At 46.0% G+C, this 144,179-nt stretch overlaps 1 protein-coding gene across 3 annotated transcripts; it reads right to left on the reverse strand.

Moving 5' to 3' along the window:
* Positions 1-8,767: 8,767 nt before the first annotated feature.
* Positions 8,768-90,795, reverse strand: FRMD4B (FERM domain containing 4B). Of its 3 annotated transcripts, none has more exons than XM_017835154.1 (23): positions 90,634-90,795; positions 69,628-69,693; positions 68,918-69,012; positions 66,785-66,877; positions 62,431-62,515; positions 50,762-50,818; positions 49,761-49,783; positions 35,945-36,028; positions 34,674-34,739; positions 33,572-33,629; positions 32,558-32,644; positions 22,768-22,844; positions 22,146-22,284; positions 21,525-21,666; positions 21,266-21,399; positions 21,058-21,177; positions 19,571-19,799; positions 16,331-16,387; positions 14,714-14,861; positions 14,137-14,262; positions 12,662-13,467; positions 11,957-12,089; positions 8,768-10,370 (listed from the first exon to the last, which is right to left on the reverse strand). In XM_017835154.1, the coding sequence occupies exons 1-23, from the start codon at positions 90,793-90,795 to the stop codon at positions 10,250-10,252; spliced, it is 3,108 nt and encodes a 1,035-aa protein (XP_017690643.1). In that variant the 3' UTR covers positions 8,768-10,249. The 3 variants fall into 3 exon arrangements, with proteins under 3 accessions (XP_017690643.1, XP_017690644.1, XP_017690645.1); XM_017835155.1 differs by lacking the exon at positions 90,634-90,795 and adding an exon at positions 80,709-80,763; XM_017835156.1 differs by lacking the exons at positions 49,761-49,783; positions 66,785-66,877; positions 68,918-69,012; positions 69,628-69,693; positions 90,634-90,795.
* Between the last annotated feature and the right edge of the window lie 53,384 nt (positions 90,796-144,179).

Here is a 144,179-nt window from a genome sequence, read left to right on the forward strand (position 1 = left end):
CATTATCCAAAGGTCCTCATTTGATTCATGCTGTTACACAGCAGGGAAGAGGGCAAAAATTTAAGAACTAAGTAAGTGGTAAAGGAAAAGATAATAAAACCCTGAGCCAAGAATGTAATGACTCCATCTGCCCCTTTGGTATTTTGGAGGGCATCCCTATCCTTGTTTTATATTATGCAGTAGCAAGCACAACAGCAGACCCACACATCAATCTATCAGCTCTAGCAGCTTTAACCCCCAGGTTTGCTGTCTATGATAGAGTCCATAAGCAGTTTTCTGATGTTATCAAATAAATCAGTGCTCCATGGTACCTGGTATGTTACTCTCCCAAACGATGCAGTTTGGGTCACAGAAGTTGTGTATTCAGTGCTTACTTACCGCTCGCTAATTTCTTGAGTGGAAATAAAGCCCCATGCCACCTTCTTGGATTTCCATGCTCTTCAGCCAGGCCATCCTGGGCCATGGTCTTGTCAGATCATCTAAGTTAAGCAGGGTCAAACCCATGAAGTCCTCTTGAGAAGGGAAACAGGGATACTGAGAACCCACTACTGGGTATTTGAAAAGCAAGTTTTCTTCTGAACAGAAATATATCACTTGTCAATACCACGATTAGGAAACATTATACTGGGAGTGATGCCTTCCCCATCAGATGCAGAGTGAGGAGCTGCCTGGTGACACCTCTCCTGGTGACACGGGTGCTAATCCCACAGATTTCCAAGGTGGGTATCACATTTTGCCTACTTTAGGTCTCTCCTCCATAAATTACATGTTCAGGACGTACTTCCTTTCCTAACACACTGCTTAGTGTTTTGGTGTTCTGGAAACAGCACATTAGAGCAACAAACAACACCCTCCAGGCTGAGGACACGCTCACAGCAGATCTAGAAGTCTTTTTCAAGACAAAAGTCCCATCTTCTTCCCAATAACAATTGTTTGTATCCCCCCTCGGAGCTTTCCAAAATAATCACACATTCCTCAACGTTCATTAAGACAGGAAAGGCACTTCCATCGGTGGCACTTGCTATTTTCACACCACTTTGACACTTGCTTAGGTATCCCCAGACTAATAAGCTGCTGCACGAGCTGCCCTGTTACCAGAGGGCAGAGCTGTGCTGTGCCAGCAGCTGCACTCAAAGCCCCAGCAGAAGACAAGAGGTACCTGCAGCAATCACAAGCAATTCCTACAGGTAGCAGCTCAAAATTCATGCTAAGTAGGTACCCAGCAAGTGTTAAACAGAAGCACTTTAGGAGCAAACTGGTAGAAGAAGAGGTCTGCCCTTGGTAATGAACAATTCCCGCTCACTACTCGCTGTTTCTAAGGCTCATATGGATGAGCTCTGGAATGAAACTCAGCAGGCTCTCCTGGCAGGATTGCTTCACTCCATTGATTTTTCTCATTTGCACATTTTCTTCAAAAATTCCAGCCTCTCTCTCTTGGAAGCAAGAAGGTTGACAAGTTCTTAACTCAAATACCAAGAGTGCCTGACCCCTGTGCCACCATTTGATATGAGGCAGCCCATCATCCCATGCTTTAAGTGCCTAAAAGGGTTCTATTTTTAAGGTAATTGATGAGGCAGATGCTGGTGCCAAATATTTGAGAGCAATTTCTGTAATGTTGTCTTTCACTTTTTTTGTTTATTAAACCCCCCACATTTATTCCCTTCTATTACCAACCCAAGTGCCACGGAAAGAGTCACAGTGTGCCCATGTAACATAACCTTGTGTTACTTTTAAGAAACTCACAGCCTGATGGGAGAATCTAAAATTGACAAACAGTAGCATACACCAAGCATGTCTAGCAATGCAGTGTAATGCAATACAGGGATTATAAAGGGTCAGATGATGGGATCTTAACAATAACAACCACTAAGTAACAGGAGCAATCATAGAGAGACACCCTGTGGGAAAAACACCAGGGGAAGAAAAACACCCACCATATCTCCAAACCCTTACAGATATAAATATATCGGATTAAGTTTGTTGTTTAAATAGGGTAAGGACATCTGACTTTTGAAGTACTTGCCCAAGTAGTTTGACAGGGAGCTGCAAAGGCAACCCCCCTCATGTGAAGCAGCAGGCACAGCAGTAGCTGGCACCAGGGCAAGATGGAGCAGCAGGGAGGGGGGTATAAGCCCCTCACACCTTCCCCAGGTCAAGGAATCACCACATCTCGCTGTGTTGAGGTCTGACGATTTCCTTCGGCTCTGGAAAAGCAAGTGGAGTTTCACCTCCTGTTTCAGTGGAACCTGGATGTCTCTAATTTGGCCCCTAAAAAGAAGTTAGTGATTTTTTTTCTTTTTTTTTTTTACTCTCCATTTTTAGAGAAGTCAGAGCAGCTACAATGGGTCCTTCCTATGCAGTAGAAAAGCACCTGTGTCATTATCCACTTTGCTTATTACAGGGAAGAGAAAATGTTAATAATATGTGTAGAGAGAGAAGAGGAGAATGGAGACATTGGTCATGTCAGAAACTAAGGAAATAACATTTCAGCCTGGGGCAGGGCACTGACCTCCCACACTGGTGTGTCCAAAACAATCCCACAGGGAAAACCACGGGCAGGTCAGATGTGTATGTCTTGCTTTGCATCAAAAAGGCTTAAATAGTTAGCAGATGGATTTCTACATAATTTCAACTGTTTCAAACCATTTAAGAACTATTATCAAAACACCCACGATTTTGTGGCAGGAATCAGCCCCACATATGAACATTGGCACTGACATTTTGCTGATGGGGGGCTGGGGGTGACACAACAGGCAGCTGAGCTGGTCCTGAGGATTTGGGCTGACCCAGGGCAAACCTTTGCCCCATTCAGAGCCAAAACATGTTCCCAATTTCACCCTCAAAGCCTGAGTTTCTGTGCTGATTTACCACTGAACAACACTGTGCCTTCTCCACCATCCCCCTGCCAATACAAATATGATCTTTTTTTTTACTGACCATGTTTTAAAATGACTGGAGCAGCATCCCCAGCACAGCCAGAGGTGACAGGCTGCTGTTCTCCACCATGCTCAGTTACAGAAGCAGGGCTGTGGCCACAGGAGAGGGTTTCTACTCCCAGATATCATTTATAGCACAACCATGGGCAAAACACTGAAATATTCAGCACTAGTTACTGCTAACTTGGTATTTTACTTTTCCAGCTTGTGTTATTTATGTGACATTGGTAAAGCACTTCCAAATACCTGAATGTTTTCATCCCTGGGTGGTGGTTCATTACCTCTTCTTCCCAAAGCATGGCACTAACAGCTGCCAGAAAAAGAGAAAACCAGCCTGTGGTGAATCAGAGTCTGTGACAGACCATAAGGAATTTTGTTATTTTATGGGGAGCAGGCGATTCATGAGGTTGGTTGTCTGACCACAACTTCAGGGACTGAGCTATGGCTCTGCCTGGGACTTTTCACCAATGAGCAAAACCAAAATGTGGCCTGAGCTGCCTCCATGTGTTTTCCCGTGGTGTGGGACAGAGATGATGCTTGTTATGGCCATCAAAGGGGGACACCAATCCCCTGTGCCAGGGATCACCTGGGGACAGAGTCCCTGGGGCAGCACTGGCTCCTGTCTGAGGCCAGAGCTCACAGAGCACAAGGCAAACATGGTGCTGAACTTCACACCACCCATGGGCATCACACAGGACATTTACCTACATATTTACTGTTAACTGAGGGCTTATTATTCCAAGTCTGTGTGCAAGATAGGCTCAGAGATTCAATACTTTCTATCAGAAATGCAAGCTCAGACCCTTAGAGAAGACATTCATCTCCCTGAAAACTGCATAAGAACCTGCCTGTGGCAGCATGTGCAATTCAGCAATTATTTACTGCTAACTCTACCTTTATTCCTATGATTTATCTATGCTCTGGGTTTGCATGGCAGAGCCTCAGAAGTGATAAAAGCCTCATACTAAAACCAGTAGCTAGAATTCAATTTTAAAATGTTCCCTCTGCTTTTAAGCCAAATCCATAGTTTCCCTTCCAACGTTGCATGGCAGGACTGTTAAATCAGAACTGCAATAACACAACACCAAGGACTCTTCGAGGAGCACTACCACCTTCATAACCTTTGGAAGGAGCAATCACCTCCACATTTATATGAAACCTGAATTCAGCCCAAGCCAGATCAGATAAGAAACAGAGTCGTTTGAGGGAACAGTGTCACCTTTCACATTAAACTAAGGCATATCTTTCTTCTATAGCATCCAAAGCCATCACAGCCCCATACCTCATGTCATCCCACCATCAAAAACATGCCCATGAGCAGTGATGCTGAAAAGGCCCCGTGGCCAGCTCGTTCTGCACACACGGCCACGTCCTTCCCTAACCTCAGCCCCAGAACAGGTGGAAGGATTTCTTCTAGAGTTACTCCAGCTGAGCCCAGGCTGGCTGCAAACTCTTCTCCATCTGCAGCTCTTCGATGACACTCTAATGATTAAATATAAATTGAGACTGATGCCTGCTGTGAGCTGGGCAGGAGATGTCCTGGGACATGGAGCACATCCCTTTGCAGTCAAGGACTTGCTGAAGGATTTATGGTGATTCCCTTTGTAAGGGACAGGCAGGGATAACGAAGTTGGATGGATGGCAAGAAGGTGTTTCTTGGTTAAAGGTCTTGCTACTGTCACTAAGGCCCTGACATCTGTGTCATGTGTCCTTCTGGGCTGCCAGCACTGATCACAACTCACACTATCTCTTCTTCTTCCAAGGAGGAAATGTCACCTCAGATTTGACTTGCTCAGTCAGAATGCACGGTAATTATTTTTGATAATAAATCCTGACCTGGGAAATGATCCACGTGGTCTAACACCTTGGAGGGGAAGGTCCTGACAGACAGTGCAAAGGGTTGAGCACCAGACAGGGGTCTTCTTTGGAAAGCTGAGGATACACTGTCCTGGTATGCAAGGGCACCTGGCCAGTCAGTGATGGGACAGGGCAGGTGGAGGACAGAGCTGAACAGGAGGGAAAAGAGGTGGATGCCAAGAAAGCAAACATTGCCTCTGCTTCCTCTGTCCAGGTCTGTGGGGGGATCAACTCTGTGGTCCCACCCAGTAGGTCACAATGTTGAGGTCAGGCTTAGAGAGCTACAAAAGTGTCCCGACCACACATCACTGTGGGCAATGACTGTCACCAGAACCACCAGCCACAACAAAATCCATTGTACAAAGTTTATACCTAAAATCAGGAACAGATGCCATGTGCAGCCCTTCCCCTGGCAACTCCATCTATGCCAGGATGAAGGTCCATTTTCCCACTGCTTGGGTGAAGAGCAAACACCCACACACGCAGTTACCCAAACTACAGAAATCCAAGTGCTAATTGATTCTGATGAAGGCTGCCTTAAGCAGGAATATGTGGCTGTCCCCGAATTAGAGCTGTAGGTTCCCTTCCCCGGCTCTACACAAATACCACGTTCATTGCCTCCCTTGATTATCAGTCAGATTGTCCCTGACTGATCCCAGGATGGATGCTGGGCTCTCCAAGCAGTCGGTGCCAACAGCCTGGTGCCTTTGGAACAAGAACAAGGGATAAGTCAGGGAGAGACACAATGCCCAGCATAGCACAGTTAGAAGCAGCAAACAAAGCTCTACCTCTTCACACATTTGCAAAATAAAATATATTTTCCCTCTCTGCTGTATTTCTCTCTAACAGTTTCAAAAAGTGACGGAAGCAATCTGAAAACCGCTGCAGGAAATTTCTGTTACCAACAAGACAGAATGTTCCTAAGGACATGGAATTTCTTCCTTAGCACAAGACCCCTAGGAAAAAAAGAAATGCAAGGAAAACAGATAACTAAACTTAAATTAATAACCAATAAATAAACACAATTAAAAGTTTGTGTGAGGCTTTGCTATAGCTGAAACTCTCACCTTTCTACCTCAGAAATTTATTAAATATGACAGAAAAGCACAAAGGAGAAGGAAGAATAGTGTAGAAAGCAGGAATCTTGCTAGTAGTGGTGTTAACTTATCCAGACAGTGCCAGCAAGCGCAGCGATGGGAGCTTCTCCCTAGGCTCCCTGCACTGATCCCAATGCCCAGGAGATGGAGCAAACCTTCAGTCTTTATAGGGTTTCCTACAAATGGTCTGGGATGGGATGGGCCATGGTGGAGGCTTCTCACCCACCCAGGAGCTGTAAACATTGCTGCTGCATTGCTCACACTTATGCTGAACAAGTTTTAAGATCACAAATGAAAAGCCAACAGAAACCTGCAAGAGTCACATCACATATAGAGCCACTTTGGCCAACAAGTTTTACCTAAATATACTGGGTTGAATTTTAAAGAGTTGTGATCTTTAAAGGTTTGCCTGAGCTCAGGGATGGGGATCCTGGCCTAAGCCTTGTCCCTTTCCTGGTCCCTGCACTGCAGGAATGTCCTCCCACATCTCAAGAGTATTTCTGTTCAAAACAGCAGAGAAAAACCAGACAGCAATTAAAAACATGAGGCATGGCTTATTTTAGCTTAGTGCCCTAATGCCTTTTTAAAGATTCCTGGCAAGAACTGGGTTTTATTCTTCTTCATCCATCAACTAAAAGCATTTGGAAATGCTCCATTACACACAGATTTAAATGGGGTTTTATTTCCCCTCCACACTCCCATCAGCAGCATCTGCCTTCTGAACAGAGAAATGTTTGTAAATTGAACCTTGTGGGTCTGGTGTTTCACCTTGTTCACCCTCTTGGCTTTGCTCTGATCATACCAAATAAGAATTTTTAGATATTTCTTCACACTGGAAGAGGCAGGAAGGATTCCAGAGGAGCACCAGAGGCAGGGAGCCTCTTCTCTTCAACGCTGCGGGTCAGGCACTAGATGTCCTCAGTTATCCTGCTGAGGAAGGCTGCGGTCACACGGCAAAACACACAGATGAAGTAGGAATTCAAACAAAGCACAGGCAATTTGTATTTCAGCTGTGAACAAATAAGATAATGATTACAAGTATGTCTTTATTACCTCTTTAGCTGCATTACACACATCTGGTCTCTGGGAACACCGGTACATGTACATCAAAACATCGCTCCAGAAATGCAACAAAGCAAACTGGAGGTCTGCAAAAGGCAAAGTTAAGGGTCCTGGGGAACAACTGGCACAAGTCAGGTATCACCAGCATCACCAGATCCCTTGTTGGCGATGGGCAGGAGGTGCCAGGGGGATGTCGTGCCTTCCCAGTGCCACTCAAGACTGACTCTATGCAACATCTGAGAAAGAAAAGTTGGAACTTATTTATTCCTCATCTGGACCTCCTTCACTCTGTACTTCCACCCTTCATAAAAGTTCCTAAGAACACAACTCTTGCAGGGCCAAGCATGCAGAGAATGACAAAAGGGGTTCAAGTGCTGCAGCTGCCACCACTCCACTTCCATTTCCAGCTCCTCTGCAGCTCAGCTCCTGCTTACTGGAAACTGCAATCAGGCTCTGAACTCTGGCCATAGAGGTTTTATATCCAATATCCCCAAATACAGCAAACCATCCTCAACACCCTAACCCACCTCAAACTCCCATCTTCTCAACAATATCATCCAAAATCATCCTGGTCCTGTCCCATCAAGCAGGGAGGCCAGGCCAGGTGCCAGAGTTGTGCCAACACGGATGTGTCGAGCTGAGCTAAATCCTGACCACTGATGGAAAAGCCAACACAAAACTCAATGGCTACACCACTAAAATAAAGGAATGGAAACAATACTTTAAACGGGGCACAGACTTCTTTACACACCTCATTTCCTTTTTAAATGAAAAGGTTTCAAAGCAGGCTGACAAATAATTGCCAGCCTGCACTGATGCCGTGAGCTCTGGGTAGAGAACTGGACTTTGAACCACTCAGCTTCTTGCTCAAAGCCCTGACAGTTTATAGCAGCCAGGAGTATGAGTCAACGAATGAAGAATTTGCAAACAGACAAACCATGAAAACTACTTGGAGAAACGGAAAAGTATGACGACATGGGGGTATTTTTATTGGGAACGCCTGCAAGTTCTTGTTAATACTTATTTTCACCAGCAACCTGGAAATAAGAATAAAGTTCAGTGGTGGTTGTGAAGTTTAAGGATGTTACAAAAAGTAAGGAATGACAATTAACTCTGGAGAGAGGAGAGCAAGACTGAATGATCTCAACTGCTGAGTGACCAGGGTGCAGAAGCAGTTGTACATCCAGAAGTCACTCTTACTGAAAGGTGGGTATCTCAGGGGGGACAAATTCAAAAGAGGACCAAGCAGATGAGCAACACAATCCCAAGAGCCATGTTCCAACTGGGAAAGGCTGTGGCAATTTTTAGGTGCAAGGATAGACAAGCAAGAAGTATTTTCAACAACATGAGGCGACCTCTGTCTCTTTGACCACTGCCAGGCTGGGGCTGGGCAGCATGTCCCAGGGATTGTGACCCTCCCATGGGGATGCTGAGTGAGTCCAGCTTGGTTTCCCTCAGGACAGCTGATGGAGAGGCAGAAATTCTGACTTACAGATGTGTTTTGGGAGTCTCTGAAGTGTCCTGGGAAAAGCTTCCCTCAGATGAAGCCACTGACCCTCTGGACCCAATCTAACACCACAGGCCAAAAGAAATCACACCATAGGGATTAACTTTAAAGCCCTGAAATTAACACACACTGCAGTTTTCCAAGCACTCGAGGAGAAACAGGAGGAATGCTGACGTGGTTTTGGTAGCACACTTTTTAGTTTATTGACCTATACAAAATAATAGGTCTAAAAAATTCAGAAGTAGTAAAAGAATAAGCAAAAAGAGCTTTCGCATTTCTAGAAGGCTATACAAATATGCAAAACCAAGGAAATAAGTTATTTTTTATTTTGTTTTTGTTCGTTTAATTCCAAATCGCGACTCTAATAATACAAACGACTAAGTACCAGCTTAACAAGTGTGTCCTCCTGTATATATTACATGCTCTGGAATATTGGTAAAAAAACGTCAAAAAAGTTTATCAGAAACTTTTCTATTCACAATATGAACAAGGAGTAACTAATCCTTTGTATAAAAGAACAAAAGAGCACCATTTCTGGAATCCTGAAGCACAGTACAGCTGAGAAACGGGAGAGATTTTACCGTATGCAGACGAGTCATTGGGAATCTCGCAGGATAACCCATGCCAATTTGTTCCTACAGGTGGATGATGTGAGGTAGGTTTATCCCTCTTCAATCAAGACTGCAGTCACGTTTTTTTTCCCCCCTACACAAATGGTTTTGTGAAAATGCTGTTCTGTCACTTAGTGACTTCGCAACGCACCTGGTAGTTCAGATGGCTGGCGGTACAATCCTAATGCCCCTCATTTTAAGGCACCCGCTTGGCTGTTTGTGTTTGCATCCACCTTCAAATACTGGCCACTACTACCAAATTGTTCCCTGTGTGATCACTGGAGCTCCCCACCGTGGATCCTCGATCCACTGTGACAGAGTAACACGGAATTGTCACCCGATGAACAGGGGTCACCATGCAGCCACTGTGAAAATTTGCCTAGTTCTCCACACAGTTGTACCATGGAAAGGTCATTAAATGTGTCGTTATTAATGATGCTTTATCATAGAAAAGAGAGTTCAAAGTTTACTGCTTCTGTTTCCAAAATCCACAATCGCCTACAGTTTTACACGACATATTGTGTCAGCAAGTTTTCTTTCCAGAACTTGCTTGTGGTGCTAACAAACACTCTTAACAACACCTCAAAAATTGGATAAACTCAATCAAACCTCCATAACAAAAAAACCCCCAGCCTTCCTTCAACTAATGTTCCAATACTGATTCAGTCACCCTTTGCCTCACTCACACACACAGTATCTATCCTTCATAAGCCTATGAAAGTCCTTCCAGGTCATCATAAGCCATGGCAGAATAAATTTTCATTTTCTTCTTCTTCTTTCAGACACCAGAATTGTGCTCCTAGAATTCCCGGTTTTTCCATTACAGTCTTCTTTTCACATTTTTTTTTTTCCTCTGAGGTTTGCCTTCGACATCTTTCAATCTTCCCAAAAAGTGCTTGCTAAATATAAATACTTCAACCAAGTGCTGCATCTAGTCACAGATGAACTGTGGCTTGCCCTGGCTCGTGTGGGCCGTCCGGATTCACAAAGAAACGCCATTCACGGTAAGACTTCTGTCAGTTTGCTACAGTCCCTCTTAATGCTGATTTTAATCTTTCCCAGCAAAAACAGCCTGCTTCCTCTTTTTGTTCAGTTTGGGAGTTCCACCCGAGATCCGCCTCGGAGTCACAGCGTTTTGTGCAAGGCACGCGGGGGCAGGAATGTGGGGCCGCGGGTGGGCTACACGAGCGTCCCGGGCTTGGAGTCCTCGTGCCAGAACAACCTCTGCTCACTGCTGGGCAAGTCTCCTTCCAACCGATCCTCGTCGTCAGCACCCAGCTGGCTCGGCTCCGTGTACGTTCTGTAAGACAGACAGCGGCACCAGGGATCAGTTGAGGGTCTTCCCTGGCCCCCCAGATTCATGCACCTCCCTTGGGCTCAAAGTTGGTTACTGTGAGTTCACCTCACTGTAATTTGGGTCCAAACACCAACCTGGTTTTTGTGCCGTAATTAGTAAAATTTGCATGCAACAGGCACCTCAGCTGATCAACAATGTCACAGAATCACGGAGTGGCTTGGGTTGGAAGGGACCTTAAAGATCATCTTGTTCCAACCGCCTGCCCTGGGCAGGGACACCTTCCACTAGAGCAGGTTCCAAGCTCCATCCAGCCTGGCCTTGAGCACTGTCAAGACCATTGAACATACTGATTGCTTGTTTGCCATGATCACATTAAAGCAGAAAATAAAACAGATGAACAATCAGACAAGTGGTTTAGAATATTGAAAATTAATAGCTAATAAACTTCATTCAGATCAAGCTGCCAGTATAAGCCAAATTTTCAAACCCTAATTATAGGAAATTAAGAAATTAGTAGGAACTGTATTTTTAAACACTGTTGCTGTAGATATTTTAAATCACTGCAATAAAACAGCCCATAGCATTTCACTCAGAAAAAAAAAAAAAGGATCTAGCAGCAGCTTTTACATATTCTCTTACACTTTCATTTATTTTAAAACAAACAAAATTAAAAATTCAGTATTTTCACACAAGTCTGTCTGGCAGCCAGCACAAACTGCAACCCACAAAGCAGGAGGCACACGTGGGGGTGGGGTACTTACTATGGCTGGCTCCACTTTGCATAAGTGTATTTAAATGTGATGGCATTTGTGGGGGCAGAGTCACTCCCCAGGGCAGGAGCTCTCTGTCCTCATTGCCAACAGACAGCCTACTACAGTGGGGAGGGAAATATGAAAATGCCAAGTAGAAACAGCGAGAGAGTTGCAGGAATTCCTGCAAGGCCCGAGCAGACCCTGGGCTCCCTGCAGCCCTTGGGAAAGCCCTCACGAGCAAGGGGGCTCTGCAAGCAGTAGCAGGTTCCCCCAGCTCCTGGGTCCAGCTCTGCCAAGGGAGATGCACTTGGCAGAGGTGGTATTGCCTTTGAATGCAAGCACTAAGATGTGAGGCTGCAGAGAGCTGCTTCCTCTCCTTGTTTTTCCAAAAGTTCATCAGCATAAGCACTACAGCTTCAGAAACCCAGTAGGACTGTGTGCTGCCAAACTGCTGATGGGGTGCAGGAGAGACCCCCCCAACACAAGGAGTGAGAGGGACTGGGCTCAGTGGGTGCTCTGCCCATAACATTGCTCAGAGCATCGCAGTCACCAGGGAGTGTGAGATCTGTGATGGTCCAGCACCAGCCAGATGAAAAGGCTGTGCAACCAATGAGTTCATCCTTCACTATGACTGCTCCCTCCTTCCTTGAGAGTCAGTGGTACAGTTAGTGATGGTTCAGCTGATCTACTCCACACAGAAAAAACCTGCTCTCAAGACGCCAGTTTTACAAGTACTCTTCATCCTGGCTCTTTGAAATAAAGCTGATTTTCTCACAAGTTTTAAGAGCATGTGAAATGCAGGAGGAAGGGCAGAAAACCCAGAAATACTCTACTCACCTGCTCTGCAAAGGAAGGTTGCCATAAACATTCCCATAACAGCTGGCATAAGAGGAATGAGACAACGTATCGTAGTCTGACAGTCCCAGTGCAACCGGGTTTCTCCAGTTCCCAGCAGTGTTTGCAGAAGATGCTGTAAGTTAAAAAAAAATAAATAATTACAACAAATTAGATGTTTCTCCAGCTAAATCAGTTGAGACAAACAAGACAATTCTCATCAGTGATCTCTATGGGTTTTTGCAGGACACTCATGCAGACAATGCAAACACAAAACAGGGAGGAAATTACAGATGGTGTCCTGAAGCCAGGGAATCTCTTTAGAAAGACTTTCTGACCCATTCTGTGGTGTCCATTGGACTGTGTTTTGGAAGCCATCACAGCCACTGCATTTAAATGGCATGAAGTTTTGCACATTGCTTCTAGTTGGTAAATACACCTCTTTGAAACACATTTGGCTCTTTGTACCTCTCTGGATTACTGAGCTTACAAAGAGCAAAAGGCAGTTTTTGCCCTTAGGAGAAGGCAACAATCAAGACTTTCTTCCCAAGAACGGAACAAGATCTTACTCGATTCCTCATCCACCTTTCAAGACAGAGCTCTAGCCTGGCTTTAACTCTGACCTCATTTAGGCAGCGAAGTGAGGCAGAACTGAATGCACAGCAGGGACTTACAAAAACACTCAGCACAGATGAATTCAGACATTACCTGAAGAGAAAGACGACACCCGACTGCTCGGAGAGCACGGTGTCTGCAGACCAGCAAAGCCCAAACTCCTCTGAGATCCTCTGTCAGACTCAAAGCCTGCCTGCAGGCTGTGACCCTGCTCCTTCTGGCTGGAGGCACGTTGGTACCAACCACGGAGATGCTCTGCTACTAAGGCCTTGTGAATGTTTTTGGTTATGTGCTCCGTTTTGGCAACCTGCTTCCTGGGAAGCCGTAGGGTTGCGTAGGGGTTGTGTGGTACTCTGTCCACTTCGTCCTCGTGGTAAGCCCTGAATTCCCTGTAACGGTCGTATCCGTAGTGTGCCGATGAGCGGTAGGAGGGATTGACGCTGTACTGTCCCTCCGTGTCACTCTCATAGACATACCCTCCGTTGTAATAAACGTCGGGCTCGGTGTACGGGGAATATCCAGAAATATAGTAATTAGAGGAAGGCTGCTCCTGATTTTTGTGGTAGACACCATTGCGGACATCCTTGTGGGCGAGGTTTGGCATACTCCCTGAATTTGCGGCGGAAATATTATGTTTCTTTGACCGTCTTCGACCCCTGGTCCTGTTGTCGAGTGTCTGAGTAGTGTAATACGGATTGGGAGTGGGTGTCACGCAGTAATACTCTGCACTTGACTGGCTAGTGTAGGATGATCCGTCGTCGAGGATCTCTGTGCTGCTGCTTCGCTGGGACTTGGAGAGGGTGAAGGCTGACTTTTCAGCGGGAGTCTCGGAGAGCAGGTGGGTTTGGGATTCCAGACTTCCGCTGCGCTGCCGGCAGTGGTGTGGGGAAACATCTGGCCTGAAACAACACAGATGTTTGTCGGCGAAAGGCAGCCACACGACCATACACACAGAGCTGGAGAGAGCATGCATGGACATGTCAGCTGCTTCCCGATCCAAGCACAGTATGAACCCAGCCTTATCTTTCCTCACAGAATATCTGCACCGCAAGAAACTCTGTTTGGCTGAGTTTTTTATTTGCTGCAACACTAGGAGATCTCTCACATAATAATCTGTCACAGTGAGCAAGGTTAATCTGTCACAGGGGTACACACAGCGAAGGTCACAAACACACATTTAGGAATGATTTACAGGAGGGCTCCCTCAGTTTTTAAACAGGTAAAGCCTACACAAGTAACGAGATGGGAGGAGAACATGGAGAGGTGGGATTCCTGTGGCTCCATCTCCCAAAGCTGCATTACCCCAAACAAACCAACCCTGGGCTCTTGATAACACTGGAAGATTCATAGCATGCCTCCTTCCCCAGCGTGGATTCTCAGCTGTCTAATAACACATGTGAGGTCACGTTGCAGCTCTCTTCCCACAGTAATGGCACTAACTTACACTTTGAGAGCCTGACCCTGTATGGCTGTATGGGAAAGCTGTATGGCAAAGGACCCTTCACCCTGTTAACACCATTTTTCTGCTGCCTAAGACGGACACAACACTGAAAGCAAAGGTCCCTTACTGTAAGTGGCTGCTGCTGTAGGCATTTCGTGTGAGCACAGGGGTTGTGGGCATGCTCCTCCCCCCGTGGGGCTGGGGTGGCCGGTCCAGTGTCCGGTAAGGGCTGCTGTGGGTCGAGAGCACGTCCCTGTAACAGGAGACAACCCCGTTTAGGTTAAACACAAGTTGTACCACGTCGAGTATAAGCTCCAAAGTCTTGGAGATAAAAAAAAAAACGAAAGGCAGAGCAAACAGGGAAGGGCATAACTGGATGTGCTTCCCTGCGTAAAGAACAAAGTTGTTAAAAAGGAAGAAAAAATTCAACCCCTTCTTGGTCCTCATGGGATGGCTGGAAGGGAAAGCTGCTGCGAAAGGGCAGAAGCATGAAGGAGAAGGGACAGAGCAGGCAACAGAGAAGCAAAGGAATCGAGTTTGAAAATGAAGCATATCACAGCTAAATGGTTACATATGGCTATAATTTGACTTTTGGACTTCCCAGGGAGGAGTGTTCTGCAGGGGCAGGGACTGGGCAGGGGCAGGACGGAGCTCATGCCAGCAGGTTCTCCACCTGTGCAGCAGCAGCAGCAAGATGTGCCTACCTGGAGTGTCTGGTTTCCAAGAGCTGCTCGTTTATGGATGACTTTCTGAGATGAATTCTCTCCACCCCGAGGGACTTTGGTGGAGGAAGTCTTGGAGAAAGCTGTGCAGAGCTGGGTCTCTGTGCTGCCACAGGAAGCGATTCACTGACTGTTGGAAAGGAATATGTATTTTGTTAGCAAAATCCTTGGTGGTTTTGCCCTGTATACAAATCTGTGGCCCCTAAGGAGAAGCACTTTGCACTCCAGAGACAAGGGCAGAAGCCGTGGGTCTAGAAAGGCTCTCCTGCCTGCACTGAGCTCTCTTGCACGTGGACAGGACATCGTGGAGGCTCCTACAGATCTCAGCACCACTGATTGCTACGGAGATTACACCCAGCTTGGGGCTGTGCCAGATCACAAAACAGAACTTCCTTGGAAAAACTCTGTTTGCAGAGCAATCCTTTCCAGGGCCAAGCAGGCAAGCTTAGCCTCTGCAAAGACCAGTTCCCGTCCCTCACCTTCCAACTCTTACTTGAAAATGACATTTTAAGAATTAGTTTTGAAATAAAACCTAAAAGGGACTGACTTCAAAAGCGACTGAATGAGCAAAGACAACTGACAGACAAATTTGGCTGAAGGCAACTGGGAAGATGCTGGTTTGATCCTTGTTCTCACTTTGCTTAGGGCACAACTCAGGTCCTGACAGAGCCAACAGGAAACTCCAACTAATACATATAAATGCAGGTTGAGCATCACAGAGAACATGTTCACAAGCCTGGCTCTACTTCTACTTGTACAAGCAGGAATCAGGTGTAACTCCATTTTAAAGCACCAGATGGGTTGTACCAGTGTAAAACTGGGACAAAGTGAGATCAGAATCAGGCCCCAACTGAAAAGTGAGTAATAATTTAGATAATGTTTGTCCCCAAATGATGATTAGCCAGTTTAAGGGAGAGGCAAGCCAAGACCTTTCCACCTGGTGGAACAGGGCGTGAGTATATGTCTGTGGGTGTGTGTGTGAAATGAGTAAGCTGAGCAAACACCAACCCAAGCAAGATGCAAGCTCACTAGGGAACGGATAAATGTAAACAGTGTTAATATCTGTGACTATTCTACTTTTCTGTAAGTTTTATAGTAGCTGTGAGGACAGAAGGGCTGGGCTAACCCTCCAAGCTTTCTAAAGTCCTTCACCTCTTATCCAGTTCTGGCCAGGCCCTAGGGATCTAGTATTTGACATCCACAGTGCCCTCAGCTTGCATGTTGGTCATGTTAAAACCAACTTCCTTCTCTAAAGATGACTCAGATCAGCTTACAGAGCAGAAACTTTCAAGAACTAACTCATTAAGAGAAAAGACATTCCTGATAAGCTGCTATTCCTCTGCTACAAAGTAATTTATCAATGAAAGCCACCAATATCACAGAATCATAGAATCATTCGTGTTGGAAGGGACCTTAAAGATCATCTAGTTCCAAACCCCTGACACAGGCAGGGACACTTCCACCTAGACCAGGTCACTCAAAACCCCATCTAACCCGGCCTTGAACACTTCCAGGGATGGGAAATGCTAAAGGACATTAAGTCAAAGGAATGACACTGAATGGACACACTCCACAGGAAGAAAAGGATAAACATCATACCATCATCATAGGTGGTTGTGTCAGACAGGGAGCTGCTCTCAGATGGAATTATATCATCTGTGAATGAAAACAAACACTTTAAGCACAGGAGGCCCAACACCAACTTCAAAATATCCTAATACAGTTTATTTTCTACAGTTTCAGAGCCAGCTACTATCTGTAATGCTGCAATCCATATGCTTTAGCCCCACAGCCTGAAGACAGTCCTGCTTCGTGTCATCCCCTTGTGTCTTTGCTGCAGCTCAGCAAGCGACCCAGGCAACTATCAAAGGAGATTTTTTTTTTTCACCTGCAGCAGGAATCAGGCCAAGATTTACAAGGGTGTTTTCCACCTAACTTCCAACAGATCTCACAGGGTGTTTTGGAGATCAGGAACCTACACAGACATGTAGATCTTGGCTGTTAGCATCTAATCTCCTCCAGGTACACCTGAAACCCCACCAGGTAGGTACAAAAAGCCTTTTGAGATTTGGCATTTGTTTTTGAATGTTTCATCAGCAGATTCTGTTTCAATTAAATTAATATCAATCCAGAATAATTCCACTGATTTCCATCAAGTTATTGCAAATTCCCAGCAACACAGAAAGCAGGAACTGTTGCATGGACATACAAATTTTTCCTTTCTTTTGCATTTTATTATTTATTCAAAGCACTTTACAAGGCACCTGCCTGTCCTCTCACCTTGATACTACACACTGCACCTCACTGAGAAACAGCCTGTCCTTGCTAAGGTTTGGAGCAGACCAGCAGCAGCAGAGAAATTCGGCTGCACTAGAGATAATTAACCCATAGAAGAATCTGTTGCTAGGCTGTTTCTGGCAAGATTCAGCACTGGTGGGATGAACTTCCATGCATGAGAGAAAGGAAGCAACAAAAGATGACAGTGGCATGCAGTCTATGACACCTGGCTCTCCCAACAGCCATCAGGAGCCCAGGCAATGTAAGCTGCTTCCCTGCTGTCACAATTTGCTGCGAGGAAAGGTCTGGTTACAAGAATTTGGTAAAGAGAGCAGCTGTTCAAGAACAGCAAAAATCAGGGCTGGCCCCTGCCCTGAAGGGACTTGTCAGACCACCGAGGATGGGCTGCAGCTCTCTCTGCAACCTGACACTGGGAAAAAGCTTCAGGGGAGCTGATTCATGTGGATTTGACCATGGGGTGGTAAAGATGGAACTGGGCCCAGTGCAGGGAGGGAAGAAAACCTGCCCAGGAAAAGAAAAAAGCTAAAACCTAAAGCTACACTGCTGGTTTCAGGTGGGGTCTGCAGTGCTGACATATTCACATACGCTGACATATCTGAGTTTAAGTCCCAAATCCATGCAATTCCCTGCAAAAGGGGAAGAAACTCTGGGCTACAGAGGAAGTGAAGGAAAGAGAAAGTGGAACATGGGGAGCAGTCCAGTATTTTCTTCACCTCCTATCCCTTGGGGCTGGGAGGAAAAGAGCTATTGTTTGATTCAATAAATCAATGGTACTATGCAACACATTATTTCCAACGAGTCATCCCCCAAACTCACAGACACAAGTGACTCATCACTGCTCAGCCTTCTGAAAGCTGTACCTTGAGCCTGAGAGTACCGCTGGTGATGGTGACAAGTTCACACATAAAATCAATTATTGAAGCAGACAGCTCTGCTTCAGGTAAACAAATACACACTGCAGTGCAAGAGCCTGGAACTGGAAGGGATGCAGCTGCTTATTGCTGGCTAAGTATTCACTGTCTTGCAGTCCCTAACTCCTGGGAGACCCTCCGAGACACAGAATCTGGTCCCTTCTGGCTGTACCCACCTTCTCAGGGAGCAAACAAGGATGTCATGTACTAAATGATGGCATAAATGCATAAGGACCAACTCCCAAGTTGCTTGTTTGCACAACAGGACAGAAAGCTGCCAGCAAAAACAGCAGCAATCTGGATGGATGCTGCCTCACTGGGCTCTCGCTGCTCACTGCCCTTCCTGCTCGTTACCACACACCACATGTCACAGGTAATACAGGACCTTTCACAATCAGCATCCACACTGGTGAGCAAGAGACTGGAAAAACAGATGTTTCCTTCCTCTCTGTCAATCAGGAACTAGCTGGGCCACATTAAATAGAGATCATCAGCCTTTCAGAGTAAGCACCTTGTGATGATGGACAGCCCAGTGCTGCCACGGTGTGTGATGGGTAAGGATCCAAACTAAGCCCTCAACAAGAATGGGACATGGCAAAGGGCTCCCCAGCAGACATCTGGCACAGGAAAAGGGTCTCTTCCAGGGAAAACACACACTGGGAACAGGTCATGTCTCAAGGGCCAGTAAGAGGGTACCAACATAAACAGCAGAAAAACCTTGCATTTTCTTTCCCACCCTGTAATTCCCAGAAAAAAATCTCACTGACCTCACAAAACAGCATTTCCTCTCAGACAAGGGGGGATGAAATAAATCAATTAAACATTAGCAACTATCCCTATATATTTTCCATGAATGGAACAAGTAATACATGACCTAAAATTGTTAATAACTATATAGACTAGAGGAGTCACAATATCCCTGAGTTTCTACTACTCCCAAAATCCTTCAATTGGCTTGGATACTAGCAGGTTTCCACACATTATCCTATGAAGCAGAAAGAACCTTACCTCCCTTAGGAAAATCACATTTTCAGAATGGAGGAGCCAAGGGTATCTGCTTTCACCACGTTTATCACTGGCAAACGGATTTAGTAAAAAATCTGTTTGCTACTATTTACATTCATCAACTCCTGAACTTCACTTATGTCTTCCAGGAAATCAGGAATCTTCAATCCAGAAACAATGTCTTTGATCCTTATTTCCTGGATCCTGCAGAAAAATCTGCCCGCTCTATTTTTGCTCAAACTGGAGTGTTGTGGGAGGAAAGGGGGAGAGATTTTGCACGTGGCAGCTCAGACGAGCAGCTGCACTCAATACACCAGGAATTCAGGCACTAGAAAAGCTTCATCCAAGCTGTTCCTGCCAGCCTTTTTGTGTACAGCACCTTCAGTCCATACCTGGTGCTTGAACTTGTCTGCACTTGTTCCTAAAACTGTGGCTTGCTCTGCCCCCAGCCTACAGCAGTGCACTGAGCGTATCAGATGCAGCAATTGCATCTTTTATTTTCTTATCTAACTGCCTTGGAGAAGATAAAAACCATATAGAGAAGATGTAAACAAAGCTTCTAAGTAAGCCAAATTATTCCCCCCCCTCCTGTTTTCATCAGAACACGGGGAATTCTCCTGCTTACCTGGTAGAGCAAGAGTTGATTTCTGGGTTGGTTTTTTGCCACACTTGATTCTATATTCATTTATGGAATTTTCTATCTCTTGCAGCTTTTTTACAGCATCAGCATACTCTTGCTTTCTTTTCTTCTTCACATTTTTGCAGAGGTCTGGCTCACTGGCAAGTTTCTTTGCAGCTTCCACCAGCTTCTGGTGTATGATAAAATTGCTCTCCAAGTCCTGCAAAGTAGGATCCTGCAAATTTGTGACATGAGTTACTTCCTCATACTCCAGGTAGAAATTATCAATGAAGGTTATTAAATAGAACATCTATTTTTGTGGTAATAAAGTGAAATCTTGAGCACAAAATACAGAAACACCAAAGTTTATACACAAGAAAAATCTCAGCATATGAAACTCTTAGATCTTATTTCTATGACTAGTGTAAGATTATGAGATCTCTTGGGCAAGATCCAAAGTTCTCAAGCCCGGGTGACATAACACGGACACTTAAATTCAAGTTTAGGCTGCTAAGCCTCCTGCTATGAGACCAACCCTGAAAACATCTGTTCAAAATCTCTCTCCACTTTGGAGAAAATAAAAATGGAAATTTGTATCACCATACCTACGTAACAGGGAGTTGGAGGCTTTAATTAATTGTTTGTAAACTGCTTTGAGAAGCTCAGATGAAAGGCACTGCAGAAGTGCTAAGCAACACGTTATTAAATCTGGTCAGCAGGATTTTGGTTTAATAGCATTTAAGCAGTCACATAAAATCACTTTGCTGCAGACATGGAACACACCAGCCCTGCCAGCCAGGGCAGCAAGTTTCTGGTGAAAGACAGATGCCAAGTGCCCCACACCTACTTACTGCTTGGATGATACAGCTTGTTAACAAATCTCACAAGGGATGAGGGGGAATGATGTGCATCCAGAAACTGTAAATATCTGAATTACCATATCGCCCGAGTCAGTCTCTGCCAGCAAAGTTCATTTTAGCTTCTTGAGCAACACACAGAGGTTTTACTTAGGTGGAACCTGCATTAAGCCAGAGATAAAACTCCTCCTCCTGTCACCTGTCACACAACTATGCTCACAAACAGATGATTTTGCAAGGGGGACAGCGCACACCCCTGCCACCTTCTGGGTTCAAACACAATCCCAACACAACGCAAGTCAATGTTCCAGAAAAGCTCAGAGCCATGGGCTGCCAAATTGCATTATGCACCTGCTCTCCTCTAATTAGCAGCAAAATGTCCATTAAAATTAATGCAGCATGGACAAATCAGAGGTTCAGGTTGGGAGAACTTAAGGGCTTTTCAAACAGCCAATTTCCTGGCCATTTCAAAGGCAAAAGAAGGGCAGTACCCATCTAAATTTCTCACTCTATGCAAGTGACTGTCCCAGCTGCCTCCTCTTAAACACCCAGGGAAGAGCTGGATTATTTACAAGTGGCTTTGGCCACTGGTCTGGCCACCCCACCCGTGCTGTGAAAACAAAGTGCCACGCTCACCTCTTCACTTGGCAGCAGGTTGTCATCCAGCTTGAAGGCTGTGCCAACACGTCTTCTGACCTGGGGAGGTTCCTCTCCAGCACTCAGAGGATACTCCTTGGGCATCTTGCCCGTCAGCTCCTGGGGAACAGAGAGGGTCCAGGTAAAGTCCAGCAGGAGAGAAGGGCTCCCACCCACCCGACCCCAGCGTAAGGTGCAGTTCTCTCACCGCCTCTCGCAGGCAGATTTTCTTCAGCTCCTCAACTTTCTGAAGCAGTTTTTCCTGCAGGAGTTTCTCTTTCCTCTTTAGTTCCATAATTTTCTCCTTCTTTTGTTCTTCACTGACCTCTGAATCTTGAGAGCCTAAAAAACACACTCTGTGTAAGAGGATTTCCAGGTAAAAGCCATTTTTATCATCTGCTAGTCTCCCTTTTAATACACACAAGCCCCACTGTACTTGGCTACCTCACATTTGCACACAGTATTACCTGATGAGATCAAACTGCCATTGCTGGCCATGATAAGCTGGTTCTTGGCCTCCAATGTCACCAGCTTTGAAACTTTTGGTGTTCCCATCTCTGTCAGGTCCATGGCGATATCATCCAAACTTCTGGCTGAAGGAATTTTTGCCTGAAGGAGTTAAAAAAAAAAAAAAATCCAGCCTCACTGAGTTACCTCTAATTAACTTCAGAACATGGGATCATACAAGATGACGTTTCACACCTCATCTACCGCAAAATTAAGGGCTAAAGAAACAGCATCAGTCCTGCCATCCCTCTCTCCTCTGCCCCAAAACCTGAACCAATCTCCCAGCTCAAAAATCTCTTTGCTATTTGCACCGTGTTCAAAACAAACACAGGAAGGAGACAAAAGAAAAAGCAGATTAAACACCCAGACATGGGAATTCCCTCTTCTGTAATTATACTTCCACAGTCCTTAATTGCAGGAGGCTAAAATGGATCGAATAGCAATAGACTGCTCAAAGAGCTGACAAAAACAATTTGTAGTTTTTCTCTGGAGAGTAGTTCATTTGTGGAAAAACATACACCAGAGTATATACAGGAAAAGTGTTGAAACTCATGTCCTCAGTAAAATGTCTTATAACTTACTTTGCTTTGCTTTCTGTCCAAGTAAAACTGGTGTTGACTGATTGCCATCACCCAGATGGACTTGATCAGGGAAGTGTTTGCATACCAGGTCTGCACTACCAGTCCACTCTGACCAAAGGTCCTTCTTGACACTGAAATTCTGAGGAGGTGAAAACAAATGCAATTTCAAGACAGGTCTTTAAAGTCCCAAATGCCTCTCTCTTAACCGGGCAAGGCTCAGCCTTTGGAGATGCAAAACCTCAGATTTCCTCCTCCCCATCACCCAGTGCTGCCGTGAATTTGGCCACGACAAACAGTCCTCCCTCTGCTCCACAAACTCCCCCAGTGGACACCACAGGCAGTCTGAGAGGACACCCAGAGCTGTAACACATCAACAGTCTCTCCAGCTTGCCCGTTACTGCCGTGACCTTCCCTCTGCAACATCCCAGCACTGCTCTTTACCCACAGCCCGGATCCAGTCCCTGCCAAATGCCGGATCAGGATCAGTCCTAAAGCCCAAAGTAAACTCCTATCTGTGTTGAACTCAGAGACACCTCCCAGCCCATTCACCAACACCAGATGATGAATTCCCACTCTGGGTAAAGATTCATCCTGGTGGCAGAACTGCCTCCTCCAGCCTTACCTGCGGGGATCGTGTACTTCCACAGCAAACTTCTTCTCACGGAAATACAGATTTTCCAGCTGTTTCCATTGAAATAGCTAGGAGAATTGGGAGAGAGAAGCAGAACACCATCAATAAAAAATCACCAGACCTCTCTCCCCAAGGTGATATAATCTCAGCAAATTACAATTCCTGTGTATCCTCTATGGCATGGACTGAGCAATAACAACATCCATTAAAAGAAGCACATAAATATAAATATGAAGGATGTCCCTCCAGTAATTTCATACTCTTACAGACAATGCATTGCAAATTGGGGATTCTGCCAGTGACAACACCCGTTTCCACCAATACCACATTTAATTTCACTCCTAGAAGTTCCCAGAAGTCTTATGAGGGCAGATCAAGTCCTCTTGTCTCTGATCAAAACCGAAAATCTCTTTACAACGTAATTGCACAGACACCTATGGTCCTTCAGTCAGAACATCCCATGGGAATAGCAGCAGCTTGGGAAAATCAAGACCTTGCTCTTCTGAAGACACTGTGTGAGAGATCCAGAGTGACATTCTGGAGCAGGGGTATTCCATGTACAGAGAGAGAGCGGCCACAGGAGGAAGCCACCCCCCAGCACACACATCTGTTAGAAAATTACATATTTCCTGCAAAGTACCAGCTGGGAGAAGAGATCAAAGGCAGTCAGGGCTTGGCAGCTGCACCCGTGGGATCAGAATTTCATATGAATCTGCTCTCCCTTTGCACCAGCACCAGCCACCCTCTAGGGATGATCCATCAGGGGCTGCATCTTCTCAGCCCAGCCTTGGCCAAGCTGTTCCCTGGCCCCTCAGTGCAGGTCTGGGCAGCACCACCTCCTGCCCCTCTCCAGCAGTGCCAGGGTGCCTGGGCAGACACAGGGTCTGTGTGGGTGTCCCCAGGGATGTCCCCTGAGGATGATGGGGTGCACAGGTGCAGCAGCACACTATAGTTTACATCCAGCTGCTTTCCAGAGCTACAGCCCACACGGAGGTACCGGAGGTACTTCCATCCAGACTGGGCAGGCAGGGACAGCATCCAGTTACAAATCAACCTCCAACACCAGCAATCCAGCCAAGGCACCCAGACCCTCACAGTGACTCCCCCCTTCCTCACTGGAGTTTTTCCAAAGCCTCCAAGGGTGCAGCCACCACACCAGAAAGCCCCAGGACACACAACATTCCCGCTGACCTCCGCCAAAACCTGACTTACTATGCTCCCTCCCACTACAGAAGCACTTCAAGTTTTGTAAAAAACGTGTTCCACTGTGCTGCATCTGAAACATTCTTAACACAATGAAGCATAACCCAGTGCATGTGTTTGGGGGGGAAAGCGGCTCTTTCAGCAGCCTTTCCCTCTGTTCAATGGAAGGTTTCCTTTCTAGGACTACAACTGAGTACTGAAGCATGCTATAGGAAAAGTGAAGCAAGTGGAAATGCAATTTACTTAAATTAATAAATCAGGTTCCAGAAGATCGTGGAAGTTTTACTCTGCTGCTTCAGTAAGTTCGTCTTACAGCCCCTCAGCACAATCATGCTGCTCTCGGAAGTGCCTCTTTACAATTTGGCACCAGACTTTTAAACAAATACATTTTAAAAGATACAAAAGGAAACAGCCCAAGCATTATGTCAGGACATTGAGCAACAGTGCCCGTGGGTGCTCCAGCAGGGAGGGATCCCAGCACGGCCCCGGCTGCTCCCCCCATCCCGCACTCACCTCCCTGCAGGACTGATCCTGGATTCCCGGCCCCCCCGGGCAGTATCAGGGGCAACATGAGCAGAGCAGAGCTGAGGTGCCTGTGCAGTCCCTCTGTGTCCCTCTCGTGCTGCTCTGCTTTGGCGGCTTCGCCTCCCACTGCTGACACACTCCTGACATCACCAGCTCCGCTGCAACGCCTCCCACACACCCTTTTCCCCGATAAAGGGAAAACCCAACAGAGGAGGGAACAGAGGCGGCTTCTACCGAGGGGCTGCACCCCTCCGAGCACCCTGAGCCCCTGTGGGGGCCGAGGTGGGAGCAGGGCAGTGCGGGGGGCTGCCATGGGGTCCACACGGTGCCGTGTCCCAGCCCCGCTGCCCTTGACTCACACCCCAGAGGCAACAGGTTCGACCAGAAGCATCATCGCGGCGTTCCCGGCCGATCCCGGCGCCCGCTCCCACGCTCGTAAAAGCGATGGGCGTGCTTCAAACATGACCTCTGGAAAAAAACGCCTCTTATCGTCGCAGGTGATGACTCCTCGTCCCCTTTATCACTTCCTTTGGGTTTTTCCCCTCCGGATGCGCTCGACATTCCCGAGGGCTGCGGGAAAAGGGGCCACCTGTCCAAAGGGCAGCAGGGCGTGAAGAGGGTCCCGTTTTGCAGGGCAAAATGGAACAGCCCCACCACCTGGAGCAGCCTCCTGCCCAGACAGAGAGACATGCCAGCACTCCAAGGGTCCAGGGGGACCCTTCCATGAGCCTGTGCAAATCCAACACCACGATCATCTGCGGTGATGAGAAGGAAAAAAAAAACCAACCCTTTGCATTTTTAAGAAAACCTGCATGGAATTGCCTCAGGATGTGGGTAGAGCTTTGCCCCATTTCCTCCCCACCCTGTGAGATCCATCCCAGCCCAAAAGGAGCTGACAGGCGCCCCAAGCATTTGCAGCTGGGTACATTCAGCACAAAGACATCTGCCTTCCTGCCCAAAGACTGGGATAAATCCAGCTCCCCCCTCTGCTGCTCCTCAGCAGGAGAGATGGGGGAGCAGTATTTGTAATTCTGCACCCAGGACACATTTTTGCTTTTATGGACTGAAAAGTGCCCTGTCCTTAAACTATCCCACTTAAGAACAACATAAGCTCCTTAGCAATCAGCTCCTCTGACAAACCTTCCTAAGTCAGGTCCTTCAAAAAAAAGGCTGATGACTAAATGAGCAGCTCCAGAACAAGTTGTGAGCTAATAATATTTATACAGATGCACTTAAAAATAATCTTGAATTAAAGTGTTACAAGTTTCTGCCTAACATGCCTGGATTCATGAAGACAAGAAAAAAAATGGCCTCAATACAAAGGGGAAAAAAAAGTAATAAACTTCTTCCCCTAAATTTTTCTAATTTGTGGTCAAAAGGCAACACTTGGGAAACTGTCACTGCACTAGAGATATCCTGCTCCCTTCAAATACTCCCTAACCCTGTACAGACATGTTCCTAAATAATTCCTAATTTCAATCTTACCTAAACTGCATGCATATTTAAAGACAAAAGAGTTGTAAAAAAAAAAAATAAAATCTGGAAATCTGGAACTGGTTTTTGAGGGCTGGAAGAACAATTAGGAATAATTAAAATGTTTTTGTGGAAGTTTTGCAATGTATGTTCCCTTTAACCAGGTGATTAAGTCCACCTGAGCTAATTAATGTTTTCTTAATAGCCTTCCCATCCATGTAGGTTGTCAGATTCTTAAAAGCTCCCGAAAATTCCCACTGAGCATCACAGGGGTTTCCTGTCTGACTCTTTGGGAAAAATTTGGTCCGGCCATGGTTGGTTTTCTGGGTCTTCTTGGAAAAAGCGGAGGTGCAGCTCTGATCACACCTCATTACTCAGGCACCTCTGTGTACCAGCCAGACTCCTACCACCCAGCTGCTGCTTTCCCAGCCCATGAGTTTAGGCTTCCTGCATTTCTACTGTGATCCTCTTCCAGATACTAGGGAACACTGAATGAAAAAAAGAGATCACCCTCTTTCCTGTACAAAAAGAGCTGTAACTGTGGTCCAAGGTGACCAAGCAGACACAGACTGCCTAAATGGTGAGGCACATTGATAAAAGAAGCAGCTGGCTTTTTACCTGGCTGATCTTGCATCCAGTTTTGAATAAAATGCAAGTTTGTCTGGGCCTGACAGCAGGAGCAAACTGGCTTGGAAAAACGGCTCCATCAGGATTGCAGGCAGGAGCTGGCAGAGCCCCCTCCTTGAGAGGCGTTCAGGAGAGCTGCTCCAGGGCCTTGGCTCAATATTCCTATGAGCCTGCTGGATTTTGCTTAAAAAAAATATTCTAGGGTCTTTTTTCTGATTTTTTTTTTTTTTTTGCAAGGAGGTGAAAATCTGAAGAGCAGCTGAGCGAGGAGCTGTGTGGCCACACACTGCTGTGCCAGGCACAGCACATGCCAGTGTTGCACCTGGGATCTTTCCAAGGCTGATGGCAAAATCTGACCAATAGCTAAATTACCCAGATCTCCGAATTTCCACCCAAGGGATCACTGGGTAAGGTCAGCATGGAAGTGCAAGCCACACTGCAGTGTTTGCAGCAGCCTTTCCCTCGAGAAGCACTTCCAAAGCACCTCATGGTACGTGCAGTGCTCGTAAGGAGGTTCTGCAACCAGCACCTCAGGAACTGGCTGGGAATAGCAACCTGCAGACAAATCTGGCAATTCAGAGCAAGGAAACATAAAAGAATTCTGCCCACAGGAATGCACCCCACCCGACGAAGGAAATTACCACCCTGCCAGCAGCGCTGGAAGGAGGGCTGTGTTTCAGCCCCTCTGCTGCACTTTGCTGTCTGGCATCCTGCCTTCAACTGGGATCTTTCTGCTTTACACTGCTGTGCCTGGCTGTGGAGGGAGGCACTGGAGGAGATGGCAAGACAGCCAAAATGCCCCACCTGCAGCAACTTCTGAGGGAAGGAGGCAGACAGCTCCCACCTGTGCCAGCATAATCTGGCAGAGCTCACCTGCAGGCATCCTTCATCTCTTAAATATTAAGCCAGTCCTCTAAAAACCTCTTCAATCACATTTTTTTTTTCCTAATACATTATGATCAGTCCCTGCCTGGTCCTCACTAGCATTGGCATTAATGAGATATGTCTCAGCACCAAACTGTCCCCAGACATGTGTGTTTTGGGGCAGGTGAGCTTCAAGCAACTTTCTGCACATCTAGAAAGAACTGAATTTCAGAGCAGTCTCATAACAGCTCTGTGTTTATTTTAACTAATTATGTGAGCTTAGTATCTTCTGTCTAAACCAAAGGCTTGGTGAGAAATAAACACCATAAAAGAAATTTCTGCCTAATTAGAACTGTCTGAGAAGCCAGTGCTGCTGTGTTCTGAACCATTCAACAAAGCAGGACAGCAAATTTACATGAAGTAAATGTTCTGCAAGGGAAAACTTTCAGCATCGGCTCTTAGCATATGTTGAATTAAGAGAGATATATCATAATAACTCCTCACAGCTCAGGAGCAATGCAACCCAACAAAGAGAAAGTCAGGCAAAAACGTCAGGAGGCTTGTGTGGATGAGCAAGGAGCTCCTGAACGAACTCAGACACAAAAAGGAACCCTACAGAGGGTGGGAGGAATACACAGAAATTGTCTGAACAGCCAGGAATCTCATTAGGAAACCTAAAGCCCTGATAGGATTAAATCCAGTCAGGGAAAAGTTTTTTTTTGTGAGGGAGGTGAGGCCCTGGCACAGGTTGCCCAGAGAAGCTGCGGATGGTCTGTCCCTGGAAGTGTTCAAAGCCAGGTTGGATGGGGGTCTGAGCAACCTGGTCTAGTGAAAGGTGTCCCTGTCCATGGCAGGGGTATTGGAATTAGATTACTTTAAAGGTTCATTCCAGCCCACACCATCCTGTGACAAACGTTTCCCACTTTATAAGGTAGTATACACTAACAAAAACACTTCTGAGAACACAATGTATTCAATGCTGCTGTACACAATGCTGCATCGAGCAGCAGAACCGATTTCTTGTACATTTGAAACAATCACGTAGCAAGATTAGTTCTTCTCTTCAGATAGTGCAGTTCATTTATCACCAGGGAGCCGCCCACAGAAACACAATGAAGTGGGAGAACAAGTCAAAAAGCCAGCAAGCTGCCTTCTCCAGCCCTCAGAGGATCCCCACATACTGGCTGAATGCAGAATCAACTCAACTCTTGCCCTAATTACACCCTCCATTAACAAGACACGCATTGTTTATCTCGCCAGTGAGAAGAATAGGCTAGAGATAAAGGGAGATCTATTCTGTTTTGGAACGACAAAGTCCTGGGACCTATTTTATGCTTTTCCTAATTGATTCAGAGGAGACTGGGGACAGGATCTTGGCATGCCATCCCATTGCAAGCAGGAGGCACTTCTCCAAGCAGGAGGTGTCTCTTAGTATTAACTGCAGCTGAAAGGAGAATATGTTTGCAAAGCAGCAGGACTGCAGAGATAATCCCAGGTCTGAGTTCAAATCTGAGCAAGGGTTGCCAAACTCAGTCTTTTTTAATGCCCTGTGAGACTTCAGGATGATAATCAAGTGAGCTCAGTGTAATCTCTAGCCAGTGTGGAGCCACTGCTTTTATCTAGAAAGACAGTTTCCATAAATGATCCCCAAAATACCTCTCCATTTTCAGTGTATTATGGAGCTGGAGCACAGTGCTTCCCTCAGTGCCCATCAGCTGGCAGTCCTGGGCGAGAGGGACTTGCTTCGCTAGAAACCACTTCCGAAGCCACACAAGCTTCCAGGAGTGACTTAGAGCAACAAAACTCCCTTGTCCAAACTATCTCAGGTCAACCAGCAAAATATTAATAGCCGGAGTCAAACCTCCCCAGCCAGCTTTTACACAGACAGACACGGCAGGTTCTCCTGGTCCAGCCGTGAGTTACACACCGTCCTCTCCGACACCACACGCTTCCCGCTCCGATGAGTGATGGCAGATGCACAAGTGTTGGCAAGGCTGGGTGATATGGATCTGGAGATTGCTTCATCCAGGGCTGTCATGCAAGTTGCCTCCTGTAAAGAGTTCTCAGCCTTGGACTTCATGCAACAGTGTTGATCCAATAACAAAATCTTGGGATAACCACTGCGCTCCAAGGCTCGTATTTAGGTCTCTTTGCCTAAAGACCTACTTGGATAAAGTCAAAAGATTTCAATTTTTGAGGAGGATGGTTATATTTGCTTGGATTTATCTGCCACTGCATTAATGGGTGCAGCTAAAATACATATATATTATTATTATTATTTCAATTATATTCTGAGTATGGACTTGGCTCTTGCCAAGTGCCTATGATTCTATGATTAAGCAAACAGAGCTACATCTGACAGCAGCCATCAGCACTGCAGAAAAGACATGAGGAGCAGAATAAATCCCCCTGGTGTGAATTCAGTTGGGGTACAGACACCAATTCCTGTTCAAAGCCTCCCGTCTGAAGCACAACAGCTTTCCCACGACCACCGGTATCAGAGAGGTTTGCAGACTCTGAGACCACTTACATCTTTAAAATTCGGAAAGGCCAGCTTGGTCTTCATTAGATTTGAACTCAGCCTTTCCCTTTTACTGAATTAATCAGCTGCATGTATATTCAAACATCACCAACTGGAGAAGTGGAGCACATTGAGGATGCTCTTTCCCAGATGGCTAAGGATAAACACAACAGAACTTTTGATCCACAGTATAAACAGCAGGATAACACCAGCACATGGCAGTTGTGAGTTTGGCTCCATCCCAAAAAGCAAAGCAAGAAAATTCTGCTAAATCCAGCAAGGATAGCACCTCTGCTCCACAAGACATGAATAGTTTACATGCCTACTGCTACAGAGAGGACTGTGTTTGCTGACTCCTAGGAGATTTAGGTAAGCTGTACATACTCTTCTCTCTGTGAAATAAATTCTGATACTTTCATAAATATGAGCAAACAATAATACTGATGAAAAGGAAACTTCTGCCTGCCACATCACAGGCAGCAAAGCTACAGCTACACCGAAACAAACAGCAGTATCTCAGCATTTTAATTCCAAACCCAAATCTGGACATGGGTGCCCCTCTAGCCCTTTGGTTTTCCTGCCAAAAATGATCTGATTCCAATCACTTCCATGGATCATATCAGAAGTGCATTTTTATTTCAAGCCCTGAAACACACTTGCTATAAAGAACCTGTTTGCATACTTAGACACATGTTAAAAGCAGCCGTGGCTCAGGACAAGCTGTGGCTTACATCATTTTTGTCCCCTCACACTGACACCAGACACAAATCCTTAAAGATACTACAGCCATATCCATCACCACACTTTCAAATGAGCTTACTGGCATTAAACCTTCCATCTGCATTTAGGCTCCTCTCTCACCTTCCCTTTTAATCTCTACCTTCTGCTGTATAATTATAATTTCAGTAAAGCCAACAACCATTGTAATTTCCATTGTAACACTTCCACTACAGAGGTGACCTCTGGTTTTCATTTATTTTTTTTAAACACAGCTCCTGCTGCATTCAAAGACAACGCCTTATAACTAACTGTAGCAGGGTGTGACTTGGTATCTGGGCCCTGCTGACCTTAAAAAAATTTTCTTAATCTGCCTGGTTGATGTTGTAAACTTGAAATCCCACAAGCATAAAAACTGCTTGGCAAAGCAATGCTTCCAGCCAGGCTGGCTCCATTTTCTTGGAGAGTGTTCCTGGTCACAGCTGGACATCTTGGCTGGAGAATGATCCTTTCCTGACCGGAAAACCTTATAGATGCTGCCTAAAAACAGGGAAGTACTCAGGGGCAAGAGGAGCTCCTTGATGTTCTCCTTTGACCATCAATGGCTGCATTAACATAACTTGATTTCCTGGGGTTCCTCTTCTGTCACTGTCATTTAGTGCAGGCAGGCAAAGAGAGACCTGGGAAGAAACTCTGCTTTACTACAGAAAGCACAGAAAAGACATGAGAGATCACCTTGGACACATAGGTATATAAATATACCTAGAGAAACCAAGTCACAGCCTTCTCTGGAAAAAAGAGAAGATCAAGTTGGAAGCTCGAAGGGGAATTACTCTTAACAACGAAGTTTTGTTAAGCTCCGTTTTTTGGCACAAATACACTAAACAATATCATTTTGCAAATGTAAAATTCCCTGGCAGGAAGCACAACTTCATGTGAACTCCTGCCCAGACCATTCCTGAGGAAGAACACCAAAACCCCAGACTTGGATGTTTCAACAAAGACATGACCAGAAACACCCCCCACACCCCAGTCCAGCAGCATGGCACGTGCAGCCCTGGCTTGCCCCCAACCCAGGGAGTTAAATCACCCTTCAAAGATTTTCAGGGCTCTGTCTTGTCACAAGGAGACACACGGCAACTACAGGATGGGGCAAGATCCCAATATCCTGTGTGCTGGGTGTGTGATGGGTTTCCAAAGCTGCTGGCAGAAGAGCCTGCCTGGGCTCACTGCCGGGGGCTCTGAGGGAGCCAGCAGAGCAATGCAGGACCCTCTGCCCTGTTCAAACAACAAGGGATGTTGTTGGCAGAGCTACTCTGCAGGAGACATACTGGGGAGCAACGGGGTGAAAAAGGAGAAGTATGACCTCCAGTACTTGGCTTTTACTCTCAATCCCCCCTTTAAATTCACAGGAACACACGGTCGCCTCAACAAGCCTGCAATTTCACACAGCTCCCCTCGTATTCCACTGGTATCAGTGGAGCCTGTCACACCTCACACACAAAACAAGTACAGAAGCCAAGTGAAAACACTGCTCGAGTAAAAGGCCTTACAGAAACCCAAATGCTTCGTATTTCTGTAGTTATCCCTGGAGGCTGCCAAAATTCCCATCCTGAGACCACGAAACTCCAGACATGCAAGCCAAAGTTCCCAAAGGGAGTTTCCACTATCTGTGTGAGAGGGAGACATTTACTGCCTCAGTGCCAGCAGAATTTTCCTTCTGCCTCCAACCCTTGGTCTTCTGCCCATCAGTGTACTAAGCAACGGCTTAAAGAAGTATATTCTGACATGTAACACCATCCTGTGTTCCCCCTCCCCCAAAAAAAAATATCAGATGCAAAAGAAACTTACTTTTCTGGGCTTAACTTTGTCTTGCAAGTCGTACTGGCCAATTCCCTTGTAACTTATTCCAAGCCACCATGGGATTCCTTGTTTATCCTAAAAAATGGATGTCCTTGTAAACCAAGAGCCACTTAAGAATTAGGCAATTCCAAGATTACAGCCCTTTTTACTCCGTGACAAGTACAAGTAGGTACGGAACAAAGATTTTCTGGCAAACAAATTGATGTGAAGTGCATTGCTGGGGTGAATGAGGAAATTTTCTCCCCTGGCCTTCCCAGGCAGAGGCACAAAACCAGGTGGTGGCTGTGCAAAGTGGCCACAAAAGCAACAGTGCTGCTGAAACAACGGGGTGTCACCATTTGCAGGAGTGGCTGTGAAGGGGGGAAGGATATGGGACAGAAAAAACTGTGGCCAGTGACTGCATTCACTGAATTCAGGCATGGGCAGTCACAGATGGAGAGAACAGCACAAAACATCAGTTTCTCAGGTACCACAGTCATGGCCATGACTCAAAGTAAGAAGATATCATCTCTGCTGAGCTCTTCGGCACAAAACACTGCGGCCCAGGCTCTGCTCTACAAATGGGAATAAATGGTGTATTTCCATCACTCTCCAAAAGTATTTCTCAGCATTTCTCCACTCCAAGCATGCACCACTAATCACCTGTCACATAGAAATAAATTTTTCCCCCCTGTATTTTTTCTATTCTTGATTAATGTCTCTGGGGAAACTATTAACTGCTTTGGTCTCGAAGTGATATCTAGTTTAATTAAGGTGATAGGAATTTAGGTCCTGATAGGATTACAGAAGGTTTTACAAAGATTCCTTTCTGTCTCCTGTAGCACGTAACGCTGCACTCTGGAAACAATTTTTAAAGTATATTGAATGGGGGAAAATTACAGAGGTTGAAAAATGTGGGCTTTAATACCGATAGAATAGTACTGAATCATCCAACTGCTCCTAAAGGAATGTAATCACACATAATAAGCTCAGCAATCACATTATCTATAGGCAGTTACTAACCTTTACTCCATAGTAATGAACTCCATATGTTGGCAAAGCTTCTACCACTTTCATGTACCTGCAGATAGATTTATAGCATATCAGATGATTTTCTCTGGAGGGAGTAATATCTATTAACATATTTTTTTCACACATACGTCCAGGACACGTCATTTATCATTTGCATATTTTGAAGGCCTTAATAATTGAAGACCTATGTTTTCAGAAAAAAACAACTTAGCAGCCTGGCTTGGGGAAAGATGGGATATTTTGGCCCAGCTAAAGCAAATGAAAAATCTCTCACATAACAGAATATTCAATATCTTATCAGAAGATCACAGAACTGAAAGTAAAAATTCTGAACTGAACAAGTGAGCCTTTTGGGAAATGTTGGCGGTAAAGATCTGCCTGTAATTATTCCATTATGGAGCTCTGGTTACAATGGAGAGGCTCCAAATGAAAGTGTTGATGCCATTGTATGACTGTTTCATGAGGCAATTCAGACAAACACTGAGCAGAGACCATTTTTCCCTTGTTCCTTTTGAAAAAAGCCCTTGAAATATTGAGACAGTTACAGGCATTGAGGTATGTGAGGAAAAACTACAAGTTGTCTACATTGTGCAGCCATGGGCATTATCTCAAACATCTTGTAACACATTCTACTGCATTTCCTTGTGGAAGTACAGTAATATTAATGGTAAATGGAAATTACAATTCCACAGGCTCTGTGTGCATCTTGGAAGACCGTGGTTGTTTTGAAAACCAAATGCTGAACACTGCAGAATTTTTTACAGGACTCAGGTAATACCCTAAGAGTTTGCTGGGAAAACTAATTGATAGCAAGCAAGGAGTAGAGTCTTCCAATAGAGAAAGGTCCAAATTATTTCTTTTGTATTTGAGGTATATGAATGAGAACACATGCTGAAAGTGCAAGCCTGTGATATGTGAAACTTAAAAAAAATTCAACTCTGAAATATAACTCAGTGAAAAAGACAGACACAAATGGTATCGTTTGCAGGCAATAATGACCACAACAGCCTGCCTTGCCACCTCTCAACAAAAAAAGAAGAACAGAAGAAAAGTGAAAAGATAATCTTCACAAATTAACAAGTGTCATACTCACTGAACGATGGCTTGTCCTCTGGTCAGACCTTTAATTTGTGTATAATGCTCAATTACTCTGTCCTCACTGCAAAGCAAGCACAAAACCCAATTTAGAGGCTCAGTGACTTTGTTCATGTGATGGCATCTGTGGGAGCTCAGCCACCTGCTCAGCCAGCAGAGCAGTGTCCCTCTGTACGCTCCTTGCTCTGGTTTACATTCTGGTTCTTACTTCCACCCCTTTCCCACCCTTCATTAGGCAGCATGGAGCTGCCTGGCTGATCCCACCGTTGCATCCTGCCTTCCAGACTAATTAAAGAATCGTTTCGGATCAGCCTGTTCTGCTGCAGATGCTGCTGCAGAATAATGGTGCTAATTGTATAAATTCATTTTAACGTTCTAAGGGACCCAAATTTCAAAGGCTGGTTAATGCTCCATATGTAAAGAAGAAGTTAAACCAGAACTGTATTCATACCAGTTTATTTTTTTTCCCCTGACATTTCATAGGTGAAAAAAACCACAGATTTGTCAGCAGTGACCTTTTTGTGTTTTTTTTTCTGTTATATATTTCAACACTTTGTTTTGGTGGAATGCAAAATAAAATATGCATTTATGTGTCAGACACTTGAAAGCAAAGAAAAATCCAGCAGTATTCATCCTGAGAAAAACAAATCATAAGCAAGCACTGGTATACTTGAAAATCCATCACATACACATCAAGCCTAAAAAAAATGAAACAAATTAGGGAGTTAAACTTGCACAAATGGCATCAATTCCAAGGAAACAATATCATTGATTCATCCTAAATGCTGTGCTCCTCTACAGCAAGTTCAAGCCCCAAAATTGCATATGCCTTTCTGTTTCCAGCTTTTCTAAATTATTTTCTCCCCCTGTCCCGTTGAGGGGAACTGGGTGGGCATCTGGCAGCCAGCAAAGGTCACCCCACCACAGAGGCTCCACTGTGTGACAGATGAAGATCAAGGTGCTCTCTGCAAACCCAGGGTTGGCTGGAGTTCAGATTTCAGCTCCTTCTAATGCGTGGTCCCCACATATTCTGATCCAGCACTTTCTAATCCAATAATTTAATTTGAACTTTCAAGGAGGAATTTGCATTGGATCTTGCATAATTTATAACCTTCTAAAAAACTGGAAATGCTTGAACACGAGCAATTAACTCCAAGTCCTGCATCACACAGGCTGAAAACTTTTTAAAAGAGTCTGCAAAACTGTTTTAGAGTGATCTTGCCATTATCATTCATAGCAATGATTTACATTTTAAATTAAACATCTCACCAGTAAGCGAGTGATGGATGCTCCTGCAGCGTCTTGGTAGGAAAGACGGGCAGTGTCTTCAAGTCTTTTCTAGTGTTTTCATCACTAAAAAAAAAACCCAAACAATTAAAAATGGCACAGAGTCACTGCTGGTGAATCAGAGGAGGACTCATTAGTTTGGGCAGAAGGAAGGGCTGTATTTGCTGCCCAAGAACATGGCACGTTGCCCCATATCAGGCTGTCATAGCAACGTAACTCTATAGGCCCTCTCACATGACAGTGATGTATATGGTGTCATGCAGACTCAAGTTGTAACTCATTATACAGACACGTGATGCTCAGGCCACCATGGCAGGAGCACCGTATCAATATTTATTTTGCACACCCTCACTCTATTTGCTGAGAGCAGAATGAGCCCTGAAAACAGCTGCAGAAAGCAAGCCTCTGCCCAAGAGCAAGGCTTGTAGTGCTAAGTTTTGCTCTGTCTTTATCTAAAACCCTACCTCTAGACAACAAATTTCATGAAGCTGCATGGTATTTGTCAAATGTCAGAGTTTAACAGTGATCTGATTCAAAACAAAAGGTTTCAGTTCATATCCTTTAAAATATTTTCACTGAAAATAGTTTTTATGGACTGCCCATCTTACAGAAAGTTCAAATATTTTCTCCTTGCACGCTCCATTAATTAATCAGCTGAAACCTGCACGCCTCATTTCGTCCAGGTTTCTGCGTGCCTTTGCAGCAGGGCCAGCAAGCACCAACACGACTCTTGTATGGAAAGAATGCACCAGCCACGTCCATCAGCATCGCCTCAGCTTCTGCATCCAGGCTTTCCTTGAAGGTGCTTTCCTGCTCCAGACCTCTGTCTTCAACAGATTCCACTATTAAGAGTTTTAACCTGAGCTATATCCCCCTTCCTCCCTCAAAATCCACACCCTGAGCATCACTGGAGTGGACCAGAGCACTGAAACCTGCTCTGTGGGCAACAGAGGAGGCAGCAAACCCCCACCACGACTCCAGCTCCCAGATGCCACATGGAAAGTGCAGGAGATGAAAGGTTTCTCTGTTCTCCTAATCGCTCTGCAAGCTTCTTCCCCAGCCCTGACAATGTGCCTCAGCCCTGAGTAAGAGGGACCACCTCTGGGGACGAGGAAACAGTTCAATCAACAGCCTATTTATTCTTCAACGTCTTTGATGAAGCTGCCAAGAAAGGGTCAATTAGCGCCGAGGAGCGCTGGTTGCTGCACTCTTCTGCCAGAAATATCCATTTTTCTTTGCAAGCTGGCCAGCACCCAAGTGCCACAAACGGGGACAGCTGGGTAGAAAATCAGGATCTCTCCTACCAGCACTCAAATACAGCCAATGCTCACAAAAGCTGAGGGTTTTATTCATCCCTTACAAGCTCATTTTGACGGGATCAAAAGGCTGCAGGACATCTTGGCTTGCAGAGAGAAGGTAGATTACCAGGGTTTCATAGGGTCACACGAAAATGCAGTCACAGAGCACACTTTCCTGAGGCCTCAGAAACCAGAGTAAAAAATAAAAAATGCCCCAAACCAAAAAGCCAGGCCCTCAGTAACCTGGCCTGAACTCCCTGTTGGAGCAGGAGGTTCAGCCTGATGACTTCCTAAGGTCCCTTCCAGCTTCAGTCATAACCTCACAGGACAACTGATTATTAAAATACAAATTTCCTCCTATTTTTAAGCCTGACTCATTCCTGCAATGGCTGCTGTAGCAGGCAGGATTGGCAGGGAAATAGAGTGAAGTAGGAGAGGTTTTGAAAGAAAGCAATAACAAAATAGCTCATTTTGACCAAACAAAAGGGCTGTTCCTCTCAATGTAGATTCTCAGCCTGCAGTATTCATAATCTGAGGGTTAATGCCTGGTCATTAAACCTCTATTTAGAAAGCTCATTGCAAGGGCTGAGGCAATAAGGAGGTTCATGCTGAGAAGCCAGGGCTGAGCTCTGGCAGAGGCAACTGGGATGGGGGGACAGGTGACTCCCCAGTTGTCACCAATATGGACGGGTGGAGAGGTCCCAAATTCTGCTTTGCCAGCCCTTATAGGGCCAGGAGCCCCCCCATCACCAAGACTCTGCAGAAATGCCGCAAATCCTGGCAGCTGTGTTTCCTTTGCTATGTAATGCCACCTTTTGCACCATTCGTGGCCTCCAACAGTGCTACTTGCTTTCCTGTTTGTTTTTGAGCCTCTTGCCTCTCTGGATCTGGTTGAGTAGCAACTCCATCCTCGTCAGTGCCAAAAAACGGTCCCGGTTAAGCTTGAGTGACAAGCAGCAGCTCATCAATATGGAAACGTCTATCGCTGAATTTAAACTGAGGGCCAGCCAGCACACCCACCTCCTGACAAGGCTTGTGGGCTCTGAGCTGGGTAACACAGAGATCAAAGGGCTGTAACCATGTCTGTGCCATGACAGGGGGCACATCCCTCCAGCACTGACCCAGAGCCACAGGCCCTGCTGCAGTCTGCCAGCAGGCAGAGTCCACAGAGCTGCGACAACTTACAGGAGAGCTGGATCTACTCTGTCTTCTGCCAACCTACAAATCCACCCAACTTCTTCCAACAGTAGAGAATACACTTATTTTACGAGGCAAAGTTGGCTCCTGGGACTTGCCTTCCTGAAGGGACCCAACCTCACACCCTGAGGTTCAGACACACCATCCCATCCACATGCTCCAGGAGGAGTCCATCTAAATGGACTTATAAGGTCTGAAAGTCCCTGAGAAGCCACATGAGGATTTTTGCCCTGCATAATTGTAAAATCAAGCGTGAAACAACTCTAGAAAAAATGTAAAAGACCTGGGAGAAACAGGGCACAGCTCCTTGCAGGCTGGATGCCTTCAGACAGTGCGGGCTGGCACAGCAAGAGCCTGGATCTGCTGACTGCACGCCCAAGGATTAGTGTTTCGGATGATTCACGGCTTCAGGGATAATAAAAGCCTCAAATGGTCCCCCCTCCCCTTCCACAGAGTCCATTATCACTTCATCTGCACCAAGCACGTCTCCCCTTGACCTTCAGGATCACTTTCCCAAGCCCTTTGAGACCCAGCCGTTCCCCAGAGGGGACAACTCCAGATAGCAGGAGCGACGGTTTGAATTATTACCTGTTCCTGTTTGGTTTCACAACGACCACAAGACGATACAGCAATCTCAGGGCAGACAGCCCTGGCTCCAGATGTCCAACCATCCATGATATCTGCCAGCCAAACACACCAGTGCTGTATCTGGCATGTCCACGGTGGGTTCCCATCAGGAGGAGGACGCGGCTGTCGGGACGGGGAGGCCCCCTTGCATTTAATCTGACCTCTGCTACAGAGGGGGTTTTCTTGACTGGTGGTTCTTGGCATAATTTCAATACATAAACTTAAACAGCCCAGAGTCAACAGGACTGAACATTTTTCTGGCAAAAGGTTTGTTTATTCCCCAAGAGGGGAATATAGGAAACTCTCATCTCAAGTATTTTTCCACTATGGAGAAGAATTAAAGAAAATCGTCAGACAGATCCTTTCCTTCCTATTCCACCCTCCAAATGGGTGTTTTCTCTCTGGCAGATATGAAGCAGATGCAACCGCAAATAATGAAAATCTGAATCAGACCCTCCTCACGCTGAACCTCAGTTTTCATTCCCGGTACTGCCCATAATTAATTTTCTGTCCCAACATGATCAGACATTGGGCAGGACGATGTCCCCAGCAGCACATCCTGCTCATCAGTGCCAGGTCTATGGAGAGGGAAGGCACTTTGACTCTAAAATAAGCAATACTAATATTTAATCATGTAACATACTATCAATAAGACTTCCCACTTCCAACTCCTATCCCTAGCAGCAAACCTGGACCAATCCCACATGCTTCCTACAACCTGCTGACATTACAGTGAAATTTTAGGCATTTTGCTAAAACCCTACCAGAAATCCGTGAAGGAACCAAGCCAGGTTGTTGTGGCATGCTCTGCCTAAAGCATGTCACTGAAAATTAAAACAGACTTACATATTTACGGCCCCAGAAAGTGCATCTTGACAGCTTGTAATGGAGTGATACAACACTCCCTGCTAGGCAAAGATTTACAGAACTGTGCTCATTAGAACCATTTGTCAATGGGTGTCCAGGCATTTCCTTGTGCCCACTGTCAAAAACCAGCTCACGCCTGTTGCTAATGCAGGTAAGAGCTTAGATGGAGTAAGATGTGGTTAATGAGATTAACAAAACGTGAAGAGCAAGTGACACACCCAGCAGCAAAAGCAATATATTGGACTACAGCATAGAAGTTTATCAGCCCACAGATTCTTTGCAAATATTAACAACTCGATGAGGACAAGACTTTAGACAACTTTTAAGTGACTAAAGGGACAGCAGGTGTGTCTGCCTCTGCTGAACTGTGTTGATAACACTTCATAAAGTAGGAATTTATCACTGGGAAAAGTGCTTTGTATAGTGACTTTCCTCTATTCTTGATGCCTCTTGACCTCACATAAATACTTTCTCTTGTGTTGCTATGGGATCATTGGAATAAGTCACCCCTGGGTCCTTCTGAATGTCATTATTTTATATTAAGTCAATTCTTGAAATAAATTTTAGGCATACCACAGATAGAATTTAGAGTGGCCTTACTTTCAGAAAATATCAACCAGCCTCTCAACCTGAAAGTTATTTCATGGACACATAAATATCAACAAATACTTCTTAGAATTTCAGGTGAGATACAAGAAAATGTGGAGCTTCACAGCTAAAGTATGATACATTATTACCCTGCATTGCAAAGATGCTTCAAAACATTTCCATTAGGATTTCTCATCTTATTCCCTTCAAGATATTTAGAGCCAGAAAAATAAATACACTGAAACAGCACACAATTAGAGTAGATACTTGAAAGCTTGACAGTCAGGGGTTTCAGAGGGCTCGTCAGGTTACTCAGATGATGTCAGTAACGGTCCTATTTCCTGAAAATAACCACTGAATTCTGAATTGCAATTCTGCAACAGTACAAGAACATCCTGTGCTGCTGCTCACAACCCAGCCTGATCCTAAGGCGACTTTTTAAAGTGATCAGACTTAGGGAAGCATCACCAAAGTCTCCGAGGTGCTCCCATTCCTTACATTCACAGATGAGAACTGGCAACACAGATCACCCTGCTGCAGCTGGACTGCTTCAGCAACAGATGCCTCTTCCATAGGCTTTGGGTTTGTTTTAAAATAAACAGAAGGGCAGAGCGTGGCAACCTCGGGCTCTCATGGAGGTTGGTCTGCCTTTTGAGGTGCCACAAGAAACAGGTGTGAGGAGGAAGCAGCAAGGCAATGGAGGGGAAAAATATGAGTGGGGTTAAAAGTGCAAGAGAAAAAAAATGGGGGAAGGAAGAGAGAGCAGGGGAGGTACAGGGAGAGACGATGGATTTAGCAGCTTTTGAGTATGCCAGAGCAGCAGGATCTTGGCAGCAGAATTTTGAAATGTGCTCTCTGACAAATCCTCTTTTGTAATGAATGCCAGACACTTCCCATCATTTCCCAACCTTTCAGTTTATGGTCTGCTGGCACACTCAAGAAAGTTATTTTTCTATTGAAGGAAGACCAGGATGCGGAAAGGCCACGAACAAGGGGCTCCCCCTGGCACAGGACAGCCAGAGCCCGACCTTCCCCCACAGCCAGCAGGGAGCTTTACTGGGGGCAGGGCTGTGGGGTCTGCCACTTGAGCACCAGATAGCAGCCGCCTGCTCTGAGAGGTATTTGAAGGAGCATTCTAAGAGCCTTCCAAACCCCATACGTGAAAAGGAACGTGATAAGCAGTGCAGATGGCTTTTTCAACTCCAGCTTCTTGTACATGTATGCTGTAGCTGTGCTGTGGGTTCCCACCCTGTGCTGCTGCACAACAGCTTTTAGTTTCACAGCTCAAGAGGGACCTGCACCAAACACGAAGTGTGGTTGGGACTGGCCAACCGTTCCCCACACGTGGACCACAGACTTGGAGTCCCAGGCCTGACCTCCAGCTCCAACCCTGCTCCCTGAGACTAATTTCTCTGCTTCCTGAGCACAGTCTGACTGTTGAGAAGAGGAGCAACAGTGCCTACTGATCTCCTGGGGTTTGGTGACCCCACACGTCAGCTTGTGGAAGATGGACCAAGAGCACCAAGGAAAATGCAACATTTCTCATATCAGCTATATCCCCACACCTCTCTATCTGAGGACATGGTGACCAGACAAATGGGAATGTGAGCTGCTCCCCTGCAGATTAGGCACTGTTAGAATTTCCACTTTGAAGACAAGGAACGGGGGGCTGAGGAAGCAGCTCTCCATGGCTAGAGAAAATCTGCAGTCTGAAGCTGCCCTAAATCCTCAGGTCTTATTTTACAGCTCTTGATGTGAAATATGAATATTTTGAAGACAAACCTTTTTGCTCCTTGAACCTACCACCTACAGTGGGTGATGGCTCACATCCCATGTACATGTTTAAAGAGCTGCTTGGCCATACCCACAGCACACATTAGCAGTGCTTCCCCAACAGACCAGACAGAAGCAGAATGGCTCTGCTTTACCTGGGGATTTACTGCCGAGCAAAAGATGGGTATTCACAGTTGATATAACGCTTGAAGGATCCCAAACCCTTCCTCGCAACAACAGACTGTTATTTCTAACACCCACACTTTCTTCCTGTTCACACAAAAGTCAGCTTAGCCATATTAGTTGTGGGTTTTTAGCATGTCTGAGTACAGCAGCGAAGTTTAAAGCTTGTTATCACAGCCCAGCATGCTGATACAGAGATACATTGAACCACAAGAAAAATAAAGTATCCAAATAACGATAAAGACCTGACAAATCTGCAAAAGCAAAAAAGCTGAGGTTGAAAAGCTGTCATTCCATTTCCTCAAAACACAAAATACACCTCGCACGACAGATCCCAACACCCATGAGAAGGAAAAGCAAAAGATTTATTTTTGCTTTACTAAAGTGAGGATGCTGTTAGGAGTCAGACCAAAGCCCAAAGTCCTACTCACAGCTGATAGTGCAAGACTGGAGGAACTCCCTGTAGACCTGACAAAGTTTTTCAGATATTCAACAAAAAGAAAGGCAATATAACGCATAAACCAAGAACTGTGATTTTTACAGTAGGAAAAGGGAATATGTTTTAATGCTGAATCTGTACTTGAGGGAAGGGGAGAGCATCTTTTACCTACAGCTGTGGGTACCATGATGCTACTCCAAGCCTAACAGCTCTGACAACTTGTCCCCTGTGTGGGAGACAACTTTGGGGATGATGAATTTCCTGGCACCATGCTTGACTTGTCTCCCATCTGTTTTGTGTGTGCTCTGCACACACAAAACACCTCTTTAGGTGGCTGGGTTGTACTCACTATAGCACTGCTCTCTGAGTTAAAAGTAACTTGAAAAAAAAGAAAAACCAAAGAAAAGAAAAGAAAGTACTGTGGAGAGACAAAGTGGACAAAACACAACAACCCACTTGCTGGCCCTCAGGAACCTGTATGAACATCATGCATATGAAACAAAAAATTACTGTTCCTTACTGAACTGCCAAAATTATGTGTGAATATTAAGTTACACTGCCATATAGAAGCAGTAAATCCCATGAGATCGTATTATTAAATTACTGGAAACATCTTTTGTTTTCCTCTTCATCTAATCCTTTTTGCCCATTTCACCCACAGTGAATTCCACCTAATTAATCTGCTACATAATAAGCATTCTATACGAATTCCTTGAGAGCCCTTACAGCACTGCTTTAAAATAGGGAATTGTAAAAAACCCATTAAAATTACATCATTGCAGAGACTATACACACTAGTCTGCCATGAACTGGATGAATCTAAAGCAGCACCAGTGGAAAAAAGCCTCTTGCTGTTAAAAGTCTATACAAAAAACGGAGTCTTAAGTATTTTTTTTTTTTTTTGTAATTACACTTGGTTTACATGGTGAATTTCCACTTTTTATTGAAAAATAAAACACCAGGAGAAAACAATGTTTTCGTCTCAGAATTGCTGCCTCAGTGCTCTGGGAGATGGAGCTCTGCAGATCCCTGCCTGGCTCCCCTCTGCCTGTGGCCTTCCCTCAGCTCCCGTTCCTTGTGGCACACCAGGGGCATATAACCCCAAAACCAAACTGCAGGAAAGCAAGATTTGCATGCTTTTAGAGAAAAATCACTGCAATCTTTGACCAGCTTTCTTTGAAGAGGGTATAAAATTCAATTAAGCAGAGAGCTCTTTGGGAAAGTGGGTATTTGATACCTGTAAGCAGATAGGGGAATCATCATGATTGCATGAAATAGATATCAAACATGACTTTCCCTAAACTTGCTCATTTACTACCTTGGTTCATCAGACAATTCCAAATAAAGTGAAATAAATAATCAACCCCCTCAACAAACAGGCTTTAAGTTAGTAGATCTCGGTTATCTTGCCTCAAATTAACCGTTTATTGAAAAAGAGGGAGCTGAGGAAAGCACTCAGCTGGGTTTGACTGAGACAGAGTTAATGGTTCAGAGAGTGCCTCGCAAGGTATTTAAAGAAAAAATGTTCAGAGTCGAAGCTGAAAGGCAGAACACACAATGACTCACTTGGCAAACAAGGCTGAGGAGCACAAGGGGCACAACGGCAGCGCCAGTGCCCAGCACTGATTTACAGCCAGGCAGACACAGCCCATGGGGAGCTGGGGTCCTGCTGGGAAAAAGATTCCGAGGTTATCAGTGCATGGGCACTTAAAAAGTACACCTGGCATGGAAAACAAAATAAAAAATTGAACTACGGTGCTGCCTATGACAGGCACCAGATGGATGCCCTGAGAGTGAATCCTCTGGTGACCCACCATCTCTTTTGTACCACCCACTGATACAGGTGTAAGGAAATCTCTGGGGGATGAAAGAGGCACCCAGATTGGGCTCCCATCTTTGGCTGCTGCATGAGACCAACATGGATGTCCCCTTGTAACTCATCCCCAATCCCAGTGGCCCTGGAAAGGATCTTCCAGTGAACAGTTCACAACAGGGCTCCTTCCCCAACAGGAAGGAGCAGCCTAAAGGAGCAGGAGGATTTGTGCTGGGGACACAACAGCCACACCGTGCCCATTCCAGGGCTGTCCTCAGGCAAGCTCCAGCCTGGCTCCACAGCCTGAGCTCCTGTTAGTGGCTGCATCCGTGAGATGGGCTCCACTCCTGCCACACAGACCCACCTTGAGCCCTGAGACCTCTCCAGGATGCCAACCTGAGAGAGGAGAGTAGGAATGACCAGGAGATTTAGTCCAAACTTGTCTTCCTGCTCCAGCTCCAGTCCTGGACATGGCCACACCTGGAGTTTTGGTCACATGAACCTGGTGAGATTTCCAAAAACAGGCTGGACAAGCTGCCTCCAACAAATCTCAGGTGTGTCCTGTCCTGAAGGTACCTTAATCTTGGAGTTAGCAGTAGAGTGAGCAGGTGCTTTGCTATCGGACAATTATTAACTTCTTTCCAACAGCTATTTTCTAGCACTGCCCACATTATCATTTCCACATTCTTTTCTACCAAGAGATTTTCCAGTTTGTCTGGCAGAACAGCAAACTTCCCAAGAAAACACTACCCAAAAATCTAACAGTGAGCACTCACTCTTAGTTAGGAGAAAACTGTTAATATGGGCTTTCTGCACCTAGACCAAGAACTTCATTTTTCCTCAGCAGAATTTTTAAATTCAGGGGTTTCTGAACCAATTACTCCACAGCCTCAGTTGCAGGGCTATCTCTCACACCAACCTCTTCCTTTTACAAACTGCCTTTATCACCCACATAACGATAAACCCCGGTGCCTTGCACATGTCAGCTATCAGGAATTCATTATTTTGTCTGTGTTATGTTATACCAGTCGGGAGTTATCTTTGCAGCCCACAGGCCAGAACCAAAATCAAATGCGTCAGCTATTTAAAGAAAATAGAAGCCCTCCTCCAGCAACTTAATTAACTTTCAGGGAGCATGGCTGGGTTTCAGTCCTGGAAATGGTATTGGGGAAAACACAGTCCAGGATTATCAGGTCAGGCAATAAACTTTTTTTTTTTAAAGTTACTTTCCTTACATAGTCCCTGTAGTTAATCTGATTTTAATAAATGTTTTTCCAATGTTAAAAGGACAGCATTTAGGACTTCTCAGTTATAAACTTTTTCATCAAGCTACAAAGGAAAATAACGCTCTATACTATTGTACAGCATTTTTGAGAGTAGATGCTTAGTCTGTAAATTAAATACAAGGAAATCATTTACTTTCTAAGGAGGCAAGACTTTATATGTTGTAAATTTACACGATGAATAATTACCAGATTGCCAAGACATTAGGGTTTTTTTAAACTTAAATAAAATTCCTTTCATGAACAGAATACGGACTCTTTTCCCCCAAAATTGAGCCATGCCAGAAGCTGTAACTTGAATCACATTCTCTTTTTTAAACCCTTGCATAGAGTTTAAAAGCCAAGATTTTGCAAAACCAGGCTTGCAGATTTTTGTTTCATTTGTCAATGGGAGAGTGGAGGAGTGCAATTAACTCAGAGTTTCAAAACTCCAATCAATGACTAATACTTGCTCAGGGTTCTTATTGCAGGAGCTGGACAAAAAGTGCTGGGAACTCAGCTGAGAAGCAGTCAACTGGAAGCCATCAGCCATGAAAACCAAACACCAGCAAGCATTACATCCTTCCTCTTGAGAAAAGTGTGCCCAGCACTGCACAGGAAAGCAGAGGGGCAGGAATCTGGAGCATCCCAGCCTTGCTGGGAACAGCAGAGCTGCAGGACCCTGTGAGGAACCATCCTGCCCCTGGCAGCTCTGACACTGTCCCATGTAAGGGGGAGAGGAATGGCTCACTGAGCTCTTCATCACACACAGCAGGGAATTATCTTGGCTGGGATCATCAGCTGGGTAAACAGGAAAAGGAAACGGGCACATGGTGAGCTACACCAACCATGGTCCACTGCCACCTTTATTCCTCATTCCTCCTGCATCCAGAAGCCAGTCTGGACTGCCTCTGAGAATCCAGAGTTGCCCAAAGGAGGCACAAGTGCATGGACATGCTGTGGGTACAATTTTGAAGCGTGTATTAAAGTTTTATCAAGGTGTCTTAAAAAAAAGAGTCCTCTCAAAGTGGGACTGGGGTTGCTTGTCTTACATAAAGCCTCTCTCCAAATAATAATGCACAAACTAAATGGTTCTTTAAGGTCCCTTCCAACCCAATCCATTTTATGATTCTATGAAACCCTTGTCCTGTGACAGCCCAACTTGGGACCTTGGGGTCCTACTGCAAACTACCTGCAAGGGCCAAACCCCAAAGACCCTGATACTTCCATGCTATCAGTGGTACCAGACTGCAAAGCCCCTCAAGTGACCTTTCTGGTGTAGAAATTGAAAGTTTTTACTTTCTCCAAGCGCCCACGTGTCAGAGTTGCTCACTGAAAATAAACAGATTTCCAAGGAATGCGCTCACCCACTCAGCTCAGGGCAAGGGAGGGTGTTTCTTGGGAAGTTGCTGCTCCCTGCCATCAAGGTGTTATCTGAGAATCTGAGCAGTGGATTGGGAAAGGGATTCCTGCAGAACCACAGTAGTGTGAAGCATTTGGACCCTGGTACTGAGCTGCCAGTCAGTGGTAATGCCACATGGTGACCCCACCATGGGACATGTCCCCGTGGAAAAGCTCCCTGTGGGACATGTCAAAAATTAGCCAGGCACAGATCCCCAGCATTGCCTGGACTGCTCCAACCCTCACTTCCAGAAAGCTAATCTCTAGGACTTCAGGCAATTCCTGTATTTACCCACATTCATCCAGGACTAATCCAATACAAAAAAAATTAACCTGCGCGTTCTCACGTAAGCAAAAGTGGTGCAAGAGCCACATTCCAGAAGGTGATTCAAAGCAGAATGGACAAATGACAGCGAACAGAGAACACGCCAAACCCAAGGAACTGCAAAGGGAGGCAAATCACACTGCACAGGAGCACCACTGCAAGGACACAGTGCTTGAACTACAGCAAGTTGGGCAGTGGAAGCCAATCCTTCGGTATCGTCGTGAAGATATGCTGGTAATTAAGCTAGTGCTTTATCAGCACTGGCCCAAAGGACCACTTGTGATATGTGGCATGGAATTCCTTCGCTTCTGGCGTGCTCACTGGGCCTGGGACAGCTGGCCATGCTCATTTGCTACAGGGGCATAACATATGCTCCGATTAACAGAGGAAACAATTGCTACAGTTATTTTCATGCAACTCCTAGGGGAAGAGCTGTACTTGGAAATCACTCTTGTAGCCGAGTGTTCTTCCCTCCAATTTTCCTAAAATACTTCTGAAGGCAACCACAGGCAATCCACTCCTTGCAACGTGTCCAGGGAAGCACAGAAAACCACCTCAGATGCAGTTCTTGGGCACGTGAAGCCCCACGTACAAACCTATTTATGGCAAATGATAACGAGTCAGTGTTAAGTTTAAACCACGTCAGGGAGGTTTTCACCGCAAAGGTAGTTTTTAACCTTAATCCCTTTTCCTCATTATCAAGAGCACATGCCACCAGTTGCTACAGCTTAACAAATTACTTCTTGTTGAGTCAGTAGTGGTTTTCTGGTTATCTGCACATCTGTGCCTAAACTGAGCTAAGCTTAGGGTGTCTTCAGTGTCCCCTGTGAGATCAGGCAGGATAAGGGGTTTTTCTAGAGAAAAACGCAGCACACTGAAGGTATAAGCAATACAGTGTGGGTCTACAGCATGCACAGGAACAGAAATGGTCTGCACCGCCAGCCCACCCAACCGATCCGAGTCCCAAGGATGTCTTTTCCTCCCTGCAGGTGTGACAGCACGCCAACAAAAAGGAGGAGGAGGTTTGATGGACTTCACAGACTACACAAGGATCGTTTTTTTTTTTTTCACTGCGTCTGTGAAGACCCCTTCAGCAGAGAAGGGGTCTTGGGCAGCAGCACTGGCACTTAATTGACAGCTCCACACTGAGGGGAAAGCAGAGTATGTCACTCTGGCAGTCAGACGTGACTTGCTCCCTGCATTTGAGCAGACAGCTCTTTACTGAGCGTCTTCATGGCTCTCTGAAGCTGTTGTAGCTGAAGTGTGAAACACACCTCTCTTTCCATATGGAAACTCAGCAAGTAGTAAAATATTAACGTGACCAAAGCCAACCTTCTGATCTCTATTTGCTTAGTGAGCTGTTTCTAATGGAAGGTCGTTCCCCCAGGCTCCAACAGGTCCGACTGTGACCCCACTTCCCCCCCACAGCCCCTTATCACAATCAGTGCAGGGTAAGAAGCACCTCCACAGGGAAGCCCAGTCTGATGATGCAGCTTCAGACAGCTCAAGCCCAGCACGTGAGGCACAACACAACTGTTGGGTCAAGTGTGGGGAGGTGGAGCTCTGGGGCAGCTGCAGGAGAACACGGCTCATTGATCCCAGTGCGGGCAGCTGACGGGACCTTGTCCCTGCACGGGCAGGGCTGTGGGCAAGGTCACCCAGATGGACCCAAACCACAGTTCTGCAGAAGTACAGGTAAAAGTTTGCTTTCCAAAGTTTTGCAAAGCACAGGCTTTCTGGCAAGGAACTGTGGGAGCTTCCCCTTTCTTCCACTTCAGCACTCACATTTGGGAGGGGAGCAAAGTGTGATGGCCTGAAACACTGTTTTGACTCAGAGCTTGCTCACAAAAGGCATTACTCACCCTGCAGACTCAGATTTTATCCAGCCCAGCAGCACATTTCACTTTCTTCAGGCACTGCTCACAGCTGGACTTTACCCCCATTTGTGATTGTTTGCAATACAATGCCAACACAGAAAAACACATCCATCAAGCACACTAGTATTAGAAAGGAAAATGTTATTACCTGGAATAGTCCCCTTTAGCTTCCTACAATTGAAAAACAGTGACAGAATTAAAACATGATCTCTTCAAAAGCCCTCGATTTTCCCAGCATTGTTCACTTCCCCACTCCCACAGCTCTGCAGCCAGATCGTGACCCCCCGTCAGACTCCCTGCAAAACACGGAGCCTGCCTGCATGTGTTCAAGAGCTGAACTTGGCCCCTTTTAAGCTTCCAGCTGTAGATAATCCACCTACAGCATAAATAAAACTGCTTCCAAAACGGGGATGAATTTCACACTGCAAATCAAATGTCGCTTTTACTGCACAAAAAGCGAAATACAATTCTCTCCCCTGGCCGACCACATCCAGCCAAAGGTCGGCTGTACAGGCAGGTCAGCAGTTGGGAGGAATTGTGCTCACTCGAGATGAAAACAACCGTTCAGGCAGATCAAGCCGCTGCAGCTTTGCTGTGGCACTTCGTCAATGAGAATGCAACGGGGGAAAATACCCCCAATATTTTGAAGGCAGAATTTTATTCCACAGAAAGCAGCACATAATCAGAGTTTAAGTCTGAGTACAACGAAACTTGATTAACGAGAGGGAAAACTGACACTGTATATTTCAACATAACAGAGGTATCAAAACCATATGCTCTGAAAGGAAGATTCACAGGCATAATGTAGCAGATTTAGCTACAGCAATTACTCTTTTCTTCCCAGATCTCTGGAATGTATTTAAATTAGAATAAGTGATAAATTGAATGGAAACCTGCCCAAATAAACGAGTTCCCTTGCTGAGTTCTTCCTCTTTCAATGTAAAATTCCTCAGATAAATATTTCCCTCACTTGCCTACGAGAAAAAAAACAACTCCCAAGTATTCCAGCTTTCCCCCCACGGCCGCAGAGGCCATAAACAACCCTGCGGGGTCTCGTCCGTATGGAGAGGAGAGGGAAAACACAAGGCAGGAGGAATGCGCTGATCCAAAGGCAGCCCGAGGGAGCGGTCCAGGGGCAGAGACACTCACCTGCAGCACCAGGGCGGCCAACTTGAAGACGGTCTCGCTCTCCACTTCGATCTGCCCCTGTGCAGAGAGAGCAGAGCGTGAGCCGGGAGCGCCCGCACCGCCCCGGGGAGGGAGCAGGGGAGGAGGGGGCACCTCGGAGGCGGTGCCGGCTCTCGGTGCCAGACCGGCCCCGGCACGGCCGCTCCCCTCCCCGTGTCCCCTCCGCTGCCACCGCGCACGCCGCGACACAGCCCGTCCTCCCCAGCCCTGCCCTGCCCTGCCCTCGGCGCGTTTGCTTTACACATCTTGCCCTCATTGCATTTCGCCGGATGCTGCTCCGTGTTGCTGCATCCGACCTCAGCAGGGACCCGGTCCCGCACACCCGCACACTGCCCAGCCCTTGCCACGCAGCAACGAAGGTATTTTAAGGGCTCGAAGTATACACACCTGCCTCAGGGCAAGGTCTGCAGTTCACGAAATCACAGAATGGTTTTGGAAGGGACCTTAAAAGATCATCTTGTTCCAACCCCCCTGATACGGGCAGGGACACCTTCCACTAGACCAGGTTGCTCAAAGCCCCGCCCAAACTGGCCTCAGACACATCCAGGGATGGGACATGGCAAATAAATGGTTGGATGGCACCCAGAAGCACACATCAGCTTGACAGGTATCAGTATTTGATAAGATCTAAACCCCTCACTTGGTCTAGAAGAAAAGGCACTTCCCAGCTCAATGCTCTCCTAATTGTGGCAGTTGGGCTTGGGTGTAGCACAGCTATCCAGAGTGACAGCCATGTGCCAGCTAGGAGAACACCAAAAAACTGCATCCATTTCTTGGTAAAGAGTTTTATTGCTTATAGTTTTAGGACAATTAATTTTTTTGTTGTGATGGTGGTGCACAGCCCTCCGATGCTGACTAAGCATAACTAAGCTTCCTTTGCCCCACTCAGTCTGGATCTGACAGCCTTCAGTTCTTCCAAGTCCACTGGAGTTGTAAAGCAATGTTCCAGCATGGACCCTCATGCTGGAAATCTCCTGTGCCTTGACCTTGCTCCAACACCAGTCCTGCCCTGACAGCACCATGCAATCAATACCACCAGAAGTGCCAAAACATCAAAACTACACAAGGATCCTTTTTTTTTTAACTGCTTGCAAGCTTAAGTGCAAGCTTTCAAACTTAGTTTCTTACCAGCAAAAACCTGGGTGTTGGTTCTATTCTGAGACCAGCAATAACACTGGAAGGGTAAAGGAGATGCACTGACAGTTGGACTTGGGTTGTAAAAGCCACCCTTTACACACCTACATCCTGCAAATGGTGCGTGAAGAACAAAACTGACCCCACAAACACAGATTTTTCTTATTGACCTTCTGCAAGTGAAGATAGTGTCATGATGCCTGTCTCCTGCCACTGAGATCCCAACACATCCTTTGTCCCCAGGATCCATTTGCTGTATGAGGAGACAAAGCAGACTGAAAGCTGAAATAATGCCAAAACCAGGGTAGCAGGAAGATCTACAGAATTACATACAGATACATGAAATGACATCTCAAAATATATTAGGGCACATCTGGAGCTGAGCTAATTTACCACAGCTGCAGGTCTGGCCCACAGAGACTAAATTCAAGAGTGAACAAACAAATAATTCAATTTTCATGGAAAGGAAGTTTTTTTGCCAGCTTTGTCAATAAAACATTCCAGCAGCAGTGCTCCCCCAGGCTTCTCCGACAGGCAGACCAAGAGCAATTTCCCCTTCCCAACAGGTGTGGCAACAGCTATGCAGGAGTAGCCTGCAAAGCATTCCCAGACATATTGTATTAGAAGAGAAGGAGGGGCACATCACAAGTTAAGAGAAAAAGGAATAGTTTGAAGTTCATCCTTCCTTCAGATCTCTTTCATGTTGATGTTTAAGAAAAGAGGCAAGATCTCTTCACATAGGTGTAATTTTAAGGCACTTTGCTACTTCCAGGTCTGCATCAGGTTAGTCTTTGTCATGCACATCTGAGCTGGCTTTTTTAAAGCTTCTCCTCAAACAGCCTCTGAAGCCAACTATGGTGGGGGGAGGATTACAGGAGATCAGGTCATTCAGGCACCGTGTGCTCCTGCACCAGCAGGCAGGGAACTCAGACATGAGAAAATGCCATCACAGGGAACCTCAGCTCAGCAGGAAAGATGGGATCTGGCTCAGTAAAGCTGTCTGTGGAACCACAAAATCAGGGAAAACAGGACCAGAAGGGACCTTAAAAGCTGATCAAGACCATCTCCCTGCCCCAAGGCAGAATCAGCTACAGGTGGCTCATCACATTCTAAGCCTACAAGAAACTCAAGGAGATTTAACTCTCCAAAGCCCTCTCCGATTTGTTGCTGGCTCCCAGATAAACTTGGCGGCACTCGACGAGCTGCTGCAGCAGTGAGTCCCTGCTGACCCACAGCAATAGCTCCTGCTGGCCTTGCTGGGGTGTTTGGGACTTAATAACCAAGCACCTCCTTACTTTTCATCTTCAAAGCACCTCACAGCCATTATCTAATTAGCAATAGTAATTACGAGGCTGCTCTTTACTCGTTCCTAGATACCAGGGTTAAGAAACTCTGGTCACTTTACTGGCTGCTATGGCATTGCTAGAAGTGTTACAGTGATCCCACAAACCACTTCATGCAGGGTTTTAGGAGACCAAAGGGAGGCTGAAGGGGGATTGACTTTTCCAGGTGGTGAAGTTTCAGTCTTTGCTTTCAGAGTGAGGGATTTGTTGTGCCAAAGCAGTTTTGAAGGCATTTGCTCAGAAGCTGTAGAGGAGTGAACAGGTAAGTGGGTCCTCCCTAACGTGACCTCTTTCAAGGATGCTGCAGGTGTCTTGACCAAGCAAAGGGGACAAACAGGATGCCCCAGGTGCAGGGCTGCCACCATGTCTCTCCAGCTGTTGCAAACCTCAGAACAGGGTGGACCAGCTCTAATTGTTATCCTGTATCACCACATCATAATAGTGGCTGGAGACTGGGGCCACTCTTGAGTGAGGCTCAGTGCCAAAAAAAACCCCAAAGAGCAATAAGGAGAACACCTGCCCTTTGAAGGGGCTAAAAATCACAGAAGAAAGGATGCAGGGAGATGAAGGGATTGCCCTGAAGTCCCACAGTAGCTAAGTAGCAGAGCAAGGATTTGAAGCAAAGGATCCAAAGCCCAGCTCAGCCTTTATCTGACAGACTAATGCTTTACAAGTGACAGTCTCTTGGACAATTCCCTCTGAGCCTGGAATTATTTTTCATCATAACATAACGTTATTTGCCATCTGCCTCCCCAATTGGCCATTGCTTTAATGTAATCCAGCCCTGCCCTGGGCTCTCACAGAGTTTGGACAGCCCTTGGCTTGACACAAATCCATGCAGCTATACATGTCACTCTGCAGTGCAGGACCATGACTCTTCCCACTCAGGCAATATTTTGATTTTATAATCATCCTCCAGCCTGGAGGCTGGCAGATGGGGGTTTCTGTTTTAGTATCGCTTTATCAGCAAGGTCAGATTTCAAAAATAGATGAGGAAAACGGCTGTAAGAAGATTCATTTGCAATCCCTGCAATCACCAGGGTAATTCAAGCAGAGACTTCAGTGAGCAAGTGGGGGGGCCCTGAGAGCCTGGGCAGTGAGTGCTCCCATGGCTGTGTGTCAAGACTGAAGATGGAAGGTTTTCCTAGATTTATCCCAAGTGGGAACAAGGTCACTAGCATGAGGTTAAGTAGATGCATGTAATTCAGATAATGGAATCTGAGTCTTCTACATTTGAGATGTAAAGAAGTTTAAACAGACTAGCGGGTGCAGCTCCAGGGAGGGGATGAAACTGATATTTTTCAATTAGAGTTTGCACAGGGACCAATCATTTTAACCAGAGAGACAGATTCAGCCCCCTGTGTAGCTTCTCCAAAAAGCCACTGGCTTATCTAAACACTGCATTTGGTCCAGCAGATTCAGGTGGTGGCTTTTGTCATGCTGACAAACAGCAGAATAATAAAAGGTTGTAGCAGGTGTCCAAACTGGGTGGCAATTACTGTAGAGCAGGAGTAGGTCACTATCTCAGCAGCTGGTAAAGACCAACTCACCCTTCAGGGTCCACAGGCAGAATTTAGTCCCCAGTTCAGAGAGGAGCTCAAGTCTTTTGCTGCACAGACACAGACTTAGAATGTGATAAAAATCACAAGCTTGGTCATGAATAGAGCAGTGAACCCTCATTACACACAGCAACAACACTAGAATTTACTGCCATAGAGATACAAGTCTGAAATCCTGATGAAAACTCAGATCAAGAGTGATGATAGTCAGATGAGCATTAACTGTGCTAAGCAAATCTTTAGGCTTTAAACTCAGATTAAAGCAGATTTAAAAAAATAAGCAACACACAGGAACTGTCAACTTTAACTCTTTACAGCCAGAGCAAGAAGTGAAAGTGGATGTGGTTTATTCAGACCTCCACACATAACCTCCACAGGTTAAAAGAGTGACAACAAAAACATTTCACAGGAAGATTTGAGAACTGAGATACCAACACACCTGTTCCCTCAAACCAATCCCTTTAAAAATTTCTATTAACCAAAGACACCCCCAAATATGCACGTACTATGATTGAATAGCCTCGAGACAGCCACAATATTGAATACAATTACCTGTGATTACTGGGAGGTGATTTAAAAAAAAGCTGAAAGAAGGGTGCAATTAGAGGGAAAAGAAAGGACCCAAACGTCTGCAAGGAGGTGTTCAAATGGAGGGAGGCAATTAGCTGGGTGTGGACCCAGCACAAGTGAACAAAGCGATGCCAGTACCCCGTGCCCTTACCCAGCACGGTGGCGACCTCCCAGCAGGCATCCAGTATCCCTGTGTGTGCTGGCAGCCAGAGGATGGGAGGGCAGGTCCCAGCAGTACAGGAAGCTTAGCAGCTGTTCGGTGTTTAAGGTTTTTTTTGACAGGCTGGAGCGGGGAGTGGGTGTTGGCCACAACCTGTTACACGGCACAAGCCGAGCAGCTCAGGAGGAACTAGGTCAGGCAGATCCAACAACTCGCCCTGTCAGAGTGGCTGTGCTGGGTAATTACCATACAGAGACAAACACTGGCTGCACAGGGATAACCTCCAACCTTAAAGTGCCTGTCCTAATTACTGGCATTCACACCTACGTCTCAGTCCTGGTGGTGTCACCTGCTGTTCACAACCCATTCCCTCCTCCAAGCTTTGCTGAGCATCTTAACTGGGACTCATTTCCCAAGAGCAAAAACACCGGGCTGAGAAAAAGCACAGCAAAGAAAGCGTCTGGCTCCAAACCCATAGGGAAGTAAAGCAAAGCACTAAACCAGCAGGAGATGTGGAATATGAGCTGTTACAGGAGCAAATTGAAGCCTGAAGGGCACTTCAGATTTCCACTTGTGCTGCATTTCCCCTATGGACACTGCAGCCTGGGTGGCTCAGGAGGCTTCACAGCTGCTTCACAGCATTTAGATGGTCCATGATGTCTGAATTTCATCCATGGAATCCCACAGCCCTTCCTACCCAAAACAAATGAGTGCAGCCTGAGACCGAATGCAGCTCAGCTCATGTGCAGTGACTGACACAGCTCTTTCCTGGCAGGACCTGCTGCTTCCCAACTCAGAGGCTTGGGCCAACCCCCTTTCCCCCCAAAAAAATAGCTGTTAGTGCCTCATGGTGAGGAGCAGCTTCAGGTTTCTCAGTTACACCCTTTATTTTGCTGTCTCTGCCAGCCATCTCATCCATCTCCCTTTGCCTTTTGTGCCTCAGCCAACACTTAGGTGAAACTCCAGAGACAGCAGCAGCTACTTCGAGAGTTGTCTGCACAGTTCAGTGCAACAGGAACACATTTACTGCCACTTTTTTTCATTAATATAAGAGTAAAAGCAGAGAATGGGGAAAGACATAAAGACTTCCCTGTTTGCCAGCCAGGGGATATAGCAAGTGTCATTAGACTTAACATTTAATCACAGTCTTTTGCTTTCCTACTCCAACACACACCAAAACAGAACTGGCTGAGCTGTCACAGTATCTTTAGACTGTGGCCAAGAGATCAAAGGTGCAGAACTTTCCATGGCAATTAACCCAGTAGTTAGACCCAGGAGGAGGTGACTACATAAGAGACATGAGGTACAAAACCTTGGCTGCAAACCAACTGAATCTTCATATGCAATGGGCCAGCTGGGACACAACATACACCTCCCTCAACAAGAGCCTCACAGGTCCCTGGGACACCATCACCCTTTACAGCAGATGGCCTTGGACCAACCTCAGCCCCTCTCAGAGGAGTCCCTTCACTGTACCCACACCACAGCCAAGTCCCTCCCCGAGCCACCAGCACAGCCTCATGTGAGGTCTCTTGGGGTAATGAGTGGGGAGTTCCATGGAGATCTGCCAGTTCACATCAGCATGGGGTCCTGCCTCCTCCTCCTGTCACATTCTGTACACAGGCACAACCACGCTCCATCTTTCTCATCTGCTGACAAGCTGCTGGGGAGGTTGGGCCAAGGAGGTGGCTGCCATGCCAGCATCCATGGGAGATGACAGCCCTGAAGGAGCAGAAGCCAACTGGTCCTGCTGAACCTCATCCTGGGCTTTACATGTGCTGAACAGCAAATTCAGGCAATGGACAGCACCTATTTAATAGCCTTGGCTAGGATCAGACTACACCATGTTACAGGGCTGAATGGGAACATTCCCCTCTCCCATGAGATGGGGGAGAATTAGGAAATATCTGTTATAAAACTTTCGAGAGCTCTCTGATATATGACCACTTTGCTCCCCACGAGCTGGAAACCAGCCAGACTTTATGCTCACACCAGGGGTCTGTTTCAACAGCTCTTCTTGGTAAGCACTGGTCTTCAGGCTGCCAAGTGCTCACAAGCATTGCTGTTCATGGAGCTATCACATTTACAGACTCCTCCGAAAACTTCCAAACTTCCATTTCCTTTAACGTTTCTCTTTTTTTTTTTTTTTTTCCAAAGCCATTCTTACAAGTCCTTGAAACAAAGGGGAAATTAAATAAACCCCCCAACACCCAGACATACAGAGGAAAAGGGGAACATAGCCAACTTGACCAAGATCTTCGTTTACAGAACATATTTTAAGGACTGGCAAGGAGTCAACTGTATGGCTGCAGAGCTATAAGGAGGTTAGCTCTAATGCATAATAAACTTGACAGTGCTTCGCTGGCCAAGTAGGGTGTTATTTTTCCAAACTTGGCTGTTTCAAAAGAAGAAAAGGCTAATTTATCTTTCCAAATTTATCATCAACATGTGCGTGACCAGTTCTGACCCACCTCCTTTAAAGTATCCCAGCTATGGTCATGGGCTGTGCAATAACACACTGAACACATTACAAAGCTCCCTGTGCAAACACATCCATTCTGAGATACCCATTTCACATGGAACCAAGCGCCAGGCTTTCACTCCTTTAAATTCCAGCTGTACAGTAGATTTCAGATAGCTATAAATCTTAACCCAGCTTCTTAAAGCCAGTGACAGAGGAGAAAGCTTTTCAGTTGAAGTTGTCACCACTGAAGGTTTTTGGGCAGTGGTTTTCAAAGGCTTGGAAAAGAGAGGCGTGTAAGAAAACAGAGCCCAGACGCACACAAAGCTTACTTCTAGCCTTTGCCTTCTCCCAAAATACACCTGACAAATGAGTTTTTAACTAAGTCACTGGGAGGCCCTTCCACAGACCTGGAGATCTAATTTTCACCAGCTCCCACCTCCTGCTCGGTGGCCCAGGCTTTTCCTGGCACTCCTGAGCACGGATGCTGGAGAGCAGGAGCAGGCAGCTGGCTGGACCACACAGGACAGAGAGCCTGGGGGACTGCAGCACCAGACCAGGGGAAAAAAAATGGGCAGCTCAATATAAAAGAAGGCAGGGCAAGAGCTGTGGTAGCATTTGCTGTGTTGGCTGCAGGCCAAGTCTGTGCACGCACCAGTGGTGAGGAGGCACCGGGTGCTCTGCAAGTGCAACAGCAAGTGCTGCATTCAGTTCACACACAAGGAGACTTCACAAAAGTAAAAATGAGGTCTCAGCCCTCTTGTGCCTTCAGCACAGGGGTCTCCCTCGGCTCCTCAGCTGCTTGCAGGCTGAGGAGACCACACTGAGAACAGCACAGGTCACAGAGGATGCACAAACCTGGCACGTGCCAGCAAAGGTCCCAGAGGCACAAAGGAGCTTTGACTGTATGGAAGAGCACGGAGGTGGAGGAGTGGGTGGGGAGTAGAAAGAAATACATTTTTGGCAGCTGAGATTTTATTGTCTATCTTGTCCCTTCCTTGCCAAAATGTCTACAGAGATTGCAAAATGCACAAGTCCCAGATTCCTTCAAGTCCTGGCAGAGTAAAGCAGTACCTGATTCGCAGAAAGGAGCAGAGAGATTTGCAAGAAGGAATGTGGGGTTGAAAGGTGAGGAAGAGGAGTGTGGCTGTGCACTGTGGCTTTCACCCTTGTCAGAACTGTCATGCAGATTTTTATTCATATTTTGTAATATATTATATAATTGATAATACTGTTAATATGGTATACTATGTATTCTGAATTTGTATTCATCTGGGAGCAAAACCTCTCTGGAGTCATCTGGGGCAAGATGGCCAGCACACACTGCCCAGCAGCTCCAGCCTAACCCCAGAGATGCCCAGCTTCCAGTAGGGAGATGCCATTCTCTTTGATTAGATACAGCCACTTACAGGATTTCACACCTTGTAAGCCATGGATAAATCCCCTCCACAGGAGGGACTGGCATGGAGCTTCACCAGCATGCTGGCTGTGCTCTCCCAAGCCTTCATCTGGCTCTCCTGGGTGTGTCCTGTGTGCCAGCAGGAGCACTGACATGATGCCCATGTCACATGCAGGGCATCATCACCCTGCCCCCCCTCTGCTCAGAAAAACATCATTGTCCTTTAAAGCACAGAAGCCATGGAAGCACAGGTACCCACACACTGCTGTGCTGTCAACACATGCCAGCACTCAGGAATGTCAGAAGAGCACTCAAGCACCAGGCATTTGCACCACCCTGGATTTGGGCTTCCCCTATGGGAGAAAGCTGCTGTGAAAACTTTGGAAACACCTTTGTGAAAGCAGAAAACATGACTGACTTTTAAGCAATCTTATCCACACAGGTCTTAGCACACCCCAGGTATTGCAGCATCTATCCTGAGCCACATTCCTGGCCCACACGGAGCAGAGGCTTTGTGCAGAGATCCAGGTTAGGATATTGCCCTGGCAGGGCATCCTCCAGCACTGCCAGTAAACTGGGGAGCACAGGGCTGGGTGTGGATTCCTGCTTTTTGACACTCTGGGGTTTCCTCACTCCATGAATGCAGCAAGGAAAGGAGAGGGAGGGGAAAAAAAAAAAATAAAGCCAAGCTGAGGCAGGTCTAACCTCATGGAGCTGGACTAATGACTGAGAAATGCCAGGGAACATTCCTTGCTGTCATCAGTGAGCATCAGCCACCGGCTCCACGGAGCTGGGGATCTGCTCATATTCGGACACTGCTCATCCTGGGGCTCCTTCCCTGCAGCACAAGGGAGTTGGCAGCACCACAGGAGAGGACACACTGTGCAAGCACATCTGAGGGGCCTTTGTGTATCCTCTTGCCCACATGCCATGGCTTAAGGATGAGGACTGCTCCCATGTGCTCTTCATGCACTACTTGAAACCTAGAGACTGACGGTAAGTTTGACAAGTAGGATAGAATATCTTTACGAGATCTAATTTGAAGGTTAAAAGCCACTGGACCAAGTGTATCTTGGAAGTAGACAAACTGGATTCTGCTGAAGGAGCCACAGGCTTAAGCACAGCCACCCAGCACAGAGGACTGCAGGCACAGCCAGGGCTCCCAGTTTTCCCTACGTGCTGAGTCACCTGGCACTGCCCACAGAGCTCCTTCTCTCAGGAGGAAGTGATGCTCCTCATCCCTACACTGCCCACAGAAACTGGACACAAGAGTAAACCCTGTTTCGGGCAGTTTTGCTTGCAGGAATGGGGAAGCCACACTTAGGGTTGCTACAATTAGAGCATGTACCTTGCAAGCCATGGGGGGAAATATGAGCCAGACTTCCTTCAAACCACTCCCAGATCCCAAAGCCATGAACTCCACTGGATGAGGCACAGTCTGCTGACTGCCTTACTCAGTGCACCATCAGTGCTTCAGGTGCTATCAGCATTTCAGTGCAGTGATATGAGGTTATGCTGCCTGAATAATCATATTTACCCATCCCCAAAGTGATTCCTCATTGGTTTGATGACATACTTGTCTATGAGCAGTGAGAGCAATTTTTTTAATGCTTCTCTTCTCCTTTGCTCTCTCTTATGCTTTATGTATACACATAAACACTTAATATTTTTCAATATTAAATGCAGTATTGGTATTCAACAGCAATGGAATTTTTCACATTCTATCCCCAAACCAGAGCCATTTTCCAATTCCAGAATCATTTGTGCTGTCTGTCTAGTTAAACTTCCCCAGTTTTCCCTGAAAGGATGCCTACGAGTTGCCAAAACCCTTCATTTTAAGTGGCAGATATGTCAAGTGGAAATTTGCTTTTTAATAACCTTAACCAGTGAGGCCCCAAGTTCTTGGAGCATCTTTAAAACTTTAGCATGTTGTAAAAAGGCACCAATTTCCTCCACTCTTCCAGAAAGCAATTCCTGTACAAAGCACAGTCACAACTTTGCCATTAACCACTTTCACATCAGGTTTCTGGCCCCACCATAAAATAATAAATACTGGATACTGAATAAGAATCCTATAAAATATGAAGCATATTAAAGGTGAAAACTTTGGCTGGCTACATCGAGCTCCACCACAGCCAGTGATACAGGATTGCTTTCCAAGGAAAGGCTGTAAGAACCAAGTGACACTTTTAGACTGATTGAACCATGAGTGAAAAAAAAAAAAAAAAAAAGAAGGGCACCAGATGCTTGAGTTTGACATTAACCGAAAAATCATGGAGTAAAGTTCACTGAACTGCAGCTGTAGGGGCATGGCAAAGGTGGCTGCCACACCACTCTTTTTTCAGACCAAGATGTATCCGCAGCAAATCAACCTTATTTTTTAAGATTTTGCTTGCCATATCATGAGGTAACTTATAAAAATATCTTTTTTACCAATTTGAACATTTTAAGAAACAGGGGAAGATTCTTAACCAGAGCGTAAATACAGAAAGTATTTTAATAACTAGTTGTGATTGCTACTTCACAGGATTTACTATTACTTTATTACCTAACTGAATTAAGGCAGGAAATAAGGGACCAAATCCACAACATAGGACATTCCTCATGGGTTTTTTCTTCTTAAGACAAGTTTGACTCTAGATCAGTAGAGAGATGCTTGACTTGAGTGTTTGCTATGCAGGCTGTAGGAGGATGTGCCACTGAGCAGAGCCTACCTGCAAAGTTACAACTCAGATTTCAAGCAACTTAAAAATTTTTTGAGTGTTTAAGACTCATTCTAATGCAGTGAGCAAAGAGTGGGGCCGTGAAAACAGGACTAGGAAGCCATCATCATCCTTATCCATTTGCTTGAATCAGTGTTTAAGTGAAGGAGGAGAGTCAGCACACTATCTTAATACTTCAGTAAGATCTATAAATCAAACACAGTTCCTACCAAGTGTAGGTGGTGGAGGAGCAATGAAAGGGAGACGCACAACAAGGAGCTCTGAAGGACACTCAGCCTTACCTGGTGTACACATGACTTGGCATTCAGAAAAAACAGCTCTACTGTAGTTTTGTCCTTGAGAAAGGAAATGCTTTCGATGTAGAACCTGAAAATTAAAAACAAAACAAAAAAGAAACCAACTCTCAGTTGCTTTCTTGAATAGGTTTCATCTTCCTCCCAAGTCACTTTATTTCCTCAGTGTTTTGTTCTCTAGCAATAAAATAGCACAGAGGAACTATGAGCTACTGCACTTAATTTCCGGCCTGTTAGGAGAGAACAGCAGAAAATCACAGGCTGACAGCACACAGGGAACAGCAACTCCTGGTTCAATAGATCCTGGATATCTGATGACTTTCCAAATGAGATGAGAGCTCTGTCGAACGCTAAAGGAGCAAAGCCCATCCCTCCTATGCAGATAAAGTCACAGCAGTGAAAAAGATTAACTCCAAACGAGGTGCTGCAGGTGGGAAAGCCAGCCCAGCACTTTGCTGGAGGAGAAGGGCTGGCAGCCTTGCAGGACCATCTTCCTTTCAGGAGGAGAGAGCAGAGATGTTAATGAGAACCATTAACCTTGCTCCAAGCAAGCAGGGAAAAGAAAAAAAATCACGAGGAACGCTTTTGGGTCAGCTTGATCCATCCTACTGGCAATGGGAGCCCCAAAACCAGGGGCTTACATGGAAGGGCTGCAACTGGCTCAGCCTTAAAGACACTGCTCTGCACAGCACTCACTGCCTTGGTGCTCACTGCCCTCCTCCCAGCCACCGCCTCCTCTTTCCAGGGTCATGGGTCAATCACAGAAGCACAAACCAAAGTGATCCCAACCAAATTGCTGGTTACTCTGGCCTAGCCTAGGTTGGCAAATGGGTCCCCAATTTGTTACAGAGCTACACCAAACATCACCTATTTTGCTGCTGGCAAAATTACACACAACCTGCTTCTGTGACTCACTCGGGGCATCAAACCCAGCAGTGCTGAGGTGCATTAAATGGTGCAGAGAAAACACATCTACAATTTGAGGAGCATGGAACTGCCAAGTCAGTTTAAAGAGAGACAAATTTGTGTGAAGGTGGTCCTGTCAATCCTCCACCCCAGGGCTTTTCAATGCCTTGCCCTTGATAGCAGGAGGGTTGGATGGCCAACACAGGGCACACAGCCCACTGTGTGAATCAGAAGCAGGTCAAACCCTCCTGCAGCCCCGTGGTGCTCTTAAGGCTCCTCACAGCCTCAGGCTCCAGCCATTGATCTCCTCCCATGGATGATTTGCAAGACAATGGAAGAAGCCCACAGCAGCAGCACGGAGCATGTGGTAGGGAGCAGTGAAGCTGGGACCTGCCACATGTGTTAGGAATGTTTGCACTATTTATGCTGTGGCTTGAGAAGAGTGATACAATAGTAATTGTTTTAATGTTTCACATTCCTACAACATGTTCCATCTAATTAATTTTAAAGCACTTTCCAGAATGCCTCTGAAGATAATTTACCCATTTTACAGGCATGCAGCCTGTCCAAGGGGCAGACCTGAGGCCAGCAGCCTGCCTCAGACATTTGAAAGGCTACTTTACCTTTCCATGACTCACCTTTCCACGTGGACTCTTGGAGCCTCAGGTATTTCCACCCTCTCTTGATCACACCTGATATATTTTTTTCCAATAGCTTTGCTAAATTTTACTTTAAACACCCTTGAGTGTTCCTCTCCAGAAATGCAGAGCAGAGGGCAGGATCCTCACCCTTCATCCTTTCCCATCCTGCTGCCAGACCAGCCCTTCACAGTGTGGACCTTCCTCAGCCTGCTAAAGCCTCTCTCCCTTCACTGCACCAGAACTGATTTTCCTCAACTAACGACCTCATTTGCACTTGCAGTTTCTTTCAAACAGAGTCAGACATGGCTGATTTACCCTCAGAAGCAGGACAGTACCCCTGGCTCTGAAGAGAGGCAGCTCCCAGTCACTGCTGGTACAGAGCAGGAGCCTGTAGGATCTATGGATTTAGGAAGAGGGCTGTGGGGGGCACTGCCCCCTGCCCCAGCCATGTCCCTGTGCTCTATTTCCTCCATGGTACAAAGCTGTACATTCTTATCACCCCAGTACAGATGGGGAACACTGGACCACAGAGATAAGGATGTTCAGGGGATGACAGGCATGTTTGGGAACACCATAAAGCGTACGTCCTGCTTTTATTTCCAAAGCTGTCAGCATCCTTGAAACTAGAATGACGCTTCTGTAAGTCCTACATCTGCATTACAGAGCCCTTCAGCTGTGTGTACCATAGGACAGCTTCCGTGACTGGACTGAGTTTCTGCCAGCTGACAATAATTAAAAGCCTCAAAGGATTATCACATAGTTCCTTATGAAACAGCAAAAGCTCAGGGATGAGAAGTGATGAAGAAAAATAGGGTCATAACCAGGAATCTGGGGATTCCCCTATTTCCAGTTATGCTACTGGAAACTGTCCAGTGCAGTGTCAAAAGATGCTAGGAACTGATGCTGCTGCACATTTGCCACCGGTCAGGAGAACAGCAGCTCAGTGCCCTGCCTCATTACATTTGAGACAGTTGTGTCTCAAACTGAAGCAGTATTCAGTATTTATTCTACTCATGGTTGAGCCGATTTCAGACATGGCACAGGAGGACACCCTGTCCCTGCAGCAGCACCCACTGGGGTCACGTCGTGCAGGGCTGGAGCCGATCCAGTCCAGGGAACGTGTGCCAAGTTTTGGGGCTTCTGCCCACACCCTCCATGCCATTCATCCCACACCCAGCCTTGCTTTTCCGCTCAAGACATGGGCACATTCAGCTGTAAGTGTGTACTTTCAGCTGCTCTCATGGGAGTTTAATTAAGGAATAGGCTATGACAAGGTAAATGTGTTCACACAAGATAAGTGTCTGAACTAACCACCCAGAGCCTTTGCTGAGGAGCAAAGGCCTGGAGTTGCTTCCTTAACCAAAAAGTTGTAATAGAGCAGAGAGCTGCAGGTTTTGAAGTGGCTTTTCTGCTGGAATATCAATTTTCTACTGATCAGACAGTTTCTGTAGTACTAATTATTTCTATATGCTCCCCCTTCTCCTGCTCTGCATCTCACTCACCACCCACCTCCTCGGGTCCTAATTGCTTGGTTTGTATCTCATGACCCCAGAGTAGTCAAGCTTAAAATTTAGCTTCTGGAAGTTGATCTTTCCAAGCCCACTCCTCACACGTGAACTCTTGCCCAGGTCCCTGCACACCCTGTCCTGTCGAGGACCATCTTGCAATAGAGAGGGCCAAAATGAACTCCACCAGCCAACAGCATGAATCCCAAACCAAGAAGTGCTTAGGTCACAGGATTGCCTTCACAGCTCTCTTGGGCAGCCAGAGGCTTTAGCCTCCCAGATCCTCATCAAACAGTGAATATTGTGAAGAGCCCTTCACCTCTTTTAAAATGTTTGCGATTTTTTTTTCTTTCCTATCAGAAAGTGTGGAGGGGAAGAGGAGCTCTGAATGCCATCACAAATCAGCACGTATTCAGCCAAAACAAAGTGCCACTTGTTTGCCCTGTTCCCTCGATGACCAGGGCATGGGGGATGTGATGAGACAACGGTGCCAATCGACCCAGCTACACAAGAGGCTCTGCCTTGGAAGTGCTTCACATAATTAAGCACACAAGGCATAAATTTACCGAGATCTGCAAAGCAAATGAGGTCAGTCTGCTCTCATTTTCCTCATAGACTATAAGGAAAACCAAAAACTCCAACAATATTAAGAACATGATTCTTTTCTGCCTGCACAGCTCTGTTTCATAGGACATGTTTTTTTTCAGGCCCTTAACCAGCAGAGCTTTGCCAGCAACAGCCCTAAAGTAATGCAATTACATTGGCCAAAATCATCATTTTGTCAGGGATTTCATTCTCTCCTGAGGACTGGTTAAGCTGTGAAAGCAAAGAGCCATCAGCAATCCCTTTCAAGTACAGACAACCCCTAAGTAAATAGAAGGAAAAAACTAAGTATGATTGTTTAAATAAACTGTATTACAATTTAGCACACTTAAAGACAAGTCAAGCAAAGAAGATATTTAAAATATGAGATTGTCAACAAAACAAAACCAACAACAACAAAAAAAAAAAAAAAACCCAAACAAAAAAACCACCAAAAAACCCCAATAAAACTCTTGTAATAATGTCCTAGTAACAGTTTAAAAAGTAGCAGGTTCCAACCTACTTTATTTAATAGTTAAATACAAAAGAGAACAGCACTTATCCAGGACCTAATCTCCTTCTAAAAATAACACTTTGCTTTGACATTTATTTCCTTTATCAAATCTGTAATCAGTTCTTTTAAACAAAAGCCCCTGGTGATAAATAAACCCAAGTGGTAATGTTTTCTTGGTGGAAACAATTACTCACCTAACAGCAAAATACAAAGTTGCCGGCCCCGGTTTCTTGGGCAAGTCATGGTCCAGGACACGATGATCCAGCTGCAGCCAGACACTCTGACCTCTGTGGAAACAGGTTGGGGAGAAGGTGAAAAACTGGGATTGGTGAAATACAGAAATGGGTTCTTACTGCTCATGTTTACTCCAAGTGTTACTTTAAAAAGTTCAAGATTCACCTCCAAAGAAGACAAACATGTCATTAAATTATTTCCTTTTTTTTCCTCCTAATTTTCAGATTTTATACAATTCACTTTTGTTCACGAATGCTCTTTGACTCTCAGTGACTTCCACTGACTTTCTACATCTAGTGGCAGAAATGGGTCTGATCCTTCTGCTGCATGGAGATGGCTCAGCTCTGCAGTTCCATCCCCACCTCCTCCTATTCTGCCCCTGCCCCGGCACAACAAACCCCTGTTTCAGGGCAGAGGAGTTTACCAGAGGCACACTCCTTAAACCAGGCAGTTCTCTTTGCAGTGGCTTCTCTGATTGAAATGGGAATCAGCCAGAAAGAAAACAAAAAATCCCCCAAAGGCATTGCCAAGCTGTGGTTGCCCCATCCTTAGAAGTGTTCAAGACCAGGTTGGACGGGGCTTGGAACAACCTCGTCAAGTGGAAGGTGTCCCTGCCCATGGCAGGACTGGAACAAGATGAGCTTTAAGGTCCCTTCCACCTCAAACCAGACTGTGATTCAAACCCCAATAACCTCCCTGAGGACTCTGGGGAGCACAGAAACCTGTGGCTGCCCCAAAAGGCTGGCTATGGGTGCCCTCCAGAGGCCACATGCTCCCTTCCAAGCACCCAGCCCTGTGCCATACACCCAAGGCAGGCTCTGGAATCCCACTGGTGTTTCTGGGGAAGCCAACAGCTTTTAGGTAATGCCCTGGGCAGCACTTTAAAGCTCACTGGGAAGGAGTGCCAGCAACCAAAAAACTTTTAGAAAAATTTCATGGCAGTTCTTCCAGGGGAAAAAATAAGCCAAGTGCCAACAGCATCCTCAAGGGATTTACAGAAGATCTGGAAGAAAGTATTTTCCAAGAAGTGAAGGGACAAGAATGTGGCAAAAATATTCCAGAGATAGCTCAAGATGAGAGTGGCTGGTAAAAATAACACAGTGTGGGGTCAGGGGCCCAGAGCGAGTGGCTCCCACCAGCTCCAGGAACACCAGCCCTGTCCTCAGGGCCAGTCCTGCACCTGCACGTGGGATCTGCCTTGGCAGGGTGGCACCAAACATGGCTCTAACATGATCTTTAGGGGAGGCTTTCATCCAGGACTCCAGAAAAAGCAGCAATGGAGAGCAAGAACTAATGTTATTCCCATTAGAGAAGAAGAGGTTTATTTATTTATTAGTGCACAACTCCATGTCCCCACTGCCCCAATCAGCTCTGCTCCAGCTTTTTTGGGGGGAGCTGAAGGTAACTCCTCTGGAGACACTGGCCCTGGGGAGCAGACTCCTGCCTGTGGGTTTTGGTCCTGCACCCAGCAGATGTGGGGAAGCTACGTTTCAGTGCCACGCTGACAGATGAGCCTAAACACCATCTGGGATTTCAATTAACCCAGCTGACTCTGGGTTCATGCCATGGAAGCAGATCTCCCACAGCACTCTGGAGCCCAGCATCACACCCAGCCCCAGTCAGAGGAAAGCTGTTTATGGGAAGGACCAACCTCATATTTTGCTGCTGCTTGGGAAATTTGGGTTTAAAAGACTCAATAAGACATTTGAAATTCAAGTGCAAAGCAAGAGGAGCAATTCATTTTGAAAAATCAATGCAAAACTTTTTTGTTGTTACTAAAAGTGAAGAGGAGGAAAGCTGAGGGTGCTCACAAGGGAAATTATCACTGAATCATTTTTTTCAGCTTGTGAGACAAATATGAAAAGTGAAAGCATCAGGAAAATATTTTGCAAGTATTCTCTGGTTTGTGCCCAGAAGATATTTTCCAAATATTTTCTATTTCATGCCTTCCCCTTTCCTCAGCCAAGCACAAGGTAGGAAAATCTTTCTTCAAAAAAGTCATTCTTCCATCACACCAAACTGCCATGCTGTGAGAGATAAGGTTTCACATTGCAATAATCACAAAGCTGTCTAAAATAAACAAACATACTTACGTATCATCGATAAAGGTTATCCCAAAATACTCCTTTTCTTTCAGGTTGAAGTGTGAGGCCACCAGATCCAGTAACTCCCTAGACAAAAGTTTGGGCTATTGAAAGAATAAAATTCATTTCAGTCCAGGCTTTTCACGTAAAATAAAATTTTTCTCTGCAAATACTGACATTTAAGTACACATAGCCACGTTAAAACCCTGTTGGACAATTCAATACAGAAGTGGCTCCATCAGACTCAGAGTGTCTCTGTGGAGCTGTGTGGAGCATGGAGAGGCAATTCTGTACTTAATCCATGACATTAAGCTGAAGGGCACAGGCTTTCCTTTTCTTAGGGGAGAAGGCAGCAGCCCAGGCTTTCCTGCACTTACAGCAGGAGAGATTTTTCAATTGAGAAAATACTCTGTATTTGAGAATCTCATGCTTTGGGTTCTGTTAGGGAATAAAACATCCTCAGACCCACAGACTTTTCTTCCCATCTAAATGACCAAAAAAAAAAAAAACCATCACCACAAGGGGTGTGTTTAATACACTTTATGAATTTTGGTGAAAGCAAAAACTGAATGCAGAACTGATGGCAGATATATTTGTTCACCATGGACAGGGAAACCCTCCTGCTAGTCCAAGTCTGAGGAAGGTCCCATGTGCCTGAGCATGCCTGTTTATTGCACTTCTGTGACTTACTCTAGTACCCAAAAGAGCGAGGTCTGTACCTGAACCAGCAGCTCCAAGTTCCTGTCATCGAGGAGATGCACCTGGCAGTGCCGGCCCTCTGTCATCTGCAAAGACAACAACACAGTCCTGTCAGGAAGGACTCCCAGCTTTCCTGGCTGGCACCAGAGCACACGCAGCTCGGGGACAAGGACAGTGTGGATGGAGCAAGTGTGTAATCTGCAGGGATAAGGGAATTGACTCTGTACCCGAGCCAAGCATCCTTCTCCAAGGACTCAGTCTGGGGAGCTGCCTCAGCACTCTCAGCTCCTCTCAGCTTCAAGCTGGAATTAAGGGTGCTTAGCAGCACTCAGGATCAGATAAAAACAACACAAATGCTGTGAGAATTAAACCTGAGGATGAACCAGCCTGGCCAATACCACAGCTACAAGCAGCAGCCGCAGCCGTTTGCTCTGGTGAGGAGCAGACGACCAGGGACCCATGAAACCAAATCTATCCAGGCCTCCCTGCAAATGTATCAGCCCACATTTGGTCCATTGACCTCATGTCTAGTTGAGATGGAGTCTCTACCAGCACATTAACATTTTCCCTTGGATAACTTCCACGAAGCCTTAGAAGTCATTGCCTCCATAAAATTCCTATATAGGTGCTGCACACGTCAAGAAGGTGCTTGAACTGCATGATTACGAATGAGCTTTGAACCTCTGATGCTATATCTGAACCACCTATTTTGTGTCCCATTTATCTCTTGCAAACAAAGTCTCTTTCTCTCTTTAAGAGGCGAGCAATTCAGAAATAGCTGCACATTATGCCCTCTTAATATCTGCCCTTTGAAATCTAATACATTACGATGAAAGCTTCTACATTATTTAATATCTGTTCTAATTCTGGGCCTTTCAGCAGCTTCAGTGAGGACCAGCTTTGCAGTGAGGACCAGTCTCTGGGTGAGAGCTGGTGAAGGAAACCTGGCTTTTATATTTATTCTCCCAGCCTCAAAGTAACTCATTTTCCCGACAGCACAAGCTTCTCGTGGATTACAAATTGTGAGCTGCGAGCAGAGGCTGGAGCTGGTTTGCTTAGACAGGGGCTCCCAGAGGGATTTAACAGCAATGTGAATGGTTTCTCCTTTCACATCCCTCTGGCTCGGCAGGGACAGGGCTGAGCTCTAGTGCCACCAGCACCTCTCGTCACCTCCTGCCCTGGCATGGTGCACACCCAAAGCATACAGAGACTTAAAAATAAATGCAATTTATACATGACTGCAGTATAACTGAGGAGACCTCCCACCTCCCCCCTGCACTGCCCCCGTTCCATCGCGCGGCCGTTTGTGCAGGGCAGGCTGCTGAGACACAGCGGCCTCTGTCACCAGCCAGCCCGTCAGCCCCAAGAACCCAAATTAACAAAGCTTCACTGTTTCAACTAATTGAGCTCATTTAGACCAAAAGCCGAGAGGGAGTGCCCTCCTGAGGAGCTCTGCAAACAGGTCAGAGACGACCCATTTGTGGGCACAACTCTCTCTTAGTGTCTGGGAAAAACTGGGCTGCAGCATCTGTGGCACCAGCACTGGCAACGTACGGCACTACTAAATATCACATCGCTCACCAGAACAGCAATACTGGTACAAGGACAGTTTGCAGAGCAAGTCTAGTGGAAAGAAATTCCTTCCTTTCCTTTTCTCCCACTGCTATGAGCAGGAATTATTACAGAAGTGCCAGATGCAGAGCAACACGTCGTGCACGGAGGAGTGCAGAGCACAGGCTGCATCATCCTGGGTCAGCAGTGATGATCTCCATGCAAAAACACAGCTGCACCCCTTGGTGCTGCACCCCTTGGTGCTGCACCCCTTGGTGCTCTGCACCCTGCAGAGGATTCCCCCCCCTCATGCCCTGCACTCCCAGCGCTTCATCCTTCAGGTTCTGGAAGCAAAGCTGCACCATCCCAATTCCAGCTTTCCAGCACGCTCCCTGAGACTTGTCAGCTCTCCAAACACACCACCTAGAGCCCCTAAATCCATTATGATCCGATCACAGGTCCATTTGTTCCCGAGAGCTGAAGGTCTGTCATCGCACGCTCGTAACTAAGTCGCATGTTACCATCAATTAATCATTTCATCAGCGCACCCTTCAAGGTGGAGCATATTTCTGGCTCTGACACACTGTTACCAATCTGCCCCTGTTGCGAAGTGTCTGATCCAATAGTGTTTTTAAATCATTCCCCATCTGTTGCTCTGAGATAGCACGAGGGTTGCCATTATTTAATTGCGAGCTGCTTTAGCTTTCACTCAGTGAAATCACATTAATCACTTCTGACTGTTTTAATTGCCTCAGTTGTCTGTTGTTAAGTAAAAAAGGTTTCTATTATAGCAAACACATCCACAAAGCCTTGTGCTGAGAAGAAAGGAAGGTAGCTGGGAGGATTAAAACAAAAGAAATACCAAGTATAGTCTCTGCTTCTATTCAGCTGTCCAAGGTAATTGCAAAGCAACTCAAAAGTAATTAAACCTTATGACACCCCTGAAGATACGCAAGATATAATTATCCCTGATTTTATTGATGAGAAAACATAAGGAAACAGCTTAGAAGTCTGATTTACAGATATAGATACAGACAACACTTAGTACCTGGGACTCCAGGAATCTCATCTCAGAGATCATACAGCCACTTCCAGAGTACTGGAAAGCTCAGCCAAGAGCAGAAGATGTCAGAGTGCTCAGTGACAAAGTGCCCTGAAATGCCATTGCTGTGACAAACCTACCAGCTCCCACCTGTATCCCCAGAGCTCTGTGTGGCCAGGGGCTCATGTTGCCCCAGGAACACTTTGTCACATGGTGGACATGACAACAATGTCCAGGGCCATGAAATGCCTGTTGCTGGCTGTAGCCCCAAGAAGAGAGGGCTCTGGAGCTCCTTACCCTTGGTGCTTGCATCCCTCTGCCCCCCCAGCCTATGCCTGCAGACCTGAGAGCTACATCCCTACTCAGATGCCTTCACCTGGGCTGAGGCACAATGTGGGTACTCACTGTGTGGCACCACAGCCTGGCCGAGGGACGCCAATCTGCCAACGCAGTGACCAGCTTTGCATCTGCAGGCTCCAATCCCTAAGCAAAGTGGTGTTAACCCGGACAGTCCAAGCCCTTACATCCTGCTGACCCAAGACTTCAGCAACCAGCACCCTGGTTCCTGCAGCTGTGCAGGAGCTCACTCCAACTATCCACACCCCATTCCTGATGGGGCAGAGAGCACTTCACTTGGCTTACTCCATTCTTACAAACACAATCAGAAGCAAATCACTCCCAATTTCCATCACAGAGCAGCACAAGCCCATCCTACATCAGGAATGTCGCCCACCAGAGAGGTCCAGGAGACAGCTCTCCCCCCACATGGAGCTGCCCCCCTGTGCAGACAGGGCTCTGATACACAAGGCAGTACTCACATTTCACAAGCCTTTTTTGTACAGGAGGCAGAACCAAAAGCTTCAGAGGCTGTTGCAGCTCCAAGCCCACCTCACAAGCTTTGGAGTGTCAATCCCCTTCCACCAGCCCTGGATGGTCCCAGCACAGTGACACAGAGGTGTGACATGACTGCAGTGCAGCAACACCACACACTCCAGCACAGGTATCAACAGTCAGGTCCCCTCCTCTCACCTGAAGAAGAGCTGGAGAGCTTCATAAAGAGAACTTCATCACCATGGATGCATAAGGATTTTGGCCCTGGAAGAGTGCCTCCAGCTCAGTGACTGGAGACCCTGAGCTCCTGGAGCTGCAGCAGCAAAGGACTCGTTTTTAACTCCCCCAGTGACACTGGTGTGATTTATTTCCCCTCAGCACATCCGCTCACAGGCCCGTTTCCTCAGGCTCTGGAAGGGACTCCTCCTGGCTCCCTGGCTCTCAGGGCTCTGAGCTCCTCAAAGACCCAACACCCTGGAGCCCTTGCTGATACATTTTCTTTCATCTTTAATTCAGGACGCCTTGCTAATCTGAACAATATAATTGATTTTCTATGTGGCTGGACCAATCCATCACTGTCTGGATCAGTCAAGAGCTGGTGTGAGCAGTCTTGAGATATATATACACACATACACATCTGTTTTCAGCTTATTCTCATTGATTTTGCACTGTTTGTACAAATGAATTTTGCTATATTTTAGCAACATGCCCCTAAATCGGTCTTCCTACAATTTATTTGTAAAAGCTTTGCTAATACTTAAGCAATTATCCAGTAAAAGAAGTAGCAGCACAAAATTCATGAAGCATCCCTGTATCTCATCTCATTCCCAGTATGAAATTAGCAGAGGCATTACAGAGCCCTATTTTTGGCAAAATCATACTGGATACTGGGTACTTAAATTGCTTCCCAAAGTCACTTTCGTGCTCTGCACACAAGTAAGCAATAAAAACTCAAAAATGGAGAGGACTGGAAAGGAGACAAACACTGTCCAATGCAGAAGTAGTTACATCAGAATACTGCAGCTCTCCTAACTCACAGGCAGTGGGCTATCAGCAAGAATCTGATTTACCCAAATCTTCAGTAAAAAAGGCAGATAGTGAAGGAAAAGAAACACACAATTCTCAGAATATCCATGTGTGGAAATTAAAGCATAGGCTGAGACTGTGATTCTACACTGCAAATTAACATTACCATAAAGGTTTCATATAGCTGGAAGAAGCAACATTTTGCCCTCCATTTTTTGTGACAAAAAATAAGAAATCCTCCATCTAAAATCATCGAGGTGGATTTTCTAAAACATCCATCCTTTAAAAAGAAAAAGAAATCAACAAGGCAGAGAGAAAAAAACTACTACTTGGCTACTTAAACCAATTCCCTACGATATCCTGAGCCTGAATGTTTATTTGGGAAAAAAACCATATGCAGGATATTTATGCTATTTCTCTTGGACAGAAACATCCTCCCTATTCGAAGCTGGTTGTTACATGCAATATTTTTAGACATCCATGTGTGTCATCCAGTTAGGGAAAAAATAAAAAAAAGAAAAGAGTAATTAGACAGGGTGTAAACAGGAAATCTCAAAAAAAAACTTGAGCCAAAAAAAAAAAGCTGTCAGAATAACACATCTCCTGAAGGGCAGCTTAGGAATGGGAATCATGAAGGGTTCAAGTCAGAAGCAAACCCTCCAATGTGTTGCTTTTCCCTCCAGGCCAGATTTCTCCTCCCAGAACTGGGCAAACTACAGAGAAGTCGCTTGGCCATATCTGTCACTGACTTCTATTTTTAAGCCTTTTTTGTTCTAAGAAGGTCTGGAGTCTTCATTCCCAGGGAAAGCCAAAGAAAAACAACAAAAAAACAAAAAACAAAACCCCCAAACTCTCACAACTCTTTGGACAAAGAAGGAAGGATTATACATAAGCTGCACATAATTAAGACAAAACTGGGAACTATTTCTACCACTGAAATGCTCAGAGGTCTGTCCATGCCTCCCAGCTGTTCCCAACTGGGGACATGCCACGATTTGGGCTCAGCAGCCCAAGTTGCAGTGATGGGTGCGACCTGCCCAGGGACAGGGTGGTTGTGCCAGGGCCCTGCATCCACCTAAATACTCGTCACCAGAAGATTTAAAACCAACCTCCACCATCCAGCAAGGCTTCACACCTTTAACACCCTGAATTCCATGACAAGTCTTTTGGAAGGAGTAAACCTTTTCACCCAGTTCTCCTCTTCCCTTCCTCCCAAGAGAAACCCTTTTGTTCAGACTCGGGTGCTGCTCCTGAACACCCAAAGGGCTCTGCCTGGAAACATCTGAGTGTGACATCAGGGATTCAGTCCCAGCTGCACTGAACTATGCATGTTATTTCCATAAGCTCCTGGTAGGGTAACCACGAGAAATTAAACTTCGCTGGCAGGTGAGTAGCTCCAGAAAGTATTTTACAGGCTGGAAAAACCACCTGCACTGATGAGAGAGAAAGGGGAACCATTCTGACTAAATAAATGGCCAGCACACAGCCTTAAAACTGCAGTTTTAAAAGTGAGAAATTGGATTGTGGTGCATCATTAGTACATAGCTTATAAAAATTGGCTCATTTGTTCCTGAAACAGGCACAACACTGTGGCTCAACCAGTCAGAGCGCTGAAGAAAATCCTGTAGATAACAAAAAGCCAAAGAGCAATATTCCCACTCACTGGAGGCAATGCTGTCCCATTGGCCACATTGACCCAGCCTCCACAAAGCCTGTGCCATGAGGGGGTCCCAAAATTCTTCCATCCTGCTTTTGGCCGGTGACTCGGAAGCAGCAGCACCTGCTTTGCAGGTGCATGAGCCCAGAGAACAACCTGAAACTTTAAAGGATTTCATCTCCAAATCCCAGCCTGAGCTGCAGTTAACCACCTATAAAGCATCACCAGTAATTTCCTGTCAGGGCTTTGTTTTTTTATCCAAACCTCTCTTCTGTAAATCATAAGCCTATAAGAGATTTCAAAGCTTAATACTGAAGCCCCTACACTGACTTCAGATTTTCACTGGCATTTAGGTGGGTTTTTTCCTTTGGTCCTGAAGGTGTTTAGGATCAGCTCCTCAGCTGCCTCAGATAAGCATTGCTTCACTGACTTTGGTACAACCAGCTAGCTTAGGTCTGGCCCCTGAATGTGCATGGCCTGATCAAAATATGAAATCAGATGCAAGAATGTATTCCAGCATGGAGCTTGCCCTAACTAGGCACATCTCAAGAAAATAAAAACCTTCGCTTTTCCTTCTGGAAGGAAGGGGCCTGCATGCAGCTGGGGGGAAGAGGGAAAAAGTTATAATGGTTTAAATGACCTCAGAGTTTCCTGGTGTGTCTGTTGGGAGAGCAAAGCTTCATCATATTCCAGCACTTGGAATCGCTCAAAACTTTAAGGAACAAGCAGAAAAATAACAAACAGAAGTTTGGGTTTATACCAGCATTTCTAAGGAAGCTTTTTAAAGGATCTGCAAAGGTTTCCAAAAACACCATGATGCACATTTTGTGGAGCCTGTCTGCAGCCCACAGGTCCTCCTTGACCAATGTAGGTGCCTGTCACCCAGTGTCCCAGGGTGGGAGGTGCTCAGGGGGAAACAGATGAGGATTAGAAATGCTCCCCTCTCCCACAGGTGAAGATCTGGGAAACACACCCCCATCCCACCCCACTGTGTGCCTCTCCACCACCTCCTTTGACAGAGAGGGGTGCATTGCAAGAGCTCCCAAGTGATGCCTCTTCTGCATGGCTGCCCTCCCCTTGCAGTGTCCTGGACTCACAACACCTCCTGCAAAACACCATAAGTCACTCAGGGCCCAAAAACTCAGGTTTTCCCAGTCTCTGCTCACACCAGCCCAGGCAGCCAGTGGGTTCCTGCCAAGGCACAGAGACACAATAAACCCACTGTGATGATAATGGCAGAGCTTCTACCAGCTTTACAGGGACAGACCATGTCTCCAGACATACTGCCTCTCCTTCCTAATCTTTAAGTAATAAGGAAATCCTGGCTTCAGTGTAGTCAATTAATTTTGCCATTAATTTTAATAGGGTCAAGATTTTGCCTTAAATCATTTGTTATCTTACTATTAACCTTTAACAGAAGCCAGTATCTGCTTAATGTTAAATAGCCAGCGATGCACTGAAGTGGCTGGCTACATCTTTCACCCTTTGTGCTATGGCACGATTGCCCAAAGAAGTTGTGGATGCCCCATTCCTGGAACTGTTCAAGGCCAGGTTGGATGGAGCTCTAAGCAACCCAGCAACCCGGTCAAAAGGTGTCCCTGCCTGTGGCAGGGGGGTTGGACCTGGATGATCTTTAAGGTCACTCTCAACCCAGGCCCATTCTATTGCACCTCACCAGCGTGACTCCAAGTGCCACCCTCATCATTCCAAAGTGCTGCAGAGCCCACCCTGGCTCTTCACATTCCCATCCCTGCTTTACCCACAGCAATTGCAGGGACTGTACAGAGCCATTCCCAGCCTTGGTGTTCTTTCTCAGGACCAGCCAGGCAGGGACAGATGACTGAATGACACGTACAGAAACGATGTTTTATTTCTCTCCAGCCTGCCTCATCTTAAGTGCAAGTTTTGCACTTTGATGCCCATTTGATGATGCTTTACATGGAAATGTTGGCTCTGCTGAAGTTTGGCAGAGAGAGATAAAACACAGTGTCTGGAACAGGGGGCTGAGAGGCTCCCCGGGTTGCATGGCACCTTCCTAAAATAGCCATGTGAACTGGAGATATGATGAAAAAACTGGCTCCTGCAGAGCATCAACTGACTTTCATGTAAGCCCCACCAGCTGAGCCAGTGAAAAAGTCTGGCAAACAAACAGCTCAAGTGCTCTCCCTCACCGCAGGCACTCTGGCTTCGCAGGGCCAAGTGCCAGCACACTTTCCATGCAGTTCTGCTTTTCCCCATTTATTCTATTATTTCCTCATTGCAGGGGATGGCAAATCTAAGGGACTTAATTTTCTCTATTGATGGTTTGTACAGGATGACAGACACAACCTCTTGTGGTCATCAGAAAGATCCCACTCATCGGAGCAGGTCGTGCAGCTCTAAATCTCCTCCTCCTCTCCCAAAGTTCTCAGAAATAATGACGAGCACATTGCAGTAAAAAAACCCTAAAACTAAAGAGCAGTGATAAATTAAAATCCAGGGGATCAATTAATTCAATCATCCTCTAAATGATAAATCCAATATTCCAGCCAGGAGATAAAGCCCTTTGCCAAGAGCAAAATATAAGCAGGAGAGTTGCTGCTTCCTGCTCTCTACCAGGAGCATGCAATGTAAAAAACTCACCCCTCTCCTCCCCACAAGGAAATGTTGCAGGGTAGATGCTCTTCCTGATGCTACCCATGGTTGTTTCCTGTACTTGCTGTTGCTCCAGCCCATGTGGGGCTGCAGGAGATGTTCACCCATGACCTGTGCACACTCAAGTGCACAGGCAGCACTGGCTCCCATGGCAGGAGGCAGAGGGACAAAATGCTGCAGAAAAGCCTTCCCTGGCTATGCTGGCCCCAGACTTCCCAGCTGACAATCAGCATTCAGGCAGCATTTCACCTCTCCTGACAGTGCCAAAGGCCACAGGATCTCACTGGCAGTGTTATCACAGATGCTGAGTCCCTCTGACAGAGGGGGAGAGGTTAGCCACCCTCTTGAAGGAACAGTCCCCTTGCTGCATGAGTATTCTCCTTAAAGGTGTCTCATGCTGAAAACTGAAGTGTTTCTCGAACATTTCACAAGTATTAATGTACCATTCCTATCACTTTGCAATGTATTTAAAACAACAACAAGAAAGGAAAAGGCAGGCAACTCTAAAGCTACAAAAAAAAAAAAAGGAGGAAAATTAATAGGAAACAATCAGTACAAATATCAAGTCAATGAAATCCAACATCTGCTTTCCTTGGCAGAACACAGCTAATAAATTTGTGTCTGGTGGAGACATACTTATCACCAGCAGTGCTGAGACACTGCAGGCAGGTCATTACCGCACACAAGCCCATGGTGATGTTTTGTTCCAGTGCAATCTCCTGGGAATTCAGAGGAAAAAAAGATCCTGTGGGATCAGAGAGCTTTCCTGATGTTCTCTGACAGAACAAATGCACTGGCAGCCTGGGGAAGGACACTGTGTGGAGGCAGCAGCATCCTCTGTCCCTGGACGAGCAGTGCCCACCGTGGGGCAGGACTGGACATCTGCCCTCCCATGACCTGTTCTGACCTTCACTCCTCAGCCAGGAGGCAAAGCAGTTAAGAAGCTCCTCCTTCTTTGCTTAAGTCTCTACAACATGAATCTCAGGAGATATTCTGCGTAGAGCTTCTGGCAACTTTTTCTGTGTTTTACCCCACCCCAGAAGCCATCCCTGACCCACCTGAACAAACTCTGCTTTCCCTGTAATGGGAATAGTTACAGAAAACTAAAAAACACCCTTATAGAGGGGTTTCCCATCTCTAGAGACCTGCATCCTACCCTTGATGCCTCTTTGCCTCTCCTGAACCCCGAAGATTTCCCCCATCTCTGGTGGCTTCTCACAGGATGTTCCTCTGTACCCCCCTACACCACCTCCAGCTCATCCCCCCTGGGTTGGGTTTTTGAGGGAAGGTTCCCGAGGCAGGAGACACAGGCAAAGCAAGCTCTGACCAAATATCTGCCATCCTCTCCAGGCTTGTGCTTATCCTACTCCTGGCCTTTTCCAGCCACTCACGCTTGGCAGCAGACCTTCAGGAAACCGAGATGCCAATCTTGAAAAGACATTAGATGAGAAGGAGATGAAAAATAATTTTAAAAAAGGCTATAGCTCAAGTCCACCTGCATTGCCTTTGAATCTATAACTTTAAAAATCCTGAGCCTTCTGTAAGAAGTCAAAATAGCAGGCAGTGGGCTGGAGCAGGCAGGGAGCAGGGCTTCTGTGCAGTGAGGAAAAAGCAAGCCCAGTGCCAGCACCTTGCCAGGCACTCAGGGGGGCTGATCTGGGAGGCTCCACACTCCACTTTTAAAGCAAAACAAGTGTCTTGGATCACAGACTCTTTCTCAGCAGCCGTTACACTGCTGCACCTCCAGCCAACCTCTTCACAAGGCTTTTTTGGGGGGTGAGAGGGGTGGGGACCTTCTGAGGAGACATTTAATAGTTGCATGCTGAAAGGAGTTACTGTACCAGGCTCCGACTGCCTTTTCTTGGGACTCATGAATCTGTGCTTTGTCCGGGTTAAGTCATATCTCAGAGCAGCCTATAAGAGTAATCTCTGAAAAGAGGTTCTCTATAACAAGAAGTTATAGACCTGCTCTCCAGCTACAGCAAAGTTACCAGAATCCAGCATGGATGTAGCCCTTTCCTAAAGCAGCCAAGGCAGCACTTACAACAAAGGCAGGAAAAAGCAGCTGTAAATGCTGGGATAAACAAACAGCCCCTTATCTCCACAATAGAGTGCAAAATAAATTTTTATGGAGTGATCCTTCAAGGCAAAGAGAAGAGCAAGCAGAAAGGTTTCAGCCTGTACCACCCAAGTACCCCAAAACAAACTCTCTTTGCTCCGTGCTGCTTTCTGGCTGCCGGTTCTCCTGCGCTCACAGCTCCGAGTTCTGCACAATGTTTAACTCGGGGGCACACTTGAACAACACTAAACAACATTATCCGCCACTGCTAAACATCAAAAATTAAAATATAGCCTCTTACCTCCACGTCACACACCCTGCTGGTTTAAAAGGACTGAAGAAACTCAAGAAGTACTCACAGCGTGCATGTGCTAAGCCTTCATGTTTTCTGTACATTCAAGCTGGGGGAAGAAGGGAGACACGATCCCGGGCTTCTTCCGTTGCCATATAATTTGAAGGAAGTGACCTTCGCATTTGTTGCTTTGATTACAGATTCAGAAACAAAAGCCCTTCCACTGTGAGTCAAGGGACACAAGGGGTTGAAATGTGATTGTTAAAAATGGAGGCGAGTTGAGAAAGCGTTACAATTGCGGGTTTTTTTCCTTTGTAATATTAACCCCTTTATGGTGAAACAAAACCAAGTTAAAAACCAGCAGCTATCAACTGAAGGCACATCACAGATGCCAGTCCTGAGGCAGTGACACCTTGGTCCCTGCCAGCCCCTGCACCCCAGCACACAGCCGAGGAGCCCCACACCAACAGCTCTGTGCTCACTGGGGGCTGCCATCACTCCTCCAGCTCTTCCACTCCACTCTTCCAGGAGACAGAAGGGGCCTTTTCGTTAAAATTTAGCACAATGAGAACTTCAAGTCACTCCCGCTTTCAATCCCTTGGAGCAAGGCTGAGCCCTGCGGCAGCAGGAGCCTCTCTGACCCATCTGAAGGGATACAGGAATGGAGATAACCAGAGCTTGTCTTCTCAGCACATCCACCCTCACTTCACACACACACCTCCACAGACCCTCCCTGCAACAGACACCCCCAGGTACAGCGTTTCACTGGATTTCCCCCAAACTCCTATCCAAAGCATGGTTTTGCTGTCTCTGATGTGGGTGCTGCCCTCTGGAGAGGGAACCAGGAGTGCAGACACAGTTTATGCCCTTGGCCATCAATCTGAATTTATTCTGGGGTCAGGGCTGGGCTCCACGAGTGCACTTTGCTACTGGTAGAGATGCAAGAGCAAGTCATCTACCTGCTGTTCTGCTGCTCCCTTTGCAGGCTGTTCTCTGTGTGCAGAACACCGAGCTGCACTTCGTCTCCCTGATTTCTTCTCCTCTGACACATCAACCCGCAAGGCTTCACACACCTCCGGGCTCTGACACAGCAGCACTAACTGTGTAATTGTGCCAGGCAAACAACTATGTAACACTGCTTTCACTGCAGACAGAAAGAACAGAGAACTGTGCACCCAAATCCAGGAGGCTGCAACCTCCAGAGCTCCAATGTGACCCACAAGCCTGGTACACAAGAGGCACTCGATCTCACATCTACACTACTACATGCAGCTGCTTCAAAACCTAAAATACAAATCTGTTCCTCTTTCACAAGCACAGCTCAGGATCATTAATTTCCTTTTATGCGCTGTTAGGACGGGTACCCAAGGTTTTAAATAACACCACTGACTCACATCCTCTGGCCACATGAATTACAGTAGGAAAACTGATGCCAACAGAACAACCCACTCCAGGACCACAGCATCCAACATGGGTTGGGAGAGCATCACAGAACATCAACAGAGCACAGGAGCACCAAAACAACCTCACCTGAGAGCAAGAACAATATCTTTTGTTCAGTTGGATGCTCTTATTCAGTTATTTATGCTCCTAGCTGAGTAGTCACTATGAACAGAGAGGACAGACTATGAAGACCTTTCCACCCCAACTTTTATAATCCAGGGATCTGTTTTAATAGAAAAAAATAAGTTCAACACCTGGAACAAACTAATTTGCTTGTATCAGAATGGAAAGCAAGAACCTCAAGGTCAAACTTTTGAAAGCAACACTTCAGAGGCACAGCTCCTACTTCTTAGAGGTTCCAAGCCCTCTTGGTCCAAATAAAGTTCCCCAGAAAGGAGGCTCTGCGTACTGAGTGTTTGAGGCCAACAAGGGGCTCCACGAAGCTGCAGAGCACTAAGAGCCTTCCCAACCCTGCTGGGGAGAGAAGCAGGGCTGGTCCACCTGATCACACAGTGTGTCATCCCAGATCCCCTCACCTGGGGCTGCCTTTCTGAATTACCATCAACCCAGACACCTCCAGAGAGCAACTTTCCCCAGTTACCCCAGACACCTGGGATGCAGTGAGATGCCAGAGGTGTCTCACTCTCCTTGTTTAATTCAGAAGAACTAGCTCTGATCAAATATCCACCTTTTAAATAGCTGCAGACAGAGAGTTGTCTTTTTTCCCCGAAGTTACTTTGTAAAAGCCAACATTCTCATAGTCATGAGACTACAAAAGCTTTCCAAGCAATATCACAGGTTTCATAAAAAAAACATTAGCTGGCCCCACATCAGGCAGGAGGGTGCCAGGTCAGGTCCAGCCAGCTGGTCCAGACTGCACCAGCAACCTAAGGGGTGGCAGCCCAGACAGTTTTGGGAGACGATTTCAGAGCAACAAACTTGCATTTGTCTCCAAAACACAGACTCTAAAGCCCCAAAAATAAGATGGAAAACAGACAGTGAGTCATGTTTCCTTAGAGAAATGACGTGAAGGTTACCTGGGTGGTGCCAACTTCTGCCCTGCTGGGATAACCACAGGGAGGGGAATAGCTGGAGGAGAAGAGCACGGCTGCTCAGGGGATCCAGGGCTCCCAAACAAACACAGACCTGAGCTGTGTAATTCAGCTGTACAGAAAACTTGTCTAAATGAGAAAAATTAAAAGTTTAAAAGAAATACAGTGCACCCATAGGAGGTGGGAAGCTGTTGGGAGTTGAGCAGGGGGAAGCCCCTGCAACTCTGAGGCCCCAGAAGAGCTCCAAGCTGGGTTTGGGGATGGCAGTGCCAAACCTCACCAAAGGGTACACGACCCTACAGCAAATGCAGCACACCCCAGCCTCTCTGATAAGGTGAACAGATGCAGTGTGCTTGATATGAGAGAGGAATTACTGCAACTTTCCCTATGGCTTAGCAAACACCACCGTTCACACCTGCTAAGTGTGCCTGCCCAATCAGATTCCCCATGGGCTTCATCTCCTCCAACATACTTGCCTTCCCTAAACAACTGTGGCAATCAAGCATGTCCAGTCCAGTGGCAGCCAAACAACTCCGTACTCAGCATGACAGGGTCCTCCTTGCCTAGGGAAGCCACACCTTTCTAGAAACACTGTTCCCCTCATTCTTTTTCCCACCTATTTCCAACCTCAGTTCTCCTCTCCCACTGCACTTCTGCTGCCTTTTTTTCCTACCTGTTCACTTTCCCATACTTTTTCAAGTTTGTGCTCAGTTTGGAGTATTGGGGGTTTTAACACAGATCTGAATGGGGTCAGGCTTATTATTTTTTTATTCCTTGGTCTCTCCCCTCTCTTTCCTTGCTCACGCAGCATGTGCTTCTCATGCTACGTAATTCTTGCACTACTCTCTCCCACTCTTCCAGCTTAACTCCCATCCTCTAGTCCTTTGCCTCCCTTGCCCACACACAAGCCAGTAAGCTGCCTGCATGAGACACCAACAAGCATGGCTTTCTCCAAACCACACACCCTGTGCCCAGCCCACCTCACCCTACCCAAAAACCACCAGCCCCACAAAAGGTAAAGCCAGGATGCCCAGAAAACAGCATAAGTGCTGTGTGCAGTGACTTCACCATCACTATTCCCTGCTCTGCCACCACCTGTGCCCAACAGCAAGTGGGGAAATGCACAGTGGGGCACCCATCACTTGGACACCCATCACCAGCACAGCACCTACTCCACATCAGCTGGAAAAGCAATCACAAATGTCACAGTCTTAATCCTAATGTTGCTTGGACTTTCAATAATGACTTTTAATGGCTAAAACCAGCACATTTCAAGCTCTTCTCAGTATTTTGATGACCCTTACTCTCCCCATCTCCTTCCCCAATACACCACTGATGCATGTTTAAATGAATGACAGATCAATTAGTGGGGAAAAGTGTACATGTGTATTTGTGTGTGGGAGGGTATTTAAGCTAATATATTCCAGTACTGATAGCTTTATCCTCTTTGCAGTCCCTGAGAATGAACTGGCCTCCATCTGTACAGAAGATTAGTAGAATTACTAATCACTAATTATGACTCAGAGGTTTTAAGAGCAATGCAGACTGTACAAGCATGGCCTGATTTTTAGAAAATGAGGAGACAAAGATAGCACAGCGTTATTTTAAGCACATGGACAGTCCATCCAAGATCACAAAGCACTGCACTGACAGCGCTTGCAAAAGGAGTGACAGAGCTAAACACTCAGAAGGACAAAAATGAACCATGTGCCTGAAACACTTAATTTACCTTTCACATGGTTCTTGTCCAGTCAGAGAGAGCTCACCAGCCTCTCTGCACAAGACCAAACTGGAGATTTATCCAGGCAAGCTCATACAGTGATACCTTTGTACAGGACTCTGCTTCTGAGAAGTGGTGCCAGCGACATTCGAAATCTAACGTATTTGTGAGCTGCGTCAGATCGAAAAAAAAAAATATTTATACAGGCCCAAGTGGCTCATGAATAGAAGGCACTGTTTGAAACTGGCACTGTGACACCCCGAAGGAAATGAGATGAAGTTCACAGTCTGGTTGTGAAGTTTGTCTGTGAGAGAAGAGGGAGAAGCGGTACAAAAACCATAATTTTGTTTGAATAAACTCTCTCGAACAGCAAACACTGTATCATGAGCTCAGATGAAAATATGTCTGGCAGAGAGCTTTGGAAAGCTGCTGTTGGAAGCATATAGAGCCAAGATTAACTCTAAGCTGTCAAGAGGCAGTGCCCAGAGCCAGTCCTTCCTCAGCTCTGCTGGAGGCTCCCCCAAAGTCCCAACCACAGAGACACCTCCACGTGTCCTGTTTGGACATGATGGGGGTTTTAGCAGAGTCAAAGCTCTGCAGGTGACGTATGAGCAGCATCAGAGCATTAGATCAGATCCTGTGAAAAGGAAAACATCTGGATGAAAGCAGTCAGAGCAAAGCTTTTCCAGGACAACCAGTAATCCCCAGTGCGCAAGTTTAAATCGTTGGAGGGACACAGGCACATATTCTGTGTCCTCTAAAAAGGACTTCAAGCTCCCTTTGGAAAGTTCTGATCCATCAGGATGCTAGAGATCTTTCTGCTGAGCATCACTCCTGAGGTCTGCCTGGTGTGGAAGAAGGAAAGCTCTGCCCTGACAATGCAGCCCCCACTCCATCCTCCCCCCCGCTGCTCCAGCACTGCTTTTTATCACTGTGAAAAGAAAAGGAAAAAAGGCACCTCGACTTGATGTCAGCATTTTTTATAATGAAAAGTTAAGGTGTGGTAGCAGAGGAAACGTGGTGCTCACTATCCAAACCAACTACGTTAGCACCAGAGGAAACAGAAGTCAGCCACTTCCTCTCTTGTTCCTCCACCCCAGGTACTTATGGGCCAGACACACGTACAAAGCTGATTTATTGTGCTTCATCAGCAAAATGTTTTCACTTCACACAGTGGAAGTGACCTTTCAGTGGCTAAAAAGCACTTTGTCCAGAGGCCCACACGAAAAGTTCACACTTTTACACCAGAATTTATTAGCCAAATTACCAGTGTAACTGGTAATCACAGTTATTTGTAAACTGCTTAGTCACAGAGATGCTCTCATACTTGATTTCACATCCAGCAGATCAATCACAACATGCCATTGTATTCTGCAGGGAATCTGGGGACAGTTTGCCTGGTTTCTCTTCCACTCTGTGTAGAGCACACTGACTGACACACATTTAACCCTGACACTAAAGCATTCACTTGACCAGTTTTTAATTTATAGAGTTAGTTGCATATAGACTTTGATGCAAAGTTTCATTCATGCTTAGAACACAATGAGGAATCATTGTGCTGTGGGATGTATAGGTGGAAACTGGCATTGACACCTCAGGGGAAGACTTGCACCAAGATCTGTTAGTGTTGACATCCTAATGAAAATCAGGCCAGTGGTAATACAGCTGACTGAACACGGGATAGATGTCGATCCTCAAAGTTTTTGGCTTTGCCACTGTTTATTAACCTCATTTATATAAAAGTTTCACTTTGTTTTACTGGTCTATAATTAAATCTAAGACAGGTGGCCTATAAAACTAGCATGTGGAGAGCCCTGCAGAAAGCTTTCTTTTGGGAGAGCATCAGAACACCTAGAAATGCCATGCTGTCCCATCTTGGACAACAAGAGGGGCTCTGGGATGACCCCCAAAGCCCAGCTGCAGGCCACAGCCCCACAACAAAAAACAGCCCAAACTCCTTTCTCTGGCAGGAAACGGGAACCCTTGTGTGAAGGCTTTATGTTGAGTTGTCACCCAGGACTTTTTCCAAGCCCTAACAGCCCCAATAACTCATATTAACTTGCTGCTGTTAGACAGAAGACTTGTGCCAGCTTTTCCATCAGCTGTCTCTGTGAATCTGTTATTTCTAGGACAGGCTTCAAATGCTCCCTGCCACGGACAAGACAATGTTCCCTGGCACACAACCCAAGCTCTCAGAGGATAAACTCACAAACTGTACAGCCCCCTCGCCCTGCTTGGGTTCAGGGGTTATTTCAGAGTGAAACAGGACACCCAGCAGTGCTCTGGCTCACAGGCTCCTCCAGATGAATAGGCTGTGGGCAAACAGGACATCCGTTCTCTTCTGGCAGGTGGGACAGATGATGGCAAGCACCCTGGAGCAGGGACCAGGGAAGCACCTGAGCTTGGCTTGCAGGGCTGGGGCTGAAGTCCCTGCACCAGTGACCAGGTAAGACCTTGGAAGGTGTTTCCCACACATATATGCCAGAAACACAAAGGGTAAGGAGAAGGTGACTGGCAGAGGCTGGTTTGTTCATGTTGGGGTGGGTTTTAGCTGTACTTAAAGCTGCTAAGGCAGGTAAGGGCTTTATGCTGGCAGAGAGGATTTCAGCCTCCCCTGGCCAGACGGTGCAGCCCCGTGACCACCTCTGCACCTGCTGGCTTCAAAAGGCAGAGGTGGGAGCCTTGCACAGACACATGAAGGTGTTAGTGGCTTCTCCAGCTGAGACTTGAACTCAGATCTCCCATGAGGCTAGGAAGTATTTTATATATTTTAAAATAGGAAAAAAAAACAACAAACTCACCAGAACAACAGATGTAGCAGCCTGGGGAGAAGGAATTCTGCTGGCTTTCCTTTCACCACAGTAATGTACTGATGATTAAACAGAGTACTGCTAGCAGTGTCCAACTCACCCGAAAATAGCCACTTGCCCACAAAACAACATGAACTCCAAATTCAGATCAAAGCCATCTGAAGTCTCCAGGGCTGAGCGGCAGCACAAGCACCTGTCACCTCACCCTTCCCTGCTCATCGCTTGCATGTGATGAGTAAAGCTCAGTGACCAAGTTCTGCCCTGTTTCCTGATCAGTTATACCATGTGCAGCCCAAGGAGTCCTCAGAGAGGGCAAAAGTGTAATTTTAGTCAGAAGAGCCTGCATATAAAACCAGTGTTATTTTTCACATCTGGAATAGGAATGCCAAGGAGTTACAGAAATATAAGCGGTCTTCAAGAAGCCAGGCTGGGAAAGGACTTGGTTAACCACCTGTCCAGGTGTCAATTTTAAGAACACAGGGCAAAAAGGTGCTTTCATGTGGCTGCACTAAGTACAGGACTTGTAGCAAATATCTGAGAGGACAAAGAACATCCCTGGCAGGTAGGACAGTGCTGTTACACCCATTATACAAAGAACAGGGGCACAGAGGAGGAAGACAGTCTGCCCAAGACAATGCAGGATCTATGGTAATGATGGGACACACAATCCCATGCCCAAGATTAGAGCTGAGTCCCAGAGACACTGCAAAATCCACCTCCTCAGAGTAACAACCCCACAGAGATCTCTGCACTGCATGTTTTGCTCCTGTATTGCTCCACTGAGCCCAAGGTGAGCAAGTGTAACCCAGAACAGCTCAGAGTTCATCCCTGTATGTAAAGGCCACTCAGCTACAATCTCTAGCTGTTTCCACAGCTTAAAGTGCCTAAAAAAAAATTGAAAAAAATATATTTGATTCAACTTCTTGCAGGGCTCTGGTATCTAACCAGTTGAGTGACATTTAATGCTGTGTACTCAGTCCTGCACTGGCTGGATTCAGCCAGAGGTTTGAGTAGCCAAGACTCCAGCACAAAAAGCCAAGTGTTATGCAACCCAGCGAGGAAGAGCTGCAGGGCATTCTTTCAGCCATCTCACTTTAATACATCCCAAATTACCACTAGGAAATTCCTGATGTTAAAATGTGAGAGTTGCCTTGTTCCTGCTGGGTTTCATCTCCCGGGGATGACCCTTGGAGCCGTGAGTGTGGAGCAACAGGTCCCTGTATGTCCCCAGCAATCTGGCTGTAACAAGCTGTGGGGAGAGGGGAAGAGGCACTCCCTGTCCACTCCCCTGGCTCAAGGTCTGCCTGGAAAGATGACAGAAAGACCAACCTCCTCTCTTTACCCATTTTCACTTTTGGACACATGCACAAGTCAGTGATGCCTTTCACAAAGACAAGATTAACCTACAAACAGCAACTAGGACACAGTAAGTTTGGGCAGAGACACAGTCACACTTTGTTTTTGAAAAAAATCTCTTTTCACTTCAAGCCAACCATCAGAGAATGGCAGCTGAACAGGTTGAATACAGCTGTTGTCAGAGCTGGTCCTCACCAAGCCATTATTCCAGCCCTGGAAGGATGGGGTTTGCCTCCATGGGGATGCAGTGGAGAGCAAAGGCAGTCTGAGCTCCACACTCTTTATGTGATGGACTCCAAAAATAAACACCCATTAAGTACAAGTGTAGCTAGATTTTATTTCTAGAGAAAGCAGAGCACCAGGACTTCATCCCAACACATTCCTTCAGCTCAGTAAAGATGGGCAAATGAGGAGCAGTGATGCCTTTACTCCTGCATTCCCTAACTAGTCATGATCCATATTCCTCAAGTGACACCTGTGTCAGACACATCACAAAGTGCTTACATCCATCACCTGTACAAAATGCCAAGATGCATTCCAGCACTTGGAAGCAGTTCTGTCACTGTAAAGCTGTTCTCCCATTCCTGAGCATACCTTAAAGCTAAATAGCAACAGATCCCTTCAGGATTAAATAGGCACAGATGTCTTGTTAGCATGACTTTCCCATGGAAGTTAAATCTTGATGCTTCTGGAGAGCTGTGTCTGTTTGCTACGAGCTGTGTCATTCTCTGTATTGCAACACACCAGGAGGAGGGAAGAAGCTGCTTTGAAACATTCAAGTAATGTAGCAAACACGCACACTGACACTGGGACCCAGCACGCAGCACTAGTTTACACGTGAGACAGATATAGAGACACACAGAAATAAACAACTGCCAGCAAGAACAGACTCCAAGAAGAGTGACACCACCCTCACTGCAACTGGATACCAGTCACTGCAAGTATGGGTTGTGTTTCCTGCCTGCAGGAAGGGGAGCCCCCCAACTGCTGTTCCAGGACTCATTGCAGCCCCCCCAGACAGAACCACTTTGCAATGCAAAAGACTATCACGTTACAAGCTGCCACTGTTCAGTGACACAACCACAGCAGAAAAAGCTACAGCCAGTCTCTCCCATGGCGGGGGGGGGGCATTGTGCTCCCAGTGCCCGGTGGCAGCACAGCCAGAGCTGAGCTCTGTCCCCCAGATCTTAGTGCAAGGATGGTGACAGCAGCAAGAGGGGCTCCGAGGGGCTGTGATACAAGGGGGCAGCTGGCTGCCAAACCCCACTTTTAGATAAACTGACTTATAAAACGTATTTGGCACAGAAAACATCTCTCCCAAACCCTCAATTCAGGCACAGCAATACCGGACATCAGCATCAGCTCAGACCCAGGTTAGGAACGCTGAGTACTTTCCCAGCTCTGCCTCGATGCTCTTCACCCCATCCCGTCCCCGCCTCACGGCGGGGTGCGCACAGAGGTACCGCTCCGGAGGGCGAGCACGCACCCGTCAGGTGCCACGATGCTTTTCCAAACAAAACCTGGGGCGATGACCAGGGTGGTTTTTTTTTTACCTGGTAGACATCCCGGAGGCCACACCACGCTCGCAGGGCTTGCCGGCACGCCCGCAGCCGGGCCGCGTACCATCGTCTAAGCGCTGCCACCGTCACCGTCCACACGAAGCGGCTCCCGCTGAACAGCAGATCCTCCACCCCGCACATGAACACCGAAGCCATGAGCTGCTCCGCCGGGAAAACAAATCCCCCGTCCCGGCTGGCTCCCGCTGCCTCGCTCAGACGCCTGGCATGACGGCAGCCTGGCTTTATACGGCGGGCGGCGGGCAGGGGTGTTGCACAGAGCCAGGGTCAAGCCTTAAAACAAACTCCTCTTTCACGGCGCTTCCTGGGCAGATTCCCAGGCATGCCCCGGCGCCTGACGCCCAGCCAGCGGCTGCAGTAGCTCAGCCCTACCAGCAGCTCACACAGCAGCCTTGTCCTTCTTAGCAGCTTATATAAAGCTCTGCTAAGCTCCAGTAGCTACCACTATGTTTTCTAATTAAATTTTAACCCTTTTGCCATATGCCCTGACAACAACCCCATTTAGGCGCTGCGGGAGGAGAGGAAGCCACTCGCCGGCGTTAAGCGCTGCCGCACTTGAGTGAGCTGGGCAGGCGCTGCACACACACACCCGGCGCTATCTGCCTCCGACACCTCATTATCTGCCATACAGGGAACAAAGCTGTCATCGTTTTCTCCCGGCTGAGCCCGTGATCAAATTATACACTAGAAATCCTACTTGAAAAAAAAGTACCTCTGGGAGCCAGCAAGTGGAGGAAAGAGGGAAATAAAAAGAGCTCAGAATAGTCCTGCAGAAACAGAATCATAGAATACACCTTGGAAGGGACATTAAAGAAAATCTCGTTCCAACCCCGTGCCCCGAGCAGGGACACCTTCCACTAGACCAGGTTGCTCCAACCTGGCTTTGAACACCTCCAGGGATGGGGCAGCCACAACTTCTCTTGGGCTCCTATGCCAGACCCTCATCACCCTCACATCACCTCACAGAAACACTAACTTCTCTTCCAGCTCAGAATGTGGCAAATACCCACAGCTCAGAGCTATCTCTGTTCAACACTTCCCTCTCAGTTGTTGCATCGTACGGGTTAAACACCCAACACCTGCTAAAGTGATGATTTTGCTCTATGCTCAAACTAACTCCATTAACACAGCACTTGCTGCATGAGAAAAACAAAGCTGCATGTTCTAGTTGAGCTTTTTGAAAGCAGCCTACAGCAAATAAACACTGAAATAATAACCCACAAGAGACTCCAGCCTTGCCTCAAGTCAGTTTAAAATTAAGCAGCACCCTGCCCTTCTGGGGTTTAAACTGTTAATGCTGCCAAGCCGCACCTTTCATTTGTGAGCTCCTTCCTAGCACAAGCTAAGGGAGGGTGGAAGTCAAAGCGTGATTAATCTTTTTAAGACCCCCCTCAGAGGATTTGACACTTCCTAAGCTTTTTGGGACAGAAGCCATGGGGAGCCCACATGCCACCATCAGCACCTTGCTGAAGGAACTACTCAAAGAGCAGATTTTTGGCTAAAAACATCAGCAAGACAAACCTGTAAGAGTAAACTCTTATACAACGAAATGATCGGAAAGGGGCAGGAACAGCTTGTATAAAGGCTGGATGGGAGAGGTAAATCCCACAGCACTGCTGGCACTGCTTCCCCAAGGGCACTGCCTGCCTGTCCCAAATGCTCCTCACGGAAGGAAGACACCTGCATGCCTGTAGCACAGTGCAAGTATTCACAAATCCCATTTCATTCCTTATTAATCAACCTTCTCCGTATTGCAGGAGCCGACGCTCATGCACAGTGAGCTCTGGTGCCGTAGCTGGGGTGATGTAATTCTGCAGACAGAATGAAAGCTTGTTTCATTCAGGCTTTAGACCTGTGTCTACAAGATCACACGTTTTCCTTTCATGCATAACGGAGCAAAAGCAACTCTGCCCCTCTTGGTGCTGGTATCCCTTGGCTATGCTGTTGCCAGGTAGGTTCAATCCCTCCGAGCCTTACTTTCACATGGGGAAAACAACAACTACACTTCAAATGTTATTATAAGCTGTTACAAAGTGACCTGGTGCAGAGAAGGATATGGCTTCTTATAACAAGGAACGAGTAAGGATTTGGGCTCTACAATGAAATCCAGCACCAATATTCCCACCCCAAGGGTTTTATCACCTTTTGGAATTACTTAGAGCCTGTAGCCACAAGGAAATCCTCCTCCTCCAGTGTTGCCCAACACTGCTCTGTGTTTAGAGGACTTTGACATCAACCCACATGTACAAAATAGAAAAAATTTCCATCTTCCACTGGGAGAGAGTGGTGACAAATATCCACAGGGTTATTCCACTAACCTAAGCCAGTACCAGCTTGGCAGTGGGTGATTGCCATTCCCTCACAAAACACTGCTTTGGAGAGGAACCAGTCAGGAAGATCTCCAGTGGCATCTGTGCACTGTGGTCAAGTCATATCCAAATTTAAACACAGATTAAAAAAAAAAAAGAAAAGAAAATCCAATTTTCAAGTTGCAGTTCTAAAAGAAAAGAAAAGGAGCTTTGTAGCTAAAGAAACAGGGCAGGGAACAGCCCCCTGTCCTGTGCCAGGAAAATCCAACCAACCCACCAGGAAAAGTTTACGTGGTTCTGCACTATGCCTGCTGTCCTCAGTGCCTTTTTGTTTTGCCTTTGTTTCCCCCCCCATCACCTAAACAGATTGAAAAATAAGGATGGTGAGGCTTTTCCCCCCCTCTAACAGAGCACAAGAGATTTCTGGTGCAGTTTTTTTGTTTGTGGGGTTTTTTTTCAGGTTTATCATTTGTTTTCAATTGGTCTATAATCCATGGTGTCTTTAAATTGAACCTACATGTTCTGCACAATTATTCTTTATGCTTCACAAGTTACTGTGAACCTGAGTGATGGCCTCAGACAGCTCCACCTTGGAAGACAGAGCCATGAGTACTCAATTCTTCCCTCCTCAGTACAGTAAAGTTACAGCTCCATGAGTAGGCTTGAGCCAAGCAAGAGCCATTTCCCCACATTTTCTTAGGGAACATGGAATTAAAGTCCAGTCTCATAAAAAGAAACTTCACCCATCTTGTCATCCCTTCAGCAGATGATGTAGGTGATGAAAGATATGAATCAAGTGCCATCTGGACTTCACCTTCTCAGCTGACCCGAGTACATGAGTGTGCTGTCCCTTGAACCTGAATAACACTGAACACCCAGAAGAACAGAACAAAAAAGAGCAAAGAAAGCTTATGATGCAAAGAGCAGCTAAATGCAATTTTAGGGTAATTTTGATGGGGTTTATATGCAGCTGATGAATTATCTCTGCACATCAATCTTAGTGTTATATTGTCTTTCACTTTCAGAACCTGGTTGCAAGTGAGTTAATTTGAAATACCTAAATAATATCCAAGCTCCTTAAGAGTCAGAACAGAGATCACAAAATTCAGCAAGGGAAAGTCAGTAGCACAGATACCCAGGTGGCTTCCAAAGGCTGTAATATCCAGATATCTATTCCATGAGGAAAAGAGGGGGAAGAGAGAGATCTCAGAAAAGGTCTTTGTAGATATATGTACCACTGTCAAGGGAACACAAGAGGCAGCTACTGCAGATCTGTTTGATGTACAGCCATGTGAACAACACAGCATTCATTTCTGATAAGGAATAAGCCTACACCACAGGGATCTAAGGAGAATGTCACTTTAAAAGGCGATGGAAAACTTGATATGTGGCAGATTCACGCTTTTCCTTATATCATTGATTGTAGACCCAGAATAATGAGTATTAAAAAGAACAAAGGTTTGCTACCAACATAATAGGAAAAGATGATCCCAAGTGGATTCTCAGGCTTCCTTGCATGTTAGATTCTGTGCCAAAATGAACAGAATGAGGCTTAGCTGAATTGCTGCTTCTGTTTTCAAAGTCAATCATATGAAGTTCATATGAATAAAAAAATTCATCTACCTGTGAGGCCAGAGGACAAGACCATCAATTCTTTTTTTTTAAACCTACAAAGCAGTATTGCTCCTAGATAAGACTTTTGATTAGACATACAGAAAAGCACACACACACACACAGTCCCTAGTGATAGCTAATGAAATTAAAGCTTTGATCATTTTTGGTCTCTGAACCTTCAACTATAAAAAGTGAGTTATTGTACAGATGCACAAAATGCCTAATTCTATGGGCCAGCAGATGTCTGTCCTGACCCATGCTTTAAAACATGCTTTAATTCATAATTTGTACTCATATTGACTATATGATTGCAACCAATATTCGTAATATTCTGCAGCACAAGCAGTAAAGTTCAGGGAAGACAAAAAAACCCAAAATACCAAGCGCCCTCACAAAGTTATGAGAGACAGTTCTTCTTGATGGCACACATCACTATTGATATCTGCTGTGACCTCAACTCCAAGGGCTCAAACCCATAAGCATTGTTGAGGTCCATGCTAGGATACAGAAGCCTGTGGTACCACCCTGTCCCCTGAATTCCCACCAGCCCCACCTCACCCTGCTTCACCCAGATGTGTTTCTCTGCTCTGTATAAGTCTGTGTGCAGATTTTCATCAAAATCTTCCCATTTTCCTCAAAGTTAGAAGCCAACACCACACCATTACATTGTCTTTAAAAATAAGTTTGAAAACTGCTCAAAGGTGCTGTTTTATAGGAGGTTTCATGGGCACGAACAATAGGATTACTTGGGAATTAGGACTTTCTCAGACAATGCTGAAGCTGCATATCCCCTACAACTTCATTTTTTTAAATTCCTGTCATGAACCAAGCCTGTCAAGCTGTGAGCATTAATGCAATTAACCCCAAATAAAGATGAAGTGACTTTTCAAAAACCATTTTTGCTACACTCTGGCCCTTAATTACCAACTTAAAGTGAAATACAGACATCGGGCGCCCTCTCTTTGATGTTCAAACCTCTCAGTACATAAGATGCTTAAGTAACAGCACCAGTGCAGCAGATAAGCCTGTAATCCAACCTGCCCTGATCAAGAGCTTTTGAAGCAAGATTCAACATCTGGTAAAAGGTGTTTGCAAACCAATTTGGTTATTTGAGATTACTGAGGGAAAAAAATTGGAATATACTCCTAACTAACCTACTTAATCCTTTGTATTAGCACAAATTTGGGACCTCTCAGAAATAAATCTGCACTTCCACAAAGATTTATTTACTGTCGTTCACATTATCAAACTTTAATTTAGAATCAAAATTCAATCTGCATGAAAGGGCCATGCCACTCTCCTTTAATGCTAACAACAGCATCTAATGTAGGTATTTGGATGCCTCCCCAGGTGCTATACCACGAATTTTGATTCCCAGCTTTTGTCCACTGAGCTGCACCTGACTGATGAAGCTGAAAGCCACAACTACACCTGAAGTGATCCATGGTTGCAGAGGGAGGCTTTAGTGCCTCCTCTCTGGGTGAGGCACAGGCCCTAACAGGTTTATTTAACAACAGCCTTACATACTTGTAAATGAGATGCTGATGTTTTCCCTCCTCTCAGAGAGCCTGGGCTGTACTGTATTGCTCTACATTAATGATATAAACATAACATCGTGACAGATAAACACATTTTTAAAGACGAACAGCCGCTGCGCCAGAAACACAAATTTCTTGCAGCCTGGATCCCATGGTAAACTAATTAGCACTTCACATCAGAAATGAAGTGCCACTGTCTTTTAACTCTATAAATGATTAAGCAGCTGCTGTCTGATTCCTCAAACAGCAAATTTCATACCTGCCATCCCTAGAACTACAAAATCAGGTCAGGTTCAAAACAAGTAGCAGATGCTCCAGTTTCACGAGTCCGGGTTTATCATCTTTCACTACCGTGTTATCACCATCAGAACACGTCACCCACTTTCTGTAACACAAATCTAGTTCCTCCAGTACCCCATGGCCAGTGCAGCAGGGGTATAATTTGGCACAGCTCCACTGGCTCCAGTGAAACCTCACGTGCCCAAACACAGGTAATGAGGTGAGGATGCTCAAGGAGCCTACGTGCCATTTGGCAGCAGGGAGCACGACTTCTACTGCAGGTCACTATTAACACACACTTACATGCAAATTGTATTTAGATTTTTATATACACATATTTCTAAGGTGGTAGAAGTTTACAGCCTCATAAGGTCAGTTGGCACCGGGAAGATATGTAACCAGGGGAAACACCACCCCAGATTTGTGGGGAAAGGAGGATGAAAAAAGGTGAGAAAATAATTGATGTCCAGCTGAAAGAGGATTTGTATCACATACAGTCTGTGAATGCTTTCAAGTTACACCTTTATGCCCTTTCTCAGCATCATGGGTGATGGTCAGTGGAGCAGGCTGGGGACCAACAGAAAGGCTGACTTCTACCCAGTCACTAGCACTGCTGTCTGCAACTCTCCAGGCACAGAGACCCACCTCAGGTCAGGATGTGGCACTGCCATCCCTGCTCTAAGATGGGTCAGGAGCCTGGAAAACCACCCACTTATTCTCTGCTTTATGGGAAGGGCTTCCTTCTCAAAGAAAGCTTCATCGGGAGGGGAGTCACCACCCGTGATGTGGGAAATCATCCTGCACTTGGTGCTACTCCCAACTCACATCTGGAGGAAATAAGAGATCAAACAGCACAGGGTGGAAACATGGGGCATCCTCAGAGGTGCAGAGAGAGTGGCACTGCTGGGGCCTTCCTGGAGAGGCCTTTGCCCACAGCCTCTCTGCTCCGAGGAAATGATTCACCCCCACCAGCCCCCTGCGAGAGAAAGGCACACCCCAACCCCCAGCTCAGGGCCATCTCTCAGGGAAGGATCCAAGGGAAGTGATGGCACAGGGAAGAGGGGCTGTGGCTGCCTTTGGAAGCTGCAGCAGGAAAAGCAGTTTCTCTCCAAGTTGCTGACTTCACCTCACTGCTTCTGAAATAGTGCCCAGCCCTGTAGCAGGTCACTCTCACGCCCATTCAGGCTGTGCCGTGCCTCCTGCCCCAATAACCAGCCCTCAGAGATGGTGCCCAAGCCTGAGAGGGGACAAGGATCCTCCAAAGAGGGACTGAGACCCTGCAAAGGGACACACCCTAAAAATAAACTACAGAAATGGACAAACCCACATTTTCCCCCTACAATCCTGTACCTCTACCTCCCCCAAACTGGCAGAGGAGTAAAAAAGTACACCAAATACTTTTACCATCCTAATTTTGGAGGCAAAATTGAAATAGCTTCTGTGCACTGCCATACCACTCTGACAAAATTTCCACCTCCCACGCCCAAATATTCAGGTGGGTCAGCACAGTCCCCCCGCCTCCCACCCAGACCTGCTGCAGCAGCTTCCCAGCAGGTTGAAGCAACACCACATCCCTCTCTGTGGTTTGACACTCCTCCTGCCCATCATCTCACCGAAGCCATGAAATGCTTTGGGGTCTTATCAGAGGAGTGGCAGGTTCAAAGCCTGGAGGACCAAAGGGTTGGAGTTACAGGCACAGTGACACATCCAGCCCCACCGGTTTGTCCCACACTTCCCTGGCAGCAGGAGGGTTTCTCCCCTGGCTCTGCTGTCTGGTCACCTGGATGGACACTGTGCTCCCCGACAGGCACCAAACCTGCTCAGCTCCCCTCAGGCACCACGGTGGATGTCGGCATCGCCCTGCTGATGTCCCAGACAAAAATGGGGCAGCGTCTCCTTCATTTTGAGTCGTCAAGGAGTATTAAAGGGAGCCTGAAGAAGCCAGGTAATTACTTCTGGATGAAGTATTTCACAGTAGATAGAAGTACGTGAGGAGCGTGAAAATCCAGGGCTGCCCTGGCTTTATGATTATTTTATAGCCTCATTAATCTGTGGCAAATGGGGTAGAATTACTACATAACCTAAATACTGGGCAGATATCTACAGCACTGTAAGAGGAAGCATAAATGAAATAGCAAAGTTTCAGCATTTCACATGATATATATGAGGACACATATATATGAAGACAAAAATAACCCAAACCTATCAGTCTCCTGACAAGAATCTTTTAAAGAGTGAGAATAAGTGATGTCTAACTCTTGTAATTATATCCTCAGTGCATTCATTCTCTCAGGATGAGTAACCCAGGATGCTGTAGCCTCCAGAAAAATCATGACTCAGAGCAATGCTCTGCCCTTGATGAGACTTTATGGGTCATGCCCAGCCTCAGAAAGGTGTACACCCAAAGAAGGACTTGCCCTACCCTGCGTGCTTAGATGACAGAGTTTAGATCACTGAATCCCATCATACACAAAACCAAGACATCATCTTGGATGCCTTGGTGCTTTTTCTCCCTTCTTCTCTTGGCACTTTCAAGAGAATGGTCCTGTGTAAATTTTAATCTGGGACTTGATCCTGCACACCCTGAAGTCAACAAATCTTGTTGCACCTGCTGTAGGTGAGCTCAGTTCAAAGCCTTCTGAGGCAGAGCAATGCATTTTACCAGACACTTTTTGCCACGGGAGAACCACAAACCAGGGGAAAGAGACAGCATTGGTAAATAGAAGAGGCAAAAAGAAAGTGGCACTGTAAATCTATATAATAAATAGCCAGCACTCTTGGTGTGACAGAGTGATGTTTTCTGAGAACACAGGTCAGCTGCAACTGCACTTCTCAAGCTAGGAAGCAAAACACCATTTCACAATGTATCATATGTTGCTACAGCAATTAGTGCCTCATTATACTAACAAAGTACCTGTGTAGTGCTCATTTGCCAGCTCTGGACAAATAAATGGGCAATAACCATCTAGAATTTGATGAAAGGAGGCAGGTCGCTATGTTTTGTTGTTAGACCAGATGAGCTCTGTGTAAAGCATCTCTTGAAGGTGAGCCTGGGTTCCGGGTGTTTGGCTGTGCAGAAGGAAACAAGCTGAGCAGCTCATGGCATTTTCCCAAAGAGGGGTCACATCACAGCCATGGGGTGGGAAGGAACAGCTGAACCAAAGGAGAAGGAGAAAGAGGAGCCGTTGAAAGGATGCTTTCATGCTCAGAAGGCCTCCAAAACAAACAAGCAGCACGCTATGGGCTTGATCCAAAGCCCATTGAAATCGATGGAAAGCCTCCAGCTGCCCTCAATAGGCTCTCAGTGAGGCCGGGAATGCCATGGGAGCTCCACACGCTGCCCCACCAACACACCGACCCAGCAGGGACTCTCCACCACCACCTCCCACAGCTCCTCCTGCCACTGCTCAGTTCTGCTCTCCTTGGCCCCCAAATTGCAGGCATTCTGCAATCATTAGCTACTCAAGCCATCCAAAATTATATTAAATATATATATTTATTGAAATAATTTTTTTCCCCTACTCAGCCCCAGGAATGCAGGAACATGTACAGGTGTTCAATCACCCACGTAGCTGTGGCCCACAAGATCTGCACCAAAAACCTGAGCCGTAACTCTGCTCTGTGGTTCACAAGGTACCTTCTGGAGCCATCCCACAGGTCAGTCCCATAATCCCCCCCCCAGTTGCCAGCCTTGTATTTGCCCTGAAGCTTTCAGCAGATTTCTTTGGACAAGAAATCCGCACTGATACCACACAGAAATTCAAAGTTCCTCTCACGAGGAAAGATGGGTCGAGTTAAGACAACACGTATTTTGCACATTGAAGCTGAGCAGAGCTCCTCCAAAAGCAAGGAGTCTTGGTCCAGTTTTCCCTCCCTTTTTAATAAGAGCACCAAGAGAAAGGTCTGATGCCAGCAGGGTGGGAGCAGTGTCAGAAACACAAACAATGAGACAGGAAGCGGGAGGGAAAGGCGGAGGGGACGGCTGGGATGGACAGGGTGGTGTGGCCTCTGCTGAATCAGTTCAGGTCAGCAGGACCTCACCCCTTCAGGAAGCAGGGTGCAGGTGTGGGGCACAGAGCCCTGTCCCTGCCAGGTGAGGTTTACCCACATCTCACCCCTTTCTCACAGCCCCACCAGACACACATGGGGCACAGCACGAGGGCCCAGCTCCCCTCTTGCCAGCACATCTGTCCCCACAGCTGGTGGCCATGGCCAGATCCAGCAGGTAAAAGCTGTGCAGCCCCTTCTCCTGGTATTTGCAGAGGGTGAGGACATGGGTGCAGGGAGGGGGTCACCCCAGCCCATGACTCAGAGTCACTCATTTGTAGCTGTCTGGGGATAGCAAGACAGAGGTGATGGCAAAGCAGAAGAGTGAACTTTACTAAAGAGTTACTGATAAAACAGACTGTTAAAAACTCAATATAGTTTGGATCCAATGTTTTGTTCTGGTTTTTAACTCCTTTAAACTCTTCCCTCGTCACACTGGCAGAGAGGGAAGCACAACAGACATGCTGCAAATGGGGCTTTACCCAGCCAGGCTCCCCACAGTTTCCTAATCTCTCTTCTGGCCATCCTGCAACAGCATAAACTCCCCAATGGAGGTCAATCTGAGACCATTCACATACTTTAAAAAGTTATTCCTGCTATAATGGGCACAAATGAGAAGTCAGCATTTGTTAACAATTATCCCAGGCAGTAACTTCAGTCTTCCCCTCCTACTTCAAATGGAAACAGTGTAGGAACTGAGTAGTACCTGTTGGCAAAGAAGTCTTTAAATGGATGGATAAGAGGGGCTGAAATTGCTTCCTAAAGAAAAATTCCCATTGCTTCTCCCTCCTCACCCTCCTTAGAATGTAAAGCAGGCTTGAAAACTGCCCTTGCCATTATTGGATCTGTGATTCAATCAGCATTTCATGGTCCTAATTAAGGGGTATTTGTTTTCATGGGTGTGATTCCTCATTTGCCAGGACTGCAGAATTATAATGCATTTTTCCCTTCCTCCTTGGAGAGGACATGAGAGCTTAGCCAGGGAAAGGAAGCCATTTGGAGCAGGAAGGGGATGCTTGGAAACAGAGCTGGAGTGCTCATACTAGGCCTTATTTGAGGTCAGAGGATCAAACTGACATTAAAAAAAAAAATAAAAATCTGCTACTCTCATTCACATTATTGGGCAAAACTGTGGCACAAAAAAGCCCTTTGCTTGCCTGTTTGATCAGTCCTGCCCAGCTGTTCCTGGAGGATGCTTCCCAGGAACCCTGATCCCATCCTGCACACATGGTTACAAAGGAAGGGGACAGGGGACATCAAGCCCAGGGAAACCAAAGCACCTGGTCCTCTTCCTCCAGCTCTACAAGAGGAAGAACTTACAGCTCCTGCTGACTGGACCTTGCTACACCCACTTTGTTACATCCAGCCCCACATACCTGTTCCTCAAGTCCTTGAAAAGCCACACAAGGAACTGAGGGGACAGACTTCCTTGTCCTTACATGCACCTGGCCCTCTCAGTATGGGATACTGGGAACTACAGGATACCAAGTCACTCACCAGGTCCTGCCCCATCTTCAGCATCCACCAAAGCTGAGGTTGCAGTGTGCCTCTTGCCCCTACATCCTAACATATATTCCATCCCTCAGGGAGGCAAACAAGGATATTTTGTGCCACGGGGGGGAAAAGGATTGGAGGAGCTATCAGAGACAGGTAGTAACTACAGGGTGGGAAAAACTCCAGGACTAGGGTCTTGGAGGGGCAAAGAAAGCACAGCTGAAGGCTGAGAGGGGCTCCAATGTCCCACAGGCTGTCTGCAGAGAGAATAACATTGCTCATTAGGGGCGCAGAACAAGGAGCTGTCCTTCCCCTACACAGCCCTGTCCTTCCCACCCTCCTCATGCACTAAGTGGCCTTGGCAGGACATGGGGACACCTGTCCCTTCTGCACAGAGACAGCAAGCTCCTTCAGCACAAAACTAACTCACTGCTAGGATTCACACAGAAATGGCAAGGGGAAAATAAATTCAGGGATTCAAAAAACAAATCTAGGGGATGTTGCCTTTCCAAATCCTCAGGGAGTTAAAAAAAAAAAAAAATAATATATAACATCCTTTCCCTCTTCCCCTTTCTCCTGCTGACTGTTAAATCAAATAACCCCCCACCCCTGCTCACAAGAACACAACAGCCACTGGAATACAATTCCTGTTTCTGTGTTGCTGAATGAGGCATTGGCCTTACAGCAGGTAAAATTGTAGCACAGCACCATCTGTTCCTCAATATGTTTGCTGCCAGCTTCCATTGCAGGGATTTACTCACATCTCCCTTCCGAGGTACAGCTGAGCTGATGGGCAGAACGCCTGTCACGAGAGAAAGGGATCTGTCACCTGCTCACTGCAGATTTTGGATATAACCTACTGAAAGGTGGGGACAGATCATTTATTTTCTGTCACACAGCACAGGCTCACACTGCCAGCTCTAGTGAATAGCCCTTGATGATGCTACACACATCCTTAAAATACTGCTGGAGATGGCACATTTTCCAGCTGTTTGTGCCTTATGCCAGAGCACGTTTAGATCAGCAATTTCTTTTCTAAATATTCCAAGGGTTGCTGCAAGTTTTTGCACTACGATAAAGTGGAAGGAGAAAAGCAGCCAGCACTTCCACATCTTTAGATTTCAATATAAGGGACTCGTACACAAGTACTTGTGAAATCCTCAGACATTTGTCAGGCAGCTTCCAACTTCTCATGTCTGTTGGTTTCAGGCAGATCTCAAACAGCAGCCAAAGCACCAGGGAGCTCAGTACAGCCCCCAGAGGTGACTGTCCCCCCAGGGGGTTCAGTGGGTGCCCAGAACTGGAGAGGCAGAGCCCTCCCAGTGCTCAGCTGAGGCTGAGCTGCCCCATCTGCAGCTCCTTTGTCTGAGTACGGAGCTATTGCTGAAGGGCAGACCTGGCAGGCAATGGAGCAAAACTCTCTGCCAATTCTACCCAAATTCCTGCTCTTCTGCCTGTGGAGCAGCTGGTGGGGCTCTGTGCTCAGCAGTGCTGGCTGCTGCTGCTGCAGTGTTCAGCCTGTGAGGTTCTGGTACAGGCTCCAGCACTTGGCCCAAGCCAGGGCAGCATTCCCACACAGGTAAGCCTCCATCCCCTCAACACCCACAGTAGACATCGTGTCCAAATGAATGCCTGACCCGCAAGCCAGCCCAGCATAAGGAACCACACCAGGAGTAGGTCTGCCATGAGCAACAGCCATGCAAAGTAAACTTGGGAGAAGCCTTTGAATACCCTTCACACTCAGTCACTTCTGATCGGAGCTCCCAGGATTTTCCACCCAACATCCCCCCCAATTCATAACACAGTAACAGTCTCCCAGGCTCAAGCAACTCAACTTGTCAACTCTCACCTGAGACTCAGGAGACAGGCACCTTCTGGAAGTGAAAGCTGCTCCCACACCTCACCCTCTGCCACACGCCATAAAACTCTCCTTGACTCTGTATCTGGACACTCCGCTCAGCCCCCCAACCTTGGCTTGGGTCTTCTGCACAGCCTCCTCCGTGGGGCTGCTGCTGGTCAAAGGCTGCTGGCCGCACACCAGGGCACCCGAGCTGGTGGTTGGAGGCAGGGGAATTCCTGCAGCACCAGGAGAAGAGGCCAAGCACCTCCCAGGGCGCCCGGGACAAGAGAGCGCCTGTCAGGAGACGAAAGCAAAGAGCAAACTGGTTCAGCCTGTTGCTGCCTCTGCTGAAGGCCAGCTCGGCACAGGAGGTGTTTAAGTCATGTGTTTGCTCCTGCCCCAGCTTGGAAAGGGGAAAAAAAAAGAAAGTGCTTTCATAGGATTTAAGACTTTCACCTAACCACTTTCAAAGAGGATATTTGATGACCGAAATAAGAACAAAACAGGAGTTAGAACTTCAATGCCGAAGCTGTAGCAAAACAAACTCTTCCTCCTCCTCCTCCAAGATTTTTTTTCACATATATGCACCTCCTCCTCTGCAGCCCTAGTTTTACTGTTCAGCCAGGAATGGGGAGTCTTGTTTCCACTTCTCTCCAGCCTCACCTATCTCACAGGCTGCAAGGAATCAAGACAACCAGCATCACTTTACAAACAACCAGCCCACATCTCCCATCGAAGGAAAGGAGAGGATCCATCAACACTTCAATAAAGGTGCATCTGATCTAGAAGTACAACCTGTTCTTATACCTTAAATATCTCAATTCCCACTGTTCAGTAGCTGTTCAGTTGCCTACAGGACCTATACAAATGCACCAAAACACACAGCAAATGGCTGCTGCAGCTCTGAGCCAGCATAGTGCCAAGGGAAAGGCTGATTCCAAGCTGAGCCAGCCTGGCTGTGGTGGGTAGACCCGAGCACAGGAGCCACTGGCCCACCTGTGGCTGCAGGACTCCCCCTCCACACCATCAGAAACAGGTCTCACTTGAGTTCTTCAGGTCAGCCCAAGGAGCTCAGGACTTCGGGTCACTTTTCCTCATTTCTCCCAATAACATGACTGTCTAGGGGGAAATCAAGTTCTTGGATGCCTCTTTCTTCATCATTGCAGCACTGTGAGCATCTGTGCTTTGCTGCATTTCAGCCTTCTAGTAGAGACCTGTTGCTGTTTGGGGAGAGATTCACCTGGTTCACTGTCCACCCTAGAGGGTACCTGTGAAATCAGCACCCCCAGAGGAGCTGCTGCCTTGCCTACAGCATCCAGAATGCTCCACTTTGAGATTATGATATTTGGGATGTAAAACATCTTAAAGCATCTCCATGAGTGCACCTCTGGCATGTTATTGGTCTGCTTTGCTGGGAGAAGCCTGGTCAATTCACACCTGCAGTTGTCCAGCCTTTTTTATCCTCAGTTTTATACACCTTTCATTCTTATCATTATTTCACTCTTTTATGCAGCATCTTCATGAGACACTACAAGGCAGAATATCTATTTTCCCTTACAAAAGTCTCACACATGCTAAATGAGAACACTTTTCCAGATTTTTACCTACCATCATGCAGAACAACCTCCCTGTCCCTGTCTGCTAATAGCAGACATGGTCTACAGATGACACCAAGTACTCAGCCTAGTGCAGAGTGAACTGCAGCACAGCTCTGTCATGACACTTTTGTGCCCCCCTGTCCAGCAGCTGCCTGCTGCATGCCTTGATTCATTCCAGATGCAAACCCCACCTTGCTTAGCATCTTTTATGTTCACCCCTGCATAATCCTTTCCTCCATTAGCCTAATGAATGAAGTGTTTCCAAGGAACAGAAATATATATATGTTACCTAATTACAGGAGTCAGGCTGGAGCAGATCCCTTAAACAAACATCCTGACTAAGCTCTTCCAACCCTGTTTACCCAATCTCTCCCCTCCAGCCCCTGGGTATCCCCAAAATGCAGCAGCACTTCACTGCTGCAGGACCGGTCTTTCCATGGCCCAGGGCACCAGCGACTGTTTCAAGCCTGCTCTCATGCAGGGAATCCATCCAACTCACCTCCTGGGTGAATTCTGCTTCGACTCCCCTCCTGCATCCACACACCTGCTCTTAGAGAGGGCAGCTCCAGCACTAAAACCACCCAACACTGCCAAAATCTCCTGCTCTCCCCGGCTTTTCTCCCCAGTAGCTGCAGCATGCGTTGCTTACAGTTTGGGGGACCCTCACATATAAAACTCAAGCCTGGAGAAGGTGCCCACACTGTTTGGGCAGCCCCTGGCCCCCCGGGGATTTCAGGGTTGCCAACCTCATCTCAAAAGTTGTATTTTGAATCCTAGTGATCCCGATGATGATGGCAGCTGGCAGGACTTGCACCAGTTTCGACCCTCCCCACACATGTGCACACCATGATTACCACAATACACAGCCAGAGAAATATAGCATAAAAAAGCCCATCCTGAACTACTTCAGCCCTATGGAAACAGAAAAACCTTTCCCAGTGCTTGCATGGTGTGGTTGGCACAGAGGGATGCCAGCACACTGTGGTGCCCACAGCCTGTCCCATAGGGCAGCGTGACTGGAACATGGGGCACAGCCCCAGGGAGGGCTGTCACCACAAGGCACAGCAGCACACAGGGCACACACTGCCCCAAGCCCACTGATTCACTCCTGCAGCCGTTAAAAGCCACCCTACAATTTTATTGAATTTTATTATATGGATACCAGATCCCAATAGTTCCCACCTCCTGCAGCAGCAAGACTCTTCAGGAAAGCAAAATTTCACTTAACACACATTAACTGGTCAGTGCAGGAAGGCAAAGCATCATCAGGTTGAGATTGAAAGGATTATGCTGATCAAAAACTTCAGGAGGCCATGGATGGAGAGCGATGATCTCTGCTCCCACAGGGATTTATCCTGGGCAGTGGCTCACTAGAGGGCAGCCGGCACACAGCTCCACTCCAACACCCCAAACCTCCACAGCAGAGAGCCTCAGCCTTGGAGAGCTCCAGGATAAACATATGAACAGCACAGTGGGATTTCAGAAGGGACAGTGTAATGAGGGAGGAGTAAAAAACCTTATTAACCCTATTCTGTGCACGTGGTGTGGAACAGATACTCTCAGAGGCACATACCTTGCTCCCCATGCCCTGACTGCTCAAAATCTAATCAGCAGCTCCAATAATCAACCCTACTTTTGATGGTTTTCTCCACACAAGTGCCAATATTTAGTGAACAATGCAGGCTTTTCAGCAGAATCTCTTATATTTGCCTCCATGACCCCAGGAGATAGAAGCAGGGAGTTAGTCAGCTGCCTACTGAGGGGAAAAAAACCAGCAATTAATAAAAAAACCCCAGGCCATATTTTTGTTTTCTTGCTTATACCAGACAAATATAAATCAATGAACCAGCAGCACCACCTACCACCAACACATCCCCCTTTTCCCAGGGAAGTTCCCCTCTCCAGTGGGAATACCCATGACCTCACCTGCTAAACTCCTTCATGCCAGAAACAGTGAGATCTCAGCCCATTGCTGAGAGATCTACTCTGCACTTTAAGTATTCTTATGGTAAATTCCTACCATGGTGTAATTGCCTTTGTATGGAAACGATATGTTATCCTGTTAGGAAATACCATGGGAACAGGGATTTAAGGTAGATAGTATAAGTTCTCACCAGGATTTAATAACCTCCACTGGGACTGATTTGCTTAGATCAATAGTTAAACAGATCAAATATTCCCAATGGACCCTTTTCTGATGGCATGTTATTTATGTGAGGGACCAGCAATCTGATCCAAAGCTCACTGGAGCCTTTCCATGCTGGATCAGTCCCTCCAGTGCCAACAGATGGCTCTGGAGGGGCTTGAACCCAGCACAGCCCCATGGATGACCCCAGCTCATCTGAGCGGGGACTGCCCTTCAGGCAGTTCTGCTCTGTGTTTTAACCAACCAAATTCAGTTTTATTATAGATGAAAGTCTTCACAAATTGATCTGTGTTAGAACAAAATTGCTGCGAGACTAGAAAAGAACAATTTAAAACACACTTCAAAAAGAAGAACATTGATTTTTAAGAAGAGGACAATTTTCCTCCTTATTTTATAAGCTGCTCTCAGCTCTCCAAGGCCACCACGGTCCCAATTCCACACTCAGACACAAGTCAAATCCCAAATGTCTCCTTGCTTTCAAAGAGTGAAACATACTGTATCCAAGAATTGCCCTATGAGATATCAGTCCTTTCCACAACCACTGTGTAATTAATGTTTTCTTGCTTTGTATATTTTAAGAGCATGTTGGCAAGCTGGAATTTGTTTCATACACATTTTTTCCAGTCTGTCCCTTAATCCACCTGAAATCACACCAAGATGACAGGACAGAGGTCACCCCTTTGTTACCAGAAAGTGAGCCCAAAGGAATAACACTGTGGGAAAGAATTTGCAGGGCAGCACATGAAGTCACTGCTCAAGACACCTGCAGTAGCTTAGAAACTTGGACAGAATGAAAAATTAGGCCTTTTCCAGTATTGCTGAACATTATTATTCCTCTCCTTGAACAGGAATTTTCACTTTCAGACACTTATGTATACACTAGAAATGAGAAAGCAAGACGGCTTGTATTAAAGACCATCCTAGGACTTTATAAGCAATACTTACATGCCAAAACATTAAACTGGATTTTTTAAAGTTTTTATTTTATTCTCTAGCTCCAGTAATTTAGCAGCACATATTGATTTTGAAAGAATGAGCATAGCTAAGTAAGCAGGATGCAGGGGCAGCCAGGAATAAGTGCTGAGCCAGAGAAAGGACTAAAAAGAATAGGAAAAAAATAAAATCACTTAATCAAAAAAGATTAAAGGAGGAGTCCACATTTGAATGGCAAACTTCCCATCAGATTAAAAAGACCACTTAAAAACAGAATGTCTTCCATCAGAAACCCAGGTAGAAAAAGGAAACCAGCCCAGAGGCTCAAAGATTACTTCAGTTTATTATAAAAGGAGAACTTTATAGAAAATATATTTTTTCTTTCCTCCACACACACTAAAAACATTACCTGGCAGTGACTCTGGTGCTTTCCTGTCCAGTGCACAGAATCAGCCCCTTCACCTTGCTGTCTGGGGACTCACACCTGTGAAAGGCTGCAATACAGCAGCTGAGGTGAATATTAAGTTTCACATGCCCTGGATGGACTTTTGGAAAACCTCCCACCTTCCCAAAAAATTACCTGTTGCACAGGGCTAGGCAAACCCTCCCCCAGCCCTGGGGACAAGGGGGACAACACAACCTTCTGCCTTCTGTAACATGACAAAAGCTGCCCATCCTCTCCTTGGAACAGAACTGTATTCTACTATCTAAAACCAGAGAAAAAAGAAACAGTGTATGGGGACAGGATTAATGTTCAAAATTAATTAACACATAATGCCCCAACAAATGAGTTTCATCCCAGTTTATTCACTCTATCCCAGAGGGAGAACATCCTTCTTATCAGAGCAGCAGAGAAAGTGAGGACAAGTCTAATAAAAAGACAAGCTGGGCTTCTGAGAGTTGTTATTTTTAACTAATTCTCCCTTTTTGTTCTGCACGATTTTAATTAAATGGTCGAGATTGTGGTTAAGAGCCCAATCTTGCACCAGCACTAATCTGCAGCACCCTGCAAGGCAACAAGGGGCTTGGCTCGAGTTGCTGAGCACAGTTTCTAAAGAGGCTGTTTTGATACACAGCACAGTTTGGAGTTCTTGCCATATCACCTCAGGTCCCGTGGAGCTGTGGCTCTGCTGTGTGTCATGCACTGTTATATTCCCCAGGTGATGTTGCCCAAACAGGCACGTGTGCAGCAATGGGGAAGTTAACAAAGCAATTCTTCTTCTGTTACATGACACATCCAGAGCTAGGGTTGGGATTTGGTGATTTGGTTTTGGGGGATGCAGGGGGGGAGGAGGTGGGTGTTTAAAAAAAAAAAAGTGGGGGGAAAGTACTGAAGTTACCTCTGCTCAGGATGAGCATCCTGCATCAGCTGGGGAGAAGAGGGCAATCTACAGCACTTATGCATGTGAAGACTCACTCAACACTCTTGGAAGATGCCATCTCCCAGCTGCTCCCAATTCATCCCAGCTGGGAGACCTCAGCTGGTCACAGTCCTGCCTGCACAGCACAGAGCCCACAGGGACATGCTGGAACCCCAGTAAGAGGACAGGTTGTTATTCCCAGGGCAGGTGGCTGTGCCATTTCCAAGAAGGCTCCACAAAACATGGAAGAGGACAAACATCCTCTGTGCACCCAGCACAAAGAGTTAGGGGAGACCCCTCCTTGGGGCAGTAACCCCATGGCAAATCCCACATTTGGGGGGCACACAAGGGCAGCTGCTGTGCTCAAGCTGTTCAGAGTTCTCTTATGTCTCATCAAGTCCTACTTTCCATCAGTTGTCACCTACCAGCCAGGAAGGAGCTTCAAAAACTCCTGCTAACGCACACTGGCAGTGAAGAAATTACACCCAGTAATCCCTGTCCTAAATATTAAGGCAAGGGAAGGGCGTGCAAATGCTGCAGCTTGGTAGAAGGCTCTCAGAGTCCTGTGGCCCTGCATCTTCAAATGTTTATCTCCTCCCAGCACAGGAAGATTTAATGTGGGGAGCCAGAATGGCTGGAAACCTCCTACCCAGAGATGCATCCCTATATTTATGAGCTGTTCCCCTCCATTCGAGCTGGAATTTCTGTGAGTGCAGGGACGGACCCAGGCTCAACAGCAGCAGAGCAGGAGGCTGCAGCAGCACATCCAGCTGGCTGGGACAGTGACAACCAGCCCCTGACAAGGAAAAAAAAACTGTACTCAAGTGATTTTGGGTGACTTCAAGTTATTTTCTCACTTGCCACTGTCTGCCCACTGCTCATGCTTTCAGATTTTTTCCCCCCTATTGAGAAGCACCCTTCTAACCAAACCACTGCTCTGCTCTGTTATACTTAAATAAAAGCTCACCATAAAACCAAGGTTTAGACCTGGCAACGACTAAGCAATGGCAAGCTGTGCCTAAAAGCTGTGCTGCACTTCCAACAAAGCAGGGGCCTGATGCAGGACCAAGGATTGTGAGGAGATGCCAGTAGGGTACCCCCAACACACATCCAGATGTACCCCATGGATGGGCCAGTTTGCAGGGTACCAGGAATCCGAACTCACAATTACTGGGGCAAAAGGAAGGAAAATATTTTGACAGAGGAGTGCAGAGGTTCAGCTGGCAGCATCCTCCAAATGCACTTTCCCATAGCGTCAGGCTCTTTAGGATCAGAGACGCTCCTCTCCAAACAGCTCCAACAATTTCACTTCATCTCTGCACCAGCCAAATAAGTCCCTGATGCAATTCCATGGGGTTCCTGGAGCTTATAATTTTCTGAGGAGCAGGGCTGGCAAGTCTCCAGCCCTGACAGTCTGCAGGACCCTTTGCAGCATCCTGAGGGTCCCTCTGCCAGAGCCCTGGAGCAAAAGCCAGGAGGGCCTTGCTGGAGGAATGAGCTGACACCACGCAGCACCCTGTGCCTTAGCTAAGGGATCTCAGGCTAGAGACTTTTGTCTTCAATTTGGATTCTGACAAATTATGTTTCTGGGTAATAATCACTAATCCTGTAAGAGGAGACCTCGATGACAACAGCAGTGAGTCATCCCCCTTGCATAGGAGCCCCCAGTGCCTTTCACTCCCCCTTCCACGATTTGATTCAAAACAGTCCCATCTGTTTTCAAAGCTTCTTATCTGTTTGCTTTAGCCTACAGCTCACAAGTTTGTTCTTTTTCCCCTCTCCTTAAGGAAAGGCCACGTACCAGCTTGGGCTGTGGGTTTAGGCAGCAGCAAGGAGGCATGAATGGACGTGGCTCTGTAATTACTGGTCTGAGAGATCTCTGTGCCCTGAATTACATTTCTGAGCCACTCTTTGCAAGTGTTGTCCTACACAGCTACAGTTTAATTCAGCCTGGAAAGACATCTATTCCATTCACCACCTATCAAAGTTTATTTTCTTTTAGTATGAACCATTACACATAATAGGATCTAGAGCATAACAAGCAAAATAAAAGTGGACACATTATAAAATGCGTATCAAATGCAAAATATTAGTTCTGAGAGCAAAAAATGTCAGCTGTTGGTTCTGCTCATTTTCTGGGACAAGTACAGTAAAAGAAAAGGATCTTGGAGGAATGCACTCAAAGCTTAAACTGAAGGGGAAGGTGGGAAGAGGAAGCACCCCCTCCAGCAGCACACTACTCACCATATCACTTACAAATGCAAATGTGGTCAATCCTGTTAAACAGGCTCAAAGCAGTTCAGTCTCATAGTGCAGTTCACTGAAACTACAGGAATTTGCCCTCGAAACCTTCCTTCTAGTACCAATGTCTACACTTAAGAGATCATAGGAGGCATCTAATAGATAAAGCAAGCTCTCAAAAAGTCAATAACTTTAAGTCGCCCACAGGGAGTCACATAATTATGGGATGAAAGATAAAGCTTTGTCTGGGATAAGACTGCACAAAGCAGTGAGAAATGCATTATACAGTTATCATTCATTTGGGCTTCTTTCCATTTGCCTTCTGAGGTTCCTATCTCCAGGACCTCCTCAGCTGCCCTGAGATACAAAAACCTACCAAAGGGAGAGAAGCTACTGCAATATCAATACTCCAAGAGTCTGGAATTTAAGATGTAAGAAGAGAAATAAAAAGCAGAGGGCCACAACCCTTCAAGAGCTGCAAACATCATGGAAATCATCATTCCACATCATCTGTGATCTGTGATTCTGTGATTACCAGGGAGGGCTGGAGTTGCAGCAGCATCTAAAAACACCCTGGGCAGACAGTAAGGGCGTATAAAACCTTCTTGGGGCACAGACCAACCACTAAATGACAGGGGTTAGGATAAAAACTTCCTTTAAGGACTGGCTCACCCATAGCTGTTCTGAATCAAGATGCAACTGTCAGCTGGCTCCTGTCCCTTAAAATTACTTCCATCTGCCTTCACCCAGCCAAGCTTCTGGCATAAACAAAACTCTTACAACCAAACATCCCCTCTCTCCACACCCCACCGCGCATTCCCTGCTGGGAAGAGCAGATTCCATGCTGACCCATGGCTTTGCAGCCAAGCTTAAACACTACTGGCCTCATTTTTTTTTTTTCCTGCAGCATGCAAGAGGGTGAGGGCAGTTGTCTCCCAACATAATCTTTCTTCCTGTTGCAGAGGGAGAAGCAGAGGCTGGATCCTCCCTGAATCCTACCACCTTCACTAAGAATCAAAGGACATGCCCCACACCAAAAATTGCAGCAAAGCCAGCCAGCACCTAGGAAAGTCCCAGGCTTTTTCCATGTTGGACCTGCTTCCATCCCATCCCATCCCAACCTCTTGTAGTCCCCTGGGAAAGGGGAGCTTTGCCCACAAGGCCTCCCAAAGCACCCCAAGGACTTGCTGTGTGTTTTGAAGCACTCAGCAGTCAGATTCAGAAGAACAGAACCCATTTTGCTCCAGGATGGCAATGTTGGAGTGCTGGACTTGACATGTATTTGGCTGAATCACACAGTGATATTTAACTTCAGTGCATCTGTGAAGGTGCTTCTCAAAAAAACCACATTAAAGTTGATATACTTTGCAATCTTCTCATGAATCCCACTCCCTTATCACAGAGCAACTGAAGCACAGACCTGACTGCACGCCAAATGCCAGTTCCAGAGCTGGGAGTGCAGCAATATTCCAGCCCCATGTAGAGCTGCATCCCCTTCACCGAACAGTCCACTGCACTGTACTTGAGAAGCATATAAAAAATAACCCCTGCACTAATCCTGCTTTTACAGCTTTTTTTTTTTTTTGTTACTGTATGCTCCAGTTGCTGTTGCAAAGAGGTTTCTGGTGCAGGCTCTAGGTCCATTTAACAATTCAACTAATAATTGTATTTTATTTCTCAGACTATTTGCATGTAATGGAGCAGCAGCAGCCTTAGCTCCTGCTGTCTTGGAAGAGATAAGAGTTTGTGCCAAGGGGTAAGTGCATTGCCTTGGGTCAGCTGGTCCCTCTGAATCCCAAAGTACATCTTCCTGGGAGTGGGAAATCCACTGCTCCCAGCAGGAACTGCAGCTTTCAGCTGCTTTTCAGAAGATGAAGAAAAAAAAAACAACTATCAATATGTTTCCTAGTGCTTTGTCCCCTTTTGTTTTTTCCCTTTTGTAGTTCTCCCAAGTAACAGAGAGCTGCTTAAATGAGATGTGCACACTCAGAACAAGTTAATTAATGGTCTCAGCCCAAATTGGTGAAATCAGCATGCCTTGAGCAATGATTTAGCACTTCAACAGTGGCTGCCAGACTTTCACCTTCCAAGAGGTCTTTAATCCCTCATATTAACATTTAGCTGCCTGCTGAGGAGCCGCTTCCAAGCCTCAAGCTCTTTGGGAGTTTGTTCTCAAGATAGAAGCATCCAGGTTCCCTACTAAGCTTAGAACCTGGAGCAACCTGCAGAGCTTAGAGGGAACCAGCACAGCACTGACAGCAAAGGGATGAACATCTGCTCACACCAAGAGAGATAAACAGGACAGCATGGAAGAGGTGAGCTTTCCATCTAATTCCCATTTAGATCACTGAAGACTTGTTTTTAGGGTACCAAAGTGTCTACTGATGCAGGTTTAAAACTTAAATTCCTCCCTGCTAGAGCCTATTTTGATTCTGCTTCATCCAACCAGCATCTTCTCTTGCAAGATGTATTTTCTCATCTTATATGAAAGAAGAGAGGAAAGAAGGAAGGCTGGGAAAGCAGAAAACATTTCTAAGAGCTATGAAGTTGTGTTTATCCAGCATGCTCAGATTCTGCTTTGCAGCAGTCACTGTACCCCAGTATGAGCTCTGCACACTGGAGCAGACTGGTGACTGCTCTGAAGACCCAAATTACACTCAGAGCCAGGAAGAGCATCACTCCTGCCTGGGACAGGCTCCACATTGCAGAGGTGACAAGGACAGAGGTCTGAGCTGTGCACAGATATCAAGAAGCCACCACTGAAGGCTTTGCAGAGGTCTGCCTCCTGCAGAGGCTGAGCCCAGGCTGGGCAGACCATCCAGGAAATTGGTAGAATCATTATCCCTGGAAAAACATGCAGGTGTGGTGCTTAGGGATATGGTTTAGTGGTGGACCTGGCAGGGCTCTGCTAATGGTTGGACTCAATAGTCTTAGAAGGCTTTTCCAAACATAATGATTCTAGGAGATCAGACTCAGGGAGCAGGAGGAGGACTGGAGCACAGCCAGGTCCTGCTCAGGCCATCAAGGGGTGAGCTCCTTCTCCCCTTCCACAAGACCTGGCTGATCCCTGAAGATGCAAACAAAGCTGTTTCTCACCAGGTGGTGAAGAAGCAAAGCAGGGCTCTCCCCACACACCCACCCCCACTTCCCCACCTCATCTCCAGGAAGAGCAGTACAGGTGACACTCCTGCTCTCTGCCCAGCTACAACAAAACCCATCTTTGCTGGGACACAGCCACCTAAAGCACAGGGGCAAGGAGGGGACATGGGGAACAGAAAAATCCCAAACAGTGTGAAGACAGCATTTTGGTACCTCTGACCAAAGCCAGCCATGGAAGCAGTTTTGTACAGAAACCTACTCCAGCACTCACCCAGTGTTTATCCAATTATGACATAATTTTTTCCTTCCCCAAAAGGATTAAAGCAACAAAGAGGGAGCACAAAGGGAGAGGTGGGAGGACTGCAGCAGCATGAGGGAGATGAGAACCCAGGGACTCTGGCCTTTGATGTTTATATGATCACATCATCACAATTACTATGTCAAGGGCTCTGCAGTGTCACTGGTAAATAAATCATCCGAGGAAATTAACTGTGCAGGGAGCTTGCACCACAAGTCACAGCAGGTAAAAATGAGAACAGAGAAGTCAAAGCATTTCAAACAGAGGAAAAACTCCAAAATGCTAGGAAAGCAAAGTAAGTTATTTCAAATTATTTCTCTAACAAATACAAAATCTGGGTAGGTGCCTGTACAGGAAGGATAATAGAGACTTCAGATTCACTTGCTGTTCTTTGGGAAATTAAGCCACTAGTTAATCATGTGTACTATGTTGCAGATGAAGAGGGGATAAGAAACTTGACTTCTACAAGGAAAAATCTGGCACTTGATACCCGTCCTGATACAGCATTAAAAACTACACAAAACACTACTTATTTTCCTTCATCACAAAAAAATACATAAGCTGTCTCTGCTCCCCCTCCCCTGCCATCACAATGAGGTGATCTGTGCTACATCATTGTGACCCAGAATTTCATATTCCTCTGTGTTACACAGTGATCCAAAGCAAAATACCATCCCAAGCACTCAGTGATGATCAGCTGATTTGAGTTTCCTGCTAGAGCTGATGCTCTTTTCACAGATGAGTAAAACAGATCCATACAAAAGATGTTTGCCCAAGATCATTGGTGCCAGGAGCAGCCAGAGCTTCCACCCACCCTCCTCAGCCATAGTACCTGACAGGAAACACCCCAAAACCCACTGAGCAAATGGACCATAGGAAACATCCCTGGCAGCACCTGGGAAGAGATGGGATGGAGCAGAGAGTAAGGTATGGCTGACCCAGACATTCAGCCACTCTCTTTCCTCTGCCTGTGTCCTCTGCTCCCACTCAGTCTCTCCAGGCTCAGCCAAGTCTAATTTCCTCTCAGCTGCTAGCCTTAAGCACCACTTCATCCCCCCTGCCATGTGCTCCCAGCCCAGAGGTGCAGCTCCAGAAATGCTTTCTAAATGCCTATTTTGCAATTCAGAACATCCCTAAACTCCTCCATCAGCTCAGTATTTGCCTATAATCCCCTTTGGATCTGAAGTGTTTATACAGCATTACTTGCAAGATTTAACTCAAAGATGATTAATTCAGTTCTGTGATTTTTGGCTTCATTTTGATTTCAGGGCAGCAATGGAAAGCCTGGTTTTCAGTATCTCATGGACTTTGCTTGAATCAAAGCACTTAGAAATCTGACAAACAGATTTACATCCCTGACAAGTACTCAGCATTTTTTTTTAATTCAAGCTAGTTCCACTTTTAAACACTCCTTTTTCTGCTTAACCCACCTAGCGATGGTGGGAGCACAAATCCTATGAACACATGCATAACAGCTGTATCATGTTTATTTTAATCAAAATCCACCCCATTCCACTTGCAAGTATTTAAAGCCCAGAGCTGGAGTAGGAGAGCAAATTAAAATAAGAACAGCAGCAGAAGTGATGGCACCCACCAGCACGAGCAACCACAGCTCTGCAGCCTGGCCAGGGCAGAGGGATGCACAGGACAGGGACAGGGGGAATGGCTTCAAGCTGACAGAGAGCAGGCTTAGATTAGATATTGGGAGGAAATTCTTTCGTGTCAGGGTAGTGAGGCCCTGGCACAGGTTGCCCAGAGAAGCTGTGGCTGCCCCATCCCTGGAAGTGTTCAAGGCCAGGATGGACAGGGCTGGGAGCAACCTGGGATAGTGGAAGTTGTCCCTGCTTGTTGGAACCAGATGATCTTTAATGTTCCTTCCAACCCAAACCATTATATGACCATAAAAATCACTATTTATTGGCTGAGGCTGTTCACAATACGTGATAAAAACAGCTCCCCCTCATCTGAATTTTGCTAATTTGAGCTTCTAATCACTCAAGCTATGCTTTGCTGACTCCAGTAGTATCAATGAAGACTAAAGTGCTCCAATTTTGAAAGCTGCTCCCAGGCTGAAGGACTTATCACTGCAGCCCCAAACTGCCCTATTGCCCTGCTACCCTTTCACGTGAACCTGACACTTAAATGACTTAAAGGCCTCAAACTGCCTCTCAGTAAGAGCCACCAGCTAACACCACATCTTCCCTCCAAGAACTGTGTTTAAAATTGCTGCACCTTCAAGCACCTCTAATTTCTCAGACTGATGCAGCACCAGAGTCATGAGTCTTCCTACCCACATGACCCCACATAATAGAGTCCTCCTAAAAAGTAATTTATCCTCAGAACAGAGTCAGGAAAACCTTCCCTGGCAGAAGCTTTATTGCTTTCAAACTCAACACCAGTTACATTTTCACAGCTGTAAGAAAACATGGTTTCATCTTAGTAATAGATTAGAGATTGCTTTACAAACATCAATGAATCCTCACAGACCAAACTCCAACCAAATAATGATCCTTTAAGGAGCCTAAAAGGATAAAACTTACCTTACACAGGCAAAGTGAGGGTGTTTCAGATTATTGCTGTCCCACTAGAAGCAATGGGTGGGAAGTTGACCATGGATTTCTCCAGTCCTTAGCCCAAGGTGTGACACAAACCAAGTCCCTCACAGCTTTATGGGGTGACTCACTGTCACACTGTCAGGAGCACAGCTCACCTTTAGCTGTGCCACTGCCAGCCAGGGCTTGAGGACCAGCACAGCAGACAAAGCATCCCAGCTGGAAAACACATTAAAAGCTTCAAGACCCTGGATATGGCCTTGATCAGTTTTCCCCAAAGGGACTACTTTTGCAGGAAAAAAAAAAAAGGATTCATTATTTATAGCAGAAAATAAGGTGGCTGACTGCAGCTGAGGATGCCACTTTTGATTTAATATATGTCCTGATATGGTGCATTATGTAAATGACACCTACACACACACACACAGGCTCCTGTTGTCACAGTAAAAAGTTTTCCCTGTTTTCCATAAGGAACAAAAGCTTCTCCGTTTTAATTTCAATGGAATCAGGGCCTGTATTCTAAATCTCCTGTAAGTTTGATGAGTGACAGCCAAGTTTGGTTCTCTCTACCTGAAGTTCTCAAAGCTCTGTGGTCCACACTCCCCTGCCTGGCCACTTTCCAGTCAATGAAAATCACTTAATTTTCCACTATTAATTGCTCACACAGGATGGCCAATGTCCTCACACCACTTACAGTCCAGAGACATGAATTCAGGGCACGCACTGTGACAAGGGACTCTTTGATGTAGCACTTTGTTGAATAGTTTAGAAAACTGGGCATCTCTTAACCTCTCTAGGACTTGACATGAGCGTTCAAGCTGTTTAGTTAGTTAGTTTTCCACTAACTTAATAGGCACCAAGACACAGCACTTTCCCTAGGCTGCTGTATTGCCTATCAATAACAGTGACATTTTTAACATGCTCTGAAGAATTCAAATCTTTCCAACTATTTATTCTATTCCTCTACCAGAAGAAGGGAAGCAAGAGAAGAGCTCGCTCCCTGTATTACTTTTCTGCATCACTGTCAGCAATTGCATGGTGACACAAAGTCCTTCCAAAAAAAAAAAATAAATCCAAATGTCTATTTTGGGAAGTTCTCATCCATCACATACTATTAGAGATACTCAAGGGACTCTGGTTTTACTGTGATTTAACATGGAGATTTACATCCCACCCCACCTCCTTATTTTACAGTCTTGGGTGGCACTATGCTTTGAGGTTCAGTAGCTCCAAGGGGGGCTTCTATTTAAAACCATCTTTACTTCAGGAAATTTTGTTACATGACCCTTTTCAAAAATACTTTTTAGGGAAAAAAGTATCAGATGACTTGTGACTTCTGAGACATGCAGATGCAACGAGCAAGAAATACAAATCCTGCTGCTTTGACCCAGAAAAAGGCACCCTATAAAGTTCAGAAATGCAGAATATCAAATCTGAGAGGGGAAAAAAAAGTGTAAAATATTAAAAATCCACAGCTACTGGCAAAGGAGCAGGGGGAAAAGGCAGGCTTGACATGTGATAGAGAGCGAAAAGATGGGAAATTCTTCATTTTAGCTTACGTGGGTAACATTGAAATACACACACATACATAATTACACAGATTTTCCCCTGGGAACCCCAAATTTATGCCTGGTCTGTACAAGAGGACAGCACAGCTGTGACAGAGAACAGACCTGTAATTATGTCTGTTGTGCCATCAACAAATCCAGCCTTTATGAACATACACCCCCAGGGATGCAAATCCCTCGCAGACACAGTTGAAAGCTCATACATCTCCTGTTTGCAGCCTCACCTTCTCATGCATTTCATTCTGGGTTTGATTATTAGATGCCCACAAGCACCTATATTAAGTAGGCAGAAGAAACCATGGCAGAGCAAATCCCAGCTCTGCTGTTAGACAGGTCCAATAAACCGGGAACAAAGACTGTGGCAGTGAATGCTCACCGTGCTCCTGCCAAGGCACGAATGGATCCAGAAGCAAGGATCCCAGAAGAAATGGCATTTGCTCACCTGGGTGGCACACAGGTGCAAGGTATGGAGCTGTTTGCACTGCTGGAAATGCAATATCTATTGCAATGTCTTTTTAACAAGGGATGTTTAAGGGACAGCCCAGGCAAGCCAGGCAGGACTCCTGGGGATAGAAGGCTGCTCTCCAGAGGGGAAAACAAAAGCCTACCAACTTTACAAACCAAGGGGAAGAAAGTACAACTGCCCCAAGGAGCTGGGGATGAGGTACAGCAGCAAGTGCCTGTCACAAACTGTCCAAAGCAGGGTGGATTCCAGTTGTCCCCGGGAGGTTGTGTGGGAACCAGAGTGGGCAACATCTAGCGCCTCTGAAGTTGCTCATCCATCTGGGCCAGGTACTCACCCCCCAAACCAGGAAAAAGGGCCTGATCTGAAACGTTAAATCCCCAGTGCAGACAGCCATAGACGTCCAGAAGACAGAGTATAAGAACAAGAAGTACATTTTCTACAGCAGCAGCACGTGCCTTGTTTCCTGCCACAGTGACCTACGTTCATGCCAGGGAAAGGACCCTTATTAGCAACGAATCAGAGCAGCAATGAGCTTTGTGTCCCAACAAACACATCTATCCCTTTAATAAAAACACAGTTCCAGCATTTGTCTGCCACTTATATTCCTTACCCTATCCTAAATGAAGGAAAGGGGCTATTAAATGATTTTTTGGACATGCCCTGCAACCCCAGAGCCCCTCTCTCCCCTCCTTCCCTGCACCATCATGTGCACAGAAAATCCTCCCTGGCCAAGGAGACCTCAGCAGAGGGTTGACCTGCTCTTCATATCCACTGACACGAGGAGAACATGTGCCACAAACATCCTCATAAAACACAATCCTTTTGGGAAAAATCAGAGACCTTGCTGCTCTTCCCTGCCAGCAGCCCGAGAAATGCAGGCAGGATATTGCTCTTGTACCTGCCCTTGGCAGAGACCTCCCTGGGAATATATCATACCTAACCAAGCTGGTTTCCATGGCATGGCTATAAAATTTCACATCATGTAAATGCACAGCTAGATATGAAAGTATAAACTCATTTTGTGTATGCTTTCACTCTTCCCATTTACAGCCACTGGCAGTGCCATGGTAATTCAAACACTGTGACTTGGGATTCTTTTTGGCAAGTGCCCACACTGATTTTAAATAAGGCAGGCTTGGCCCAAAACCAGCCTACAGAAGGTGGGTTTTCCTTTGTCTCAGCAATGCAGGAAGCAAAACAGCTATGAAAAGAGCCAGAGATCACATCAAGATGGGGATGGTGCAGGGGGAGAGGAGGCAGATTACTCTGAAAATACCTTGTGACAGTCACCAAAACAGAGTGCCTAGAACAGGGAGGCAAAAGGCGACACCAGAGCAAAGATTGTAAGCAGCAAGAAAAATATATGGGAGTATTTCCAGTGAGTGGATCACTGCAGAACAGCAGAGCCACTAAAGAGGCTGTATCCCCACAGCTGCACTTGCCATGCCCGGCAGCACACGAGCACCAGGATAATGTGGTCATAACTCACAGAAGCATCAGCAAACGGCAGTTTTCCTGCTCCCTGTGTAATTTAGCAAAGGCACAGACACTAGTCTGTCATATTTCTCCTCCCTCAAAGCAGCAGCATCACTTTTTCTAGGGTTAGTTTGGAGCTGGTTTAGATTTTCTTTATCAGAAAAATCTGGATTAAGCAACCTTTGTATATAAGTAGCAGCCCAGGTTTGTTGGTTCAGAGCAACCCTAGACAGCTCCAAACAGTGTCAGATTTCACTAATAGCTTGAATGGGAACACCTTGGCACACATCCCTGCACAACAGCATCCTGAAAAGCCTTGAGAATTAATACTCCATTTAACACTACTGGGCATTCAGTGATCGGCTTTCAGAAACAGAGGGACATGAGAAGATGACAGTCTGCTTACACACGAGGCTGTGCAACCAACACAACTGCCTGCAAGAGTAGCTGGATCTATGGGAATTCCTGGAGAGCAAGCCATGCAGTTATTCCTGCCCACAGCCATGCTCCTGCACACCCCATGGAGTGGTTGTGCTGGGCAGACACACCAACAGGAGGTGTTTGCCTGTTAAACTACCTTTAAACTGAGGTAGTGAAAGATACTGTCAGAAACTCCAGGGCTTCATCCTTTCTCAGAGGATCCCTTTTTACACATCCCTTTTGGAAGAAGAGGACCAAGGCCACCAGGTCTGTTGTTCAGAGCTAGGATGGACTGCAGCTACAGAGCAGCACTGCACAAGTACCAGCCTGTCAGTTCAACACAGACACGGGGATTCCTCCTGCTCCATCTCCTCTGCTATTTGCATTCATTCCACGCAGCACCAAATCATTCAAACCTCCTGCTTTACCACACTCAGATCCAGGAGCTGCACCCGTCTCACATGGCCAGGGAACAGACTGCCAACACCTCTAGGAGTGCTGGGATCCCCAAGGAAAGCAAGCCAAGGCTTGTCTGCCAGGAATACAGCACCTGCCTCCAAGGCCACTGGAGGAGGTCATGAGCCATATCTCCTGGTAACACCTCTCCTCCAGGATTTGCCATCTTCCCTTTTATTTCTGAGCAAGCCAGGAGAGCTGCAGGAAGAGCGAGCTCAAGTACATCTCCCTGCCTAACTTAATGGCTTTGTGAGGCATCCAGGTTTTCATGCAGAGACTGTCAAAACAAGGGGCAGAAGAAGTAGTTTACAATGCAGAGCTGTGCATGCAGTTAGAGAACACATCAGCAGCTTTATGTTAGCAATATTTCTTCTTTAAATGAATCCTTAACATATACCTGAAGAGGTTCCATGTTTCTGCCTGTTTCAAACCAGACTCTCCCTGCTCACAACAAGCTTAAACCCAAATTACTTGCACAGCAAAAACCAGGAGATGCCCAAGGCTATTTCTAGAAGTGGAGCCTCAAGCCCTTTTGCAGACAGGCAGCTGTTTTCTGGACAGACACCTCCATATTCATGCAGAAAAGCTCCCCTTACCTCCTCTCCCACATGCACCAATTTCATTCTACTTGTGTGCACAGACAGAAACCAAATTGGGAAGATAAGACTACCCCAGCAGTGGTATTGCCTACTTTAGTTTTTCATTATTTCTGTGAGCCAACTAGGACTTTGTTTGCAAAGCAATGACAGTATTTAAATGCTGCTGATTAAAACCATTCAGTCAAGAGACCATGCCTTTAGAAATACCAGCTATGTTTAAATTTATGCTACAGCTTTTTTTTCCACCTCCCTGAATTCAGCAATTCAGACTTCCTCCAGCAAGCCAAACACACAGATGATTAAATTCTTGCACCTCCAAAGCATAAAGGCATGACAATATTTGGCCTTTTCCTGAGCAAGGTCTAAGTAAATTGGAGTTTTACCAGGACTCAAAGTCACTTGGATACTTCTGGACACAAGCCAGTTTCTAACTGACTAAAGAAAAAACTTCTTGGGAAAAACCATCCCAGCACACACAGAACTTCTGAAAGATCAGCTCCTCAAGGAGCTGGTACTGCCTGCTGTTGGAGATGGGATATTAAACTACCCAATTAACTCAGATAATTTCTACAGGCTTCACTTGAGACTTTAAACTCTGTATGAAGATTTCACCACTTTCACAGTGGCCAAGGTGCAAGGGTGTTTAAGAACAGAAGCACAAGAATTTCATGGTGCACCAAGATAGCAGCACAGAATGGACTAAATCACAAACATCAAACTTCTTAACCCTCCCAGGCAATTGTACTGAGTTAAAGGTACTTGTTGCCTCCTATTCAAATAACCCCCTGTGGTTTTTTTGTCTGGGAAGAGGAGTACCTTGCTTTGGGACAGTGATTTCTTGAGAAGCAAAGTGTCTCTGACTCATTCTGTCCCACCATAAAGACACCCAGATCCATTTCCAGTATGACAATACAGAGGGGAACACTCATTTTGGGACCCTCCCTGCCTTTGCTTTTCCAGACTTGCTCTCCATCCACCCCATGCTTGTTCCATAGATGTAGTCCCCAGATAAATATTTAATTTATTAAATAAATATATTGCTTTATAATGCCCTCCCATTTTCCATCACCCAACTAATTTTTCATAAGGAAACTGCAGCAATCCAAGACACAAGTCACATAAAATATTCACTGAGTAACTGGCCTGGGACCTGTACAACTGTGACAGCCACATTATGCCTACACCAGAGGCTCTGCCCAGCCTGGAGGAGATTCATGGAGACAGGAGGCAGAAAAGCCAAACAGGAGCAGTGCAAAGAGCTTCTGGAAATGTTTTGACCACAGTTGAGAACCACCACACTCTTGCATTACCTTTAACAAGTTTCTCTGAGTCAGCTCCCTCCCTTCAGCCTCCCTTCCAGCTCTTTTTCCTTAAACCCGGTATTCCCTATAGGCTAGGAGCTAATTTATGGCAATTCATTAGGCTATTCTAAGTCAGGCAGCAACAATTCATGCTGTAACTTTCCAAAATGAATTCTTCACAAAAACACTACCCCACCCTGGCAAAAAGTTAATTAAGGATCCTTTTACCTGCTCTCTGAAGATCACAGGGCAGATGCTGTCAGACAGGTTTGCTTTCTGTTATTACCAATTTCAGCAGCAATTCATCTCTCCTAATCCCATTCTGAATATCAGGTATTCACACAGACACATATTAAAATAAAGAGGATTATTGTAACCACCCAGGCAGCAGCATTGGTTGGGATGGAGCTTGCAGAGAGGACAAGAAACAACTGAGTGAGTGGGGATGAGTTACTCTCTCTCAAATCTGGAGGACATGCTGTTCTTCTGAAGCCCCCCCCCCCAGCCCTCTAAATATTTGCTTGAGCTTTGCTTTATATGCAGAGTTCCCTGGTGGAATGGTGAGCATGCAGAGCACATTCCTCTCCTAAGTGTCTTCTTCAAAATTTGGGTAAATACCAGCACATTCCTGCCCAGCTCACACAAACAGTTTGGATTCTAATCCCAGGAGCAGAGTCTGAAAGAACAGCTCTTGCCTTGCTGCTGGTTCTCACTAAAACCAAGGACAGGACTGAACTGATTTTGTTCTCTGCTAATCAATATAATTAAATTCCATGAGTGGACACATTTATCCCAGTATATGGTTACTCTAAACTGTATTTAGACAAAAGGGTAGCTGTAACCAATGCCAGGAGATTCTTGCAGGTAAAAAGTGTCCTGTATGTAAAGAGTTACAATTTATGGTATTGAAGCAATTGTTAATGTTATATTAGTGTCATATCAGTACTGAGACTTTACTGGACAGTAGTAAATTTGAATTTAATTAAATTTTTCTACCTATCTTGCCCCATCCTCCCATTGGACATGGGTGTCACAGCTGGCTTGAAATAATTACACAGTGAAAAGGCAAACACAAAACTTTCAGAATCTTTTGTTCTTGGAAAGGGCACAAAGCACCATCAATAAATCCCTCTGAGTCCTTCTTCCCAACAAAGTAATGTGCCAGGCCTTAACCAAGACCTCACTTAGGCACAGTACCAGGTCATCAGGATGTAGCACAGAAAAAAACAAACCAAAACAAAAAACAAACAAAACCCCACCCAAACCAAACAAACAAAACCCCCAAAACAAAAACACAAAACAAAAAACCCCAAACAACACAGTTTCAAGCAAAAGAAACAGTGACAATAAACCAGAAGGTAACTGACAGTTACAAATGGACACTGTTACAGAAATGTTTTACAGCCCTGGCCCATCACCAGGAGCGAGATGCTGATGGTGAGGAACTGCATAAAGTCACAAAAACAGTCCACCCCTTTGGATCCCGTCAGTATGTCTGCTCCAAGGTTAATCTGCTTCAAAGCCTCTGCTCTGCCTTAGACACTCTGCTCGTTTTTCAAGCCAACATTCTGGGGCCTGGCAGGGATTTTTATCTGAAGAATTCCCTAACACGGAGTATCCCCAGAGCAGGCTCGTACCTGCTGCCTCAGCTCTCTGTGCTATCACTGCTCCTTGCACTGTACTGAGGAGTTCTCCTGCCTTCAGGTTTGCCCCCGTCCAACATTTGTCATGGTTTTTTATGCACTGCCCTGTGCAAACCCCCTCTTGCTTTGATGTTCATTTGCAGCCCTGGCCGGTGCTGTAAAGAGCCCCTCGACTCAGAACTGCAGCCCTTAAACTCATTTGCTCTACACCAGTTACAACAACCAGCTCACATGAGAGACCACTAAATCACAGAAGTATTTCAAGAAGACCTTTCCAACTCCTGAAAAACATAAGAAAAACAGATTTTGCTTTGTTTTTAACTTTCCATAGTTTTTCTCCCTATGCACAAATATCTTTGACATTCCACACAGAATTAAAATCTCAATTTAAAGTCACAAGCCTTGGGGACCACCTCTCACATTCCACAAACAAAGGTATGAGTTGCAAACTTACAGAATTTCTCAGGATAAAGAAACCAGTTGAGATAATTCCCAAAAGCCTTTCCTTCTTTCTCTGGGGGGTAAATGATGCTAAAGCAGCATGATAACCAGCATCAGAACTGACCTCAGGACATCCAGAGCTCAGAGGGGGTATGGTGTGAGTTATGTGAGCCCAAAGCCTGCACAAGAGCCAGTGATATCAGGGACTCAATGTGATATGCAGCCTTAAAAGCAAAAGTCCCTCCAGCCTGAGGTGATTGGCATTGCTGCTGAAAGCAACTCTTACACCTGTCTTAGCCTCAGAGGAAGAAAGCAGACTACACACAGGTGTTGTGATTCATCTACTACAAACTTCCTCATCAGACACCACCTCCTCCTCCCCCCAAACCTTTTATTCTTTTCCAGAAGCTTATCAGTTGCTTTGGGCAGAGCAGTACCCAGAGTGTTATCAGACATCTTTTTCTCTACAACAGGACTTTCCACTCCCACCTGCCCCAGGAGGCAGAGCAGCCCTGAACCCCCTCCCCAGGCCTGGGAGAGGCCCTGGGATTTGATGGCTCCGGGGCAGAAGATTGGGAAGTGCTGGGTGGAGCAGCTGGAGATGGCATCAGGCAAAGATCCCCCTCATGTGTATCCAGTACTCACACACACTCCTGCAGCACATCCCTGGGGCCCAGCACTACTGTCACACGGTACACAGAATGGTGCTTTTACTCAGAAAAGTTTTGCAAAGGCGACAGGCACAAGTGATAAATTGCCAGGAAAATCTATTTTAACCACAGTATGATCTTGGTGTCCTGGTGAAGCACCACTGACAGCCCTTTAGTACCAAATAAAGCATAAACACATAAGGTGTATTTTAACCACATGCCCTGCTGTCCTGTAGGATGCTCAGAGGAACCAAATATCCTATTTTCCCCTTATTCTCTCCAGTTCATTGTGTAAAACAATATACCTGACTACTCCTTTCAGCAGGGTCAACAGGCTGCTGCAGGAACATGTCAGCAGCACAGCCAGTGGTACCACCAATAGTTACTGTGTTACATCCACCAGTATGTTCTAAATGGAAGTGACTGGAGTTCATACCTTTGGCTCCATTTACTCCTCCAGATTTCAAGACTAGTCCTGTGAGAAAGGAACCAGGATCTAAAGTTTTGCAAATAGCTTCATTTGCCATTTCCTCTTTACATCTGGCAATTCTGCACAGCCCCACTTGGCAGCCTGAGGATATGAAGCCACATGGAAAGCTTGGACCTAAAATCCAGGTGTGTAAGGGCCAAGTCCCACTGCTCTGCAGCTGGAGGGTTGTGGAGGACAACACAGCCAGGTCAGACCCTAGTCTCTGACCTTCCTCCTCTCCCAGTAACCTACACTTCCTCCCTGCTGTGCATTATAGGCACTAAACAGCTCCACCATCGAGTAAAGTATGCCCACTGTTGTTTGAGATTAGCTGTTACAACACAGGCCAACACACCAAAGTGTTAGTCAGGGGCTCCAAGTATCTAAGATTTAAAAGGCTGGACTGCAACAATAGAAATTACTGGCACATTAAAAAGAAAAAAAAAGGAAGTTAAATGCAACTTCTGGCACCTCAAAGTAGGGGTTTGAGCCTGCAACCACACTGCTCCTTCATAAGGCCCATCTCTAAAAGACTCATCATGTAGGAGTTGTGCCATTAAACTCCGAGGAGACGAGTCCCAGGCTGCAGCCTCCCACCCTGCTCCAGGCAGCCACATCTCTCCCTGTAGCCTCCACAGCTCAGGTCTCAGCTGAAAGAAGAGAACACATCTCTCCCAAGCCTACCCTCATGTTTTTGTACAAGTAAAGGAAAGGAATGACACAACATCTTTCCTGACTGACACACAGAGCCATAAAAGCAAACACATTTCTTCTCCCCAAGCCTGCAAGCAGGACTGCACACACCAAGCATAGCAATGGCCAGACCACAAACCTCAGTTTGCCTTTCCACCTACCTGGACTCCCTGGGTGAAGCTTTCTAAGGATACACTGCCAGGCAGTTCATTCCCTTCAGCATTTCCACCCTCGCTGCTCGCTGAACGCTGGTGGTCTCAGTCTCTCCTCTGGCTGCTCTCCCCAGCTCAGTCCCACCCATGGCTAGCTGTTCTTACTCGTTTGGTTGCTGGTTTTGTTTTGGGGTATTGTTCCCCCCCACACACATTTTATTTTAGGACAGGACTACAGAACACCACTAGTATGCAAAACCAAAACCAAACAAGTGCGACTCTGCAGAGGAAGTGCCAGACACACAGTCTGGCACACAGCACAACCCTCCACTCTGTACTTCAACAGCAGAGCTGGAGACAACAACTGTTAAAAGCAAACTGGAAGTCTGACTCCTGGTGCCACTAAAATCCCACGCAGCTACGGTTCAGACGAGAGCAAAGATGACACACTCAAATGTATTGGAATAAACATTCCATCTCTCAGCTGCTGCACAGCCCAGGCTCTGTTCAAGCACTGTGGAGGAGTTTGGGGCAGGGAAAGGGATTTCTCACACAGGGAGAAGAGGTGCAGCTCGCCCCCCCAAAAAAGCACATGATGCTGTGACAGGGTGTAACTTCTGAAAGGCAAGATATTAATGCTAACAAAACTTTCTGTCATTAAGTATCAAAACTGGGTTTAAAACAGAGATTCAGGCTGAGAATGAGAGGGTTAAAATTAGTCTAAGCACCAGCTCCCCAGTTCTCTAAGTGGAAGGAACTAAGTTAGCAGCAGAGTTAACTCCAGGCTGCAAAATACTTCAAAGTACTCCAAAACAGTGTTAAAAATGCACTTAGTTTCACTGACTGAATAGTTTTTCCTACAGATTTCCCCAAATACATTTATTATGGAACTTGTTTAATGATAAATTGACATCTGATACACCAGGTAGCACAGTAGAGCCTTTTCAGTTTTTTTTCTCCCTGATTTCTTCTTCCTCCACTTTGATTTTCCACACTAGAATCTAGATTATAAACACACACCCCAAGACCCTTCCCCTCCCTTCCAAACCCACTGTGTACCCACATGTCTCTGACTCGCATTCTCTCTTGACTAGAGGTGGACAATCATTAAAACCTCATCCCAAAAGACCACTAAACCAAGTAAAGTAGCACATCATGACACATCTTCATGGAAGTGCATAGTACCGAAGCAGTGGCCACTAACACTTTTAAAGAGGGGTAAGGATTGCAAGGGAGAAGCAGGATCTTGCATCATACCAGTAACCCCCAGCACACACACATACCCTCTTCCCTCCTCACATTCACTGTCAGGTCAACTTGAGAAAGCCCATGGTTTTCTTCTCCTTCCCCCAGTGATAATCAACTAAGTGATAAACTGAAGTCTTGACACTGATGTGTTTATCAGGTTCATGCTCTTGCCTATGGAAACAGCTGTCCAAGTTTGCTGGTGTCTCCTGAATGCCCAAAGCTAACACAACACAATTAGCTTTCAACTTCATTCCACCTTCTGTTTCATGGAAACCCATAATTAGATGACTCCTCTCTCTGGTTTCCAGTAGATACTCACATTCAATCCTCAGTGACTTTCTTGTAAGTGCAATGAAGGCAAAAACATGGAAAAAGAGTTATGCTGTTGCCAAGAGAGGCAGACTCACACCGTCAGCGTTAGGAAATACTGACAGATAAGCACATAACCACTCACTCTGTGCCAGATAATGCATCAGCCTCAAGGCTGCCAAGCAGACACCTCCTGGAGCTTCCTATTTCTGCCTCCCATGTAAGCAAAATCAGGTGGGGCTGGAGAAAGGATTAGAAGTAGTTCCTTCTCCAAACTTTCTCCTCTGCACAAAAGTGCAGACTATTGAATCAGATAAAGATGCAACTGAATTTCAAGGTGTTTGAGACAACAGCAAAGTCAGAAAAACTTCTGTTACCTAAACAAAAAAGGTTTTTTTGAAAGCAAGAAGGACGAACCAAGTCCAGGCATTCAGAATCTAATACATTAGCTACCCAATATATACACGTATCTCCATCCCACTAACAAGTATCCTTACAATAAATGACAATCGTATTTCAGCTGCTAAAATGTTAGATTCTGTGAACTCTCTGCTAAGCTTTTTTGACAGTGGAGGAGGAACAAGTTATTTGAAATACAGTCTATTTTATTGTAAAACTGAGTAATATGGTATTGATTAGAAAGACTCCTGCTGCAGCACATCCTTGTACAGTTCCCACGCTTCCTGTTTCTTTCCCATGTGCAGCTATTGTATGTGGTGCAGTCATGTTACTGAAACAGTATTATGAAGATTCAGGTAATTTAAAATTTGCTTTTTGGCCAGGCCCTGCTGTCAGGCAGCATTCCTGCAAACAAAGACATTTCCTTGGTATTATGCACAAGAGGGAAGTCGGTGTCAGAGTTATATATGCTTGAATTGCAGGGTCTGCAATCCAGAGAGGTTTGTAGTTTGTTTTCTAAACTAGAGACAGACGCCTAAACTAACAGATAAAGTGTCAGAAGAAAGTAAGAAAGAGAAAGCCCCCAGATCATTAGACAAGTGCAGTGCTCTGTGTGCCCTGGGGACAGTTCAGAGATGTTTCCCAAGCTCCAGGCATGTATTTTTTCATCACTATCACCTTCAGGAACAAAAAGCTTGATAGACCATGTCACAATCTTAAATATGAACACTCCTCCCCTTTTTTTTTTTTTAAATCTTTTGTCACTTAAGCCATTTTACCTTCATAAGAGCTTCTTTCTTTACTGATTTGACTCAGCCCTTGCACAACAGCTACCAAACACTTGTACATCTGCTTTCCATAACATCCAAGCAGGACTGTTAAGGCAGATGCAGTAACCATGTTCCAGTAACCTACACATTTAGCACTGCAATGCCTCTAGAGGTATTTTGTCACATAAAATACATCAATGTGCTATGATCTCAGCCCAAGGCTAGATTTCGGAGGGCAGCTGCCTTTTGTGCAGTGCCCAGCACAGTCCAGAGCAATGACTCTGCCTCACTGCTCTCCTCCTTTTCCTCCTGGTTTTCTAGACTCTTGTCCCCCTTTCCAAACTGGGTTTTCTCCCTGCTCCAGAGCAACCCTCCATTTTTCTACTACATCTGTCATCCTCCACCTCTCCCTCATGTGAGTCTTAAACCCAAGCGAGAGCACTGAACATGGTCATGTGAAACTACTCCACGAGGTCTCACTAAAAAGCAACAGCCTCTGCTGTGTTCTCAGGGCCAGGGAAGGCTGACTTGAGTGAAAACACTCCCCAAAATAGCCAATTATTATTTTTATTACTTTCAGACTTCTTTCTAAACTAGACAAAGTGCTCTCTGTCTCCAGATACTTGTAACATCTCTCCAGGTTCTTCTAGGACTTGATGGGAAAGAAGGAAAAGGATGTATAACTTCTGCTGATCTGTTTCACCTTCTGTTTAAAAATAATTGAAATATTCCAGGTATCTGTTTCCTAATCTTATCCTTCACTTCAAAGGGGGAAGAAAATCAGCCGGATCATTTATTTATAAAGCTGGAACACCTGGGAACTGGTATTTCAGTAAAACTGCAATTTCACATCTCTAAAAGCACATAAATATAGTATTCCAAGGACATACTTTTATTTAAAAACTCCAGGCAAAATTCTAGCTTTCAGATTCTCATTCTCTTCAAGACGGTCAAGATTCCATCATCAATTTTGCATCTTTTGTCGCTTGATTTTCCATAAGAATTTTCAGAATTAAAACCCTTGAAAGTAATCTCTTTCTTGGGAAGTTTTTCGCAGAGAGAACAGTTCCCTGAAATCTTTTATTTTGACACCATACAGCAATAATAACCAGAAACGTGCAGAAAAATGTGTCTGTATATGTGCTTTGTTTCTGCTTTCAAGTACAAGGGGTTTGTTTCCAATGCAACACGAGGTAAATGGATTTGTTTCTAAACCCATCTCTCCCCTACACTGGGATCTGAAAAAAAATAAAGGATTAATTGTTCGAAAGAGATTTATATGTGGGGAGATTAACCAGCCTATGGAACTCTCTTTCAAAGGAACTAAAGATAGCCCAGACATTAGCATGAGAAAAACTGTAGGGCTACATTTCTTACACATATTAAAGGGTTTTAGATGCCCATCTCCCACAGCAAAGGCAAGGCCACACAGTAGAGGGTGACCAGGCTGTGGCCATTGGAACTGATCGCTGCTGATCAATAATCACAATAATTGATCCCCTGCATTCTCCAAGACCAACAAGCAGTGGCTGAAACGATTCTTTTGGCTCAGTAACTCCACCATGCAATCTCAATGCACACCTATAGAGTCTGAAAAAATTCAGCTTTGAGCTAGAGGAGCATAGCAGTGATCAATCCTGCCCTGGCAGAGGAACAAAAGGACTCTGGTGGTTTGGGCCTTCGTACATTTGAGTTCTGGGGTATCTTGGCAAACGCTCTTGGACAATAGTTTTTATAATACTTTCTTAAACTGACAGATAACCCCTGTGGAACTGCATTTCTCCTCCCTCTTCAGCATCCCCCTTCCTCTGCACTGAAGTTTTGACAACTGCAGAAAATCTGAAGCTCTTGTCAGCTCTATGTACAGCTGACCTACCAAGAGCTTGGTCTCTAAACAGAGAGGCCACTGCATAAAAGTATATCCTTTCCTGACTTCGCCCTGTAAACAAACTACACAGAAAACAAAGGACCAAAATTACAGTTCACATGTATTCAATGTGCACTCTATGTTTTTCAAAAATTACTGGAATTCTGAAGGAATTATGGTCTAATGGTTTGTTGTGTTGCTTTAAATAGCAAAAGAAAACAAAAATCCCTTCTTTCTCAAACCTATATCATTTAATTACAGAACTGTTAACCATTGCTGAAAGCAATGATGCATTATGACTTGGGGCAAGAGGAGAGCTTAATGCTTTCAAATGGCTGCAACCAAACAATAGCAGCTTTGCCTGTGGCTTTTCACCATTACATTGGATGCAAACTGCTCAGCCTGTTCAAAAACTAAGATATACATGCTCCAAGCTGGCCAAGGAATTGTTCCTACAATTAAACATTGTCATACAACACCACTGGTGATGTACACAAGATTAAGGATGAGGCTCTTGTAAACAATGTCCTGTGACCTACTTGCTGCCCTTGACTCTTGGCTTAGTCATATTCTCAGCAAAGAGTTTCTAAGTATTGACCAGTCTTGCAGCATATGGCATGTGCTGGTTTGAAGTCTGGTTATAAGTGTGGAGGTGCCAAGCCCAAGCCTCCCATTGGTCCTTCCTGTGATGACACAGTGCTCTAAAAACCTCCATCTTTCCTTATCTCTCACAGTGCTCTGCAACTGTCCTTGGCTGCTCAGAAACCCTTAAATCAAAATACAGCTGCTTTTATGAAAACTGTTGTCTGCAGGCAACTCTTCACATTCACTCTGAAATCGACTTCCAAGTGCAGCAGAAAAGCTGTTTCACTGTGGTACTCCAGTTAGGAATAAAGAGAACATGAGTAAAAACCTAGTATTAGCCCCTTAGAAAATTTGCTATTTTATTCTTTATGTTTTGGTATATAATCCAAGGGGAAAAGTCTGAAATGTGATTTAACCACAAGGGTCTCATAGTAAATGACCTCAGGAAAAGCTGTAACTTTCATTGCCGTGTAACCAAAACACACAATATCTTTGCTTCCCCACAACATGCTTGGAAGGAGTGACCAAGAGCATCTCTGAAGTTGGCTCCTCTCCCAACTTTGTGTGTGCCACTTCTCTGGGCTGGCTGGGCAGATCACAGCAAGGCAGAGCCTGGTGCTGCTCCTGAGCTGAACTTTCAGCTGAAACCAACACAGACTAGAAGGGGCACTGGACAACACCAGTACTGCTGAGGAACCACATGAGCTGGAAGGATCTCAGCTCCTCTGAGCTGAGTGGGCTCCAGTAAGTAACTCAAATACATTCCCAAAAGGAATGGAAATCTACACAGAAAAGAAAGACCAAAAATTGGTGGCCTGAGCATCTTCTCATTTATCTAATTGTTAAGCCAGGCACTTCCAGTCAGATGAATAGAGTCAACATCTTTAGTAAGCCACTCTCCCCCCTTCAGCTTCACTCCTATAGATGTCAAAGCTAGGACAGGCTTATAAAAAGAGCAGTGCCACCCTGATGGGGACACTGCCTGACAACTTGGGACCTAGAAATCATTTAACACCCTATTACAGCTTCTCCTCTACTGGTCTTCCCAGGTTAGCCTGTACAGCACTACATCTAAATAAAAGGTTTCTTTGAACCCTGGGATTGCTCAGCTCTGCAGGACAGCCAGGGCACACTGCTGTCCATGGCTCAGTGACCACCAAGTCCATGGCACTGAGTCCCAGGAGACACAAGGGGTGCAGGGTCCTAATTCAGAGCTACCTTACTGTGCCCAAAATCCCACACCAGCCCACCCTAGGGAACATGACCAAGGTTTCCCAGCCATGTTTTCCAAACAGCCATGACTCCCTCCACCCCTTTTGCTACTCTTTATATTCATGTAACTGCTGTAACACAGCATCCCAGGAGGGGAAAAAAGCAAACAAAAGACATTATAGCCAATTTGTATGGAAAATCAATTAAGTTCAGACATCTCATTAACCTTCTAACCTGCTTATCCCCCAGCTTTAATTTATACTACCACTTGCAAATGGATTTGACACATTGGCCCACCGTTTCCCTGGGAAGGTGCAACAGGCACGAACAGAGCCCTTGGATCCCAGAATACTCCATTTATTCGGGTCCTTCCCTCCCTCCTCCCTGCCATTCACTGGATGCTAAGAAGCATTGGAGGAAGAAAATGGGATACAGAAAATACGCAAGGGCTCTTTCAAAATTATGTAAGCCCTGCAGTGGGCCTCCTTTTTACCTTCTGCTGCTTTCATTACCAGAAATTACAGCAGACTTGCCTATGTTAAGAATGCCCATCCATGGCCACATCAGCCAAGTCCCACAGTAGTGGCAAAGCCACACTCACAGGAGTCTTTTCATGCCACACTTCACTTCCATGCAGTCACAGGACTCAGACAGATAACACACACACACAGTGAAAATAAGTTATAGGTGGTGCATGGAGTTTTGTTTTTTTTTTTTTTTTTATGTTAAACCTAAGAAGGAGCTCCAATTTCTATAGCTGAGATACATTCACAACCTTTACTCTGGGGAACTCCACAGCAGTTTCATCTCACTGGCCAGAAGACACCCAGCTTTAGAGAGCACAACCTCAGCATTCTCACAGGAAACCACAGAAAATTGGTCACCTGCACCTTAGACCTCAGGAATCCATTCACTCCTGTTATGTTTTCAAAATTATGGAATTCCAGGGCTTGTTGACACACTGAAAGGTTTCTGTACAATCCTGGTCTTATGATGACACACGTGACCGAGAAGCATGTTCCTAGCAGAGGTTTCTATATGTTCAATAGATCAGAATCAAACTAAAAAGATCAAGTTTGATATGGCTGCACCCATGCAAGTCCAAGGGAATCAGCAAGATGAATCTCTACATATAACATAATGACCAATCCTTGAAATCCATGCTATTGCAGGAAATACAAGTCTTCCCATGCATTCTGCATAATAAGCTCTTCAAAAAGAGGGAGGAGGCAGCTTCATTAAAGTAACTTAAAAAAAAAAAAAAGCAGAGAACACAAGTGAAAATATGTACATTTTTCTAAGCCTCTGTATGAGCCAGGCATAAGTAAAGCACTGCAGTCTTCCCCAGCCTGCAGACATGGCTCTCCAGCCAGTGACCCTGCAGCTGCTCAAAGATTTCCCAAGTTATAGCCAAGTAAAAATTGATTAAAGACTCAATATTTCACTGCAGCTATTGGGAATCCAGCAAAAGTCACAAGAAAGAGCTCAGCTGCTTTTTTCTTCCCATTAGGCAAAACTCTAAATAAAGGCAGAGCTTAAAGAACACAATCCCCTAAAGGAAAAATCAACAGCCCCCCCAGGCAGCAGCTGTTCACTGCCCTGTTCCAGCAGAGACTCACAAACACTTTCAAATGGATCTGTGACTGAAAACCAAAACACTACAGAAGGTAAGGACTGGACCCTTTGGGAAACACTGTTCCAGAAAGCTCCTAACCTGGCCTCTCCCTATATCTCACCCTCTGGCCACTGCAGGCACTCCAAAACTTGTTTCCAGGAGTGATGCACTCAACATAACAGTTTTCAGCTGCCTTCAAAAAGGCTACACTCATTTAGCCAAGGACTCACCTAATCCCATGTACATTAAAAAAAAAAAAAAAAGAGCAGTGAGGTCAAAGGTAAAGCATTACCATATTTTACATCATATCAATGATATGTTAGAAAGCCCAGCCTAGAAGCACATCAGTGTAATTGAAACTGATATCAAGTGGTGCACAGGCAGCCAGAAACCTCATCCTTGCTATGCAGCAGGTCCAAAGTGAAGTTTATTTCAATTTAGTTCAAACCCATGGCATGGCAGTTTAAGTCACATTTAAACGCTCAGGGAAAATGAGGATTTTCTCAAAATAGGTAAGTCTTTACTTAAAAGCTCCGTAAGGGAGAGGGAAAACACACCTCAGGGTATCACATCTGCAGAGAACCCCTGCTAAGAGACGGGTGGAGGAAGAGAGAGGCGAGAGGAAACACACGGAGAACAATACTGGGAAAGGGACTATTCTGGGCGAGAGGGAGGATGCGAGGCCAAGCCGGGCAGGGAAACAAGTGTAACAAAGGCAGAGGAAGGGCTTCCTCGCTCCGCAGGGATGGATTTCTGTCTGACCGCGTCTGTGCGCTGCCCTGACGGACTCCCCCGTGCCGGGGCTGAGCCCAGCGCTGCTCGGCTCCTTTCTCCAGCGGAATGAAGGGACAAATGCCCACACCGCTCGGTCTCCCCTGCTTGGCAGAGTCAAAGAGGCTGGGTATGCCCCACGGAACAGGGGTGAGGATGCTCTCGACCCCCCCAGCCAGATGGTGGTCATCGCCCCAGCCAGAGCGGGTCGCAGCGGCGACTCTCAGCCCATCGCTGCGCCCCACTGGGAATTCCACCCTCCCCGAGCGACTCCAGGTTAGCTTTTCTTAGCGGTCCCGCGCTCCTCCACCGAGCCCCCGAACTTGAACGAGGCGGATGCGGGGCCGCGGGTGGGTGGGCGCATCGCGGTCCCCGCGTCCCCCTCTCGCTGTCACTGCGGGGGGACCCCGCGGCGCCGCTCCCCATCACCTCCCGGAGCCTCCGCATCCCCGCCCGCCCGGAGAACAATGCCCGGCCTTACCTTGGCGGGGGCTCCGCGGTGCGGGCAGCCCGGGAGGCGGCCGCCCGCCGAGCGCAGGGGGCTGCCGGCCGAGCCCAGCCCGCCCCCGGCCCCGCCGCCTCTCCCCGCGCATCCACCCCGCGGCCCCGGCGGGGCTGGGCTGGGCTTAGCGCCGGCCCCGCTCCCCCCGAGCGCTGCCCCCCGAGCAGGGGGAGGGCGAGGGGCAGCTCCGCCCCGGCTGCGGGGATCCCGCTCCCCGCCCCGGCTTAGGGGGGGACCCAGAGATGCGCGGCCGCTCCCGGCAGCGATGGATGCTCGGGTCGTGTTTACATCCGTGTAACCCCCGCGGTCTCACCCCTCGGAGCGCCGCAGCCGCCTCCCCGCGCTGGAGAGGGGACACGGACAAGTTAGAGCATCCTGGTCCCCAACTTCAGCAGGAGCCGGAGCAGGGAGGGACAGGTCCAGCCCAGCTCCCCACAAACACGAGTGGTCAACACCGGCAATTCCCTGGGAAAGCTTCCCCCGAGCCGCTGCGGGTCCTCCCCTGCCTTTGTTGTACTCCCAACTGCAACTCACAATACCGACACAAGACGTGTCATCTCCTCTGAGGTGATGGATGGTGATTTCTCCAGGGCAATGGGAAGGGGCTGGATTTGCCTAAACCCAGATACCTCTGTTCGTAAAGGACCCTTTGTCATCCTCGCGATGTAAAACAGAACAATGAGATGAGTTCAGGAATACCCATGCTGGTATGTTACAAACAGGCTTCTAATTACCATACGGAAATGAGCTGCCTAAAGTAATGACTCGCAGCCTGGCTATCGCTTGGGGGGGTGTCAGATAAACTGGAGGTGCTTGCAAGCGATGCTAGAAAGCAGGCTTGTCGTTTGCAATAAGCAGCAGCATAGCAAGTCCTGTATATTCCACAAAACAAATCTCTGCAGCTAAAACAGCACTTGTGTTAGTGAAGAAATTCACTCTAATACTTTGCAATAAACAAGTATGCTGTTATTTTTGGAGAAATCACACAAATCTTTGTTCATTCATTTAACCAAAATTAAGAGGCTTACAAGAGCCTCCTAGGAAAATAATATGGGTTTTTTTGCCATAGAATTATGCCAAATAATGGTTATTAGCCCCAGCAATACCAGGTCTCCCTATTTATCACATCTACAGACTGCAGTACCAGACTACCTGGTGCTTTTCTGAAAGCAGAGTAGTAAACACAGCTTGACTCGCTCAGGTACTTTGCATTCATCTCCATCTCCAGTGGCACAGCATTCCTTGGCTATATCTCACTCATGCCATTTTAACAATGATCTCTTCATGCTCTCCTGGTACTTGCTGCATCAATCGTGCTAATGATGCTCATTCTCTTGCCTCTCTTCCCTCATTTCTGCTTGCACCTGAGGGCCCCCATGCCTGGTTTTTGCTGCCATCTGACTTTTCTGGGTTTTTTCCTTCCTTTAAGTTCCCTGGGGTTGTGGTTTGGGGACTGAAGTGCTCCCCAGATGTTTCCTGCTGCCAGGAAGGCAGCAACATTTGCCTCTTCTGCTCCAAGTTTACGCAAGTCAAATACAATGCAAGAACAACTTCAGGTCATCAGGTCTTGTACATCACCCCCCAGACTTTCTCCTGTATACTCTGTGTATCACAGATCCTTTCTGCCTGTTTTGTTCACAAGTTTCTTGCACATTCATCTGACAGAAAGTTATCTGCTTCCTAGAAATACCAAATAGATAATTTTAGCTACATATACCACAGTATCAGTAGTCTCATCCCTGCCTGATTTCCAGCCACCATCAACCACCAACTAACTCCCAGTGGGCTCTGTACTGCAGAAGATGAACAACTACTATCCCTAAATATCCCTAAAAAGATTGTTCTACAGCACAAGAAATTCTATCACTACCTACGACTTCAACCATACCCTCCTTCCTGCTTGTAATACTTCATTAGGGGAAATTACACTGGCAGATATTTTGATGTGATGGATGCATCCATTTGCCTTCCACAAATAATCCTAAATCAAAGTCTGGAGGCAGAGGAGTGAGCTTCCTCTGAGCAGAAAAGGTCAGGCAATATTTATAGTAGCTGAAATAAATGCTCTTTATCTGGTTTATAGCTGTATTATAATAAAATCAAGAGCTTGCAGAAAATACTGCAGCTCCACCTGAACAAAGTATGTACAGAAAATGAGTGATAGCATTGTACAACAGCAGAGGAGACCTTCAGTGTGATTGATGAAGGGATGCAGGGCAAAATTCTTCAGCTGAGTAACCTCTGATGGCTTTAGACTTGATCCTGAGACCAACCCACACCAGGACCCCCCTGTGGTAGGTGTCTGACAAATCTATAACACCTCTTGCCCTCTACAGCAGAGAGGCCAGAGAAATGAAGGACAGAAAGGAATCTGAAGGCTTGATTTGCCTGGGGTCTCACAACAAGTCACAAAGAACGTCTCCCACATTCAACTACAGCTCGCAATAAAATACCTCAGGTTTGGTGAGAAACTTCACTTCTAGTCCACAATGGGGAGCAGAACACAAAGTAAGACTTAATATAAAGCCCTTTTGCTTTAATGGCCACCAGCTATTTACACAGTTCAGAACTCCAGCGATTAAACACATTGCAGCACAATTAGTCAACACATCTATTTCCTAAGGGTTTGCCGTCTGAAACAAAACCCCTGCATTCCTAGCCCTGAAACATTACTTTTTTGGATATCAACTTCTTAAGTAAATCTCTAAAGGCTATGGACAGGAGAATCAGATTGGAAAAACTGGCTGAACTTCTGCTACTTTCTTTACATGAAAGGTAGACCCAGCTCTGACCAAAATCCCTTTATAGCAAGGAGGGAATATTAATGTTTTAAAAGGTACTTTGCCTCTCTGCTGAGATCTTCTCCACTGCTGCTAATCTGTACAAACTGCCAGAGTGGGTATCATTTATTATTTAGGATGAACAGTGCAGTGCCAGGCTAAATGGACGGCGAGTCTAACGCATCACAGCGCTCTTCTGGGAGACCCCAGCAAAGACAAGCTGTTTATGTAGTTTGGCACTGACATATACAGATCCTAAAATGAGGAATGGTGAGGCACAGAGCTGCTCTATTTCATGCCCTCTACAAAGCCAATATTTACACAGCAGGTGCTAGCAGCATGTATCCAGATTTTGGGGGATGTAGGGGGAAGAGCTGCTGTTTAGCTGATACCAAAAATCCTCTTACAGGTTCTTTTGAAGCTGGAAAAATAAAAGGTAACCACTCCAGCAATAAACCACTTTCCATGACTGGAGGTTCTTCCTTGCAGCCCAACTGAAAAAAACCCAGAATATATTCTCATGCAAAATCATCCTGCTTATCTCCAAATGCTTTTGTTGCTGATTTCAGCTAAGTTGGCTCATTTTATCCTAATGCTGAGATGAGCACTCACATGCTAGAGCTGTGCACCTGTGGTGAAGCACGAACCTCCAGAAGAGAATGACAGCAAACAGCTTGAATGTGATCCACATTCACCTTGCAAACAAGTGGTGGCGTTTCAAATATGTGCACAAATCCTTACAGTATGGGCACACAATATGTTATAAACAATTAAAGGTAGACTATAGTCAGCTCTAAATTCCCACAGCCACCTCACAGAAACTCCAGAAATGCCACAAGCCACCTGTTGTGTTACAAATCTAAAGTTAGAATGTACAGATATTAAAAGCTCCCATGTAAGATGTTTTCCCAGCTTTAAGGGGGTTTTTTTTCCTGTTTCAGAACAGGTCTGCTGAGCTGGACAGCAAAGTCTTAGCTCCACACGTTCCATTTGCGCCAACTGATTTCCCAGTTTTCTAACCCAAAGAGGACTGGAGCCTCCAGGACAGGTAAGAGCCTGAGGTAGCTACAGTGAGGCTGACAGCCTGGTCACTCCTGAGCACAACCCTCCTCCATAACAAAAGCAAGAAGAAACCCCCTCCCATCCTTCCTGCTTTCCTTACTTTGCTTCTCCAAGTATTCTGGAGTCTGTTCCTCATCAAGACCTTCTGCAAGCAGTCTCTATTTTTGTGGTGTGATGTGGTTTAAATAAAGACATGGAAGACAAGGGGTTGCTGGCTTTTCTCTATCTGTTTTCAGATTCATATCATTGAGTAGTCAACTTTTGTATATTTTTAGAAAGGGAAATGAGGTAAATAAAATGCAGAAAGATAGAGTAAAATGATGTCATTTACCTTAACTGCCAAAGCACACAAAGTGTTGTTATAAAAATACACCAGCAGCCCTGAGCAACTCCTCACAAAGCCAACTTTAGACGTCAGGATTCAAATCCAAGGTCCAAGTTCAGCAAACACATTTGTACATGCTTAATCTCAGCTTTCTCAGGGGCTCCTGGGGTATCACTGGGGCACCAGTGCACTCCTGATGTGAGCAGCACATTTGCACCAGCCAGTTTTACAATGCCTGGCAGGGCTCAAGTGTCTTCATCTATATCTGCACCATGACACAACTCCTGTTCTGTTTTCAGGCATAGGTTCTTGTGTATTGTCCAAAATAATTAACCACATTTTCCAGACTGCTTCCTTTTGGTGCTCTAAAAAGCCCCTTGATCAAACTTGCATGATATCGAATTATTTTTGAGTTATCCCTTGCCTTAAATTTAGATACACTGATGACATTCTAAGCTTCCAAACTATATCAACACAATGTTACTTGAACATGGGCAAAAAATAGGGTTGATAATTATGTCCAACAGTAAACCTCTTAAATATTGCTGCACAATCTTCAGTTTCCATTTAAATGTGTCTCTGTTCAGAGATGTTCTTCCCTAATACTATAAAGGCAATTAGAAATGGTAATGACTGTAAACACCATTAGTCCTGATAATTTGCTCTTTCCTATAAGCCTGACACACTCCATGTCCCACTGCCAGTTTTAGTCTCCCCATGTTGCAGAGAGATTTGTGATGATCTTTTCTGTCCTCCACTCAAATTCCAGGGCCTAAAATTTCAAGGCCAGACTGGATAGAGCTCTGAGTAACCTGGTCTAGTGAAAGGTGTCCCTGCCTATGGCAGGAAGTTGGAACTGGATGACCTTTAAGGTCCCTTCCAACCCAAACTATTCCGTGATTCTATGAAAACTAGATCAGTGAATCTAAGCTTTATCCATGCCATCACCCTGCACCTCCACTCTTTGAGCTTGCAATAACCTACTCCATCTCCCCATAGTCTGTTTTTATTGCAAATGAGATCCTGTCTCCTACACACAGAATTGAGAATACCTGAGCTCAGAGACTGCAGATCAACTCCGCAGAAGGAGCCAAAGAATTTTTCAAAGTTCAGGTTTCTCAGCCCCTAATTTTTCCAGTGTTCCTGAACAAGAGGCAGTTCTGCAGGATAACAGCAGGACAAGAAACACACCCAGGTCCCACCCACGCTTTCATAGACCTTTCCTTTGCCCATGCACAATAATAAAGCAAGCTGGAGCCATGGGTGTTACTCCTATTATCATCAAAACTGTTCTCACAAAAGTGATGCTTATTCTGATGGCTGATAGCACAATCTACTGGGCTTTTCTTGTATTTCTCTCACTTCATTATTCACATTCTATTCCTGTTTCCACAGAATTCAAGGCAGATTACAAAGGGCAAAGTGGCTCGTTAAAGCCGTTCAGTCCAACCACCCTGCACTCCACCCACCACAGTATTGCATCCAGGAGTCACTCCAGGTCTCCTGAGCACTGCTGAGCAAGAATGAGTTTTTCCAAGAGTACCCACTCTACATCTGCAGCATCAGTGATGCCAGAAGAGATTCTGCTTCTGAGCATTTCTCTGCATCCCTATATAAATATATCTAATCAGAAATTGTAGAAAGACTTTACATTCATATTTCTACTGAACCTGTGCATCCACAATGACTTGAAGTACTCACTAGTTTTTTAGAAATACACTTATAAAACAATTCCCCTATTTGTTCCAGGAATTATATTAGCCCCTAAAGATTCAAGTTGTCTTCTACATATTCAAAATATTATCCAAACAGCTTAAAATCTGGCCTTCTAGTGCTAAGGGATCTAGAGACATTGCCATGTATTAAAAAAACACTACTCACTGTGTCCTCAAGAGATCCAGAGGCACATAAGATTAGTATTAGCAGCTTCCCTTATTTTTTATAAATGGAGATGGCTGAAGGTCAGAAAGGGAAACAGGTTCACCAGCAAAAAAAGCTACATTCATGAGTCCCAGTCCTCCTCATAAATCCATCCCACGCACAGACACCCTCTCTGTGTCTCAAGCCCAGTTACCCTCCTTTTCAGTCCTTGCTAGGCTACATATTGTGAACTTCAGCTGAGACTCAAGTATCAATCACACTCACTGAGGTCACTATGGACTACACCAGCACTTGAGGCTCAAAAAAGGAGGGTCTGATGGGCTCTTTCATCAGTCCTGAAGCACTGGTGGTTTGCTGGAGGCTCAGCACTCATGGACCGGCAAGGCAAGATGCAAGGACAGCCACTGTACACACACCCAGAGTTAGTTCTGGGAGATGCAGGGGAGAAAGGCTGCTTGCAAGATGCTGTTTATGCTCTTAGCACTTTATCTATTAGTTTCTCTTCCTACAGAA

Source organism: Lepidothrix coronata, unplaced genomic scaffold, assembly GCF_001604755.1.
Source record: "Lepidothrix coronata isolate B3197 unplaced genomic scaffold, Lepidothrix_coronata-1.0 Scaffold249, whole genome shotgun sequence".
Lineage (NCBI taxonomy): Eukaryota > Metazoa > Chordata > Aves > Passeriformes > Pipridae > Lepidothrix > Lepidothrix coronata.

What these genes read in the sequence shown, in the direction of transcription:
- FRMD4B (XM_017835154.1), bottom strand. Translation starts at nt 90,795, where the DNA reads ATGGCTTCGGTGTTCATGTGCGGGGTGGAGGATCTGCTGTTCAGCGGG. An exon ending in AGAGGACAAGCCATCGTTCA is followed by an intron (nt 33,630 to 34,673) that starts GTGAGTATGACA and finishes ATCTATCTGCAG; the next exon opens with GTACATGAAAGTGGTAGAAG. An exon ending in ACAAAGTTAAGCCCAGAAAA is followed by an intron (nt 22,845 to 32,557) that starts GTAAGTTTCTTT and finishes CAATTCTCCTAG; the next exon opens with CTATTTCAATGGAAACAGCT.